The sequence below is a fragment of the Ranitomeya variabilis genome, chromosome 2 (assembly GCF_051348905.1).
Source record: "Ranitomeya variabilis isolate aRanVar5 chromosome 2, aRanVar5.hap1, whole genome shotgun sequence".
NCBI classification, from domain to species: Eukaryota; Metazoa; Chordata; class Amphibia; order Anura; family Dendrobatidae; genus Ranitomeya; species Ranitomeya variabilis.
The window spans coordinates 496,458,439-496,569,244 of record NC_135233.1 but is presented as its reverse complement, the minus strand read 5'-3'; the positions used below and the strand labels follow the sequence as shown (position 1 = coordinate 496,569,244).

Genomic DNA, 110,806 nt, shown 5'->3' with positions numbered 1-110,806 from the left:
CAGGCAGATCTGAAATAAAATCCATCGAGATGTGCGTCCAAGGCCTCTTAGGAATAGGCAAGGGCAATAATAATCCACTAGCCCGAGAACAACAAGGCTTGGCCCGAGCACAAACGTCACAAGACTGCACAAAGCCTCGCACATCTCGTGACAGGGAAGGCCACCAGAAGGACCTTGCCACCAAATCCCTGGTACCAAAAATGCCAGGATGACCTGCCAACGCAGAAGAATGAACCTCAGAGATGACTCTACTGGTCCAATCATCAGGAACAAACAGTTTATCAGGTGGGCAACGATCAGGTCTCTCCGCCTGAAACTCCTGCAAGGCCCGCCGCAGGTCTGGAGAAACGGCTGACAATACCACTCCATCCTTAAGGATACCTGTGGGCTCAGAGTTACCAGGCGAGTCAGGCTCAAAACTCCTAGAAAGGGCATCCGCCTTAACATTCTTAGAACCCGGTAGGTATGACACCACAAAATTAAACCGAGAGAAAAATAATGACCAGCGCGCCTGTCTAGGATTCAGGCGCCTGGCGGTCTCAAGATAAATCAAATTTTTGTGGTCAGTCAATACCACCACCTGATGTCTGGCCCCCTCAAGCCAATGGCGCCACTCCTCAAAAGCCCACTTCATGGCCAAAAGCTCCCGATTCCCAACATCATAATTCCGCTCAGCGGGCGAAAATTTACGGGAAAAGAAGGCACAAGGCCTCATCACGGAGCAGTCAGAACTTTTCTGCGACAACACTGCCCCAGCTCCGATCTCAGAAGCGTCGACCTCAACCTGAAAAGGTAGAGCAACATCAGGCTGACGCAACACAGGGGCAGAGGAAAAATGGCGCTTAAGCTCCCGAAAGGCCTCCACAGCATCAGGGGACCAATCAGCAACATCAGCACCCTTCTTAGTCAAATCGGTCAATGGCTTAGCAATATCCGAAAAACCAGCAATAAATCGACGATAAAAGTTAGCAAAGCCCAAAAATTTCTGAAGACTCTTAAGAGAAGAGGGCTGCGTCCAATCACAAATAGCTTGAACCTTGACAGGATCCATTTCAATGGAAGAGGGGGAAAAAATATATCCCAAAAAGGAAATCCTCTGTACCCCAAAAACACACTTAGAACCCTTCACACACAAAGAATTAGACCGCAAAACCTGAAAAACCCTCCTGACTTGCTGGACATGAGAGTCCCAGTCATCCGAAAAAATCAGAATATCATCCAGATACACAATCATAAATTTATCCAAATAATCGCGAAAAATATCATGCATAAAGGACTGGAAAACTGACGGAGCATTAGAAAGACCAAAAGGCATCACTAAATACTCAAAGTGGCCCTCGGGCGTATTAAATGCGGTTTTCCACTCATCCCCCTGCCTGATTCGCACCAAATTATACGCCCCACGAAGGTCAATCTTAGAGAACCACTTGGCCCCCTTTATGCGAGCAAACAAATCAGTCAGCAACGGCAATGGGTATTGATATTTAACAGTGATTTTATTCAAAAGCCGATAATCAATACATGGTCTCAAAGAGCCGTCTTTTTTTGACACAAAGAAAAAACCGGCTCCTAAGGGAGATGACGATGGACGAATATGTCCCTTTTCCAAGGACTCCTTTATATATTCTCGCATAGCAGCATGTTCAGGCACAGACAGATTAAATAAACGACCCTTTGGGTATTTACTACCCGGGATTAAATCTATGGCACAATCGCACTCTCGGTGCGGAGGTAACGAACCAAGCTTGGATTCTTCAAAGACGTCACGATAGTCAGACAGGAACTCAGGAATTTCAGAGGGAATGGATGATGAAATGGAAACCACAGGTACATCCCCATGAGCCCCCTTACATCCCCAGCTCAACACAGACATAGCTCTCCAGTCGAGGACTGGGTTGTGAGATTGCAGCCAAGGCAATCCTAGCACCAAATCATCATGTAGATTATACAGCACCAGAAAGCGAATAATCTCCTGGTGATCCGGATTAATACGCATAGTTACTTGTGTCCAGTATTGTGGTTTATTATTAGCCAATGGGGTGGAGTCAATCCCCTTCAGAGGAATAGGAGTCTCCAAAGGCTCTAAATCATACCCACAGCGTTTGGCAAAGGACCAATCCATAAGACTTAAAGCGGCGCCCGAGTCGACATAGGCGTCCGTGGTAATAGATGACAAAGAGCAAATCAGGGTCACAGATAGAATAAATTTAGACGGTAAGGTGCAAATGGAAACAGATTTACCAAGCTTTTTAGTGCGCTTAGAGCATGCTGATATAACATGAGTAGAATCACCACAATAGAAACACAACCCATTTTTCCGTCTAAAATTCTGCCGCTCGCTTCGGGACAGAATTCTATCACACTGCATACTCTCTGGCGACTTCTCAGTGGACACCGCCAGATGGTGCACTGGTTTGCGCTCCCGCAAACGCCTATCGATCTGAATAGCCATTGTCATGGACTCATTCAGACCCGCAGGCACAGGGAACCCCACCATAACATCCTTAATGGCATCAGAGAGACCCTCTCTGAAAGTCGCCGCCAGGGCGCACTCATTCCACTGAGTAAGCACAGACCATTTACGGAATCTTTGGCAGTAAATTTCCGCTTCATCTTGCCCCTGAGATAGGGACATCAAAGTTTTTTCTGCCTGAAGCTCCAAATGAGGTTCGTCATAAAGCAACCCCAAGGCCAGAAAAAACGCATCCACATTGAGCAACGCAGGATCCCCTGGTGTCAATGAAAAAGCCCAGTCTTGAGGGTCGCCCCGGAGCAAGGAAATCACAATCCTGACCTGCTGTGCAGGGTCTCCGGCAGAGCGAGATTTCAGAGACAAAAATAATTTGCAATTATTTCGAAAATTCTGAAACCCGGATCTATTCCCCGAGAAAAATTCCGGCAAAGGAATTCTCGGCTCAGATACAGGTGCATGACAAACAAAATCTTGCAAATTTTGTACCTTCGTGGCGAGATTATTCAAACCTGCAGTTACACTCTGAAGATCCATTACAAACAGGTGGACACAGAGCCATTCAAGGGTTAAGAGGAGGTAAGAAGCAGCTAGACAGCAATTAAGGGCTAGGCAGCAAAACTCTGAGGGGAAAAAAAAAAAAAAATATTTCCCTTCAACACTTCTTTTTCTCCTGCTTCAGCCCAAACAATTAACACTTTGCTGGCCGGTCAAACTGTCATGATCTCAATGGCAAGAGAACATAGCATAAGCATATATAGGAACTAGCTCTTGGAAGATGGGAACTGAGCTGACCATGAACTAAACCTAACGCACAACTAGCAGTGGCCGGGTAGCATGCCTACGTTGATTCTAGATGCCCAGCCCAGCCGGAGGACTAAATAAAGCTAGCAGAGGAAAATATTAGTCCTAGCTCACCTCTAGAGAAATACCCCGAAAGGAGACAGAGGCCCCCCACATGTATTGGCGGTGAGTTGAGATGAAATAACAAACGTAGTATGAAAATAGGTTTAGCAAATTTGAGGTCCACTTACTACATAGCAGAAGACAGAAAGGACACTTTCATGGTCAGCTGAAAACCCTATCAAAAACTCCATCCAGAAATTACTTTAAAACTCTGGCATTAACTCATAACACCAGAGTGGCAATTCCCGTTCACAAGAGCTTTCCAGACACAGTAACGAAACTACAGCTGTGAACTGGAACAAAATGCAAAAACAAACATGGACAAGAGTCCAACTTATCTAGTAGTTGTCTAGGAGCAGGAACAAGCACAGAGAGGCTTCTGATAACATTGTTGACCGGCAAGCAACTAACAGAGCAGCAAGGTTATATAGCGACTCCCACATCTTGATGGGAACAGGTGAACAGAGAAGATGAAGACACCAGTTAAATTCCACCAGTAGCCACCGGGGGAGCCCAGAATCCAAATTCACAACAACCTGTGAAGTGAAAATCATTCCCGGTGACTACCTCTTGAAGCTCATCAAGAGTGTGCAAAGCAGTCAAAGCAAAAGTTGGCTACTTTGAAGAACCTAGAATATAAGACATATTTTCAGTTGTTTCACACAAGTATATAATTCCACATGTGTTAATTCATAGTTTTGATGCCTTCAGTGTGAATGTACAATTTTCATAGTCATGAAAATACAGAAAAATCTTTAAACGAAGTGTGTCCAAACTTTTGGTCCGTACTGTATGTTTCCATGTTAAAAGACTTATCCTTGTGTCGTCTGATCCTGCAAGTCCTAGTACCTTCTCCCTATACCTACCTACTTCTTAAAGGGGTACTCTAAAGTTGTCTTTTGAGCAGCTCAGAGCTATGCAGTTTCCTTACTTCCTGGTTTCTGGCATGGTGAACACTTTTCCTTAAGTGACAGCTTATACAGATGATCAGATGATACTATACAGATGATAAGGTTTTTAAATACATCAGATAGGGATTATATACATTAGTTAGGACTGCTCTATTATGGGTATACCTTGACGATTGGTGGAGCAGCTTAGTATACATTTTTTTGCAAAAAAACATATCAACTAAATACCCTGTTTTTTCCATTTTTTGACTAGCACTTGCTCATTACTGTGATTTTTTTACAACAGAGTATTTTTGACCTCATTGTGCTCTTTTGTGTCTTCAAGTTTCTTGGTGGTGTGAACATGTTCCTACAGACTTGTTCAATGTGCAAGTAGCCCATGTGTTTCTGGTTCTATAATTGTTCTCTTGTTTCTACAAGACTGGGGAGTCCACCACTCCTTTGTGGGTCATTTGCACTAAAGCTGTTCCATCTAGCAGGTCCACATGGATATTCCCTCTCTGAACCCTGCTTATACAGGTACTATACAGATGATCAGGTTTTTAAATACATCAGATAGGGATTATATACATTAGTTAGGACTGCTCTATTATGGGTATACCTTGACGATTGGTGGAGCAGCTTAGTATACATTTTTTAACTAAATACCCTGTTTTTTTCCATTTTTGACTAGCACTTTCTCATTACTGTGATTTTTTTTACAACAGAGTATTTTTGACCTCATTGTGCTCTTTTGTGTCTTCAAGTTTCTTGGTGGTGTGAACATGTTCCTACAGACTTGTTCAATGTGCAAGTAGCCCATGTGTTTCTGGTTCTATATTTGTGTATACAGCTCATCTGAAGACCTAATGTACGGTATATGTTTCCATGTTAAAAAAAACTTATCCTAGTGTTGTCTGATCCTGCAAGTCCTAGTACCTTCTCCCTATGCCTACCTACTTCTTAAAGGGGTACTCTAAAGTTGTCTTTTGAGCAGCTCAGAGCTATGCAGTTTCCTTACTTCTTGGTTTCTGGCACGGTGAACACTTTTCCTTAAGTGACAGCTCAGGCAAGTAGTAGAGCTATACTATTATTAGACCTATAAAGCTCTGCACCAGTTCTGCTGTGGAATGTGAATAAGCACACAGCTCTGGACAACGGGAGCTGTTATTAGGAGATCTGTTCTGGGAGGAGCCGATGCTGCAGGCTGGTGATTTTGCAAGATTTATAACAGCAGCTTGTTAGGAGCTGAGAGGGAGGTGAGTAGCTAATTGCTGTATAGAAATCAATGGGCTGGGATGTTAGGAGTTAACCCCTTTCCTGGAATGTAGCTACACTGCACACTCAGTCAGAGTCTTGGCTAAGCTCCATGGATACAAGCTGTACACTAGGAAAAATAAAAGCTCTCACATCAGGGGAATGACAGCAGATAGAATAAGCAAATCTTACTTATCCTCACACTACAATTAAAGCAATTTAATAACTTCAGAATACGGTACCTCTTTAACGTTTACATTTAGCAGGTTAATATGAATGGGCAGGTTTTATTTTTTGTGGAAACACATAGGGCTGGATAGAAAAAAATATATATAGCTTAATTAAGGGCTGCAATACCAGACACAGCCCACATACAAGGGTAGTGCTATTTTTTGTATATATTTGGCGGGTGGTGGGTGAAAACGCTAGCAGACACTTCTATATCTTGATAATGTGGCCCTTTTCATAAGTTTAACGTCTGATGTTGTGCTAAATAATAAACTACAGAAAATAAATAATATGGATAGCAGTTATTGATCGTATAAAACCATTCACAAGAAACAATTTCTTGGCATTAACTTTAATTATAAAAACTAATTCACTTTTCCCTTTTAACTCTTCTTTGATTTGATAAATCATTGATTTTCTTATCTAGTCTCCTCTGTAAATGAGCTTTCTTTGTTGGGTCTAGCGAGTGGTCTTTGTGGCCGCTTCCTGCGTAAAGCACGCCTTCCCGGCTGATTCTCACTCGTGCATTTGCTTTTGCTTTATCGCCACAGCCATGAACCTAAAAGACATTAACGCACATAAAATTAGCAAAATTTGTAATGGAGTCAACTTGATCAAAAGTAACATCTAGAAAACTTAATTCATCGGAAGAAACGACGATAAACTAAAAAGGAAAAATGCCCCCCCCCCCCCTCCAAAAAAAAAAAAGAAAGATAGTGACTTGGTGGTGCAGATCATTTGATCGCAAAGCTTTATGATGATGTCCTCCTCTACTCGGAGACATTTTTGGCCTATTTTTATCTTGGGAACTTTTTTCCCCACTTCAGCAATATTAATATGGTGGACAACAAGCAGATGTGATGAATTGGGTGCAATCTGCACTGCGCAGAGACCCTGGCATTGGGCTCAAGTATTAAAGAATTTTTGTGACTTAAATATTGATAGCCTATCCTAAGAAAAAGTTGATAAAAAGGCGCCATGACGCTCCTTCATTATTGTGAAGGCTTAGCGGTTCTTATAAATGAGCAGATGTTACCGATACCACAGCTGAGGTCCTTTAAAGGGAACCCGTCACCCCCCCAGTCGTTTCAAACTAAAAGAGCCACCTTGTGCAGCAGTAATGCTGCATTCTGACAAGGTGGCTCTTTTAGTTCTGGGTGCTGTAACAAGAGAAATAATCAGTTTTATAATTTGTCAGAAATACCTTTCTTCAGTCAAGGAGGCATGCATTTCCCCCCTGCTTCAGACAGCACGCTGCCATCACTCAAATCTTCTTGGCGCCGCCTCCTCAGAGCTGTTTTGAAAATAGCCAGCAACTGCGCTCTTTTCTCCTGCCTTGGGCAGGCGCAGTGAGCGCTGCCCGTCTTTCCTCATATGCAGTCTCGGTGACTGCGCCTGTGCGGCCGCCCTGCTTGTGAATCCCAGCCCCGCAATGTGAATAAATCATAAGTCACTGCTAGCGATGCGTCCGACATTGCAGTCAATGGTGGCCGTAACGGACTACGTTACACAGCGTTTATGCCGCAGTGTAACGTAGTCCGTCTAACGGATGCCACTAACGTAATGTGAACCCAGCCTTAGGGCAGTGAGAATCTGGAATTCCTTGCCTGAGGTGGTGGTGATGGCGAACTCAGTTGAGGGGTTCAAGAGAGGCCTGGAGCGTAGCAATTTTGTATCTTACAGTTACTGGGTTCTTTAGAAGGACGTAGATCTGGGGATTTATTTTGACGGAATATAGGCTGAACTGGATGGACAATTGTTTTTTTCCGGCCTTGCTAACCTATGTTACTATTTTGTCACTCCACAGAACATTTTCCACTGCTCCAGAGAGCAGACGTGGTGGTTTTATACCACTTCTGATGCTTGGCATTGTGCTTGGTAATATAAGGCTTGCATGGAACTGTTCATGATGGAAACTCAGGTCATGAAGCTTCAGGTGTACAATTATACCCAGACTCATCCATCATATCCCAGATAGAGTGATTTGTCACTCCACAGAACATGTTTCCATTGCTCCAGAGACCAGAGATGGTGGTTTTACACCACTTCTGATGCTTGGCATTGTGCTTGGTAATGTAAAGCTTGAATGGAGCTGTTCATGATGGAAACTCATGCTATGAAGCTCCCGGTGCACAGTTTTTTGCTGATGTTAATGCCACAGAAAATTTGGACTCTGCAGTTCTGAAGTGACTAGAGCATTGGTAATTTGTCTACCCTCTGCTCCTCAGCACTCAGTGACCCCGCTCTGTAATTTTACATCATCTATGATTTGCTCCACGACGCAGACGTGTTCTGAATTGTGATGAGACGATTATACCAGTTTCTCTTAATGACAATAATAATCCACTGAATGAGCCGGATATTACTCCATCACTATCAGTATATTAATCTGAAGTGTTATCATCACATTTCTTATTAAATAGACTTTTTTTTATTTAAAAAAAAAGTCCCAAAGAAAATTAATTGCTTTTCTGGGCAAAGAAAAAGGTTGGGAAGCATGATTTGCATTAAAGAATAGAGAATATAAAGAGCTATTTCAGGCCCCCACTATATATCAGAGCTAAACAGTAGATGGAGCGCTGGTAGCGGATGAAGTTTTTACAGTAATACGGGACTATCATTTTACAATTTAGCATCATTTTTTCTATCAAAATCCAGTTTACTGAATAGCCTCACAAATATCTGCTGGACTACATCCTTGACTGAGCATGAGCCCTGCTCCATTCACTGTGGAGGTAATGGAGGCATCACAGGGCTTTCAATGGAAACGTTGAAAAAAGCAGGACCACCACAAACTCCTCCTCATGGTGGCCATGCATCGAGAGGGAACTGGGTACTCAGAAAGCCCATTATGATGATTTTTGGAGGTTCCAGGGGTCTTGTGAATTCTTAATTAATATCCATCGGGGTAAACCGCTTTAAGAATAGATGGACAATCATTCTGAGTATTTGTCATACATTGATGTGACCGGTGTAGAGATCCGTAGCCTATTTTGAGGGTGCCAGGAGTTGGACCCCTGAAGATCAGATACTGATGACTGCACATCCCTTTTATTTTGTCATCATTGCATGATATTATCACACTAGCTGCCATATACACTCATGATAATGCTATCAACAAAAGAACAAACTCGTCCAAAGGAGCTGTTTCTGATGGCTAATGGATTGGGTACACTGCTTGCTGTGAGTTCTGCTGCCTCTCTGCCGAGTTATCTGTGTGTCAGGACAGCTTCCAAAATTACTATTCTGCAGCTGTCGTTTGGTCTCGCACTGATCGTAATGTGTGACAGGATCAGACAAGGCTCATTCAATCTGTCTTCGTCCCAGTGTGTTACCCAGCAATGTTCTGATCTCATAACTCCCTTTCAGATAGCATCTGGAACACACAAGCAGGCCGAAGCCTAATCTAATGGGTGCCATGATGAATGGACCTCGCCGAAGATAAGGCAGTGTTCCTCAACTTCCTCATCTCTGCCCAACAGATCCTGTTCTCAGGATCTCCTTAGTATTGCACAGGTGATGGAATTACCTCCTGGGCAATGCTAAGGAAATCCTGGAAACATGATCTGATGGTGGTTCTTGAGAACTGGAGTTGGTGAACGCAGACTTAAGGGGACATGGGCATAGATGGCTATAGCACTGCCCAATATAGAGCTCACAGGCTGCTTTATTCACACAGATTGAGGTGTTTTAATATTACTACATGTTTATGAGTTTGCTTAGAAGTAATATATGTCCTTAAATGACCTACATAGCCACTACAGTAGAAGTAATGAGGTTGACCTGTAGTAGTAGACACCACTGATTGGTCAAAAGCACCGGGAATGAAGACGCTAAGATATCTTAGAGCGCCTTTATCTTTGCCAGTTACAGTTTGGACCCCCATCATTTATAGATTGATGACCACCACCATTAGTTCTTGGAAAACCAGTTTACTCCTACTACTTTTCCTTCCACAGTCTTCAGTCAGTCATGCAGATGCCTGTGCATCAAGAAACTATGGTGAAATCAAGGCTTAGGCTATGAGAAGCCTTTGGGGAATACAATTATTGGGGTCCTTTATCCACCTCTAGGACCTGGACTTATCCCCACTGTCTCTTCTACTTTTCTCGGTTAGATAAGAAAGTTGAATAGCCATTCAGAGATGTCCGTTTTCTACAAAGTTGAGCTGTGTGAGGACTTCTCATGTAAGTAGTGACTGTCAGAGCCACAACTTAATGAGTGAGTGGCCCTACAGCAAGGTTTTCAAAGGTTCTCCAACTTTTAAACTTTCCCCAGGGAATAAACACTCACTGAAATGGTTATTGAATTTAGACAAACAAATGCAAGTACCACTTGGACCAATTAGACTTGTCTATGTAACATGCATGGACCCAGCATACTGGCAGAAGCCACAACTACATATTGATGCACGTTTATGGTGGTTGCTTGTGTTAGGGTATTTTCTAACGTACACAACGTATCTCAGGGCATAGACGTCTCTATGACAAGATGTGATGTTGCCATATGACAAGTCAATACAAAGGCAGCCCTAATATGACAATACACATTAGATGACCATCAGCTAAACCTGATGATTTTACTGGAACTGGACAATCATCTAATGTGCAGCATGGTAACCGTGAGACAGAAGTTGGAGGAAAGAAGGATCAGGCAGTTGGACTTTATCTAGTTTAATCCTTTGTTCTCCAATTAATAAGACAATTGACTTGTCTGTTGGTGACATACTTCCTTCTCCCCACTGAGAACATATACACACTCAACCTTGGCCAAAAAAGCAAGCATGCTTATGAAGGGGGATATCAGGAGGAATAGCGGTTGACCAAACGCACTTGTTCAGCCAACATCTATTTAAGATATATGGCCACTTTAAGATTGACTTCACACATCTGCAATTCAGGGTCAGTGTCCGCGATATCCAGACCACCGAGAGTCTCCTCATCCAAATGCAACAGACTCGTTATTGTCTATGAATCTGAGGAGTTCGGAACAGGAGATCTGCGCCTGTTCTGGACAACGTGGTCTACTAACAGACCGTATATTGCAGATGCATGAGGCCAGCCTTATTTAGAGAATTGTAATACAGTGGTCTACAATTCTTTAGAATGCTGGGAGTTCTAGTTCGTCAACAGCTCAAGCACTTAATATCACTACATTAAACGGATCTTATTGTGGTGACTGGCGACCAAAAAAAATCAATGTACTATCAGCAATGGAGCTGAATAAAACAGCAAAAGGAAGACATAACGCCATACTCTAGATCAGTCTGTTATGGCTGATAACAGGGCACAAGAGATAGGATTGAAATGCTCAGCTAATGTGGGTACGCTTGCTTATACCGTGTCCCTTTATACGAAGAAGGTCAGCGCCCCCGCTCCTTCACTCGTACTGTAGGATCTATCGACCTTTCTGCAGGATTATTACATCCACCACAATGATAATATCAGGAAAGAGGAACCACATTGCTATAATAACGGAATCACTGGGAAACCCAACTGAGTGCTATTGGTTTACATGTTAATGCTGTATTAGTTGGTTTCTACTAAACATGGTCTAATTAGGGATCCCAAAGGACGGCACTAGGAACAGATGCTCTTTCCAAGCCTGCAGGCATCTATACAAGTCACATGAGTTGGCATCCATCACTCATCAGGGAATGGAGGCATACCGGGACAATTAACTCCTTCTCGGCCAAGCTATGGTGCTGATCTGAGAGCTCACCAAGTGACAACTCGTGGCCATGCTTCTTATTGTTGTCCTCGATTACCACTGATTTGCCGGAATATATATCATTCCTCAGCTGGAACAATCATTCCCATAATCACAAAGATGAATTCTTGTCATTTAGACATATCACAAAACTTTTATTTTTGGATTCTCACCATACAGAGGGAAAAATAAGTATTTCATACACTGTCGATTTTGCACTTTTACCACCTACAGAGAATGCAGAGGTCTGTAATTTTTATCATAGGTACAGTTCAACTGTGAGAGACAGAATCTAAAAAAAAATCCAGAAAATCACATTGTATGATTTACACATAATTAATTTTCATTTTATTGCATGAAATAAGTATTTGATACAATAGAGAAACAGAACTTAATATTTGCACAGAAACCTTTGTTTGCAATTAGAGGTCAGACGTTTCCTGGTCTGGAGACTGGCTAGGCCTCTACAAGACCTTGAAATGCTTCTTACGGAGAATCTCTTTAGTTGATCTGGCTGCGTGTTTCAGGTCCTTGTCATGCTGGAAGACCCAGCCATGACCCATCTTCAATGCTCTTATTGAGGGAAGGAGGTTGTTGGCCAAAATCTTGCGATACATGACCCCATCCATCCTCCCTTCAATACCGTGCAGTCATCCTGTCCCCTTTGCAGAAAAGCACCAAAGTATGAGGTTTCCCCCACCACGCTTGCAACGGTGTACTTAGGCTTGTACTCCTCCTTTTTCCTCTAACAAGGAAGGTGGAGTTGGTACTAAAAAGATCTATTTTGGTCTCATCCGACCACATGGCTTTCTCCCATGCCTCCTATGGATCATCCAGATGGTCACTGGTGAACTTTAATCGGGACTGGACATGTGTTGGTGTGAGCAGGAGGACCTTGCGTGCCCTGCAGGATTTTAATCCATAACGGCGTAGTGTGCTACTAACAGTAATGTTTGAGATTGTGGTCCCAGCTCTCTTCAGGTCATTGATCAGGTCCTACAGTGTAGTTCTGGGCTAATTCCTGACCTTTGTTAGAATCCTCCTTACCCCATGAGGCGAGATCTTGCATGGAGCCCCAGACCGACGAACATTGACAGTCATATTGTGTTTCGGCCATTTTCTAATAATTGTGCCAGTAGTTGTTGCCTTCTCACCAAGCTGCTTGCCTATTGTCCTGTAGTCCATTCCAGCCTTGTGCAGGTCTACAAATTTCCCCCTGGTGTCCTTAGACAGCTCTTTGGTCTTAGCCATGGTTCAGAGGTTGGAGTGTGACTGAGTGTGTGAACAGGTGTCTTTTATACATGTAACAAGTTCAAACAAGTGCAATTAATACAGGTAATGAGTGCAGAGTAGGGGGCTTCTTAAATAAAAACTAGCAGGTCTGTAAGAGGCAGGATTCTTGCTCATTGGTAGGTGATCAAATACTTATGAATGCAATAACATGCAATTTAATTATGCAAGAATCATACAATGGGATTTTCTGTTTTTTATTCTTAGATTCTGTCTCTCACAGTTGAAGTGTACCTACGATAAAAAATTACAGACCTCTCCATTCTTTGTAGGTGGGAAAACTTGCAAAATCGGCAGTGTATCAAATACTTATTTCCCCACTGTATGTTAAGGTGTGGGTTTGGCAGAATTGATAAGAGCCTGTAGGATGGATTGTGTCTATCATATCATCTCCAGTGCCTAGTAGAGGACCTTCAGACATATCAATACAAACCTGGGTAGCTACAGACAGTCTTAGCAATGCGGAGAAAATTAACTTTGTTCGATTATTATTATTATTTGGCAAGGGCCCCAAGGACGGTCCTGGTAAGGTTTCCAGCTCCCCTATTCTAAAATCTTCTCCTCAGCCTTCAATGATGGGGCCACTGTTTTAGCATGCACTGAAATCCTTCGCTTGCCCTGTGCGATCCTGGCCCGGCGCTTGCTGTGCATGTCAATGGGAGAGTAGCACTTCTATTCATGTACACGCTTCCATTGCCCGTCAGAACGGTAAAGCAATCAATCAGCGCTGAGCGACTGTGTTACATGGGGCTTAGTGACGAGAGCTGGAATACTACATTCTCTCTACACAAAACCTTGTAAGCTCCTTACTCCAGCTCTACATACTCAGCAGAATGCCGGCCGTCGGTGGACATACAGGCATTTCTTGCATGTGCACAGATTAGTAAAATTGTGCTTTGTAAGCTAAATACTCCATATCTTAATAGGAGGCTCAATGCTGCAGATTCTCTCGTTCTACAGAGAAAAAAACAACATCATACAAAGCATAGATAGAAGACATGTTGGCCCGTTCTAAATTAGACCCATAATATTAGAGCCGAGGCACTAAAACTTGTGAAGAAAGGTAACATGAAAGGCATACATAGCAACAATGGCCATCCATGGAGGGGGCTCATCACAATGTTGCCTAAGACCATGGCTATCAATAAACATCTAAACATCCTCCAAGAGGAACTTCTCCCAACCATCCAGGAGCAATGTGGTGATGGGCAATGCTGGAGACCAAGTTACAAGGCAAAAGTGATAACTAAGTGGCTCCAAGCATTGAAGTTTTGGGTACATAAGCAGGAACCTCCAGTACAGACCAAAAGTTTGGACACACCTTCTCATTTAAAGATTTTTCTGTATTTTCATGACTATGAAAATTGTACATTCACACTGAAGGCATCAAAACTATGAATTAACACATGTGGAATTATATACTTAACAAAAAAGTGTGAAACAACTGAAATTATGTCTTATATTCTAGGTTCTTCAAAGTAGCCACCTTTTGCTTTGATGACTGCTTTGCACACTCTTGGCAGAATGGTCTTCCAACAATCTTGAAGGAGTTCCCAGAGATGCATAGCATTTGTTGGCCCTTTTGCCTTCACTCTGCGGTGCAGCTCACCCCAAACCATCTCTATTGGGTTCAGGTCTGGTGACTGTGGAGGCCACGTCATCTGGCGTAGCACCCCATCACTCTCCTTCTTGGTCAAATAGCCCTTACACAGACTGGAGGTGTGTTTGGGGTCATTGTCCTGTTGAAAAATAAATGATGGTCCAACTAAACGCAAACCGGATGGAACAGCATGCCGCTGCAAGATGCTGTGGTAGCCATGCTGGTTCAGTATGCCTTCAATTTTGAATAAATCCCCAACAGTGTCACCAGTAAAGCACCCCCACACCATCACACCTCCTCCTCCATGCTTCACGGTGGGAACCAGGCATGTAGAGTCCAACCGTTCACCTTTTCTGCGTCGCACAAAGACACGGTGGTTGGAACCAAAGATCTCAAATTTGGACTCATCAGACCAAAGCACAGATTTCCACTGGTCTAATGTCCATTCCTTGTGTTCTTTAGCCCAAACAAGTCTCTTCTGCTTGTTGCCTGTCCTTAGCAGTGGTTTCCTAGCAGCTATTTTACCATGAAGTCCTGCTGCACAAAGTCTCCTCTTAACAGTTGTTGTAGAGATGTGTCTGCTGCTAGAACTCTGTGTGGCATTGACCTGGTCTCTAATCCGAGCTGCTGTTAACCTGCGATTTCTGAGGCTGGTGACTCGGATAAACTTATCCTCAGAAGCAGAGGTGATTCTTGGTCTTCCTTTCCTGGGGCAGTTCTCATGTGAGCCAGTTTCTTTGTAGCGCTTGATGGTTTTTGCCACTGCACTTGAGGACACTTTCAAAGTTTTCCCAATTTTTCGGACTGACTGACCTTCATTTCTTAAAGTAATGATGGCCACTCATTTTTCTTTACTTAGCTGCTTTTTTCTTGCCATAATACAAATTCTAACAGTCTATTCAGTAGGACTATCAACTGTGTATCCACCAGACTTCTGCTCAACACAACTGATGGTCCCAACCCCATTTATAAGGCAAAAAATCTCACTTATTGAACCTGACAGGGCACACCTGTGAAGTGAAAACCATTCACGGTGACTACCTCTTGAAGCTCATCAAGAGAATTCCAAGAGTGTGCAAAGCAGTGATCAAAGCAAAAGGTGCTGCTTTGAAGAACCTAGAATATAAGACATAATTTTAGTTGTTTCACACTTTTTTGTATATACAGTGCCTACAAGTAGTATTCAACCCCCTGCAGATTTAGCAGGTTTACACATTTGGAATTAACTTGGCATTGTGACATTTGGACTGTAGATCAGCCTGGAAGTGTGAAATGCACTGCAGCAAAAAAGAATGTTATTTCTTTGTTTATTTTTTTTTTAAATTGTGAAAAGTCTTTTCAGAGGGTCATTTATTATTCAACCCCTCAACCCACCAGAATTCTGTTTGGTTCCCCTAAAGTATTAAGAAGTAGTTCAGGCACAAAGAACAATGAGCTTCACATGTTTGGATTAATTATCTCTTTTTCCAGCCTTTTCTGACTATTTAAGACCCTCCCCAAACTTGTGAACAGCACTCAAACATGGTCAACATGGGAAAGACAAAGGAGCATTCCAAGGCCATCAGAGACAAGATCGTGGAGGGTCACAAGGCTGGCAAGGGGTACAAAACCCTTCCCAAGGAGTTGGGCCTACCTGTCTGTTGGGAGCATCATCCGGAAGTGGAAGGCTTATGGAACTACTGTTAGCCTTCCACGGCCTGGACAGCCTTTGAAAGTTTCCTCCCGTGCCGAGGCCAGGCTTGTCCGAAGAGTCAAGGCTAACCCAAGGACAACAAGGAAGGAGCTCCGGGAAGATCTCATGGCAGTGGGGACATTGGTTTCAGTCAATACCATAAGTAACGTACTCCACCGCAATGGTCTCCGTTCCACACGAGCCCGTAAGGTACCTTTACTTTCAAAGCGTCATGTCAAGGCTCGTCTACAGTTTGCTCATGATCACTTGGAGGACTCTGAGACTGACTGGTTCAAGGTTCTCTGGTCTGATGAGACCAAGATCGAGATCTTTGGTGCCAACCACACACGTGACGTTTGGAGACTGGATGGCACTGCATACGACCCCAAGAATACCATCCCTACAGTCAAGCATGGTGGTGGCAGCATCATGCTGTGGGGCTGTTTCTCAGCCAAGGGGCCTGGCAGTGTCCTAGTCAGTCTCCTGACCTTAACCCAATTGAAAACTTGTGGAAGGAGCTCAAGATTAAAGTCCACATGAGACACCCAAAGAACCTAGATAGCTTGGAGAAGATCTGCATGGAGGAGTGGGCCAAGATAACTCCAGAGACCTGTGCCGGCCTGATCAGGTCTTATAAAAGACGATTATTAGCTTTAATTGCAAACAAAGGTTATTCCACAAAATATTAAACCTAGGGGTTGAATAATAATTGACCCACACTTTTATGTTTAAAATTTATAAAAATTTAACTGAGCAACAAAACTTTTTGGTTTGTAAAATTTATGCATCTGTTAATAAATCCTGCTCTTGTTTGAAGTTTGAAGGCTCTAACTTATTTGCATCTTATTAAACCTGCTAAATCTGCAGGGGGTTAAATACTACTTTTAGGCACTGTAGTTCCACATGCGTTAATTCATAGTTTTGATGCCTTCAGTGTGAATGAACAATTTTCATAGTCATGAAAATACAGAAAAATCTTTAAATAAGAAGGTGTGTCCAAAATTTTGGTCTGTACTGTACACAATCCTCAAAACTGTGATAAACGTCAACCCAATAAGAAAGAATATGTTGTTATCAGCCAGGATTTGGGCCAGAAGCCGATATCCAGCTGTTAGGGCAAAGGGCAGAAGTCTGGAAAATAAGGGTTAAGATTGTGAAAATGGAGTCCGCATAAAGTTGAAGTATGTCAATAAAAATATAAAAATGTACCAAATGCTTATAATTGTACTTCAAGAAGCCCTCGCACTTTTATATTCATTATATGTGTGTATGTGCATGTAATGTAGCGTGAGTGTATTACTACAGTCACCTCCCGCTGCTCTCTCCGGTGTCTGGCGCTGTTCTGCTCCTCTTCTCAGTGCGATTAGTCGGCTCACTCTATTAGTAACTAGTCCAGAAGTCTGTGTTACAATGAAAGGCTAAGGGCCCTCGTTCTGGCACTCCATAGGCTTACATTTTAAGTCACTTCTGGGTCCTGTATAGTGAAGTGTGACCTGGAGAGTCTGCAGAGCGTAGCATAACCCAGAAAGTCTGCAGAGCGTAGCATGACCTAGAGAGTCTGCAGAGCGTAGCATGACCTAGAGAGTCTGCAGAGCGTAGCATGACCAAGAGAGTCTGCAGAACGTAGCATGACCTAGAGTCTGCAGAGCGTAGCATGACCTAGAGTCTGCAGAGCGTAGCATGACCTAGAGAGTCTGCAGAGCGTAGCATGACCTAGAGTCTGCAGAGCGTAGCATGACCTAGAGAGTCTGCAGAGCATAGCATGACCTAGAGAGTCTGCAGAGCATAGCATGACCTAGAGAGTCTGCAGAGCGTAGCATGACCTAGAGAGTCTGCAGAGCGTAGCATGACCCAGAGTCTGCAGAGCGTAGCATGACCCAGAGTCTGCAGAGCGTAGCATGACCTAGAGAGTCTGCAGAGCGTAGCATGACCTAGAGAGTCTGCAGAGCGTAGCATGACCAAGAGAGTCTGCAGAACGTAGCATGACCTAGAGTCTGCAGAGCGTAGCATGACCCAGAGTCTGCAGAGCGTAGCATGACCTAGAGAGTCTGCAGAGCATAGCATGACCTAGAGAGTCTGCAGAGCGTAGCATGACCTAGAGAGTCTGCAGAGCGTAGCATGACCTAGAGAGTCTGCAGAGCGTAGCATGACCTAGAGAGTCTGCAGAGCGTAGCATGACCCAGAGTCTGCAGAGCGTAGCATGACCCAGAGTCTGCAGAGCGTAGCATGACCTAGAGAGTCTGCAGAGCATAGCATGACCTAGAGAGTCTGCAGAGCGTAGCATGACCCAGAGTCTGCAGAGCGTAGCATGACCCAGAGTCTGCAGAGAATAGCATGACCCAGAGAGTCTGCAGCCCATAGCCAATAATGAGTGCAGCCTTTAGCCATTACTGAGTCCAGCCATAGCCATTAATGAGTGCAGCCAATAGCCATTAATGAGTGCAGCCCATAGCCATTAAGGAGTGCAGCCCATAGCCATTAAGGAGTGCAGCCCATAGCTATTAAGGAGTGCAGCCCATAGCCATTAATGAGTGCAGCCCATAGCCATTAATGAGTGCAGCCCATAGCCATTAATGAGTGCAGCCCATAGCCATTAATGAGTGCAGCCCATAGCCATTAATGAGTGCAGCCCATAGCCATTAATGAGTGCAGCCATAGCCATTAATGAGTGCAGCCCATAGTCATTAATGAGTGTGACCCATGGCCATTAATGAGTGCAGCCCATAGCCATTAATGAGTGCGGCCCATAGTCATTCATGAGTGCGGCCTATAGCCATTAATGAGTGCAGCCCATAGTCATTAATGAGTGCGGCCATAGCCATTAATGAGTGCAGCCCATAGTCATTAATGAGTGCAGCCCATAGCCATTAATGAGGGCGGCCCATAGTCATTAATGAGTGCGGCCCACAGCCATTAATGAGTGCAGCCATAGCCATTAATGAGTGCAGCCCATAGTCATTAATGAGTGCAGCCCATAGTCATTAATGAGTGCAGCCCATAGCCATTAATGAGTGCAGCCCATAGTCATTAATGAGTGCGGCCCACAGCCATTAATGAGTGTGGCCCATAGCCATTAATGAGTGCAGCCCATAGTCATTAATGAGTGCAGCCCATAGTCATTAATGAGTGCAGCCCATAGCCATTAATGAGTGCAGCCCATAGCCATTAATGAGTGCGGCCCATAGTCCTTAATGAGTGCAGCCCATAGCCATTAATGAGCGTGGCCCATAGCCATTAATGAGTGCAGCCCATAGTCATTAATGAGTGCAGCCCATAGTCATTAATGAGTGCAGCCCATAGCCATTAATGAGTGCAGCCCTTTGGTCCATAAGACGCTCTATTGTACATGAATACAGGACACGGGTTATTTTAGATTTCACACCTGCTAAGTAAATGATTACTTGTAGGGAAAACCCTGTAAGATAACTGCGGAAGCTTTATTGACCAAGAATGATGTAAACTCTTAAACAGTTAAATTGTTAGTGGTGTCTGAGAACATCAGCAAGATCTATTCCACAGGCCCCCATTAGGCCCCTAACGGATGGCTCTATGGTTAGTGTACTGCAGGAGGGCTGCACATATATAACACTGATTACCTCTGGGATATGGTGACTGAGGCAGTAGCGCTTATTGCAGTGTATGCAGAAATCTCCCACTGTTACAACGCTGGACTTGCATTTCACAAAACCACAAGTGTTGTCAGCTTGTACTGCAGCTGCAATCAGCGCATCGAAGTTGTCCGCGCCCGAGTTCTCTGCATCCGGTCTTAGATCATTTTTACCTGTAAGACAAAAAAGGAAGTGTATACAAAGAGAAAAAGGAAATGATAATAGAAAGCTAACAACGAGAGGACCACTGCCAAGGGAGAACCAGTAGGTCATCCTCACTGCCCCATATCTGGCCTTATGAAGCTTCTGCTTCACCATTTAAAGAGGTTCTTCACTACTGGACTAACTTTCCTTAATGCTAAGGTCCCCTCATTTCGAACAAAAAAAACAAAACACATATTCACCTCCCGGGACTGGTGTCGTCCCATTGATGGTAACATTGTGTCTCCTGGTGCTCATGTGCATTGTTATGCTATGTGAGCGCTGCAGCCCATCAGTGGCCAGTGACTGCCTGCAGCTTTCACAGTTTTGCTAGAGGACGTTCTGTCTGATGGAACTCTGTAGACCATGACTGGAGCAGTGAGGACTGGGAGATCCAGGGCCAACATTGCTGGAACAGTTTTTGGGAAATGAGTAGATGTTATATTTTATATGAGGGAGTAGAGCTGTCATGGAGGGCTTGTTCTGTGCTGAAAACTCCTAAAGGATACTTAACCTGGGGATACATAGGATGAAAACATAAAACTACCAAAAGCTGTCCCTATTGGATATGCGTCAGTGATGACCGGCCCCTTTTATTAGCTGAGCGGGATTTCAGGCTATTACCAAAAATTAGAGCTCAGCAGTGACGGGATTGGTGAAGATGAGCATTACTTTTTTCATTTTTTAGTGTGAGCTCTTTAAAAAAATATTTTTATTTCCTGGAAATCCTTTTATCTGAACCCCAGGGGTCACATGGTATAAGGGTGGGCATTATCCAAGGATAGTCTGCTTTTTGTTACCTTTTTTATCCAGATAGGTTTGTGTATCAGTGAAATAGCCTATCTGGATAAGGCCGGCCCCACTAAATGAGCACTTTACTAAACCCATAGACTCCCTTTTAGGTGACGGAAGATACAGTGAAATTGCCCATTTCTATATTAGCAGGATGAAAGTCCCTTACTTTTGGAATCCATTTTCTTCTTTTCCGTCACCTCTTTCTTCCTTTTTTCTGCAAGGTTTACTTTCTCCCGCTGAATCCTTTCCGTGTGTAAGATCTTCAGGTCGGCATTGCCAGAGGAGACACTACGGATGACCTCTGTCTGCTTTACTCTTTGTTCCACTGTCGGCGATTGTAAATGTTCCTGAATGTTGAGGCCATTTGTTCTCCGAGATTCGGGAGCAGCTGAAATTGCTTTGGTTTTGGTGACGGAAATACATCTATTCCGGCCGTCTCCGCTGCTTACATGCTGCAGCCCGTGTTCTTCAGCGATCTGGTGGACCAGTAATCGATCATGAGAAGTTAGCGCTGAAGGGAACGTTAACTGAGTCTTATTAATATCTTCCATAAACTCTAGAATGGTCTTACTTAGGCTGTCCTCGTTAGAAGTTCCCTCAGATTGCAGATCTAAGTTCATATTCTTCTTCTTCCCAGTGGTGTCATACATTTTTGCCTTGCCATTCCCTTTGGGATGACTCTCGGCAGGGCTACTGGATTTTTGGTTCCCCGTTTTTGGAGTGGCAGGCTTCTTAGACTTAGGTGCACATCCCAATTTAACATTTGCTTCTACCTTAGAGGAACTTTCACCGTCATGGGAATACTTCTCCGGGATGATATCATCAAGGTACTCAAAGGCAGTCCGGACTTCTCCATGTTCAGTGAAGTAAGTCACCAAGTCCTTGAGAAACTGGTTGTTCTGGACAGTGTGAGAATCACAAATGACAGCCACGTGACGGCGGGCGCGGGTAACGGCTACATTTATTCTTCTTTCTTCAGCCAAAAATCCTACGTCACCTGAATAGAAGAAAAATCACTTGTAAAATGAAAAGTGGAAGAATAGGATTGTCCACCCAAATACGAAAAAAATCCTGAAAGCAGCTTGTGCGTTTATAAAGTAAGATAAAGTCACCTATCTTTTGCCATTCCAGATCTGATGCTTCCCAAGCCTCTCTTTGCACTTACACAGTTGGCCACAAGCCATTGAGTCATATGATCATACGACCGCTGCAGACAATCAGTGTAGGATCGACAGTGTGAGTATGACTTCTTTTTCATTTACACTTGTTTTCAGATTATTTTATGGCTGAACAACTCCTAAAAAAGTTCTACCTGTTATTCAAAATGCTAATTTACTGTGTGAATAACAAAAACCAACCGGCAGGTACGAGTCAGATCCGATTTACACGTCAGTATTTTATCAGACGTGAACCCCTTCTAAGGTTTATTCACATGTTCAGTATTTGTAAGCCAAAACCAGGAGAGGAACAATCAGAGAAAAGTATAATAGAAACACGTCACCACTTCTGGATTTATCACTCCTGGTTTTGTCTTACAAATACCACTACTTTTTTATTGTTCTAATGATTCTAAAATAAAAAAAAAATGAATTAACACTGTTAAAGGAGTTATATCAGATTAGAAGAAAAAAAGGATTTATTTTTCCTGGAATCATGGTCATTCTGATTTATAAGCTAGTATTTAAACTCAGCCCCATCTAGGCTAGGAGTTCACAGTACGCGGCACCTGACACATGGCTACAGTTCGCTAGGAGTAGCTGCCACATCGCATTATAATAGAAGTGAATGGGTCCCCACTGTGACCCCAGGGGTACTGTGCCCGAGACAAGCAAGTCGCAAAAGGTCAGACTGTGCCGGCGGCACCCTTGCAAGCCCATTTATGTGCATTACACAGCAATGTAGCAGCGACAGCTAGCAAACTTTGGCCACGCGACAGGAGTAGTGGCCAAAATCGCAGTGTAGCCCCAAACTTTATAAGACAATTTGCAAAGTGGCTTAATTTTTATATTAAATATCTAGAATCAATTAAAAAAATACAGATTCCAACTCATGGAAATCTGATCCATGGGACAGAACGTTGATCGGATGAGTCTAGAAGTTTGTACACTACCAAAGTCCACTGATCGGCTGAGAAAAGACCACACAATGGGACGATACTTCCCACCATACATTCTCCATGAGAGCATCGTTCTGTGTTTTGCTCCATTCTTGAAAATGCTCCAGATAATGATGAGGATATTTGCTGGACTGGAGTAAGACTGTCCCATATAAGACCAGCTTTGGCCAATTACTGACCTTTGGCGTTGGACCTGACAAAGGATAATATAACGGCTTCTTTCTCTCGTCCTTGAAAGCCATCCACAGATTTAATTTCTAGATCTGGATATCTCTGCCGGAGACACTGTCTGAGCAAATCCACCTGTAAACAAGACATGGGAATAGAATATGTCAATCCATACAAGAAATAGAAAAAAGGAACCATCCTGGCTCTACAGTAGTCACACATTCATTTCCCATGTTAGTAAGGTCCGATCTGACACATGGGAATACACGGGACATAAAGGTGCTGGCACTACAAGGGCACCGATGGATAATCCTGCTCACCTGGAGATTGTACGGTGCTATAACCGCAATATCGTGGGCTTTCACACCAGCGCTGATCAGAGCCTGAACGTGTAACTCCACCAGACGCACCTCACCTGGCAGGAACAAAAGCAACAATGAGAAGATCTGCAAGCAAAGGAGACATCAGACGGCATGAACTCAGCTACATGTAGCGGAGAGAAAGGGCTAAAACAACTCACTGATATCATGTACGTGCAAAATGTTTTCAAGGAGAAATTCTCATTTCCTGAAAAATGTCATTTAATTAGAGCACAAAACACCGGTGGATCGCCGGAGCGAATATCAATGTTTCATCAGGAGAGTGTACGTTACACCTCATTATATTTTATTTATAAGAGGCGCAGTTACTGGACCCCATACAGTTTATGGAAATAGGAATTCTCTACTATAATGTCCTGCCTGTGCCGACTATAACCGCAGGAGCGCTCTGACAAGGCAGAAACGCGTCTAGAGACATCTCTAATGCCTGTCCATCAGATTTCAGGCGGTGGTCTGCCGATGGGCTCCATGGTGCAGACTGCCATAAAACAGCCAGAACAGAGCTTGAAATCTGAATTACTCTCACAGCTTAGTGGAGCATTTCACATATTTGTGTTGTATCAGAAAACTGCTGTTTCTGCTATTCCTTAAAAAATAGGAGCTTATGTGCAGCACCCGGGGGTGGCCATCAGGGTACGGAGCTGCGGTGCTCTGCTCCACACACCGGCTACACCCAGCCGCCGGCAGAGGTGGGAACAGGCAATTAGTAGGGTGCCAATACCCTATTACTGACCCATCTAAGGATAACAAATAAAGGTGCCCTCGTAGTGGTAGAACATGATAAAATGAAATATATGAAATATGAATACCATTACTGGGAGATACTTAGCACATAATTTGGCCAATTCATGCATGCCCAGCAGCCAATGACAAGGCGATCTCCGGTTTACTGGGAACCTACGTGTCTAGTGTGAATACCTTGAACAACTTTGTTAGTTATGTATAGAGATGGCTGCTCTTAGTTCGCACCTGTACTCAACAGTTTTCTGATTTGCTCTGACCGAGCACTCCACCCTCCAGCATGTGGTGGTTTTAAAGGGAATCTGTCAACTCATTTTGGCCCTATAAACTGTGGCCACCGCCTTCAGGGGCTTATCTACAGCATTCTGTAATGCTGTAGATAAGCCCCCCAATATAACCTGAAAGATAAGAAAAACAGGTTATATTATATTACACCCAGGTGCGGTCCGGTCCGATGGGTGTCGCAGGTCCAGCGCCTCCCATCTTTATACAATGTTGTCATAGCGTAAAGCACTGCAGAGCTTTAACACTACAGAGTGCATCTTTATTTGTTTGTTACCTATGGAGGTGGCTACTCCTAGTTCACCCCTGTATTCTGATTTGGAAGTGCCAGTCAGTCTTTTCTTATCTATCTCAGGATAAGGTCCCAATAGAAAAGTGCTGGACTTCCCCTGTAACTAGCGATGAGCGAACGTGCTCAGATAAGTTGTCATCGGAGTATGCTTGGGTGCTAACCGAGTATCTTCGGCATGCCCAAAAAATATTTCCGAGTCCCCGGAGCTGCATGTCTCACGGCTGTTCGACAGCCGCAACGCTTGCAGGGATAGCATAACAAACAGGAAATCCCTGCATGTGTTGCGTCTGTTGAACATCCACAAGATATGGAGGTGCAGGAACATGGATATATTTTTCGAAGACGCTCTGTTAGCACACGAGCATGCTGAGATATCACCTTATCCGGACATGTTCCCTCATCACTACCTGTAACGGATTCTCTCTGAGCCCAATTAGCTTTTACACATTGAATGCAGTTGTAGTTTTGAATTAAGTTTATTTTACCATCTAATGTACTGAGAAATAAGAAAAAAAACTACCTGTAACTTCTTTATTTTTGCATTGATGGAGCTGTGTGAGGGTTTTATGCATGCCGAGCTGTAGATTTAATTGGAATCATATTGGGGTACAGTACATGTGTTTTCATATCTTTTTATTGATTTTTTTTTTATAAAAAAGGTAATTCTGTTCTTTACTGCTTTACCACATTTACAGTAGAGGTTAAATAATTTTAGATTTTCATAGATCAGACTTTGCCAAATCGGCGATACCAAATATGCTTATTTGGTGGTTTTAATGTTTTTAAACTTTTTTTTTTTTTTTTAACTTTCCCTATTTTTTAGTCCCCAAAAAGGAGACTTGAACCTCAGATCATTTGATTAAAATTAAATTTAATGATCTCCTACGAAGCCCAGTCAAATAATCGTTAAGCCAGGAGGCTTGTCTAACTTAAAGAGGACCTGTCACCAGGTGAAAAATTTCCAGTATTTGCTCTTGTTTTATCCCTCTTGCACCCCTCATTTTTTTTTTTTAAATGCGCCATATGGTTCCAAAAATAGGGATTTTTGTGTACTCACCGTAAAATCCTTTTCTCCGAGCCACTCATTGGGGGACACAGGACCGTGGGTGTATGCTGCTGCCACTAGGAGGCTGACACTAAGTAAATACAAAAAGGGTTAGCTCCTCCTCTGCAGTATACACCGCCAATTGGCTCCGGATAATACCAGTTCGTAGCAAAAGCAGTAGGAGATTAACAAGGTTTAACTGTAGGAACACCATGTCAGAGACTAAAACACTTATCATAGACAACAAGCCAAAACAGGGATGGGTGCTGTGTCGCCCCAATGAGTGGCTCAGAGAAAAGGATTTTACAGTGAGTACACAAAAATCCCTATTTCTCCATCGCCACATTGGGGGACACAGGACCGTGGGACGTCCAAAAGCAGTCCCTCGACGGGAAATAACCCAACAGTGTAAACTTATGGCACCTGCTGTCTACAGGTGCGCTACCGCAGCCTGCAGAATACGCCTACCCAGGCTTGCATCTGAAGATGCCTGAGTATGGACATTGTAATGCTTTGAAAAGGTGTGCAGGCTAGACCAGGTCGCAGCTTTGCAAACCTGCTCTGCAGATGCTTGATTCCAAATGGCCCAGGAAGCACCCACCGACCGAGTGGAGTGTGCCCTGAGACTCATAGGGATAGGCTTGCCTCTGACGCGGTAAGCCTCTTGAATAGTCGACCGAATCCATCTGGTGATTGTTGACTTAGAACTGGCCAGTCCCTTCCGGTGTCCCGCCGGGAGCACGAACAGAGCATCCATCTGTCGAAAAGGTGCCGTCCTAGACACGTACTTCCTAAGAGCTCTGACAAGATCCAGGGAGTGAAGAGCCTTAACCACGCGGTGCGCTGGAGCAGGACAAAATGACGGGAGTACGGTATCCTCGTTGAGGTGGAAGGAAGACAACACCTTTGGGAGGAAAGTAGGGGACGGTCTGAGGACTACCTTGTCCCGGTGGAACGTAAGGAAGGGCGTCCAACGGGAAAGAACAGCCAACTCCGAGACTCGTCTGATCGAGGTAACAGCGACGAGAAAGGCCACCTTCCATGAAAGGAGAGGTAGGGAGATGTCCAGCAACGGCTCGAAGGGAAATTCCTGCAGGACTCCTAGGACCAGATTAAGGTCCCAAGCCTCTAGAGGGAGGCACCACATGAGAGACTCCCTGAAAGAACGTTCTGACCTGAGGTTTGGAAGCAATTTTTTGTTGAAAAAGGACTGACAAGGCATAGACCTGCCCTTTAAGGGAACTCGGCGAAAGCCCCAAGTCCAGACCAGATTGGAGCAAATCCAGGATGGTAGGGATGTTGAAAACCATCAGAGGGCGACCTCTGCTTCAGCACCAATCAAAGAAAATCCTCCAGGTACGATGGTAGATGCGCGATGACACCGGTTTTCGGGCATTGATCAAGGTGGAAACTACCTCACGGGAAAAACCTGCTTGAGTCAGAACCCAGGATTCAACGGCCAAGCCGTCAAACACAGGGCCCCTGAGTTTTGGTGGTAGATCGGGCCCTGAGAAAGTAGATCTGGACGATCTGGTAGGTGCCAAGGGATGTCTGCGATGAGATGGACCAGCTCTGCATACCACGCCCGGCAAGGCCAATCCGGGCGATGAGAATTACCAGGACTCCCTCTGCCCTGATCTTCATGATGACTCTGGGAAGCAGGGGCAGGGGGGAAACAGATAGGGAAGGCAAAACTGACTCCAAGGAAGGACTAGCGTGTCCACCCCGATTGCTCTCGGGTCCCGAGACCGGGCCACAAACTGAGGTACCTTGGCATTGAACCAGGAAGCCATCAAGTCTACGTCCGGAGTACCCCAACGAAGGCAGATTTGTTGGAATATGTCCTGATGGAGAGACCACTCTCCTGAGGCAAGACCTTAGCGGCTGAGGAAATCCGCGGCCCAATTCTCCACTCCTGGAATGTGAACGCCCGATATAACCGAGTGGTTGTTTTCAGTCCAGCGAAGGATGTGCTCAACCAACATTGCAGCTCTGCTGCGGGTGCACCCCTGATGATTTATATAAGCCACAGCCGTGGCATTGTCCGACTGGATACGGATGGGGCGGCCTGCTAGGAGGTGATGGAACCGCTTTAGGGACAGCCAAATCGCACGTATCTCCAGGATATTGATTGGAAGGCGAGACTCGTGATGAGTCCAGGTTCCATGCGCAGTGTGATGGCGAAAGACCGCTCCCTAGCCGAGGAGGCTGACATTGGTAGTGACTACCAGCCAATGGACTGGGAGGAAGGACCTCCCTTGGAGGAGAGGTTTGGAGCATCCACAATTGGAGTGTTTGCTTGACCCGAGGAGAGAGAGGACACAGTCGGTCGAGGGAAAACGGATCCCGTCCCATGCGTCCAGCAGAGCGTGCTGGAGGGGATGGAGGTGTAGTTGTGCAAATGGAATCGCCTCCATTGCGGCCACCATCTTCCCGATAATCCTCATGCCAAAACGGATGCAACAGGGGGACGGCTGGAGAAGCTTCCAGACCCCCTGTTGAAGAGCCAGGACCTTGTCCTGAGGAAGAAGCACCAACCCTAGGGAGGTGTCCAGGGTCATGCCAAGAAAGGAGATCCGTTGAGCCGGAAAAGGAGATGACTTTTTTAAATTGATCAACCAGCCCAGTAGAGAAAGAGTATATAAGGAAATGCGGACGCACTCTTCGCAGTCTTGGAAAGATGACCCTTTGACCAGTAAGTCGTCTAGGTAGGGAAGCAAGACTAGACCCCAAGAATGCAGAATGGCCATGACCGCCGCTATGACCTTTGTGAAAACTCTGGGGGCAGTGGCAAGGCCGAAAGGTAAGGCCATGAACTGAAAATGTTCCTCTCCGACGGAGAAGCGAAGAAACCTTTGGTGAGGTGGGAAGATTGGGATGTGGAGGTATGCATCCCGGATGTCGATGGATGCTAAGAATTCGCCTTGTTCCATTGAGGCAATGACAGAACGGAGGGATTCCATCCTGAAATTACGGACTTTGACAAATCTGTTCAAGAGCTTCAGGTCCAGGATGGGCCTGACTGTTCCATCCTTTTTGGGGACCATAAACAGATTTGAATAAAAACCGTGGAACCTTTCGTCCTCTGGGCCAGGGACAATAACTCCGTCTTGGCGGAGTGACTCGATGGCCTGGGAAAAAGCCCGAGCGCGTGTCCTTGCTTCGGGAGGGCGGGAAGCGAAAAAATGGGTTGGAGGGGGGAAGGAGAAATCGATTTTGTAACCGGAGGACACCAGATTCCTGACCCACTTGTCGTGAACAACTGCGAGCCAGGCATGACGAAACAAAAGAAGGCGTCCGCCTACTTTGCTGGTGTCGTCCGGACGAGGTTGCGAGTCATTTAGAAGAAGATGGTTGGGGTCTGGATCCCCTGGACCTAGACTGCGTGGTGCAGCCCCTCCAGGAATGGTTGGGCCTGTATGAAGCCTGAGGGCTTTTGTCTCTGCCGGTGCGGCGCCCCGAACCAGGGGAACTGGCCGAGGAATGCCATGTGTAAGTTCCACAAAAGGGCCAAAAAGGAGCCTGCGGCTGTCCTCCGAACGGTTGTCTGGCTCTCTGCTGGGTGAGGGAAGTACTTTTTCCCCCTGTAGCATCTGAAATCAGCTTGTCCAGCTTTTCACCAAATAGTCGGCCACTGAGATATGGCAGGGACGTGGGGGACTTTTTAGACGCGGAGTCCGCTCGCCAGTTCCTCAAGCACAGCGCTCTCCTAATCGCCACAGCGTTTGAAGCCGTAAGAGCAGAGCAGTTCGCCACGTCCAGTGAAGCGTTTACTAAGTTATCGCCAGCTAAGGAAATTTGATTTGCTAGCTCTGCTATGTCAGAAGGAAGATCAATGTTCTGTAAGGCTTTATGCAGAGAGTCTGCCCAACAAGTCACGGCTTTGGCTACCCAGGTAGCCGCGAAGGAGGGAAAGAGGGCCGAGCCTGAAGCCTCAAATGCTGAACGGGCGAGACTGTCAACTAGGTGATCTGTGGGATCTTTGATAGAAGATCCGTCCGGCATGGATAGAAGGGTTTTAGAGGACGAACGTGAAACAGGAGGATCCACAGGAAGGGATTCTGTCCATTGTTTGCCGAGATCAGGAGAAAAAGGGTATTTGGACTCCAGAGATCTCTGGCCCTGAAAGCATTTGTCTGGACGCTCCCTATGTCGCTAGACTATGTCCTGGAACACCGGGTGAGTGGCAAACACCCTATGAGTACGTTTGGTCCTTTTGAAGGACACCGAATTATCCGTACTGGAGGTCGCCGGTTCCTCATCAACCTGAAGGGACTGGTTGACGTCCTCAATGAGACTATCTATAGAGCTCTGATAACCTGGCGACTCCAGATCTAGAGGCCCATCAGACTCAGGTTCAGAGTCCTGGTCGGAAGAGGTGCCAAGGGAGCTAACGGATGCCGAGGCACCAGAGAGCCTGGGGGACGAGCTACGGATGCGCTTCCTAGATGGCCGCTTGTGCTTAGAATGAGAGCGGCCCCTGCAGGCTGAGGGTTCCGCAGCTGTAGGGGAAGTTTCCTTAATAGGCGGATTAGTGGTCCTGCTCCTGGTTGGATCCTGGAGGGACTCGATAGCTTTAGTCAAAGAAGCCATAGATTGCGAAAGTGACAAAGCCCACTCAGGGGGACTGGTCACCGCGGGCTCGTTTGCGGCGGGGGGCTCCTGAGCGCATTTAGGGTCACAAGCATTACAGAGCGGAGCAGTATGCCCGCTTGGTAGCGCCGCTTGACAGGAGATTCAAGAAGTGAAGAACACCGTATGTGTTTTTGCAGACTTTTTGGAGGATTTAGGCAAAGACATGTTGTACTGTAAACCTCCGTGCAGGGCTGATGTGGGGCACTTGTGCAGCTAATAAAGCGGAGCACTGCGTGCAGGAGTAGGAGGGCCTGTGTCAGTGTGCAGAGCACCTACCCAGGTCCTGTTGCCGTGCTGTGACCGGGAGGAGAAGGTGCCGTTGGCGTCCTGAAGCTCCTCGTATCCTAGATGGCCGAGAGTATGTGGAGCGCTTCTCGCAGTGTGCGAGAAGCGCTAAACCGGTGGGCGGGCCCTCGCATGTGACGCGCGCTGTGTGCAGACACGGCCTAGCTGGGGCCGAAGCCGGGGACTAAATTAGCGATGCCCGGCCGGAAGTTGCAGCCGAGACCGCGGTGCGCTCGGGAGCCCCCCCCCACCCCTGCCGGACTCCTCGCTTAAGCTCCTCTTAAAAGGGTCCGTCGCCCCATCATCCTCTTGCGCAAAGCTAAAAATAAAATAAAAAATAAAATAAAAAATAGGAATGTCTGGAGAAAAACAGACGCAGTGTGCCTCCTACGGACACTAAGCAAGAACTGGTATTATCCGGAGCCAGTGGGCAGTGTATACTGCAGAGGAGGAGCTAACCCTTTTTGTATTTACTTAGTGTCAGCCTCCTAGTGGCAGCAGCATACACCCACGGTCCTGTGTCCCCCAATGTGGCGATGGAGAACTAAGGCTCTTTTTATTTTGTTTTAAGGTTTATGATCTTCACAAGGGGGTGTGGCTCACAGGATCCTCGGGGGCGTGTCTTTAAACTGCTGCACATTACTACTTTGTGAGCCACACCCCCTGGCAAAGACTATAAACATTAGCGCTATATAAAATAGTCCATATCTCTGGAACCGTATGACTGATTTAAAAAAATTAGAACCCAACATACTCATGGGGTAAGTGGGAATAAAATAAGAGCAAAAATTTTCCAGCTTTGACCTGGTGCGAGGTCCTCTTTAGATTCGACTATCAGTGATTGACTGCAGTATTTAAGGAATTAAGCAGCAGCCATCGGAGCTATCTTTGGTCGCTACTGTTAGTGGCACATTTGGGGTTGTATAACATACCCAGAACCCGCTGATTGGAAGCTAAGCCTGCATATACCCGCACCCGACACCGAATGTACACTTATGCAGAATGTTGGGAAGGAATTAACTCTTCATATTGTAATAATAATAGTATTAGTAAATGGTAACCTGCATGGTGTATAGCCATAGATTCAGCAAACATCACGTGTTAGGACATGAATCCTGTAATATTGCGCTAGGTTACATTACCTGGATTGCCCTTAGACTGCTCATCTTCTATGTCTATCTCAAACAATCCGCAGTGGGCAGTATCGATAAGCAGTAACGGAATACTAGTCTCATCTGTCTCTGTCACTCCTTGTAGATCCCTAAAATAGGAGCAGAAAACACATCCAGTAATCTACTCACTGTATAATAAAGGGAAGCTATCAGGTGATCCATGCAGCCAGACCTAAGGCTGACACTTATGCGTTACTGTAAATTCTGCAGCGTTTCAGGGAAATTATCATCTGAGAATAAGTCAGGAACGAGAAGATCTAGGAGGCTCCTCACCGGCTTCCCCAGCCCTGCTCACTTTGATGGACAGGTCTTTCCAAATACACACATAGGAAAGGCCCATCAGTGTGGTGGAGCCGCCCAAGTGACCAGGTCTCTCCATTTCAGGGGAATGTCTTCCTAATATACTTGGGGCGTATTTGGGCTGCAAGTGCAAAAGAAAATGAAATCTATGCCAGCTCCATGCAGATTCCAGCCATGATGTGCATCAGTTTTCTGCAGACTTGATTAAATTTGTTGCACTCTTTACCATTAAGCCCTGGAGCAAAGGTTCAAAAAGCCACATTTTGAGGGGTACAAGTACAAATACCCCCTCCACCAAAATTTGCAAAATTTTGAGTCCAGAAAATTGCAATAGATGGAACGATACATTCCCTCCTGTTTTCACTGCAGAATTTTAGAGTAAAACATACAATTGGGTAATGAAGGAGTCTGCTCCTGTATAATGCTGCTCGTGGGTGGGATCTTGCAGGTTCCCTTTGAGCATTATTCACACCTGAGAGCACTTACACACAGCATATTTCACATACTAATGCATTTGGTCCATTTGTGTGACTAGCAGACTGGGGGTACAGGTGGCCCTTCACCACAGTCTGTCTCTGGCCTTCTATGTATTAAGTATGCAGAATATACGAACTACACCTCCAGAAAAATAAATCTAAAAAGGCAAGGAGGAACGACCCAGTGACTGTATGATGGGCATAAATGAAAATGTGTAATTTAAAGGACATTTGTCTCCAGGTTTTTGCTGTGTAATCTGAGAGCAGCTGATATAGGGGCAGAGACCCTGATTCCAGCAATGTGTCAGTAACAAAGCTGTTTGGATAAAACCTCTGTTTGATCAGCTGCGGATCTACCAGTTCTCTGAATGCTGAGCGGTGTATCACCACTGATTGGCAGTTTTCTGTGTACACTGTGTATAGGCAGAAAGCTGCCAATCAGTGGTAGGGGAGGAGTTATACTACAGAGCTCATGAATATGAAGGACTACATGGTGTCAGATACTAGTCCTCTTGATAATCTCCTGCTGATAAAACACTGATTTTATTAAAAATAAAAGTAAGGAGTCCAATAAGTGACATATCGCTGGAATCATGTGTTGCAACGCAGTGCACCAGAATGAGATACGGTACTTACAGCACAACATACTTCCCTACATTACACACAAGTTATAGCATGTACTTCCATGCTTTCTATATGGTTACAGCTAAGTGTGGCGCTTCACTTACTTGAGCAAATGCTGAGAAACAGAAGAATGTGATTCCAGCTTCCCGCTGTACAGGGCATGTGATGCCCACTGCATTATACGGTCATGCATCCGATACTGCACCGTCAGCATTTTCACCACCCTGTCTCCATACATCTCTATCACACGTTCCATTAAACTCAGGGACAGACCCTTAGCTGCCGCCCTGTGCATTACAGAAGACAAGTGTAAGCCTTTACTATACATAGTCCATGAACATGGTGTGACATACAGTATATATATTAATCCAAAAAAGTAGCAGCACAGCCTAGTTGGGAGCAAAGCTCCTCCAAGGGTACCGGCCCATTTACTTATCTGTCGCACAAAAAATCCAAACAATGAGGCAGCACACCAAGTATGGCGAAAAGAAGAGAAAGATCCTTTTTCACACACTTGACCTTTGTTTCAGCTCTCTACATGGAGTCTTTCTCAAGGTTTGAAAAAAGGCTCCATAGAGAGAACTGAAAAGAATTCACATCTGTTATATATTGAGAATGCTAAAATCCAGGTCTACTAAACTGAACCAAAGTATTACGGCCTCACCTGAAGATAAATGGACAGGATAAAGAAAAAAAAAAGCAGAAAACAACAACACAGGAAATAACACAAGAAATTATGAAAAATATACATCAATAAAACAGTACAGAAAGGAACACAAAACTGGCAAGGATCCCCTGATTTTATTCTGCCTTAATAGCAAGGTTCTCCCCCTCCCTCTCACATTCCTATAAAATAACTAACTGCAGAAGGAGCCTCTCCCCACTGCTCACCCTGCAATAGTAAGTTAAGACCCAGCCCTTCAGTTAACCCTGATCGTGAATCATCTGCTAGTAAAAATGGACGAGGGATTGAAAGAGGATCTTTCACTTGCTGAAAATAATTGAATTAAACACCTTGTAAAATTCCCTGAGCTCCCCAGATTCTGGCTCTCTTTTCCGTTTTGCGGTGTGTCACTCCATTGTAGAGATATTCACTTTTGTTTCTTCTGGAGCGCAGTATGTGAAATCTTTGCTTTGTAGTCCATTTAGAGTCTTCTCTTGAGGGTAAGCTTTCGCCAATCAGAGCTCAGCAAGGTCTGAGTCTTAGAGGCAGATAGATCAGCTGTTGAGCTGTGACTGGCAGTTTTGGGAGACGCACGACCCAAGAGAAGACTGTGAAGATACGCCCAGTTGAACCGCAAGCAGAAATTTCACATACTTTGCTCTAGAAGAAACAAATGGGAAATATCTCTACCATCAAGTGACTCAAGGAAAACAGTGGCGTAATCAGGAAAAAAAAGGGATTTTTACAAGGTATTTAACTTTTGAGCAAGAGACAGGTCCTCTTTAAGTAATAATACAACGTAACTTTGTTGCAGTAGCCAATTTTTTTACAATACAATTTATCGATTATTGAGGAAATAAATATTATTCTGGCCCTCTATATTCCATTTAAAGATTAAATCATACATGGCTGATGACAGGGAACAATACATTGATGCCAAAATGAGATAGACTTTAGTTTTAGTGTACTCTTATTAGATACAACCATCTCTTCACATCTCGGAATATTGCGATAATTATTGGGTATACATCAATGCAAGAACTGACAAAGCAGATGCAGTCTTCTTACTGGTGTGAGATAATGGTGGGTGGTAGCTGTTTGTGGTCACCGGCCAGGATACACTTTTTCGCCCTCAATAGCGCGATCCAGCAGCTTGCCTCTAACGCCTGAGCACACTCATCAATCACCACCAGGTCAAAATAATTATCAGGAAGCAGCTTCAGAGGGCCATCCAGGGAAGCACCTGTCGCGGAGAAGAAGTTGGGTCGATGAGCCTACAACGCTGTGATTTCGCAATGAACCATTATTGGTAATTAGAATGGAAAATACAATTTTTTTCCCAAATGAAATGGTGCGTGGCCCTGGAGACGAGCCACAATTCTGAGATCATTAGACAATCTGTTTACAGAGAGTAGGTTCAGATTTACAGCGCGGACGCCAAACCAGGTCCAAAACCATTTGAAGGAGACATCAGTCATGTGTAATGACTTACCTGGAAAGTAGACAAAGGACTGCCTCATATTCAGTCCTTCTCATTAGCGCCATGAGTGATACCAAACGTTCACCGGTACAGACTACAGTACTGAAAAAAGACGCATTTATAGTCATTCCTACCTTGGCGCTCCAGCTCCTTCGGACCTGCCATGATTTATGGTCACTTGCATAATGCACAGTGACATAAAAACCATAAGTAACTAGAAAAAAATAGGATCATTTCTCTATTTTGACATATTCTAGACTTTCTGATAATCTTACTAAAGTCTATTGAATTTGACAATCTAGCTACCCAAGAGGTAGTAGATACGTCTAAGGTCCAAGATGGTGATGGAACATCAGTGACTGTGCTGGCTGTGGAGTTGATTAGAGAAGCTGGACTTTTGATTGCCAAGTAGGTTCATAGACTATTATTTCTGGTTGAAGACAGGTGCTCAGGTTCCCAGAGAAGCACTTGTAACTGCAGCACTGGATCATACAAATGATAGAGAGAAGTTTGAGCCTGATCTGTTGGATATTGGAATACTGTGACCAGTTCTGGGCACCACATTTTAAAAAAAGACATTGAAAAACTCGAGCAAGTTCAGAGAAGAGCTACCAGGATGGTAAGCGGACTGCAAAGTATGTCCTACAAGGAACGGTTAAAGGATCTGGGAATGTTTAGCTTGCAAAAAAGAATGGAATAAAGGAGACTTAATAGCTTTCTACAAATATCTGAAATGTTGTCACAGCGTAGAGGGATCATCCTTATTCTCATTTACACATGGAAACACGAGAAGCAATGGAATGAGATAAAGGGAGAAGATACAGATTAGATATTAGAAAAAACTTGCGCCATAACAGAGCTGGCTAGGTCTTCTACTATATACACAGTGTATGCTTAGTATACAGCAATTGTGAGCGCAGAGACGGTAACAAAGTAACAAGCCATAACTGCCTTCTCTATGGGGAGTCTGGCTGTGTCTGTCAGCCGGCTCCCCGCTCTCGCAGCTGCACGATGTCATGCAGATGTTCTATGCGGTGACATTTTAGAATGTCACTACAGAGTAGAGTTTGGACCACTCAGAAGTTTAAAGTCTATGTGCGTCCTTCGATATTTATATTATTTCGATATAAGCCCAAGTGCTCGACATAAAGTACAGAGAGATTTCAAAAAGGGGCTTCCCACAATGGAAAGTTATCCCATTTCTATATAATAGAGGATCCCCGAGGGCCTGACCACTAGCACCCCCAGAGATCCCTCAGTTGTCTTTGTAAAAGTGGGAGTAGCGATAGCTGTCGATCACTGATAGGACCGCCCACTGGAATGAAAAGCCCAAAGAGCAGAGGTTTATATGGTTAAAGTACAGATAATGCAGAATCTATTCTCACAAAACTATATATCAATCTACTCAGCTTCCCCCGCTCGATAACATGGTGCCTGTAGATTGCACTGCATTTTCACGATGACAGGGTCCCTTTAAAGTGGGATTATAGGGGCACAGGAATGATGGAGGGGAGGCAACAGAAAAATATGTCCCAGTAGTTTATAATGGGGGTAAGTGCAAACAGTTAAAGGGGATATCCTGGACTTTAAAAAAAAAATGCATGCATTTCCTGATAGAGGCAACTACATGTCTGTTGTACCCGATGCCGATCACTGACAGCTCCTGCCAGAGATTCAGCTGCCTCCTGTTAACAGAGCAGCAATTTCTCTTTCTGTTGACAGGGCGGGACTATGGCTGTCATGCTGATTGATTCCCCCAATTAGGCAGCAGGGAGATAGCTATCAATCAGCATGACACCAGTAGTCCTAGTACTGTATATCAGAATTGACTTGGCATTTATCCCTGGTCATGATGCAAGACTTGATAAATGGGAAGGCAAAGGCTTACAGGGTAACCACCTGTTTAGGTTTACCTGGTGCGGTGGATCCTCCAAGTCCCAGGTCTGGGTGGGCACACAGACTCACGGCATTGGTGCATAAAACAGAAAGGCATGTGTGAAGGGAGAACTTGGCAAACTCAGGAATCTTGGGAACAGCAGGATGGATGCAGAGGAACCCAGCAGGAATTGAAGCAAGCTAAAGCACAGGGTGCACCAAAGGTGAAGTAGACCAAACAAAAGTCTTGAGTCTCAATCCTAAGACACAGGTGTGTGTCCTAATGGACCAAAAATAGGATTAGGCAGCTGGCGGCACTGAGCCACACTGGGCGACCTGCAAAACTCGACGTGGAGCACAACAGAGGGCAGTGGACTGAGATGAAGGAGGCAGAGCCCAGGATACTCGGGATAAGCGTGTAACAGCACTTCTTGTTGGAGGTACTTTCTGAGATGATATTACAGATACAGTAGCACTAAAATAGAATATACTTGAAGTAAGCAATACTACACGGTAAGGGGTACAGCCTTGATTTAGGGCCCACCCTAAGGCACCGTTAGGCCATCAATAACTGACTGGAGGAAATTAGACTTTTTAGGCCCCTACTGAACAGCATATTGAAGGCTCTCTTACTCTCCTGCAAGTTGCAGTACCAGGGACAGCAATCCGTATGGGTAAATCAGTCTTAACACTAGGACTACAGGACTGGTCACCTCCCCTAGAACTACCAAATGTCATTTTGACTCCTGGCTTATTTTTGTTTATTTTTAGAGTTTCCTGCTCCTGGTATTGTTGTAACTTTAATTTATAGAATGTATAGAATGCAAAATAGCAAGAATATCGTCAGGCTTTAGTGCAAAAACTGCAGGCCGTATTCTACAGAAATGATGTAGTCCACTGGAGAGTTCACTGACGGATGTCCTGTACAGGTCCTTCTCAAAAAATTAGCATATAGTGTTAAATTTCATTATTTACCATAATGTAATGATTACAATTAAACTTTCATATATTATAGATTCATTATCCACCAACTGAAATTTGTCAGGTCTTTTATTGTTTTAATACTGATGATTTTGGCATACAACTCCTGATAACCCAAAAAACCTGTCTCAATAAATTAGCATATCAAGAAAAGGTTCTCTAAACGACCTATTACCCTAATCTTCTGAATAAACTAATTAACTCTAAACACATGCAAAAGATACCTGAGGCTTTTAAAAACTCCCTGCCTGGTTCATTACTCAAAACCCCCATCATGGGTAAGACTAGCGACCTGACAGATGTCAAGAAGGCCATTATTGACACCCTCAAGCAAGAGGGTAAGACCCAGAAAGAAATTTCTCAACAAATAGGCTGTTCCCAGAGTGCTGTATCAAGGCACCTCAATGGTAAGTCTGTTGGAAGGAAACAATGTGGCAGAAAACGCTGTACAACGAGAAGAGGTGACTGGACCCTGAGGAAGATTGCTGAGGAAGCAGTGGACTGAGTCTGGTGTGGAAACATCCAGAGCCACCGTGCACAGGCGTGTGCAGGAAATGGGCTACAGGTGCCGCATTCCCCAGGTAAAGCCACTTTTGAACCATAAACAGCGGCAGAAGCGCCTGACCTGGGCTACAGAGAAGCAGCACTGGACTGTTGCTAAGTGGTCCCAAGTACTTTTTTCTGATGAAAGCAAATTTTGCATGTCATTCGGAAATCAAGGTGCCAGAGTCTGGAGGAAGACTGGGGAGAAGGAAATGCCAAAATGCCTGAAGTCCAGTGTCAAGTACCCACAGTCAGTGATGGTGTGGGGTGCCATGTCAGCTGCTGGTGTTGGTCCACTGTGTTTCATCAAGGGCAGGGTCAATGCAGCTAGCTATCAGGAGATTTTGGAGCACTTCATGCTTCCATCGGCTGAAATGCTTTATGGAGATGAAGATTTCATTTTTCAGCACGACCTGGCACCTGCTCACAGTGCCAAAACCACTGGTAAATGGTTTACTGACCATGGTATTACTGTGCTCAATTGGCCTGCCAACTCTCCTGACCTGAACCCCATAGAGAATCTGTGGGATATTGTGAAGAGAAAGTTGAGAGACGCAAGACCCAACACTCTGGATGAGCTTAAGGCCGCTATTGAAGCATCCTGGGCCTCCATAACATCTCAGCAGTGTCACAGGCTGATTGCCTCCATGCCACGCCGCATTGAAGCAGTCATTTCTGCCAAAGGATTCCCGACCAAGTATTGAGTGCATAACTGAACATTATTATTTGTTGGTTTTTTGGTTTGTTATTAACCCCTTAATGACCGCCAATACGTCTTTTAACTGACCTGAGATATAAGAGAATAGTCTCCCCATACAGGTGACAATCCAGCAGCTGTCGGCTGTCCACTATAGCTGACAACTTGCTGCATCAGCCATGATCAGTGCTTGCACCTTCCAAATATTTTTAACCCCTTAGATGCTGCTGCCAATAGTGACTATATCATGTAAATGGTAAACAGAGTGTGGGGGCTTCCTCTTTATCCCAATTGGTGCCCTCAGATCATGATTGTGTGGTCCTGATGTTTTTCATGGCAATTCATGACCAAATAGCGGCCTCAGAGTCTGCCTGATGTTGTAACCTGTTCAGAAGTTACCAACATTTAGGCGGTTTAAATACACATTTTTATTTCTGTCATACCACTTTGCCTTAATTCCTGAAAATCACCTGAAAGGTTAATAAACTACCTGGCGGCAGTTTTCAATATGTCAGGGGGTGCGGTTTTTAAAATGGTATAACTTTTGGGGGTTTACCAATATGTGGGACCCCTAAAGGCACTTCAAACATGGATAGGTCCCTAAAAAAATAAATTTTGTAAATTTCCTAGAAAAAAATAAAAATTACTGCTACATTTTTAAACCTCCTAAAATGCTAACAAAATAAAAGAACATTTTACAAATGGTGCTGATGTAAAGCAGGCATGTGGGAAATGTTATTTATTAATGCTTTGCTGTGGTATAACTATCTAGCTTAAAGGGATAATCATTCAAAGTTTGAAAATTGCTAATTTTTTAACATTTTTCTCAAATTTGGATTTTTTTTTTTTTTAAATAAGAACAAAACATATCGACCTAAACTTACTATTATCATAAAGTATAATGTGTCACAAAAAAACAATCTCAAAATCACTAGGATTTGTTGAAGTGCTCCAGAGTTATTACCAAATAAAGTGACACTGGTCAGATTTAAAAAATTTGGCTCCGTCACTAAGGGGTTAAAAAACACTTTTATTTGATTGGACGGGTGAAATATGCTAATTTATTGAGACAGGTTTTTTGGGTTATCAGGAGTTGTATGCCAAAATCATCAGTATTAAAACAATAAAAGACCTGACAAATTTCAGTTGGTGGATAATGAATCTATAATATATGAAAGTTTAATTGTAATCATTACATTATGGTAAATAATGAAATTTAACACTATATGCTAATTTTTTGAGAAGGACCTGTATATGTCCTGTGTATGTCAAGTGTATTTGCAAAAATGCTAATTATTCTAAGTCTAAGCCAACATTTATTCTAGACATACAAGAAAATGAAAACTGAAAGAAATAATAACATTTAGCGACAAAGACTAACAAGATATAGCAGGGAGTCAAAATGACTCCCTTTGGTAATTAAAGGTAAATTTTGAAAAAAAATGTACTCTTTTTTTTTCAAAAATTATTTATTGTCACAAAATCTTTTTCCGCATCCTAAATGAGTAAAAATTACGGAGTCTCAAGCCGGAATTCGGAAAAATTTAGTCGCAGAAGAGAAATAAAAATTGCAAGGAGTCAAAATGACTCCATCGGTAGTTCTAGTATTAAAGAGATCTCCCTGAGGTCATGGGTGGCCCCGCGAGTAACAGGCTACGTGTTCAAGATCAGCAAGACCACTTTAAAATATAAAAAGGAACACAGACTTTGGACAGCAGAAGGCTGGAAAAGGGCATGAAGATTGGATGTCTAAACTTAGGGTGTTTGGATGAAAGCAGAACAAAAGTGAGATAAAAAAGGAATGGAAGGAGATTGTAGGACGTGCCATCCCGGATATCAAGCAGAGCTTTGTTCTCTGCGCAGCGTGCCAGGAATAATGAAGCCGAAAAGTTATCAGCTTATTTTAGAATGTGATCTTACCCTGGACGCTCAGCGTTCATCATACGGCAGGACAATATCCGATTAGGTTTCTAAACCATGCACACGCTACTGTGAAGAGATGGGGCCGGAGGACAGTGTTTGATAGCATGGCTGATGTAATGATCAGATCCTACTGAGCTCCATGGTGAGGTCAGGTATATACGGTCACAGGCACAGCTCTGATGAGCGCAGAGGAAATTCTGTTTCAAAAACTGTTGGCTAGAATGTTAAATGTCTGCATGTAGTACATGGTACATATAGGAATGACGTGTCAAGATTAAAGGGGCTGTCCACCTGCGTACTTAAATGCATGTATTCTATGCTAGGAATAATGTTTGTTAATGGATCTGATTACACATTTTGCACCGTTTGCCTTCTGTAGCCTCTGTGTTTCACTGTCTGTTTCTGGCTGCAGACTGAGCCAACTGAGAAACCATCAGTCAGCCCGCTGTGAGGGTTAACAGGGAATTTAATATGCAAACTATCAGAGAGAAAAGGGACTAGAATTCTATAGCGCCACCTGTTGGAAGCAGCGATCCTACAAGCCACTATGGACCCTTTAACGAGCCTTGCAATATGACTTAGGTTTGTAAGGCTACTTTCACACTAGCGTCGTTCGACGCACGTCACAATGCGTCGTTTTGGAGAAAAAACGCATCCTGCAAAGTTGCCCGCAGGATGCGTTTTTTCTCCATAGACTTGCATTAGCGACGGATGGCCACACGTCGCATCCGTCGTGCGACAGACGCGTCATGTTTTGGCAGACCGTCGGCACAAAAAAAGTTCCATGTAACTTTTTTTGTGCGTCGTGTCCGCCATTTTCGACCGCGCATGCACGGCCGGAACTCCGCCCCCTCCTCCCCGAAACTCACAATGGGCAGCGGATGCGTCGTAAGACTGCATCCGCTGCCCACGTTGTGCTACATTAACACACTGTCCGTCGGTACGTCGGGCCAACGGTTTGCAACGGCCGCACCGACGGACTAGTGTGAAAGTAGCCTAACTCTTTTGTCTTATTTTCAGAGCTCCTTTAAGCTGATTTATAACCATGGATCACATTAATGTAGAATGTGCCTGGAAACGAGCACTTCGATGAACAGATAAAGTACATTACATGAAATAATAAAGTAACGATCACTAATAACATTAAAACCACCTGATCTTTTGCAGGAGCCCATTGTGCCCCCAAAACTATGACCCACTGAGTCCCATGGACTTGACAATTCCTCTGAAGGTGTCCGCCGCTATCTGGCACCAAGATGGCACCTGTAGGTCGTTTAAAGGTTTATAACAAGTTGGGATGGGAATGCCCTTTGTGGTGCTTGGGTCTGAGAATTGTCTGGACCAAGGCTCCACGCAGCAGGCATGATCGGATGGCGTCACTATACCTGCTGCGCCGAGGCTGACGGCTCCCTGTTCCACCATTGTAGTCAACGCTGTTTGCATCCTGATGATGCAGAGTCCATTGAAATAGGGGGGTTAGTGCCGCTCGGCCCCGGGACACCCCCCCAGCTCAAAAGCCCCATAATGGCCACATGGTTTGCTAATATGTGGGGTACACCCTTGGCCAGAGTCCTGATGAAGGCCGCCATGGCTGCCATCTTAGCACTTGTACTGAAGCCAAGTCAAAGGAGACCTTGTTCCTCACTATGTATAAAACAAGCAATAAAGCAATTGCCAGCTCCAGTTAAGTTCCAGTCTTCTACAGGAACTAAAAAATACAGCTAAGAAATGTAAAAAAATGTATTATTATATTTATATTGTCGAGATATTGATATATACTGCATCTCTCTAGTGTGCACTAAAATGTGGTGTTACGATCTGGTAATGTGGAATCATTATCATCCCCTGTACACCCGAAAATTGGAGTCAAAGGTCATATTTGCAACAAATATTGTGACGTTGTGATCAGTAGCGCTGACCCCTGCACGTTTTCAAAAAGAGCGTAGGGCTTAGCAGAAAGGGTACATTGCATCTGAAGTCTGCAGCAGCCATGAGCCATGGTGCACAGACAGCCACGGAGGATGTGGAAGGGCCACGCACATCGGCCGGTCCACACTGGTGGATGAGGTGTCAGTCTTCATACATTTCCCCCATAGCTCGTACTTTCTGATGTGATCTACCCACAGTGTGGTCACAAAATCAAATAGTCTGGATTGTACAGTCAGAAATCTCACTCGTAAGGCAAGAAGGCTTCAGAAGTCCAAAGTAAAATGATAAAAGGGTCTTCCAACTCCTTGAAAAGACAAATGGGCAATAAAAGTAAAATAATGAGAACACACTCAGCTCTTCAGACCCCGCAGATCCAGCGCAGACACTCTGACAGCCACTGGCGGTCTTAGTTTATAAGCTGCCAGTGATGAAGCGTACAACCGGCGAAACAGCAGAGCATCTGCACTGGATCCATGGGGGATAAAAGAGGCGAGTGCTGGTCTTCATTATTAAAGAGAACCGGTCGGCAGGATCTTGCAAAGTAAAATACACACATATGGCCACACTGGCGCTGGGACACTTATTAAAGTGATACTAGTGGTGCAGAAATATATCTGGGCTTTATGTGTAATCTTTGTGTGAAGTTTTCATCTAATTTCATTAAAAAAAAAGATGGTCTCCAACAAACTGGCGCCGGCGGTGCATGCGCAGTGGTATCTTCAAGTTATCCCCCTTGTTCTTACTCTGCGCATGCGCCGCCCACTGCCTTCACTGGCAAGAGGTTTCGAGCAACGGCGATATATAGGTCTTCTCTTCGGCACGCGCACACTGCGCATGCACCGCGGGAAACAAATTGTGGAGTTGGAGAGCCCATTTTGGTGGAGTCGGTGTCATGGAAATTGAGGAGTTGGAGGTTTGGCTTACCAACTCCACAGCCCTGGTTTTTATACATGAACGCCCTGATGTATGGATTCAATAGAAAGTATCACTGACAATGGCATTTAAATAGCAGTGTTGCCTGCCTGTGCACCGATGACTTGCAATGGCAATCGAGGGGTAGCTGAACCAATTATTTTTCTTACAATGTTCTGAATTGCACAGCAAAAATATAAAAAAGAAAACTTTAGCAGTTTATCAGCACTGTAATCTACTATATAATTGTCTAAGGGTCACTTCCGTCTTTCTTTCTGTCTGTCGCAGATATTCATTGGTCGTGGCAGCCAGTGGGCGTAGACAAAAGGGCAGGGGAGGCCAGGAAGCATGCCGAGCGAGTCCCCGCCCACTCCGTACAGGCCCGGCCAGAAGCGCTGCAAAGGAGGTGGAGTCGCCATAAGGAGGGCAGAGCCGGCCGGGACCATGGGCGCTGTTGGACCTACCGTGCCCAAAAGCTGGGGACTAAATTAGCGGCCGCGGGTCGCAGCCAGCCAGTGAGCAGAGACAAAAGGGCAGGGGAGGCCAGGAATTAGGCAGAGCGAGTCCTCGCATTCTCCGTACAGGCCCGGCCAGAAGAGCTGCAAAGAGGGCGGAGTCATCGTGAGGAAGGCGGAGCTGGCCGGGACCATGGGCGCTGTTGGGCCTACCGCACCCAAAAGCCGGGGACTAAATTAGCGGCAGCGGTCAGTGATGACGGCCGCGACAGCAGGAAACAGCGCAGCACATGCGGCGGTGACAGCTGCGGACGGAAGGTGAGTATATACTACGTGGTTGTGCAATATACTCCGTGGGCTGTGCTATATACTCCGTGGGCTGTGCTATATACTCCGTGGGCTGTGCTGTATACTCCGTGGGCTGTGCTGTATACTACGTGGGCTCTGCATTATACTACGTGGGCTCTGCAGTATACTACGTGGCTGTGCAATATACTACGTGTCTGTGCTATATACTAAGTGTCTGTGCTATATACTACGTGGCCTGTGCAATATACTACGTGGCCTGTGCAATATACTACGTGGCTGTGCAATATAGTACGTGTCTGTGCAATATAGTACGTGTCTGTGCTATATACTACGTGGCCTGTGCTATATACTACGGGGCTGTGTAATATACTACGTGGCTGTGCAATATACTACGTGGCCTGTGCTATATACTACGTGGCTGTGCAATATACTATGTGGCCTGTGCTATATACTACGTGTCTGTGCTATATACTACGTGGCCTGTGCAATATACTACGTGTCTGTGCTATATACTACGTGTCTGTGCTATATACTACGTGTCTGTGCTATATACTATGTGGCTGTGCAATATACTACGTGGCCTGTGCTATATACTACGTGGCTGTGCAATATACTACGTGGCATGTGCTATATACTACGTGGCCTGTGCTATATACTACGTGGACATGCATATTCTAGAATACCCGATGCGTTAGAATCGGGCCACCATCTAGTCGTGCAATAAAGGCTGTAAAAACACAACATAAAAAAAATGAGGGTTTTTTTCACCATTTCACTGCACTTGGAATTTTTTCCCCCATAAAGTGCATGGCGTCATACAGAACTACAACACGACCTGCAAAAAAACAAGCCCTCATATGGCTAAATGGATGAAAGATAAAATAAATTATGGCTCTTGAAAGGGGAAAAAAAATAGTAAAAGGAAAAACAAAATACCACCCAATCATGAAGGAGCTAATTAAAGTGGAGTTGCAAACGCCTTAAAAGGAAGCTATGATCAGAAAATGACTCATTGTTTACATCAGATTTTTGTGTTGTTAAATCTTGCAGTTCTCACACTGGCCACTGGGGCATTTTTTTAGATTCTAACTTCCTGTTGCTTCAGGAAACTACACATGTACATTAGCTGCAATGGTCCGACCTGACCATTAAAGCATCCAAAAACGGCTGAGTTGTTTAAAACTGAGGCATGTCACTTCTTTCAGCGTTTCTGCAGCGTCTTTTCACCCACAGCAAGCAAGAAGTGCAAAATCGCAGGTATCAGGTTTTGCTTTTTTTTTTATGCAAAAAACTCAGGAACAACAGGCACTAAAATCTAGTAGCATGCCCAAGACACAAATGTAACTGAAAAACGCAGCAACAATGCAGTAAAAACAAAACAGCAAAACCTACTTTTTGTAAGCAGCTACTTTGTTGCCAATAGAGCAAGTTTTTCCAGCAGAAAAAAAAAGCAAAAACACAGCATTTCAACATAGCCTAAGACCCCCACCCCAATCATCAGAATGTAAAGGCTGCAGTTGGCCTCAATACTGCATCCCCTAAAGGAAATCTGTCACCAGGGTTTTATTACACCATCTGAGAGCAACATAAGGTAGAGACAGGAATCCTGATTACAGCAGTGTCTCACTTACCGGGCTGCTTGCTGTTTTTTTCTGCTGCAGATCTAGCAGTTCTCTGAATGCTGAGCTCTGTATAACCCCGCCCACACCACTGATTGGCAGATTTCTACCTATGAACTGTGTTCAATCAGTGGTGGGGGAGGGGCAACACAGAGAAGCAAGAGACGCCAAGTCCTGTAGTGATAATCTCCTGCTGATAAAACATAAAAGGGAATCCATCACCCCTCAGGACGTGTATAACCTATTAATATGGGCAAACAGGTGATAGAAATGTTACACTAGTCCTACCTGTATGTCACATACTAATGGTCTTGTTTTTGAAAAATCGTCTTTTATTTCTGTATGTTATTGAGTTATTCCAGGCTCTTTGGAATGTGGTGCCTAGAAGAAATCTGGGCCTCCTGTCTTCATGTGCGTACCACCCACCTCCCATCAGCACCCCCAGTGCCCCGTGATGCATAATGGTGTCCCTGGAATCCCGAGCCTGCACCCTGCAATAGCGCGATTGTACAGTACCTATTGCGCCCTTCTATGGGCATTGGCTTAAGCGTTCTTCAGCGCAGACGCCGGCATGCGCAGTGCTAAGGTACTCTCCCCACTTCTTTCCTCACTGCAGTTAGGAACCATATAGTTTCTGATGCCCCTATCACCCATGTATGCATGGTTGGTAGAGCATCTTATCGCCTCACATGCTAGAGGTCACTGCAACGGAAGTAGCGGTGACTCGCCAGCGCCGTAGAACCATGAAACCAATGCCCATAAAAGGGCGTAATATTTACTGTACAATCGCGCTATTCCAGGGCGCAGCCGTGGGCCGGCAGGAGGGGGGGTGGTATGCAAATGAGGACAGGAGGCAGGGATTCCTTCCACGCACCGCACGCCCCGGAGCCTGGAAGAAATCATCAGCATACAGAAATAAAAGATGATTTTTGAACAAGACCACTGATATGAGGTATACAGGTAGGACTATTTTACATTTCTATCACCTGTATGTCCATATAAATAGGTCATAAATAGGTCATAAACGTCCCGGGGGGGGGGGGGGGGACAGATTCCCTTTAACTTTATTGAAACTACAACAGGCAGCCAAGTAAGTGACACATCACTGGGATTAGAATCTCAGTCCCTACACCATGCTGCTCTCAGATTACATACACAAACTGCTGACAGATTCCCTTTACATTTGAGAACATCCTTGAAGATTTATTGCTAGCTTGTGCAATATAGTAAGGAATTGCTATTTATGCCATTGCCTTATGGAGAGTGCATCTTGCAGCACAGTTTTTTGAATGGCAGATGACTCACAGAAGCACGCTCTACTTATAGCCATGCTGTACCATTAGCGGCATACTGTGTGAATCATAGGCCTTGATACCAGTAAGACGTCCTCTAGAAACAGCAGAAAATCTGATTAAAGCAGAACAGATCGTCCTTGGCTGCCGAGTCTCACTGACCTGTGGTGGTGGCCAGGATGACGTTGGCATTTTTCAATGTCTCCACCATGGCGGCCTCCTCCCGCTCCTTCAGCTCTTTTCTCAGGGCTCTGATCTCGCTTCTGAAGTTGCTCTTTTCATCTCGGTTCTGCAGTTTCTTCATTTTTGCCTTTTAAATAAAAGGATACAAAAAAAAAATCATAAAATCAAATGATGAAAATGTCTTGTTCTGTTAGAGAATATGATGGTATATCAGTGCAGGAGCCACAGACTCTTAACCCCTTAAGGGCCACTGCAGGTATTTGCTCCCACTGCAGCATTTATTGGCTATTTAGCAGCTTGACAGTACATCCATTAAAGGGGGCTTGAGACCCCTCATAAACATTAAATAAGTGTTGACAAAATATTTGTTCTCCGAGACATCTCAGTACACAGGAATACAAGGCCAAGTGCTCCTGTGATCTCCACAAGACAGTATCTGCCTCAGGTAGAAGCTCCTTCCTCTACTCTTACTTCCTTCTCAGGGCCTGTGCACATGTTGCAGATTTGTGTCATTTCTGTTGCAGTTTTTTCTGTGCAGATGTCACAAAACCTAAATGGTTTCCAGATGCCAGCAAAGTGAATGAGAATCCTGACATCTCATGCACACGTTGCTTATTTTCCCCTGCAGATTTATATCTGCCACGTGTCAATTCTTTCAGTGTTTTGCTGCAGATTTCACCCATACTTGTCACGCAACGTGTAGGAAAGGCTAAGTGCAACACAACGGGATAAGGGAAAGGGAACCAAACACTAGGGAAGGGGGAAGTGGAGGCCCATAGGCAGATCTAAAGTCACCCTCTGTCCTATCGTCCCTATATAGGTTCTGCACCTATCGCCGAGCAGGATACCTAATCCCTGGCTGATCTTGGCGATAAGCCCTGCACCAGGAATGAAAGGATAAGCGCTAGTCAATCCTCACTACCGCTAAAGACAGCTAGGATGCACAAAACAAGGGAACACTCAGAGAGAAACACCAACATCCTGCAAACTCCAAAGAGGCCGATTGCGGACTGCTACACCTCCAAGCCTCAACAGGGAAGTGCAAATAGAAATATCACAGGCAACTCCCAACAGCAAGTTGGGAGTTATAAACACCCAGATCCAGATGTGACCATTAGAGGCGGGGGAGGTGACCACTTGGTCCTAGCGTCAGAAGGACCAGGCAGAAGTCTGCAAAGCAGACTGCTGAGACCTTCTGCTGACAGATGCACTAAAACGGTCTGCAGCCTCTGATACATCTGTGACAATACTAATGAGTGGGGAATAATCTGCACCAAAAAAGCATGTAAAAAAAGCAGCAAAAATCTGCCTATTTTACGCAGTGTTTTTCCTGCCAAGTGATGCAGAAATGGTGCAGAAATGTCTGCACCAAATCCTTGACGTGTGCACATAGCCTTAAAAAGATTGGACATTGAGATTCAGCAGGTAGGATCATTCTCTTCCCCAACATCATCTGTCGGGGTACAGTTGGCAGACCCCCATAAACAATAGACTGTTGGTCGATCCTGCTGATATCGGTGGGTTTGGTGGTCTTTAATGGCATTTGTATGGGACACTTTACACTTATTGGTCACCGGCCATACACCAGCTAAAAGTCGCTACAAGGAACACGCACCCCTATACTTAACAGCCAGTAATGGGCAAACGTGGAGCACATAGATTCATCTTCTTTCCCTCTCCCCAGATACTCTCTTAATTTATTGCATTGGGCCTTAAAGTGTCCCTAAAGGTGGCATTATTCCTCCTTCCATCCCCCTAGGGCGGCGCACAGATTCAGTAATGTATTTATGTAATGGATGTAATCTAACTAATAAGGTAATAGATGTAGTTTAGACCTTTAAGGGGGCCCTGACCGCTCCAAAGTATCAAGCCCAGATATCATAAATGGCATCCCTGCCAATGGGAACCGCTAGGTGCTGAATTATCAAATATTCTGAGTTTACATTCATAGAAAAATATAACATCTGATACAATAACTTTATTTTTTTTAAATTAAAGTTGTTGCCCAATCTATAACAGGGACTCGGCTTTTACAAATATTTTACATTTACCAATATAAATTTATTTCCAAATACGATAAATAGGAAATAAAATTCTAAAATAGGACCATCCTGATTAGATACACCTTGGCGCAGTGGGATGGCATTCTTGCTTTCAAAATAGCGACAACTAAGCCCCCTATTTACATGTACTATTACTTAGTGCAGGGCATTAGCCCATCTGTTTTTATCCAGGTTATGTTTACTAATGGCGTAAAGCATAAAGAAAAACAATTTAATACACAAGGGAAATCAAAATGAACATGTGACATAAATTCCCCTTAAAATTCTTAAATATTTTATTAGAGTATATAATAAAAATACCACTTCCCAGTGTAAAACAGAAAAAAGGAAAAATGTTGCAAAAAAAGACTCAAAAAAACTCTACTACTAGGTGCACCTACCCTAGTAATATCCCTTCACTCTCCTGCTATCCCTGCCTGGCAGTGGAGGTTGGCACCCTGATAGAGTATTTGGCGCCCCCACTCCGCGGCGGCTGTGACCTGCTGACCCTATAATATATCTAGCCAGCTGCAGGTAAGAAAACAATAAGCAAATAAAAGTGATGAAGAAAGCAGGAGTGAAACAAATTAGGTGCACACTAGGAGAAAAAAGCTATCAATCCTTCATATCAAACAGCCCCACTCAGGACAAGAACACTAAGGATGTAAGGCCAAACTGGCTAATAAACATTAGGTACTAGTCCTCCGCACCATCCAACAAGCACATATAGGATGGTGTATACGAAGATAGTGGGTAAATTGAAGGATAATTAAATATAGTTTAAATGACCTGGTTAGGTCCAAATGGAAAACTGTACATGCCCACGCTAGCTGACATATATTATTTAATACTACTCAAAGTAATTGCATGTAGAGATAAATACATAATATTACAGGGGCGCCTGCATTGAAGAACATCAGATAGGTGCCGCAGGCAGTATTAGCAGGTAGTCAGCATCTACGTTTAGACACAGTACAGTGGACCCATACACATAATTGATACACAAGACAACCAAGAAAGATAAAGATGTTGTCCCCAAAACAGGACACTTAGCTGTCAGTGGAACGCCCCGACGCGTTTCCCCGTCATACGGTTCCTCAGGGGGCAAAGAATGGATACAAGACAACCGGAGGTCAATGATGCAGGTGCCCTGATAACGGGACAGACCTGATTGAATCCCTAGAGAGGGGACTTATATAGTGAAAAACAACTCCCACTCACAAATCACCATAGGTGTTAAAAGTCCCTCCTCTCCCCAAGTTTCCGTAAGGCACTAAGTGTGGTACCGCCCACAGATGTGGCCACATGGTGTGTGCCAAATGATAGACACATGTCCTATTTAGTCAGGGGGCTCCCACCCCCCCCATATCACAAACGGATCATAAATGACACAAGCAGATGACATACCGTACTAGGCATTAAATGCCGCATGAATACAATTCCACGTGAAACACGCTGGACGCCGCCATTACAGACATCAGGACGCCAGATAGCACATAAGCGCATGCGTGCAATCCCTCTCCAGATCCGGGGAAGCGGTATCCCACTAATGATAGAGCAAAAAGGTCAGCGCCGGAATGCGAGCTGGACGCCGCCATGTTTGGTGTGATAGACAACACCGCGCATGCGCCCAGTCTCAGAGGCAACTACAGAGAGTCCTGAAACAATATAGAGTAAACCAGTGCGCGTGCGCCATCCGTAAATACAAAAGATCGGCGCAAACACATAGGGATAAAGAAATAAGACCCCACTGGCGGACACAAAGGAGGATAAATCATATAAATATAAATATAAGGCAAAAATACCTGTACGGTAATGGCGATAGGGAGAAGGATTCAATTGGATGTTGGTCCAGATGGACAACTACAGACAAGCTGTAGAAAAATATAGTATAGCGGTTCAGAGTCCGATAGTCCCATGGTTCACACACCATGGGTCACGCGCAGACAAATAAAATTATTAGTGTATGGTAAAATAGAGGGAAGTTGCTGTCCTACAGGAAACACGTATAGGAAAGGGACTCATTCAAGCCTCTCGGTGACATTGACTGCATACGGAAAATCCATTCCGCCTCCCGTTTAAGAAGTGCTTGATCAAAGTTACCTCCTCGAACCCTCGGTTTCAACAATTCAATCATGCATAGAGTGATCCCCTTAGGGGTTCCCCCATGTACCTGATTAACATGTCGGGCAAGCGGAGTGTCCCTATTATGTCTAATGTCACCGAGATGCTCCCCAAACCTAATTCATAGCTCCCTTTTGGTCTTGCCAATATAATCCAGTGGGCAAGGGCAAGTGATCTTATATACTACACCCATGGATCTACAGTTGCCAAAATCTCTTATGTCAAAACATCTGCCATTAGCCGCACTGGTAAAACATTTGGTCTGTCTGACATATTGGCACTTAGAACATTTACCACACTTAAAAAAGCCCAGCGGTCTCCTTTCAAGCCACGTACCCGCACCCTGCGGTTTCTGATACAGGCTGTGTACTAAGCGGTCCCCAATTGATTTCCCCCTTCTGTATGTAACACTAGGTATGGGGGGAATAAGATTCTCAAGATGGGGATCAGCTAGGAGTACACCCCAGTGCCTTTTGATGATCTGATAGACTTTGTCAGACTGATTGTCAAATGTCCCAATAAGCCTGACCAGGTCTGAGGCCTCCCCAGGTTTCTCCCGAGTTCTCAGTAGGGTTGACCTATCACTGCCAAGCGCTTCTCTATAAGATTTTATGAGAACCTCAGAGGGATACCCTCTCTCCCTGAATCTGCGGTGCAAATCACCAGCTTGGTTTTTAAACGAATCTATCTCGGAGCAGTTCCTGCGAATCCGCAGAAACTGTCCCTTGGGTATACCACGTTTAAGGGGTGTCGGGTGGTGGCTATGCCACTGCAAGAGACTATTTGTTGCGGTCGGTTTTCGATAGGTGTTAGTGCTTATGCCCCCATCTTTATTCTTTAAGATGTTGAGGTCCAGGAAAGCAATAGTGTGCTCGTGATGCTCAGACGTGAATCTCATCCCAATCCTGTTGATGTTTATCTCTCTCACAAACCTTTCAAAGTCAGCCCCTGGGCCAGACCAAAGAACAAAAATATCGTCAATGTATCTGGCCCAGAGGCCGATAAAGGGCTGCCACCACCTATCCTCATCCGGAAAAATAAAGGTTTCCTCCCACCAGCCCAGGAACAGATTAGCATACGTGGGGGCACAAGGGCTCCCCATTGCTGTACCCCTGAGCTGGTGGAAGTACTTACCATTAAAGATGAAGAAATTCCGGGTGAGGGTAAAAAGAAGAAGCTGCTGAACAAAATGATTGTGCTCAGTACATTCAATGGCACGTGTCCTCAAATAATGATCAACAGCCTCAATGCCAATGTCATGGGGGATGCTGCTATACAGCGCCTCCACGTCAATGGAGGCCAATATCATGTGTGGTTCTACAACAACATCCTCCAATAAGCCAAGTAGGTGCAGTGTATCCCTCACATATGAGGGAAGTGACTGAACAAAGGGTCTTAGGATCTGGTCTATATAAATACCAATGTTCTGAGATATGGAGTCGATACCTGCCACAATTGGACGGCCTTTAAGCGGGTCAAGGCCCTTGTGCACCTTCGGGAGGGCATAGAAGGTCGGGACACTTGGGAAAGAAGGAGCAAGGAAAGAGTATTCGTTTTTGGATATCAACTTTCTATCCATGGCACGATCAAGTATAGCCATCAGCTCTTCTGAGTAGTTTTTCGTGGGATCACCCGGTAGAATTTCATAGGTTTGATGGTCATTAAGGAGTGTATAACACATCTGAAGATATTTAGAGTGATCAAGAATAACAAGGTTTCCACCTTTGTCAGATGCTTTGAAAATCAAATTATTATTTTTTTCCAGCCTCTTTAAGGCAATGGACTCATTTGTTGATAGATTTTGATCCCCATATCCATGGTTATTAGAGATCTTGCAAAGATCTGCCTCAACAAGTTTGACAAAGATGTCCACACTGGTGAGATCATTTATAGGTGGCATTCTCTTGCTCCTCTTCCTCAAAGATGTAAAGGGTCCTTCCCCTCTCCCTCTCTCGTTCTCCTGTAGAAGGCCCACAAGGGCATGATACCCTTCAAGGTCCTTACCTTCAAGGAGGTAACTTTGATCAAGCACTTCTTAAACGGGAGGCGGAATGGATTTTCCGTATGCAGTCAATGTCACCGAGAGGCTTGAATGAGTCCCTTTCCTATACGTGTTTCCTGTAGGACAGCAACTTCCCTCTATTTTACCATACACTAATAATTTTATTTGTCTGCGCGTGACCCATGGTGTGTGAACCATGGGACTATCGGACTCTGAACCGCTATACTATATTTTTCTACAGCTTGTCTGTAGTTGTCCATCTGGACCAACATCCAATTGAATCCTTCTCCCTATCGCCATTACCGTACAGGTATTTTTGCCTTATATTTATATGATTTATCCTCCTTTGTGTCCGCCAGTGGGGTCTTATTTCTTTATCCCTATGTGTTTGCGCCGATCTTTTGTATTTACGGATGGCGCACGCGCACTGGTTTACTCTATATTGTTTCAGGACTCTCTGTAGTTGCCTCTGAGACTGGGCGCATGCGCGGTGTTGTCTATCACACCAAACATGGCGGCGTCCAGCTCGCATTCCGGCGCTGACCTTTTTGCTCTATCATTAGTGGGATACCGCTTCCCCGGATCTGTAGAGGGATTGCACGCATGCGCTTATGTGCTATCTGGCGTCCTGATGTCTGTAATGGCGGCGTCCAGCGTGTTTCACGTGGAATTGTATTCATGCGGCATTTAATGCCTAGTACGGTATGTCATCTGCTTGTGTCATTTATGATCCGTTTGTGATATGGGGGGGGTGGGAGCCCCCTGACTAAATAGGACATGTGTCTATCATTTGGCACACACCATGTGGCCACATCTGTGGGATGGATATGGGGATCAAAATCTATCAACAAATGAGTCCATTGCCTTAAAGAGGCTGGAAAAAAATAATAATTTGATTTTCAAAGCATCTGACAAAGGTGGAAACCTTGTTATTCTTGATCACTCTAAATATCTTCAGATGTGTTATACACTCCTTAATGACCATCAAACCTATGAAATTCTACCGGGTGATCCCACGAAAAACTACTCAGAAGAGCTGATGGCTATACTTGATCGTGCCATGGATAGAAAGTTGATATCCAAAAACGAATACTCTTTCCTTGCTCCTTCTTTCCCAAGTGTCCCGACCTTCTATGCCCTCCCGAAGGTGCACAAGGGCCTTGACCCGCTTAAAGGCCGTCCAATTGTGGCAGGTATCGACTCCATATCTCAGAACATTGGTATTTATATAGACCAGATCCTAAGACCCTTTGTTCAGTCACTTCCCTCATATGTGAGGGATACACTGCACCTACTTGGCTTATTGGAGGATGTTGTTGTAGAACCACACATGATATTGGCCTCCATTGACGTGGAGGCGCTGTATAGCAGCATCCCCCATGACATTGGCATTGAGGCTGTTGATCATTATTTGAGGACACGTGCCATTGAATGTACTGAGCACAATCATTTTGTTCAGCAGCTTCTTCTTTTTACCCTCACCCGGAATTTCTTCATCTTTAATGGTAAGTACTTCCACCAGCTCAGGGGTACAGCAATGGGGAGCCCTTGTGCCCCCACGTATGCTAATCTGTTCCTGGGCTGGTGGGAGGAAACCTTTATTTTTCCGGATGAGGATAGGTGGTGGCAGCCCTTTATCGGCCTCTGGGCCAGATACATTGACGATATTTTTGTTCTTTGGTCTGGCCCAGGGGCTGACTTTGAAAGGTTTGTGAGAGAGATAAACATCAACAGGATTGGGATGAGATTCACGTCTGAGCATCACGAGCACACTATTGCTTTCCTGGACCTCAACATCTTAAAGAATAAAGATGGGGGCATAAGCACTAACACCTATCGAAAACCGACCGCAACAAATAGTCTCTTGCAGTGGCATAGCCACCACCCGACACCCCTTAAACGTGGTATACCCAAGGGACAGTTTCTGCGGATTCGCAGGAACTGCTCCGAGATAGATTCGTTTAAAAACCAAGCTGGTGATTTGCACCGCAGATTCAGGGAGAGAGGGTATCCCTCTGAGGTTCTCATAAAATCTTATAGAGAAGCGCTTGGCAGTGATAGGTCAACCCTACTGAGAACTCGGGAGAAACCTGGGGAGGCCTCAGACCTGGTCAGGCTTATTGGGACATTTGACAATCAGTCTGACAAAGTCTATCAGATCATCAAAAGGCACTGGGGTGTACTCCTAGCTGATCCCCATCTTGAGAATCTTATTCCCCCCATACCTAGTGTTACATACAGAAGGGGGAAATCAATTGGGGACCGCTTAGTACACAGCCTGTATCAGAAACCGCAGGGTGCGGGTACGTGGCTTGAAAGGAGACCGCTGGGCTTTTTTAAGTGTGGTAAATGTTCTAAGTGCCAATATGTCAGACAGACCAAATGTTTTACCAGTGCGGCTAATGGCAGATGTTTTGACATAAGAGATTTTGGCAACTGTAGATCCATGGGTGTAGTATATAAGATCACTTGCCCTTGCCCACTGGATTATATTGGCAAGACCAAAAGGGAGCTAAGAATTAGGTTTGGGGAGCATCTCGGTGACATTAGACATAATAGGGACACTCCGCTTGCCCGACATGTTAATCAGGTACATGGGGGAACCCCTAAGGGGATCACTCTATGCATGATTGAATTGTTGAAACCGAGGGTTCGAGGAGGTAACTTTGATCAAGCACTTCTTAAACGGGAGGCGGAATGGATTTTCCGTATGCAGTCAATGTCACCGAGAGGCTTGAATGAGTCCCTTTCCTATACGTGTTTCCTGTAGGACAGCAACTTCCCTCTATTTTACCATACACTAATAATTTTATTTGTCTGCGCGTGACCCATGGTGTGTGAACCATGGGACTATCGGACTCTGAACCGCTATACTATATTTTTCTACAGCTTGTCTGTAGTTGTCCATCTGGACCAACATCCAATTGAATCCTTCTCCCTATCGCCATTACCGTACAGGTATTTTTGCCTTATATTTATATTTATATGATTTATCCTCCTTTGTGTCCGCCAGTGGGGTCTTATTTCTTTATCCCTATGTGTTTGCGCCGATCTTTTGTATTTACGGATGGCGCACGCGCACTGGTTTACTCTATATTGTTTCAGGACTCTCTGTAGTTGCCTCTGAGACTGGGCGCATGCGCGGTGTTGTCTATCACACCAAACATGGCGGCGTCCAGCTCGCATTCCGGCGCTGACCTTTTTGCTCTATCATTAGTGGGATACCGCTTCCCCGGATCTGTAGAGGGATTGCACGCATGCGCTTATGTGCTATCTGGCGTCCTGATGTCTGTAATGGCGGCGTCCAGCGTGTTTCACGTGGAATTGTATTCATGCGGCATTTAATGCCTAGTACGGTATGTCATCTGCTTGTGTCATTTATGATCCGTTTGTGATATGGGGGGGGTGGGAGCCCCCTGACTAAATAGGACATGTGTCTATCATTTGGCACACACCATGTGGCCACATCTGTGGGCGGTACCACACTTAGTGCCTTACGGAAACTTGGGGAGAGGAGGGACTTTTAACACCTATGGTGATTTGTGAGTGGGAGTTGTTTTTCACTATATAAGTCCCCTCTCTAGGGATTCAATCAGGTCTGTCCCGTTATCAGGGCACCTGCATCATTGACCTCCGGTTGTCTTGTATCCATTCTTTGCCCCCTGAGGAACCGTATGACGGGGAAACGCGTCGGGGCGTTCCACTGACAGCTAAGTGTCCTGTTTTGGGGACAACATCTTTATCTTTCTTGGTTGTCTTGTGTATCAATTATGTGTATGGGTCCACTGTACTGTGTCTAAACGTAGATGCTGACTACCTGCTAATACTGCCTGCGGCACCTATCTGATGTTCTTCAATGCAGGCGCCCCTGTAATATTATGTATTTATCTCTACATGCAATTACTTTGAGTAGTATTAAATAATATATGTCAGCTAGCGTGGGCATGTACAGTTTTCCATTTGGACCTAACCAGGTCATTTAAACTATATTTAATTATCCTTCAATTTACCCACTATCTTCGTATACACCATCCTATATGTGCTTGTTGGATGGTGCGGAGGACTAGTACCTAATGTTTATTAGCCAGTTTGGCCTTACATCCTTAGTGTTCTTGTCCTGAGTGGGGCTGTTTGATATGAAGGATTGATAGCTTTTTTCTCCTAGTGTGCACCTAATTTGTTTCACTCCTGCTTTCTTCATCACTTTTATTTGCTTATTGTTTTCTTACCTGCAGCTGGCTAGATATATTATAGGGTCAGCAGGTCACAGCCGCCGCGGAGTGGGGGCGCCAAATACTCTATCAGGGTGCCAACCTCCACTGCCAGGCAGGGATAGCAGGAGAGTGAAGGGATATTACTAGGGTAGGTGCACCTAGTAGTAGAGTTTTTTTGAGTCTTTTTTTGCAACATTTTTCCTTTTTTCTGTTTTACACTGGGAAGTGGTATTTTTATTATATACTCTAATAAAATATTTAAGAATTTTAAGGGGAATTTATGTCACATGTTTACTAATGGCCACAGTGCGATTGTGCTCCTACACATTGCACTTGTACCAACATTGGCTCCAGCTCATTTCTTACATTTTACTTCTAAATGTCCACGGAGATCCCAATGACGGCCTCTGTTTTCAGACGTGTCAGCTCTACTTTTTCCATCTGTCCCGGGAGATTGTCATCTGTGCTCTCTGTGACGGGGGCTGTGTGACGGCTCAGCTAGATAAGCCAGTGTCCTTCTCCATCACACCTGATCTGCAGACTGAGAAGGGGGCTGGCTTAGCTATCGGAATGAGCACCCAGCCAGCTCTGATGATGTGCCAACCAGGGATCCCCCATCAAAATAGAGGAGACACGTCCAATTGTCAACCAAGTATCGGATCAAAATAGGCAATGCAAGTCTATGGGTCCGTGAACAAGTTGGGCCACACTCTGATTTCCTGGACGGTTAGACAGACGGTGGAGAAACGTTTTTTTTTTTACTTATGGGACAAACTGATGAAACTCAGACGAAACTCTGAAAAAAACGGATGAAACTTTGACCAAAATCACTGATGAAACTCGGGTCAGTTTTTCTTGTACGTGGAAAAAAAAAACTGACGTGTGAATGAGGCCTTAAACTATGAAAACAGAAAACTCCTTTCTAGAGTAACCATAATTTTCTTTTCTTTCATGAATCAATATTACAGGTGAAAATAAGAATCTTTTTAATACACCTTATTAAAGGAATCCTCTTTTTTCTCCTCCTTGTCTCCTGGACTTATCATTTATTCTCAAACTTCTCCATTAAAGGGAACCTGTCAGCAGGATTGTGCACAGTAACTTACAGACAGTGTCAGGTCGGTGCCGTTATACTGATTACACTGATACCTGGTGATGAAATCCGTCTTGTGGTTGTTGTGTAATCTTTATTTTCAGTTTTGCGTTAATGATATGCTCGTGCTCCGGGGCTGCCTGTGCGGGGGGCTTCATGTGGTGCTCCGATTAGGCATTCATAATGCAGACTGCTGACAGGTCACTGATCCCTCACTGACCTGCTCCCTAGTTTATATACTGAATATTATATATATATTGGAAAAAAAAAGCTGCAGCATGATCGCATCTATAATATGCATTAAATTATTTTATTAGCTGGTATAAATAAAATTCATTACAAAAAAATTCTGTCTCAAATGGCGCCGGCCGCGCCTGTGCAGTAGCGTCTATCGGCGATCCGATAGACGCTACTGCACAGGGGCCGCCAGCGCCATCTCAGTGGAGACAATTTTTTTTCCCTAGCAAGATGGCGGCTGCACAGTAACCTCTATTGGATCGCCGATTGACACTACTGCACAGGCACGGCTGGCGCCATTTTGAGACAGATTTTTTTTTTTTCTGAATTTATTTATACCAGCAAATAAAATAATTAATAGCATGTTATACATGCGATCATGCTGCAGCGCAGGCGATGCCGCTGACGCCTGACGAAGGTGATTATTTTTTTTTCAATATATATAATAACGGTATTCAGTATGTAAACTAGGGGGCAGGTCAGTGAGGGATCAGTAACCTGTCAGGAGCCATACTGGTGAATACCTAATCACCACCACATGAAGACCCCCACAGGTCGCCCCGTAGCACGAGCATATCATTAACTGACATGAGAGATTAAACAACCACAAGACGGATTTCATCACCAGGTATCACTGTAATCAGTATAACTGTGCCGACCTGACGCTGTCTGTAGGTTAACAATAGGAAAGCAGGAGGGAGAGGGATGAAGGAGCTTACCACATAGGAAGTATGCCAGTAGGAATCAATCTGGAGTTCCTACAGAAGGAGCCATTTCCACTGGTGATCAGAGGAAAATTGGAAGAACGGGGAAATTTTGGCACAGCCATCCCGGGATTAATAGGTAAATTCTTTATTGGGAAGTAGTTAAAACATTAAAAGGCGAGGCTTCATATCTGACACGTTTCTGGTGTTTGGAACACCCTTAGTCATAGGCTAAGACTAAAGGTGTTCCAAACACCAAAAACGTGTCAGGTATGAAGCCTCGCCTTTTAATGTTTTAACTACCGTACTTCCCAATAAAGAATTTACCTGTTAATCACGGGATGGCTGTGCCAAAATCTTTCCTTGTTTTTCTTCCAATTTGTCTGTAGCTTACTCAGCACAATCCTGCTGACAGGTTCCCTTTAAAGGGTAAAATCTGTATTCAATGAAGACAGACTTTCCCGTTACTGAGATAGGAAAGGAGGATTAGCACTCACTCATAACAATCTATGGAGAACTGTAAATCTTGCAGCAGAATGCCTGTGTCGGCCTCTAGCTCCTTCTTCAAGATTCATAGAGTTTTAAAAGCACTAACTGCCATCTCCTATCTCAGTAATGTGAACATCTGTCTTCCCTGAATACAGGTCTTACCCCTGAACTGAGAGTGAATGATCAGTCCAGGAGGAGAAAGAAGCAGATTTCCCTGATAAGATAGATTACAAAATTGCTTATTATCATGTGTATTATAGATTAATGAAATAAAAATGAATGACGCTTACTCTAAGGCTATATTCACATATTGCAGATTCCATCTGAATACCAGCTGTAGAAATCCACGTTCTTGCTCCAGAAACAAAATCAGTTCCATTTATGTGGGTTAAGTTGCAAAAACGACTGCAACAAATCTGCTGCATGTGAATAAAGCCTAATGGGATGTCATTAGAGCAGACGGAAGAGAAGAAAGTGAAATGATAGAACAAATAACACATCAGCTATAGCAATACTGTGATTAATAAGAGCAAATACACCATCTATAAACAAGAATGGATGAAAGCAGTAAACTCCAGCAATGGCCCCGCAATAACAGAATAGGATAGTAAACATTATATATTTTCAGAAATGTTAAAACAAGATTACTAGAAATAGTGAAAAGTGTGATAGAGCCGGAGGCCGGGTGGCGACTTAATCAAGAACCTCGACTCACTCAAGAACCTCGACTTAATCAAGAACCTCGACTTACTCAAGAACCTCGACCTAATCAAGAACCTCGACCTAATCAAGAACCTCAACTTACTCAAGAACCTCGACCTAATCAAGAACCTCGACTTACTCAAGAACCTCGACCTAATCAAGAACCTCGACTTACTCAAGAACCTCGACTTACTCAAGAACCTCTTCATACACTTACAAAGGTCAGGTCAATATCTTTTCGGATGTCAGCCACAAGCTGTGCATTATCACTCCGAGCCAAAACCGCGTCCAGGGAATGATGCTGCAAGGATTCCAGGAGTCTCGCCGGGTGACCGAGGCGCAAGATCTTCTCTTTATACACAGACAACCGCTCCACCAGGTTGTCCACAGCTACGTTAGATGGAGCGCAGCAAAGGACCTTGGAAAAGAAGAAGAAATGCCAAAGTGTGGCGCCATTTGTGCTGCCGTTTTCTGTAACAAATATGGCAAAACTGAACTGAAAAAAAAAAACAGCCCTGCGTGGACTCAATCATCCATAATACCACTCATGCTGCTTTATTCCTCACACGCCACTGTTTTTTAAAATATTTTTCAGTATATAAGAGACCGCAATCCCTGCAAAAACATTAAAAAACTCAATGTACTGTATATGTTAGCAACTCATTGGCGTATGTTCTCCGGGTAGAAAACAGAATCTATCATTTTGGCATAAGATAAACATCCCATTTTTAGGCATTGTTAGTGTATAATAGTAGACATTAGCAGATGTAATATTTTGCATGCAATAGCGCAGTATACGTTTGGCTCTTTTTTCCCAAAAAAGGCATAAATAAAATATAAGTGAAAGGGTTTGGCCAACCACAACAACTTATCATCTATTTGCAGGATAAGTCGCTAAGGATCCAACTGCTGAGACCCCCACCGATCTAAGAATGAGGCTTCGGAGATGGTTCTATGTGGGCACCAATACTCTATGAATTGTCTGTCTCCATTAGTCCCATAGATAATAAATGCAGTGTGATTGCTTAACCATTCCTCCGTTTAAATGGGGGGACTTGATGGCCCCATTTTAGGGATTGCGGAGGTTTCAGCAGTACGAACACAAATAATCAGAAACGTATCACCTATAGAATAGAAGGTAAGTTATGGTTGGCCAACCCCATAGTGAAAAAAATAATAATATACTGTACATATATGGTCCCTGATGAGGGACCATGTGGAATGGGTGACTAGTCAAAGAGGCCAGTCCTGGACTGCTTCTCCCCACCCTACCCCCATAGACTGATGGGTCTCTCTTCAGGAAGAGCAGGGTGGGGGACAGACCTCTTGGACTAGTCACCCAAGCCGCATGGTCCCCAGCCGGCAACACTGCAGCTATTCAGAGCAAACCTTACCTGGCTGAAGAAATTGGGCCAGTGTCTGATCGCTGCTGCCCGTGGTCCGGTCAGTAAGTATTGGCTCTCAGGTTGACCTCTAAGTCACACTAACATTTCCTGGGGGCTGCAGCTTACATAGGACTACAGATCATGATAAGTCCTTGGTTAGCTGGATTGTGCCACTCTCTGAGAGATCAAGGGCAGCCTTTGAAGCCCAGACAATATGTTAAGCCATGCCGTCAACTAAAAGAGCACTTGCTCTTTAGTGAGAACATACAATTACCAGGCCTACGACTGACGTTCCAACAAACAACATTTTTGTCATTTCTTCACCGCAGGTGTCCTAATGAAAAGTGCTAGAAATCAGAATGAAATTACCGAGCAGAGCTGTGGACAACCCAGAACGCAATGTCCTGATAACTGCAGTGACAGCGTTCTTCTCACCTTCAGTCCTTGCTTCACAGCTTGCAAGATAATTTCCACCACCGTAGTTGTCTTGCCGGTACCAGGGGGTCCGTGAATAATAGCAACTTCTCTCTGACTGAGGGAGAAAACAACAGCCTCCTTCTGTGAATTGTCCAAGCTTGGATTGAGAAATTCCACCGGTCCTGAAGGCATGAGACAAAAACGGAACACAAGACTGAAAATGAAGCGTTTAGGCTTAATGTGTGAAGGTTTACGGCAGCAGCTGGAATATTGTAATACAGATTTTACCCAAGGAATTATAGTTTTGAGAATGAATGATGTGTCCTCAATGAGAACGAAGCAGATTTTTTTGCTAAGACATATTACAAATTTTCCTATTTTTCACCCTTTAACAAGATAATCTTACCTGGTGGTGTGATGCTATTAGGCTGAGAAGAACAGAAGAGGACATCTATCAAGTCACTGGCAGGTCCACAGTGATACTGATTCAACGCAGTCAAAGCCCTGCAGCAAAACAAACGCAGGGAATAAAAAAGAGTCCAATCTGCAAAAAGGTAAATGCCTGTTTGGAGCCATAATAAATATTATATTGGTGAATTGTATTATGAGCAATGGAATGTGAATCACTGATAGATGTTCTTCATGGAATCATTCCGTTAAAGGGATCCTGTCAGGTCCCCCATGCCCTCCAACGCCGAGCATCCACCTGTGTATGAGCAAATTCCCTGCCTAACCAGCCCTGTATAATGTGACAGAGTCAAAAGAAGGTATAAAAAAAGCTTTTAGAATGTCCACTTTCCCTAAGGTAAGGAGGGCTTTGACTAGTCGATTGGGCGTTGTGGCCGCTCATGCAAATCTAGCGCATGCACGCCGCACATTCCGGTAGTGTCGCTGGCTCCAGGTGTACGCTTCCCGGCTTCAGAGGTGTGCACTGCGCATGACCGGAAGCCATCTTCTAAAGTTCTGAACATGAGCAGAGCACCTCTAAAGCCGGGAAGCGCACACCTGGAGCCAGCGACACTACCGGAATGAGCGGCGTGCATGCGCTAGATTTGCATGAGCGGTGATGAGCCACTCGTGCAGATTATGTTATCACGCCCACAGAGGTGTGGTAACATGAAAAGAGGGCTGACTAGTCTGGGGAACTAATGCCACATCAACTAGTCAAAGCCCTCATTAGCATAGGAAAAGGGGATATGAGAAAAGCTGTTTTCATAACTTATTTTCACTCAATAATGTTATACAGGGCTGGTTAGGCAGGGAATTTGCTCATATATAGGTGAATGCTGCATTGGAGGGCATCGGGGAACCTTTAAAGGGAACCTGTCAGCAGGATTGTGCACAGTAACCTACAGGCAGTGTCAGGTCGGCGCCGTTATACTGATTACAATGAGACCTGGTGATGGAATCACTCTTGTGGTTGTTGTGTAATCTGTATTGTCAGTTTTCAGTTAATGATATGCTCGTGCTCCGGGGCGGCCTGTGGGGGGATTCATGTGGTGCTGATTAGATATTCACCAGTATGGCTCCTGACAGGTCACTGATCCCTCACTGACCTGCCCCCTAGTTTACATAATGAACACCTGTACATACTGAAAATCGCATGGTTACCGTGCAGTTATTAAATGTGCTTTATGTTTTCCTGAGTTTTTTACAAAAAAAAATTTAAATGGTGCCCGCTGCTCCTGCGCAGTAGCAGCCGTTGCTGTATATAAAAATAATCCTAGAGCTGCTATTGCGCAGGCACCGGTGGCACCATGTTGCTAGAGAATAAAATAAATGGCGCCGCCTGCGCAGTAGCAGCTCTCGGCGATCACCTCTATATACACCAATAGCTGCTACTGCACAGGCACGGCGGGCACCATTTTAAAATGCATTTTAGTTTTTTATACTATCAGGACAACCACAAGCACATTTATTAACACAGTTACCATGTGATTATGTGGTAGCGCAGGTGACAAGGCTGGCACCTGCCTGCAGGTTTTTTGTTTTTTTTTCCAGTATGTACATATAATATTCATCATGTAAACTAGGGGGCAGGTCAGTGAGGGATCAGTGACCTGTAGAAGCCATACAGATGAATACCTAATCAGCACCACATGAAGACCCCCATAGGCCGCCCCAGAGCACGACCATATCATTAACTCAAAACTGAAAATACAGAATACACAACAACCACAAGACAGATTTCATTTCATCACCAGGTATCATTGTAATCAGTATAACGGCGCCAACCTGACACTGTAGGTTACTGTGCACAATCCTGCTGACAGGTTCCCTTTAACACTCCATTATTTAGAGCCTAAAAAGCTTCCAGAAAAACCATTAAGAATCCCACCGTTCTTACTTTTTGATCCTTTTATAGGTGACATCATTGGCTAATTTCAGGAGCCTATAGCTGGCCTCGCTGCCCAGATTTAACGTTTCACTATTAGCTTCATCAAAGGCCACACTGATACTCTTCTGTGTAATGCCGGACACGATCCCTGTAGCGATGGCTTCTTTTGGGGCACTAGAGTCGTAGAGTCCAACAATATCACCTGCAACCAAGATTAAAGAAGACATGGCTCCAATTATGCTTTTTATATGCAAGGAATTTCTAACATGCTAACAGCATGACAGACTTTATTTTCCAGGACTTTAGCACAGATGACCTATCCTTAAAGGGTAATTCTTAAGTTATTTGTTGATCAGCTCAAAACACTGCATTCTCCTTGCTTCCTGATTTCTGGCAGGGTGGGCTCTCCTCCTCGAGTGACAGCAGGGCTGAAATATTAGGGCTCATACTCATTTGTGAGAAAAACGGACAAATGCAATAAGATAAAGAAAACTCAGATTGCACTCGGCCTAATGTTATTCTATGAGTCTTTGCTCAGCTGCGATTTTTTGCTCAGATCAGGCTGAGAAAAAAATTGCAGCATGCTGGGATTGCCCTTATATCTCAGAAGAGACTCGGCAATTCAAGTGAATGCAAGAAAAAAAAAATCATATAGCACTCGGACAATGAAATTGCTGTCCGATTTTTATACACCTATTACCTTGACAACCCGACATAAAGACATATAATTACGGTAGTACAGTGCTTGTGTAGCTTAATGTACATGTATTTTATTACTAAATAACTTATTTTTCAACAAAACTGGCATGGGATCCCCAGAAATGTTATTAACCAGCAGAGGGAAAGCGGACAGCTGGGGGCAGATGTTTAATATCAGCTCACAGCTGTATACTTAGCCTCTACTGGCTATTAAAATGGGGGACCCCTCCAAACGAAATGAGGCAGGATCCCTCTATACGATAATTAATAACCAGAAAAGTCTAGGCAGACAGCTGCGGGCTGATATTAATAGCCTAGGAAGGGACCATGGATATTGTCCTCTCCCAGACTAAAAACATCAGCTCTCAGCTGCCCCAGAAAATGCCCATCCACTTGCCCTGTTGCAGTGGCAAGTGGGGTGACAGAATTGGGGTTGATGTCACCTTTGTATTGTCAGATGACTTCAAGCCCAGGGGTTAGTAATGGAGAGGTTTCTATAAGACGCCCTATAGTCAAATTGCTAAAAAAATAACACCCAGAATAAAGTCCTTTATTTGAACAAATGACACAGACTCCTTTTTTTATTTTAAATTAACCAAAAACACTTATACTCACTTTACGTCCGATCCACTGAAGACAGTGTTCACTGTAAAAGAATTAAAATAATAAACAACCATATTCCTCACATGCCCGCTGATAAGATACTAATCCAATTGGCCAGCATCGGGTCTAGCTCTGCTACATCTAGATGGCAGGTTGCATTGTTGCATGATGCAACTATATAGCCTGCCATCCAGCAGAGACACTGAGCTGCGCATGTTTGCTTAGCTCAGTGCCTCCTCGTGACATTCCAAAGTTGAGCGGAGTTCATATCCAATGAACTCCTTTGAACTCACTGACGTCACCGCGAGGGTAAGAACGTTCTCACACTCGCAGTGCCATCAGAAAAGGCATCGGAGTTCAGAGGCAATGAACTGTTTCACCCATTGACGTCAGTGTGAGCCTTGAACTCTGATGGCCTTTCTGACGGCGCCGCAAGAGTGAAAACTTTCACACGCTCGAGGTGACGTCAGGTAGGTGAAACAAATTAATTGGATATGAACTTCGCTCAATGATAGCACAACACCGCAAGGCACTGAGCTGAACATGCACGCGCAGCTCAGTGTCTCTGCTGGACGGTATGCTGTATAGTAGCATCATGCAACAATGCAGCCTGCCATCTAGATGTAGCAGAGATAGACTCGTCGAGGCCCAACTGGATTATCATTTTCTCGGTGGACAGGTGAAGAATATGGCTGTTTATTATTTTAATTGTTTTACAGGGGACATTGGCTTCAGAGGATGGGGCGTAAGATGAGTATAAGTGTTATTGGTTAGTTTAACAAATAAAGTCAACAAAGGAGTCTGTGTCATTCAAATTAAGGACATTATTGCGGGTGTTATTTTATTCACAATTTTACTATGGGGTTAGTAATTGTGGCGTCTTATAGCCACCTCTCCATTACTAACCCCTGGGCTTGATGTCACCTGACTACACAATGGTGACATCAACTCCAATACTATCACCCCACTTGCCACTGCAGCAGGGCAAGTGGAAAGCGCAAGGCTAAGTGCCAGATTTGGCGCATCTTATGGATGTGCGATTTCTGGGGCTGCTGAGAGCTCATGTTTTTAGTCTGGGACGGGGCCAATATCCATGGCCCCTTTCTATGCTATTAATATCAGCCCACAACTGTCTGCCTAGCCTTTGCTGGTTATTAATTATAGGGAAACCCTACAACATTTTGGGGGGGAGTCCCCCATTTTAATAACCAGTAAAGGCCAAGTATACAGCTGTGAGCTGATATTAATAGCCTGGAAAGTTCCATGGGTATTACCCCCTTCCCAGACTATAAATATATGCCTCCAGCTGTCGACTTTCCCTTTGCTGGTTAATAAAATTTTGGGGGACCCCACACCATTTTTTGCTCAGTAAATAATTTATTAAGAAAATACATATACAGTAGTCTATACACGCAAAGCAATTATTATATATCTGACTCACATATTTATATCTATCTATATACCGTATAAAAAAATAATATTTCCTTTGGGGTAGAACTATAAAGCTCGCAGAAGTTCTGATGTAACACATTCAGCCATCAATGGTTTGTTCTGGAGTCTACACTGCTATAACTATATTTACACAAAAAAGATAATAGGGCATTTGAGCAAGCATATGGCTCAGGAAAGCGAGACTAAGGGTACCGTCACACAGTGCCATTTTCATTGCTACGACGGCACAATTCGTGACGTTGCAGCGTCGTATGATTATCGCTCCAGCGTCGTAGACAGCGGTCACACTTCGCAATACACGGCGCTGGAGCGATAATTTCATGACGTATTTGCGATGTAGAAGCCGTTGGTTACTGTGCGCACATCGTATACAACCTTTCACACGATGCAATCATGCCGCCACAGCGGGACACTAGACGACGAAAGAAAGTTTCAAACGATCTGCTACGACGTACGATTCTCAGCGGGGTTCCGGATCGCAGTAGCGTGTCAGACACTACGATATCGTAACGATATCGCTAGAACGTCACGAATCGTGCCGTCGTAGCGATGAAAATGGCACTGTGTGACGGTACCCTTAGGCTATGTGCACACGTAGGAAGGGTCCTCTGCGGGTTCTCCCGCAGCGGATTTGATAAATCTGCAGGGCAAAACCGCTGCGGTTATCCCTGCAGATTTATTGCAGTTTGTCTTGCGGTTTCCGCTGCGGGTTTACTCCTGCACTTGTTTTACTATTGATGCTGCAAATGCAGCATCAATAGTAATGTTAAAAATAATTAAAAAATGGTTATACTCACCCTCCAACGTCCCGATCTCCTCGGCGCTGCATGCGGCGGTCCGGTTCCAAAGATGCTACGCGAGAAGGACCTTCGTGACGTAACGGTCATTTGACCGCAACGTCATCGCAAGTCCTGCTCGCATAGCAACCCTGCGACCGGACGGCCGTGTGCAGCGTTGAGAGGTGAGTATATAATTATTTTTTATTTTAATTCTTTTTTTTTTTTACACAAATATGGTTCCCAGGGCCTGGAGGAGAGTCTCCTCTCCTCCACCCCAGGTACCATCCGCACATGATCCGCTTACTTCCCGCATGGTGGGCACAGCCCCATGCGGGAAGTAAGCGGATCAATGCATTCCTATGTGTGCAGAATCGTAGACATACTGTGGAATGTAAACCGCTGCGTTCCCGCGTGGTTTTTTCCGCAGCATGGGCACAGCGTTTTCGGTTTCCCATAGGTTTACATTGAACTGTAAACTCATGGGAAACTGCTGCGGACCCGCAGCTGCAGAAACGCTGCGGATCCGCAGCAAAATCCGCAACGTGTGCACATACCCTTAATATTCATGGGCGGTCTGCAGATTACTCTGCAGTGACATTCAAAAATGTCACTAAAGAGTAAGCAGTTACACAAAATCGTGATATTTCGGGAGTGGGGAGCTGGAAGTCAGTCACAGCCAGACACCCCACACATAAGGCAGAGATGGCTTATTACCATGTCTGCCTACCTGATCGATGTAAAAGAGCTGAATAGGTGCTGTTTATATAGTATAAAAAGTGTATTCATCAAAATGGTGAGCGGGGTTCACAATTTTTTTGCAAAATCAAACACACTCTTTATTTTTGTCTTTAACAGGTTTTGCTTGTTTGCAGCATAAAAAGTCACAGGTTTCGCTGAAATGTTGCAAAAAGTGCACCAAAAATTCAGTCCTGCATAAAATCACTTGGAGGGTGGACTGGAAGAAATATGTGACACATTTTTGAAGAGTTGCAAATGAATCAAGTGAAAACATTTGGAAACCCTAAACTCTGCCCAAAGTGGCGAACTAAAAAAACCCAAAACAGACAAACACATAAAACTAACTTAAAAAAAGGCGCAAATGAAAAGATGAATATGGCACAAAGAAGAGGTGCAAAACACTAGAAAGAAAATACATCATTTTGTGTTAACAGCTGCTATGCTGACTTATGCATCTCCATGGCAACAAACTCTAAACAAAGTTAGCCATTCTCCCGTCCATCAGGGCCCAACATTTTGCCATGCCTGCACTGAACTCCACTTGCATCGACACAAGTTGTTGGACTCCTTTGAAGTGCGACTCGAGAGGATCAGAATAAAGAAATGGCAATAAAAAACCTGAACTCCGACTACAAATGTGAACAGAGCCGACCTGATTCAGTGTTGATTCTAAAATGTCTATTTTTACTTTTTTTTGTAGAATTATGCACATAGACATAAAAGTGTTATACAAATGCTACCTGAGCCAAAGCGGTTAGTGGGTAGCACGGACTCGGCGCCATACTTCCATGGTGTAAAGCTGACGAGGAGGCGTCCGTACAGCCCCGTGCTTTGGTTTGCTACCTGCAGCTTCAGTAAGCAGACTCCTTTCCTCTGTAATTCTTTTAGGGAGACGGACTCCTGCCAGACTCTACACAGGAGAGACAACACATGGTTAATGGCGATGAGTGGAAGCATGAGAGCAGATCTCGCCATTTGCTTACGTCCTACTCAATATAGGAAAAGATGAATAACTGTGGCTCTAATGTACATATCTGACAGTACAGAATGCCTCCTACACTTGCTTAGCAGCTCCTTATATCAGCTGGAATAGTCTGCAATATCCATAGCAACAGCCTGCAATATCCCTAGCAACAGCCTGTTAAATGCCGAGCAACAGCCTGTAATATCCCTAGCAACAGCCTGTAAAATGCCGGGCAACAGCCTGTAATAGCCCTAGCAACAGCCTGTAATAGCCCTAGCAACAGCCTGTAATATGCCGAGCAACAGCCTGTAATAGCCCTAGCAACAGCCTGTAATAGCCCTAGCAACAAGCTGAAATAGCCCTAGCAACAAGCTGAAATAGCCCTAGCAACAGCCTGCAATATCCCTAGCAACAGCCTGCAATATCCCTAGTAACAGCCTGCAATATCCCTAGTAACAGCCTGCAATATCCCTAGCAACAGCCTGCAATATCCCTAGCAGCAGCCTGCAATATCCCTAGCAACAGCCTGCAATATCCCTAGCAGCAGCCTGCAATATCCCTAGCAACAGCCTGCAATATCCCTAGCAGCAGCCTGTAATAGCCCGAGCAACAGCCTGTAATAGCCCTAGCAACAGCCTGTAATAGCCCTAGCAACAGCCTGTAAAATGCCGAGCAACAGCCTGTAATAGCCCTAGCAACAAGCTGAAATAGCCCGAGCAACAGCCTGTAATAACCCTAAGAACAACCAGTAATAGCTCTAGCAACAGCCTGTAATATCCTGAGCAACAGCCTGTGATAGCCCTAGCAACAAGCTGAAATATCCATAGCAACATCAGTAGAAACAAGCTGCAACATCCCTAGCAACAAACTGCAATGTTCCTATCATCAGACTGCCTCAGCCCAGCAACAAAACTGACTGGAAGGTTTCTGTAGAAGGAGAGCGATTATACACCAATAGCCACCATTACTGCAGATCCCGTCCCTACATACAGTTACTGAGAACAGATAATTACTGGTTCTTCTATCTGAGGAAAGTATGTGCGGATGAGGGTAAAACAGCTCACAGCGCAGAAGATAGAATGTTCTGTACCTGGTCTCTTCTATTTCCGCCTCTCTTTCCTCTTGCAAAAGTTCCAGCTGATTTTTGACAAACTCCTCCATGACATGAGTGCTATTCCCAGGAAGCGCAGACGTGTATCAGCTGTGTGCCCGGCGTCACCATTCCCACTCCCCGCACTTCCTGTCTGAGCGGAACTAAGCGCGCAGTGCTTTTTTTCCGGGTGGGGACGTTTCTAGAGCGCACAGGCTGCCAGTGTACGGAATCGGTGACAGAGGGTGTACGGAAGGAGACAGGTGATGGCGGCCGCCTGCTGCGGGCGGCTGGTGAGGAGTGTGGTGGCCGGGGGCTGTGTCCGGGCCTCTGCTGCAGGTAAGGGGCTGTGAGGCATGGAAGGTGACATTCACAGAGGCCTGGGGTCACCAGACACATGCAGCGCCTCCTGATAGAAGGCTGGGCTGCTTTCTGCCCGCTATATCAGCGAGGTCACCAGCTCCAGTCCTCCTGTGTGATGCACTGGTCTTGTACTACAACTCCCAGCATGCTGTGGGGTCCTATTGGTGGGGATGGGACTGTGGGGTGTGGGGGCAGGTGTGGGCTCGGGGGGCTGCGCTGGTTCCGCTGGGTTGTCAGCGACACCTCATGAAAGCCTTGTGGGTCACGTGGCGGCTCTGGTCCTCCAGGTGGTCAGGATGGAGGGTGGGCACCGACTATAAACAGGAGTTCTCGCTCCTGAATCTGGTGAAAATATTTGGAAACCCAAACTCCAGGCTCGGTGCCGAAGAGGAGAAAAAACAGACAAACCGATATATAAAATTGACTTCAAGCACCACTCCAAGTTTCTCTTTACTTTTGCTCTGGAGTGGTGCTACTACACTAAGTTCTTTGCCCCTAGCATTATACTCTCCAGCCGCCATCTTCATCTGTTCCCAGCGCCGCTTCGGGCCCGTGCCGCCATCTTGTGACAAGCCAGGTATTGGTACTTCTGGCAGTGTTTTCTGCTGGAGAATGACATTTCCATCTCCAAAAAGCTTGTCGGCAGAGGGAAGCATGAAGTGCTCTAAAATGTCCTGGTAGACGGCTGCACTGACTTTGGCCTTGATAAGACACAGTGGACCTACACCAGCAGATGACATGGCTCCCCAAACCATCACTGATTGTAGAAACTTCACAGTAGACCTCCAGCAGCTTGGATTGTGGCCTCTCCAGACTCTGGGACCTTGATTTCCAAGGTGTAGTGTGAAGTTTCCTCTGCCGACAAGCTTTTTGGAGATGGAAATGTCATTCTCCAGCAGGACTTGGCACCTGTCCACACTGCCAAAAGTACCAATACCTGGTGTACAAACAACAGTATCACTGCGCTTGATTGACCAGCAAACTCACCTGACCTTAACCCCATAGAGAATCTATGGTGTATTGTCAAGAGGAAGATGAGAGACACCAGACCCAACAATGCAGATGAGCTGAAGGCTGCTATCAAAGCAACCTGGGCTTCCATAACACCTCAGCAGTGCCACAGACTGATCGCCTCCATGCCACGCTGCATGGATGCAGTAATTGATGCAAAAGGAGCTCCAACCAAGTATTGGGTGCATTTACTGAACATACATTTCAGTAGGCCAACATTTCGGATTTTAAAATCATTTTTTCAAGCTGGTGTTATAAAGTATTAATTTACTGTGATAATGACTTTTGGGTTTTCATTGGCTGCAAGCCATAATCATCAACATTAACAGAAATAAACACTTGAAATATATCACTGTTTGTAAGGACTCTATGTAATATGAGTTTCACTTTTTGTATTAAAGAACTGAAATAAATGAACTTTTTTTATAATACTCTTAATTTTGTGAGAAGCACCTGTAGTCACTACAGCCCTTTTCTTCCATTGCTAGTTACCATAAGTTCGGTTTATGTTTTAGCTCAGACTTCATTTCATTTTCATCCTTTGTTCACTGTATGCCTGAATTCTGCCCTATGTATGGGACAGGATGAGGATTGGGCTTTGTGTCATGAAAAGCATCTCCAAATTTCTGTATATTTTCCAGCTTTTTGTTGTTTCCCAGGAGAAACCCCTTCATATGTATATTTGGTCGTCCCCTGCGCGGTTCTCGGTAGCTCCTGGCTCAGAACATGAGTAATGTCCCCCTGTTAGATGAGAAGTGCCCACCCTCCTCTGTGCTCTGACTTCTTATCTAGTGCTATTCTTGGACGGAGAGGACCCCTGAGTGACCCGTCCATGGACGTCTCCGAATCCCAGTAACTGTCTTCTTATGAAGTAATCCATGATCCTACCATGCTGATATACAGGATAAAACCGCAACGTCAGCTCCAGATATAAATCCTGCTGAGACTTTTAGTATAAGAGCAAAACTGCTCCAAATACGGGATACAGGTCATATCACAACCAGAAGTAGTGTTATTCTTCATGTACACACATACCAAGGTATAACAGAAGTGTCAGGTAACTTTTCAGAATTACGTAACTAAAAAATTGCCCAAATAAAAATGCAATAAAATTATTACCTGTCCACCAGCATCATAAGCCAGGCCAAAAAACACTAAAGAACGCACCTTGGTCCATATGGTCTGGCAAGTCCATTGAAGTAAATGGACAACACAAGGGGTTAACACATAATGTACTGTGGAGGAGAAGAGGGGATGGGGGTTGATATCAGCCCTAGTTCATTCAGTGAGGCTAGGCTGGAATACCAGCACTGATTCTGGAAGCCATGTTATTCTGATCCTGAGCGGTGAGCGCCACTGATTTTGCAAACACATGGATGGTTGAATGATACAGCTGCAACCAGCGCCTACAGCCCCTCGTCCGTGAGTGGGAGAGAAGCCATTGCAGGTTCTCCCTGTGCCTTTCTCCTTATGATCTTCTCCAGCATCATCTACCTCCAACCATTCAGCGCCACTCTCTAGATTATTATGGGCATTGCAGACAGATTTGTAGACAGCTTTGAGCCCTTTTTGAGAGTTACTGATCCATGCAGGAGACAGTGACTGATATGTGTGATAATATATCCCTCATGTGCTCTATTAGTAGGCCTGACGCACGCATGACATCCAAATGATCTTTGGACCAAAAATGTCAAGTCCATGATCAGCTTTGATCATCCAGTCTTATTGTTGCCATATTCTGGCTTCAAGGGGATTATACTGAAGATTGGTTGTAAGATTGCACTTTTTTTCTTGTTCCATGATGCTTCTTGATTTAATGAAAACCCATGTTCTCTTTCAGCGTCATTGCTCCGATCGTCCCTCCGGGGTATGAGCGCACAGAGTTCATCTCTGCCGTCTAGGTAAATGTCACCTCTTCATCTTTCAATAATATTCTTGGAATTAACAATATCTGCTGCTGGAAGAGCGATTTCAGTCTTATTAATATGGTAATGTGCACAGCAATAACACATGGAGGATGATTTCTATTGCTCTTCTTTTTGAAATGATGCTGCCACCTATCATATCTGGTTCATATGTGAGGGTCACCCCAACTTCACTGGAGTCTTTTACCATTCGTTATTTCAGGGGTTGTCCACTACTTGGACTTCCCCCTTCTGAATCCCGAGGTTTCCCCCCAGTTAAATAATAACACTTATACAATTCTTGGGCCGGTGCTGTTGTGAGGAAGAGATACTCGAAACGCGTGTCAAGGGGTTCATTGCAGCAGTCTGGACTCTGGGTAACTATGCACACCCATGTCTAGAACACGTACTTTTTACTTCCTTGATTGACAATGTATTTAGAATTTGTGCAATTGCAATTTAACTATGGTGTGCAAAGAAACTTTCTTTTAATTGACCCAGTTCTGTCCTCTTGGATGCTTCCTTCAGTTGTTTGCTTGCACCTTGCACTTTTCCCTGGTTTATTTAAAAAATACTTATTTTCATCTATTTATTCAGGGGCCATAATGCAAGGAACCATGTTTGCTGTATTTATATGATTAATTTCCCTGCTCGGTGTTGGCTTTTTCTTTCTTGTTCTGTGTGATGTCCTCTCCCTTTTTAATTATTTTTTTAGATATTGTTCAATAAAATTTACCTTTTTATTTACATTTATTGGAGGATCTTTTTTTCTCTGGTTTTTAAGTAGTAATAGATCCATGGGCCAAATAGCAGATGGTCACATTTTCTCCCGCAACAAAAGCTATAGGATTGTATTAAAATCTGCCAGCTTTGCATAATAGTGTGCAGACGCTGATAGATCAGTGAAACCCTCAGCAGATAGCAGACTTTGCTTGGACATTGGGGACCCCGTATCCACATACACTACATGTAATGCCTCCGGGCTGAGCACTGACATCTTTTACAATGGAGCTGATCTTCCAACACAAGGTCACTCACTAAGTGTAGTAAGCTATGACGGCATCCCACAGTGACCAGAAGGAGGTACTCTGGAGCGGGTAACTAAAAGGCGTATTCATGGCTATTATGGCATCTATTGACCAGTGCCCTGACGCACGCTGCTCCAGTGGAGAGCTGGATGAGAATTCTGACTTCTTCTCCTTAGTGTCAGGTACAAAACTAACAATGTAATGTTTTTATGCTTTTACTTGTGCAGCTTTTGTGCTAATGCAACTTATTTTCCAGCTATGTCCCGAAGACCTCCTTATCTGAACCACCTTGGCCCAAGATCGAGCTTCCAGATCCCATTACAGAAGCAGAGGAACACCGAGGTGAGCTCCAGGAGCATCCACAGCAGATCATTGATTTCATTGCAGCAGAAGTGGCTGTTGTTTGTGGCCTGTTTTGTGCTTCTACTAAAGCTAGATCCAACCTCTGCCCATTGCAGACGTCACGGTTTCGCTGCACACATTGTGGCTTGCAGATCACTTCTTTGTAAGAATTGGAGATTAGTTTTTCTGATAGCGATCCTGCGCTAAGGGCAGATTTGCAGGTGAATTTATTGGCAGTATGTGATCAGTTCTCTCCTCCCTGCTCGTGGCTGTGGCTGTCATCTCTGCTGCAGGGCTGTGCCTGCATATAGCACAGCAGAGTTGAATATTGTCTCATTACAAACGTTTGCAGTTGTCTTCTCAAAGTGATGTCCGCTCTGCTGTTCTGGCCTGTGGCTGCCTGTGAGATGGAAGCGGACTTGCTGAGAGGACACCTGCAGATATTTTTGTAATGAGACAAACTTCACTGCTGCTGTACTCTGGCATATGCATATACGCAAACATAGAATAAAAAATAGGATCCAGATAAAAGAAAACACACATCCAAACTGTATGGTTCCCTTTAACTGAAAGTGGACTGTTCTACTTAATGGACCTGTCACCAGTTGAATCATGTTAAACTGACCACGTCATGGAATAGTGGCTGCAGAGCTGAACAAAACCCCTTTTTTTTTATTATTTCTTCATTGCAGAAATATTAGCTTGTAAAGTTTTTAGATTATAATTTATGATGAACTCAATGGGGGTTTATCAGATATTCTTCAAGAGTCACCAAGCAGACGAAAAAAGGAATACGCCTCCAGAAGGTCATGAGAAAATAGATGCTTTCTACCCTGAGACATAATGATAAACAGCCCTGATCTCTGCACCTAAAGTGTAGTATGTAGCAGAGTTGAGTATGAACACCCCCAGCTTTCATCTCTTGGCAGTCAGTATGGTGGGAGGAGTTACAGTAGAGCTGAGTGTCATTATAAACACCTGTGCAGCTACAGTTCTCCTTTCACACCACCAGCAGCTCTGCAATACTCCACACTGACTGCTGGGAGATGAAAAATGGGGGTGTTTGTAATGACACATTGCTCTGCTGTACTCTACACAATCTGTGCAGAGGTCAGTGAGGGGAACAGATTATAACCAAAACCTGGCAAGCTAATCTCTGCAGAACTCATACGAAACATTCAAGCTTTTTTTTAACTTTTTTAAAAGGTTTACTCAGTTCTACAGTCACTATTCCAGAATAATATGCTCAGACCGGTGACATGTCCTTTTTTTTAATATCATTGTCTTGGCTATGACACTTGTAAAAACATTTATACACAGCTGCAAAGAGTGAACAAGGCAGTAACACTGGAAATGACCATAGGACGTTACTTGGCCATTGTGACTCCCGTATTCCCTACATAATGTTGATCCCCACATGTTATTATTTATAGAGGCCGGTAAGATGCTCATATAACGAGCGGCCCAATAAGATCACAGATAGACGTGCACATTACCCGCCTCCTCTCCAGACCTCACCAGTGTTTATACGGCTCTAATGGGTCAAGGAAAGCTTAAAATCTCCTTGTTTTTAGCATATCTAACCCTGCCAATGTTTCTCCGCTAATTAGCATGTTATGTCCGGCATTTTTATCATTCTTATCGTTCTTTTAGAGCTTGTTAAAAAAGTAAACAGCCTTATTGCCACGGGACAGTTTGGACGGCTCTTTGTTATCTTCCACCTTGCCAGTAAACAATGGAAAGTCACCAACGAAGACCTCATTTTAATTAACGGCCCTGTGCATGCGCAGTGTGGAGGCAGAATCCGGCTGGAAAAGGTACCGCTCCTTGTACAGTATATATGGGATTAGATCCACATATCATTTGCATCAAAAAATGACCTTGTCTCCAAATTTTTTGTTGCATGTTTATTTTTTATTGATTTTTACACATGGTCTTTATTACAAAAAATGTCCCGTTCTGTAGGTGCGTTTTCAGATTTGGGTCATTGGTGCGTTTTAGGATTGACAATGATTTGTTTTTTCTTGTGGCTGACTTTTTGTATTAATTTCTATTGCTTTATATTACAGAATCACATTAAAAAAAAAAAAAATGTAAAGTTTTTTTCCTGATGTCAGTAGTCATTTGTCTTCTCCAGCTGCCTGGCAATGTATTACTAGCTATTGAACCCGTTCTACACCCAAGTGTCGAGGATTTTTATTGGTACATTTATACAGTGTCTTCAATAAAATCGTGCCAGAGATCGTGGTATGAGAAGGTGCTGAATCTGGTGCCATTTTATTGTAGTGTACTACAACATCAACATAGCAGTGCGCACATGCCGGCCATAGGGATAATGGCGAAGGCCGGTGAGTGCTCACTGCTATGTAGTAGAATTCTTCAATAAAATGCCGCCGGAGTCAGCGTATGCGCATCCCATGCTATCTGGCGCCATTTGTATGAAGACTGTCTGTGAATTCGCATATATAGTGTCTTCAATAAAATGGCTCCGGAGATCGCTGGATGCGCATGCGCTGACTCCGGCGGCATTTTATTGAAAAATCCTACTACAGCGTCAACCAGGGTGGATAAAAATCAATGTTTTTTTAAAAAAATCAAAAAAATCGGATTTTTTTGATTTAAATCGGATTTTTTTCAATAAACTGCTTTTTGAGGAAAATATTTTACCATCCAAAGGTTCTTCCATCATGAGATAAAGCTGAGTTGTTTAACTCAGTAGAATAAAGGCTGTATATGTGTAACATTCACAATGCCATGCTCTTCCAGAGGTTTCTGTAGGATGCTGACTATCCAACAAGTTTGGGCATGTCAACTGAATGGAAAAAGAAACTAAACCAAAAGTGAAACCAAGCTAGAAGTGTGGAATTAAAGGGGCAGTATGAACAAAATGTGGAGGCTATTAATAGTTTATACAATTAAGACATGCTGCTTTTAAACACCTACCTATTGCCATATAGTAAAACAAAAAAGATTTTTACTTACTTTGGGGTCCCCCCCTCACCCTGGCGTTAGATCGTTGCCCCTAGTTTCGTCCGTGTAACTATGGGCGCACATGCGCACTGCTCTCACTTCTCATTTTAATCGTGATTTATATTAAAAAAAACCTTTTGATTTAAATCATGATTAAAATCATGATTTAAATCGATCCGATTTAAATAGAAAAAAATCTTTTGATTTAAATCGTGATTTAAATCATGATTTAAATCGGCGTGATTTAAATCAATCCACCCTGGCGTCAACATAGTAGTGAGCACGCGCTGGCCGTCACCATTATCCCTATGGCCGGCACGTGCGCATTGCTATGTAGACGTTGTAGTACAATTTTTCAATAAAATGCTGTCGGAGTCAATGCGTGCGCCTCACGCGATATCAGAGCCAGTTTGTTAAGACACTGACTGTGAATTTACATACACAATGTCTTCCATAAAATGGTGCGGTATGCGCACACACTGACTCTAGAGCTACACTGCGCAGGCGTCGCCTACCCCGGCTTCAGGCAGGACGACTCATCCACCGTTATATAGATACAGTGCCAGTATCTGGTTAGAAATCCAATTCATCTCTGTGATTATTACTACAACCAACGCTGGATGGGGTTGCGATGCAATCTATAGTCTCCAGGAATGCTAAACTAAAAGCCTTATTACTATTAAAGGAGTTCCTCCTCCTGGATGTCTGGTTTATCATCTCATCAGTTTACTTAAATCTATATTAATGTATCACTTTGTGACATCTAATATCTTTGTCTATTTTTGCCTCTTATTTAGGTTTTGCTTGTCGGCAGTGATAATTTCACTTTGGTAGGAAAGCCTCTCCTTGGGTAAGTAGATGTTTGTATCCCATAAGACAGATTTTTATTGTAGTCTCATTTTGTGTATAGAAAATATACATCAGCGGAAACTTTTTCTTTGCTTGCTGTAATGTATCACCGTTCCAATAGTCCTTATTTCCCAGCAGACTCTTAGTTTAGCTCTGATCCTGTATTACATACAGAGAGGGTCTGGCGTCTCTCCGGACATGTGTGATATATTAGATCCTCGTATTCTGCTCTGCACCGTGATCTGAGCGGATTCTGGTGGGTGCAGAGGGTCCCCACCGCTGCTAATACAATAGAAAGAACTCCGCACTCGGTTATCACTTGTCAATGAATTGTTGTACTGTCCAGAGATATAGGATTTGATGTTTGTCATCTCGCGTGACCTTCTTCAAACATCGGATTTGTGATGTGTCGGTCTTAGGTCCCTTTCACACACCAGTTTTTTTGCCATCAGTCGCAATCCATCGAATTGTGAAAAAAAAAAAAAACTAATCCAGCGACTGATGCCGCTGGATCGTTTTTTTTTTTTCTCATAGACTTGTATTAGCGACGAATTGCGATGAATGGCCTCAACGTTTCATCCGTTGTTCGCCCGATCCGTCGAAAATTGTTTGTCCGGTGGCCGGAGACAACAGGTAGAGTAACTTTTTTTTTGTGTACGTCGAAAAAACGGACAGCGAAAGATCCGTTGCCGTCCGTCGTTTGCTTGAATGGTAGCCTATGGGCGTCGGATCTGTCAAATGACGGAATCCGGCAACGAATTCCGTTTTTTTTAAACTGAGTATGCTCCGATTTATTTAGTCAGATCCGTCGAAAAAACAAATCCATCGCATCAGTTTTTCACAATCTGCGACGGATCCGTCGAGCCAACGGATTGTGACTGACGGCAAAAAACTGATGTGTGAAAGGGGTCTTGGTGCATGTGGGCTGTCCATTTTATCACTAAGAAATAATGGTGCTCTATCTGGATGGTACATCAGCCCTATTAAGTGCTGTGGGGGTTCTCCTGGAAATGTATTAATTGACAATTGGATGTTATGATTGCTCTTTGACTGTTAATGGGCTATATCCCCCTCCCGCCAGCAATGCCTCTTCTGCTGATCAGTGGGTGTCCCCAGACTGCCAGTCGCAGCTCAAAGCCTGTCCTGGAAAAACCTCTGCGTGTTGTCCTGGAAAACCCTTCTAATCCTTCTTTCGAGGGCACACAATCTCTCCTTGGGGGCTTTGCTGCCATTGACAAAGTCTTTTAGGTCAGACTTTGCTTTTTCATCCATCTCATTTTTGCTTCTTCTTGGTCTTTCTAGATGCGCCCCAGTTTTGTCTTTTTCCCTCTTTTAGGCTACTTTCACACTAGCGTTTTTTGCAATACGTCGCAATGCGTCGTTTTGGCGAAAAAATGCATCCTGCAAAAGTGCTTGCAGGATGCGTTTTTTTCACCATTGACTAACCTTAGCGACGCATTGCCACACATCGCAACCGTCGTGCGACGGTTGCGCCGTGTTGTGGCGGACCGTCGGCTGCAAAAAACGTTACATGTAACGTTTTTTGCTCCCGACGGACCACCATTTCCGACCGCGCATGCGTGGCCGGAACTCCGCCCCCACCTCCCCGCACTTCCCCGCACCTCACAATGGGGCGGCGAATGCGCTGGAAAAATGCATTCGCTGCCCCCGTTGTGCGGCGTATACAACTCTAGCGTCGGTACATCGGCCCGACGCACTGCGACGGGCCGAGTATGACGCTAGTGTGAAAGTATGCACTGAAAGAGAACACCTCATATACTAATCAGAACAACCGAAAAGGAGGGGGAAGATTTTAAACCTCCGCATGAACATGTACACCAATAGAGGAACAAACCGAAGGAGTAATTCCCAATATATCACCATTTATTAGTTAAAATAACTACAGTACAAAAAATACATTTAATGCAATTATCAATGAAAGAAGGTGCTTTATTGCGGGTCGGACACTTGGGCCATCATGACCACAGGTATTATGCATATGCCGTTGCTCTTATGCTATAATTTGGATTAATGTTATTTTAGGCTTATGGGTCTAGTGCAATATGTGAGGCAGTGTTATGCTTTGATAGGCATCTTTGACGCTGTTCATTTACATTCAAGATAACAGACTGCCTTTAGCACAATGATTAGAGCTTATTGGCATATAGCTTCCTGGGTAACTTCTTAGGTCTCTTTGGTCTTGGTGTTTTGTTCCCGTTATTTTTCTATTTCTGCCGACATCAGTTGACAGATGGTTTTTTTCCGTCTGATATGTACTCTTTCTTTCATTGATAATTGCATTAAATGTATTTTTTGTACTGTAGTTATTTTAACTAATAAATGGTGTTATATTGGGAATTGCTCCTTCGGTTTGTTCCTCTATTGGTGTACATGCTAGTGTGAAAGTAGCCTTATCCAGTAAGAACTGCTTTGAGTGTTTACTCTTGGTTGCATTTTGCAAATCTGTCTTAACCGAATCCATCATCTTATTAGGGATTTTCTGGTACTATGAGGCTGCAATCCTATTTTTCGGAAGGTCCTTTTAATATCAGATTTATAAACTTCCCACGCTTTCTCTGATCGAAGGGGCCTCTGCACCTGGGCGAGTGCAACATCGCCTTCATTGTTCACAAGGTACCACTCCGTATATTTTGCAGGGGCTGTGCTTGGATCGCAGCTCAGTCCCATTTTACTTGAATAGTCCTGAGCTGCCTATACCAGACGATGAAGGGAATATCAATCAGCTGAGTGGTGGGGTGTTGGGAGGCGGACGCCTATCCTTGTGCAGTGTAGTCCTGGAACACTTCCTACATTTACTGCCGTGTAGTAATACTGTAAGGACATGGTGTAGGAAATATCCTCTTTCGCCATTAGCTGCCTCCTATCTCTGATCACTGTTGTATATGATGATAGATGTTCCTGGTTGTGTTCTAGATTCTGTTCCAGCTTTGCTGAGCTTTCAGTGTCTATGAATCTCCCACAGGAAAGACTTGGTACGAGTTGAAGCAACAGTGATTGAAAAGACCGAGTCCTATCCAAAGATTAACATGAAGTTTTGGAGACGGCATCGATATCAGAAAAAGAAAAGTAAGTTGTTTCATACATGACGAAAAAGGGGTATACAGCACTCCTGGTGGAGTGACTCTGGTGCATAATTAGGGTTCCAACCAGTAATCCGATAATAGCAATAAACCTGGCACTCGGGGTAGTTTGAATGTATAACAGATCTATTTAAATAATAACATAACCCTTTATTCTGTTTGTTACAAATGCTGACTAGTAATAACATTATGAATCTACGTCATTACCTATTTTGCTTCCTTCTATCGTTGGCCCGATGCTGACAGTGCTGGCTTGTCGGCCTACTTCATGCTGCCTTAGTAGCAGGTCTAGCTAATATCCATTCTCGGTCAGCTTGTCTGCTCCTCTTCTCCGAGCTATTTGGTGTGAACAAGGCGACGGGGAGCAGAGGAGCTCATCCTCGGAGTACGGGTATCACCTAGATCTGCTCTTCAAACCAGCTGCACAGACAGAAGGAAGTGGACGGACAAACCAGGGCTTTCAGCATTATGTCAAAGCTAGAAGGAAGCAAAATAATCATGGCGTATTTTACAAAGATTCATAACTTAACAAACCCTGATCAATAATTAAGTAAAAAAAAAAAAAGTTTATTTTATAAAACAAGTGTAGATAGTTTTAAAGGCGCATTAGTTTCAGCAAACGGCATGTTTTTTTTTTCCAAGACTTTAATTTCAGTGGCCTTTCCTTACTAATTTATTGTTACTATTAACAACATTTTATAATAAAGCACATGGCTATTATTGCTAACAAGACAAATATCATTTATATTAAAGGTGATCGGTCAGGTGTCCTAACCCCTAAACCGCCACTCTGTCTCTCCTCCACGCTATTTCTGCATTGTAACCATCCTTTTTATGTGTCTCTCAATTTTTCTAGATGCTTTCAACATCGGGTTAGTGTGTGTGTGTGTGTGTGTTATGAAAATGTCTTGGGGCTAGTCCGGCTGATTTCCCTGGGCTAGTCCTGTCTCGCATCCTGTAAGCACGCCCCTCTGTGCGGGAATTACATATTTGTAAGGCGAATGCAAATCGCCCACATGTTCTGGAAGGAAGCTGGGTCTGTGCCCCCCAGGATCATCAGCTCTCTCCACATACCCATGGAAGCAGAATGTCCGCTGCATGTGCAGGATTTCCAAGGAGTCAGCGGCAACGTCACTCCTGAAAATGGTGTAAATCACGCACAGATGGGCCTGCTCACTAGATGGGAGGCAGAACAAGTCCAGCACAATCGATCTCACACCAGACTACTCATGCTTAGTGCAAATAAAGGATAAAACTTGGTATGTAGAAATCGGAGACAGAATTGGGCATGTTAAATTGCAGAGATGGCATGGAGCTGAGACGTGGTGGTAAAGAGGGGCTGGGCAGCTGACTGGTTACCGTTGGTAGTACACCCTTATTTTAAGGACCTTGTACATATGAAGATGGGTACACAGGGTTCACAGGTCATAACTAGTGATGAGCGAATATACTCGTCACTCGAGATTTCTCGAGCACGCTCGGGGGTCCTCAGAGTATTTTTTACTGCTCGGAAATTCAGTTTTTCTTGCCGCAGCTGAATGATTTACATCTGTTAGCCAACATAAGTACATGTGGGGATTCCTTGCAACCAGGCAACCTCCACATGTACTTATGCTGGCTAACAGATGTAAATCATTCAGCTGCGGCAAGAAAAACTAAATCTCCGAGCACTAAAAAGTACTCGGACACCCGAGCATGCTCGCGAAATCTTGAGTAACGAGTATATTCGCTCATCACTAGTCATAACCTATGTATGAGGGTGTGTAACATAAGGTACGGGAACAGCACAAAATGACACTTATGGAGGGAGAGAGGGCCCGGCCGGCAATGGCATACACAATCTACGGTGGGTGAGGGGGTAGAAGCTGCACTTATTCTGGGGTAATTTAGGGTTATTTTAGGTTGGGATATTTGTGGATCTGTATCTGTAGGTTGCGCTTTAAAGGTTTCATCAGTGGGAGAGAGTTTGACTGGCTTGGGTAGTGAGTTCCAGAGCATGGGAGAAGCGCAGGAGAAATCCGGGAGAAGCGCAGGAGAAATCCTGGAGATGGTCGAGTACTGAGCAGACAAGGAGAGGAGATATGGGGGTCTGGTGAGGAAGCCTCTCTGTACACTAGGTCTTCTCAGGGGCTGTACTTCAGCTCCTATTGAAGTGACCTGAGAACGGCCACTACCCAGTGTATGGAGCAGTGTTGTGCCAACTCTTTAGACTTAACATCTGCTAGCTGATGCAGCTGCAAACAACTAACAGCCACCCATCTGATATTGATGACCTAAGTATTGGAAAACTTCTGTAAAGGAAATGTCATTGAGACCCCAATTCCAGTGATGTGTCACTTACTGGGTTGATTAGTGTAGTTTTGATAATCTCCTGCTGATAACTGATTTTATCACTAGAGGACTAGTAAACCTACTGCCAACTAGCCCTTCCTATTCATGAGCGCTGTATAACTGCGCCCCCACCACTGGCAGCTTTCTGCGTACACAGTGCATAGGCAGAAAGATGCCAATCAGTGGTGTGGTAGGGTTATAGAGACCTTGATATTCAGAGAACTGCTAGATTTGCAGTAGATGAAACTTGATTTTACCAAAACTGCAGAAAAAAACCCCGTAAGTGACACATCCTGGAATCAGTCTCTGCCCCCTACATTATGCCTTTTTCAGATTACATAGCAAAAACCTGGCGACAGATTCCCTTTAATGTAACCTTTTAGATAAAAGGATATATGTTAATGAACACTGCTTCTGTGTAACTATAACCTTTTTTTCTTTGTATTTCAGTAACCACCTTCAGACAGACAATTCTAAGGATCAATTCCATTGAAATTGCTCCTACTTTATCTTGACTTTATATATTTTTTTAATATAATTTTGTCATTAAAAATGGCTTTAAATCATACAAGTAGTCTGTTTCTTATTAGCTTCTTACTTATTTCTGTTTAATTCTATTACTGTATCATCTCTTAAAGAGGACATTTCACCAAATGTGTCGTGTTGAATAATAATAGTTCCGTAGGTAGCAAAAAAAAAAAAAAAGCAAAGCCCGTAAAGGTTCCACATTTGCAGATCTCAAAGCCATTGTTTTTGGCAGATCTAGGCATGTGCGAGCCACATACAGCCCTTTGTGGTTCCAGTCCGGCCTACAAACACTGGTCCAGAGGGCCACACCATGAGCCATCCGCCCCGCTTTCCAATTTCACTGCTATCTGCATCCTCAGGATGAAAATAACTCTGAATGTAATGGTGGCTGATACTGTATATAATGGGGCTGTGGTGAGCTCATGATGTATATTGTGGGGGTGCTCATAATGTATGGGGAGGATGTGTGGCCTCGTGTACGGGGGCAGTGGGGGCTCATACTGTAAATAGGGAGGCTGTGGGGTCTTATACTGTACTGTATATTGGGAATGATGAGGGCTCACACTACTAAAATGGATCTGCTAAAAAGTACGGTAACTGAAGTAAACAGAAACTTTGTCTTCCAGTAACACCTTCCGTTATTGGGGGGGGTGAAAAACTGTGTGGCGAAGTTCTAAATAACTCACAATTCAGCAATTCTGTTTTGGGTATTGTTTTTATGGCTTCCATTATGAAGTAGAAATGATGTAGCAATATGATTCTCCAGCTCTGCACTGTGACGGAGATGCCAAATAGTGTGAGTATTTACAGTGTTTACCGACCAGATTAATGTACAATTTTCAAATGTTTGAAGAAGCGCTCAGTTCCTGAAGTAGCGTAAGCCTGTTAATAAATTCAGCACCTCTTACTCCAGAACACCTCCTCATTAGACTGGCGGATGTGTAGAACACCAGTTTTAATTGGACCCAGAGAGCTTGGAAATAGTTTGCGGTTTCTACCAATTTTATAGAAGTTTTCCATTGTAGGATCCTGTGAATTGAATGCGTTTTTCATAGCCGTTTTTACAAGGTTGGGGTTTTTAGTTTTTATTTTGAAACACTTTGAAATGCGCACAATGCCTACAACCAGTACTCACACAAGTTAAGTAGCTCTTCAAATGTTCCTCATTTACTTTGATTACAAAGTTCCTCTTTAAAAAAAAAAAAAAAAATACCCCACACCTTTTTAGTGTTCCTTGTATTAAAATATAGCTTTTTTTTTTTTTTTCTTTTTTTTTACAAGTTCAGAGGGATTTTTAATTGTGTACAGCTCTTTGCCATGGTTATCGTCCATCCTGCAGTTTGGGAGTGGTCGGTTACCTAGGCAAGGCGCTCACATCACTTGTAGGCTCTATACTGGCCGGTAAGCGCTGCTGAATACTGAAGGATTGCTTCGATCCTAAGCTTCTCCCATGCTGCGGTGGCAAAGCTGCCTCTGCTCGCAGCATGAGGGTGTGGGGGGTGACAGCATTCAGTTTGGACTAGCAGCACAGCTATTGTGCTGGTCTGAACCCTCCATTTTCAGGAGGGCACTGCCCCCCTGTCAACAAGGAAGCGAGTAGGCAGAGGAGTCGTGTGCTCCTGCAGAAAGAACACACGAACACTGGGTCTACTATTTTCATTCAGACACTGCCACTCTGGACCATGGGACATGATTGGATTTGCAATTTTGCCATTTTTGTATTTTAATACAACTGAGCTGCAAAACCAAATATAACACATGGCCAAGAGTCATGCTGCGGTCTAATTCCCTAAAATCCCTTCATAAAGGATCAGTGGTCACTCCTGTTTAAACGTGTTGCCCCTACTAGACAAACCATGACAAATGGGTCCAGGAGATGAAGGAGAAAAAAAAAATGAATACCTCCTCCCAGAATGTTGCTGCATCCCCCTCCGGTCTACTGATATCAGCATCTGGCAGGGGACGATTCGCGTGACCAACCTGCAACAGATGAGCAACAGCATGCGCATTTTGGCCAAGACACAAACATTTGCATAATTTTTTGAGTATTCAACATTGACTAAACTTCTCACCCGGAGACCCAGGAATATCGTGTTCAACGTCCTATTGTTTGTCCCTAAAAAAAAAAAAAAGGTCATTTTGGAAAAAGACTTCTACAAAAGTTGAGGAAAAAGCTTAATTTTCTCTTCGCCACGACAGCACCCACTTGAGAGAGGGGATCCGCCCCTAGGAACAGGAAACCCTATGGAGAGATAAAAGGGGCGGTCCCCCTCGCTCCCACAGTTGGTTTTCTGTTCCTACGGGAAACGCGTGGAGAGAAGAGGATTCCCAGCCTGGATGCCGCTTGTGCAGTTTACCTTAGGGGACGGCAAGGGCTCCAGAGCTGGAAGCAGCGTCAGGGGTCCTAATTCAGCTTCCCCCCCCCCCCCCCTCTGCTGGCAGGTACCGTGAGGCCAGGTCCGGGGAGTCGCCTGGCTCACGGAGATCCATCCGGCTGACCTGCGGGCATCAAAGCACTGAGGTAGGAGATCCTGTGGCGCCATCTCCGGTGGTGCGCAGGCAGCGTGGAGCCCAGTATATTTTCCCTCGGAAGTGATGCCAGAACTTCCGGGGTGATGCAGGAGGATGGACGGCGCCTGCGCTAATACCGATGGGTGCGCAGGCGCATACAGCATGGCCGCGACCCGGAAGTAACGGTCACTTCCGGGTGCGGCAGGAAGAAGATGGCGGCCCCCATTAAATAAAAGAACGCCGGCGCTGATATTCCGGCGTCCATCATGGCATCTCCCCAGGACCCTGCGATGGCTTCACCTGAAGTCACCGCTATTACACCAGGCAGCCATACAAGCAGCGGATGCTCCAAAGGCAGATCTTCTACAAAGAGCACCAGGGATAAAAGATCGGACCGATGTATGCCTCAATCTGTGCCTCCGTCTCCTCCTCTTCAGCCGGTACCTTGACAGCAGCTTCACTGGGGTGAGTGTGTATCTACCCTATTAGGCTGATTATGGTTCCCTCTTTTTCTATATACCCTAGGAGAAAAGAACTGGAAAAACGAAACACAAGCAATGTGCTTAATGTTCCCAGCCGCTCCCAGATAGCTATATAAAGAAATTGTGTCACTCATGCATTGAATCCACCTTGCGTGAGGAATCTTCAGTAAGGTCGGAAGATATCAGGGAAATGATTAGAGACAAATTACGGGCTTTTCGAGGCTCTGACAGTATTCCTGAGTGTAAGGCTAGAAAGAGATACAATTTGCCCAGGTCTGAACAGTCTTCTGAGTTTGAGGATAAAGATTCGGACGTTTCCCAAGAAATTGGTTCCTCAGATGGTGAATAAGACACATGCTTTCCCACAGACAGCATTGATAATTTAGTCAAATCAGTTTGTAACACCATGGACATTGAAGACACTAAAGACCATAAAACACCACAGGACATAATGTTTGCTGGCCTATCAGAAAGGAAAATACCTTCTTTTCCAGTAATACCAGCAATAAAAAATTTGATCAAGAAAGAATGGGAAAACCAGGGACAAAGAGGGTTGCCGTCTTCGTCAAAAAGACGCTATCCCTTTAATGACGAGGATTTTTCCACATGCCCCAAAGGTGGATGCTGCAGTGGCATCCACGTCTAGGAAATCTTTGTTGCCAGTGGAGGATTCGGGTTCTTTACAAGACCCGCTTGACCGTAAAGCTGACTCCCTTTTAAAAAGAGTGTGGGAATCCTGTACATGAGCGTTCAGACCGGCTATATCAGCTACATGCACTGCTAGGTCCATGTTAGTCTGGTTGAACGACTTAGGCTAGTTTCACACTAGCGTTAACTGCAATACGTCGCAAATGCGTCGTTTTGCCGAAAATACGCATCCAGCAAAAGTTCTTGCTGGATAAGTTTTTTCGTCATAGACTAACATTAGCGACGCATTTGCGACGCATTGCCAAACGTCGCGTCCGTTTTGCGACGCTTGGGCGTGTGGTAGCGGACCGTCGGGAGAAAAAAACGTTTTTTGCTCCCGACGGTCCACTTTTTCCGACCGCGCATGCGCGGCCGGAACTCCGCCCCCACCTCCCCGCACTTCCCCGCACCTCACAATGGGGCAGCGGATGCGTGGGAAAAATGCATCCGCTGCCCCTGTTGTGCGGCGGAGACCACCCTAGCGTCGGGAACGTCGGCCTGACGCACAGCGACGGGTTGTTCCCGACGCTAGTGTGAAACTAGCCTTAGAGGAAGAGTTGAGAGGTGGCCTTTCTAGAGAGAAACTGATCTCTTCTATACCCTTAATCAGGGGTGCTACAGCCTTCTTGGCGGACTCATCGGCTGACTCTATACGGTTAGCGGCCAAATCAGCAGGTCTGACTAACGCGGCTCGCCGAGCTCTGTGGCTAAAGGGGTGGAAAGGAGATCCCCAAACGAAATCTAAGTTATGTGGCCTTCCATGCCAGGGAGAGCATTCTGGAAGCCCATATTTAATAAGAGGAAGGATTTTAAAAACCAGGACCGCTGGACCAATAGAGACTCCAAACAGATTGGAACATTCTTTGGGAAGCGCCCAATTAAATCTGAAGATAAACCCCGTTAGAACAGATCTTTGGTGGTAGATTGTCATTTTTACCCTTCGCCACGACAGCACCCCACATGAGAGAGAGGGATCTGCCCATAGGAACAGGAAACCTACAGAATAAAAGGAGGCGGTCCCCTCTCCTCAGTTTAGGTTTCCTGTTTCTATAGGAATCCCTGCTTACCTACAGATGAAGAGGATCCCTGGGCCATGCACCCGCCTGTGTCTGTTCTGTGGGAACGGCAGGGGCTGCGGTTCCCGAAGCAGCGGCCAGGGAGCCCCTGCTTGCAGCCTCCCCCCCTCGTCTGGCCAGCCATCCATGGTCCGGTCCGGTCACCGCTGGTCCGCCCGGCTCCATGAGGACGCGCGCGCTGCAGCGGCCGGCTTAATACCTCCGGCCGCCGCATGGTGAGAGAGAGCGGCACGTCTAACCCGGAAGTCGACGGAGCACTTCTGGGTTGAGTCTGGGGAGGCAGGAGATTCGGCGCCAGATTTAAAAAGCGGCGCTGGCGTCGGACCGGTGTGTATGAGATGGCTTCACCGGCCGATGAAGCGCACCTGCCTGCAGCAGAGCAGCGTTCTCCCAGTAAGGAGAGAAGTGCTAGGAGCAGCACTAAAAGTGGTGGTCAACCTCCAGAAAAGAGATCTACCACCAAACAGAAGGATCACTTGCCAAAAAATCTGCCTCCACAAGCGATACCTGTCAGCTTCACTGGGTGAGTTTTTTTTTTTTAAAAAAAAGCCTCTTCCTATATGCTGATCTATGTTCCTCCTGTATCCCCTTCCTCTAGACTAAGAAAAGGAAACACAAGTCCAAGCACAAGGAATGTGCCTTATGTACGCAGCCCCTTCCGGATTCGTATGCTAAGAGGTTATGCTCAGAATGTATTATGCTAACCTTACGGCAGGAGAATATAATGACTCCATCTGATGTTAGAGCCATAATCCGAGAAGAAATGCAGGGTTTGGCGCATACAAGTAGCACCAATACCCGCCAACCAAGCAGGTCCCGATCTCCAGCAAGCTCAGAATCAGAGGATGTACATAGATCCTCAGACGAATCTGGATCCCAGCCGAGTTCATCCGAGAATGAAGGGGGGCTTTGTCTACCTAACAGCAGTATAGACAACTTGGTAAAATCGGTCAGAAGCACGATGGGGTGCCCAGACGAGAAAGGAAAAAAATCAGCTCAAGACATCATGTTTGCGGGGTTAGGACAGAAAAAACGTAGATCCTTCCCCGTTATACCCACTATTAAAGAACTAATTAAAAAAGAATGGGATAAGCAGAATTCAAGAGGTTTCCTACCATCATCCTCTAAGAGACGCTATCCCTTCAGCGATGAGGAACTAAATTCCTGGTCAAAGGTGCCAAAGGTTGATGCCGCAGTTGCTTCAACTTCTAAACAGTCGGTCTTACCAGTTGAAGATTCAGGGGTTCTAACAGACCCGTTAGACCGTAAAGCGGAAGCCTTACTAAAAAGATCGTGGGAAGGTAACACGCGGGCATTCAGGCCAGCTATCTCTAGTACCTGCACCGCAAGGTCACTACTAGTGTGGATGGAACAGGTGGAGGAACAAATTAGAGGTAGAACTTCGAGAGAGTCACTTACCGAAAATCCCTCTAATAAAAGAAGCGATAGCATTCCTGGCAGATTCCTCTGTGGATTCGCTACGCCTGATCAACCGGCCTAGTAAACACAGCCCGGCAAGCACTCTGGTTAAAAAACTGGAAAGGGGATGCACAGGCAAAGGCAAAACTTTGTGCGATTACTTGCCAAGGTGAGTTCCTTTTTGGGAAAACATTGGATGAGCTCCTAAAATAAAGCGGGAGAGAGAAAGAAAGGCTTCCCTAATCAATCTCTTCCATCTTACAGGAGAGCCTTCAGAAGACGCCCCTTTACCAGAAACAAACCGCTTGAGACTCAAAGGGAGTGCTGGAAGACAAAGGATCCAAAACAAAAAGGTGCTCTGTTTAGCGGATCCTATAATACGAAGCGTAGCAAGTACCGCTGACCATGAAGTGGGCGGTAGATTAAAATTTTTCTTTCCTAAATGGAAACAAATAACATCTAGCCAATGGATTCTGGACATTATTCAATACGGCTTAAAATTGGAGTTTGATTGAATCCCTTGGGATTCTTTTGTAGTAACATCACCAAAAGGACGGGAACAACAAAGGGCTCTGGAATCAGAGATCCTATCTCTTCTATCTAAAAGAGTCTTGATAGAGGTTCCCCAGGATCAAGAAGGGAAGGGGTTCTATTCCCCTTTATTTTTGATCAATAAACCAGATGGTTCATTCAGAACCATCATAAATCTCAAAAAATTAAATTTTTTTGCGTAATCATACTTTTAAAATGGAATCCATTAGTTCCACCATCAAGCTTTTGTTCCCTAGATGTGTCATGGCCGGGATAGACCTAAAAGATGCCTACTATCATCTTCCCATACATGCCGAACACCAGCAGTACCTAAGGGTAGCAGTCATCCTGGCAGGACAGGTTCGTCACTTTCACTATGTAGCAATGCCCTTTGGGCTTTCTATGGCTCCCCGCATCTTCACAAAAGTGATATTGGAAGTGATGGCTCATCTACGCCAACGGGACACTTTGATAATACCCTACCTAGATGATTTTCTAGTAGTAGGAAATTCTATACCTCAATGTAAGATTCGATTATCTAATACGATCTCGTCCCTACAGGAGTTGGGTTGGATCGTCAACTTCGAAAAGTCCAGGCTGAATCCAGAAACCGTTCAAATATTTCTAGGAATCCAGCTAGACTCCGTAAGTCAGAAATGCTTCCTTCCGCAGTCAAAAAGAGTGACTAAACAATCAAGAGTGTCAGAGGCAATAGAAAACCCACACATGACACTAAGGAAGGCTATGTCCTTACTGGGATCATTATCCTCATGTATTCCAGCTGTGCCGTGGGCTCAATTTCATACCCGTCAATTACAGTATGCAGTATTGTCGGTTCAGGGAAAAGGACATCTGGAAAGTAAACTAACTTTCCATAGATGTCATAGAATCCCTATTCTGGTGGCTAGATATGGAGCACCTTTCAAAAGGTATACCATGGATAATAGACCCTTCTAAGATAATTACCACCAATGCCAGCCCTATGGGTTGGGGTGCACATATGGAGGATAGTCTGGCCCAAGATACCTGGGATCAGGCAGAATTAACATGTTCTTCCAATTGGAAAGAATTAAGAGCGGTAGAATATGCCTTAAATCATTTTCTTCCACAGATTCAAGGAGCACATGTAAGGCCGGCATTACACTCAGCGTATGAAAATACGGTCCGTATTTTACGGCCGTAATAAGCAGAAATGTTCCCAAAATAGTGATCTGTATGTCATCCGTAGGCAGGGTGTGGCAGCGTATTTTGCGCATGTCATCCTCCGTATGTAATCCGTATGACATCCGTACTGCGATATTTTCTCGCAGGCTTGCAAAACCGACATCTAATGGATTTATGGGCTCAAATGTTCGGGAAACCATATATACAGTGTGTGTGTGTGTGTGTGTGTGTGTATGTATGTGTGTGTGTGTGTGTGTGTGTGTATGTGTATGTATATATGTATGTATATATATATATATATATAATTTATTTATTTCAGTGAGATATAGCAGAAAAGCCGGTAATTCAATTGCCTGCTTTTCATTTCTCCTTCACAAACCCGACAGGATATGAGACATGGGTTACATACAGTAAACCATCTCGTATCCCTTTTTTTTTTTTGCATATTCCACACTACTAATGTTAGTGTGTATGTGCAAAATTTGGGCGCTGTAGCGGGTAAAATAAATGGTTAAATGCCTATTCTGGCACTTGGCCACTCTCCAGCAGGGGGCGCATCACCGCGACTCAAGGTAACTACAGGACATTCCCCTGCAATCCATTCATCCCCGGGTTTTTACAGGCAGGGGCAGCTGCATTAACAGGCTTCTGCTTGTAAAATTAGTTAACCCTTTCAGATGGACAACGTGGGACAGAACGATGGAAGGTATGGAATATTGTTGTTTGTTTTTTTTTAAACTTTGTTTCAGGTGACAAGGGTCTTCAGGTGGATTAAGAGTCTAATAAAATATTACAACAACATGTGTCTTTATTTCATTAAAGTACTTAGTAATAGTGTGTGTGTGTTTTCTTAACCATTTCATACTGTTGTATTAATAATGGATAGGTGTCATAATTGACGCCTCTCCATTATTAATCTGGCTTAATGTCACCTTACAATAGCAAGGTGACATTAACCCTTCATTACCCCATATCCCACCTCTACACAGGAGTGGGAGGAGAGTGGCCAAGTGCCAGAATAGGCTCGTTCCTATTGACTTCCTTAAGGTCTCAATCACAACAAGAGGCCTTGGAGCAGGAAATATTAAATCTATCTAAAGGGGTATTAGTGGAAGTTCCGTTCCATCAAAAAGTAAAGGGATTTTATTCCCCTTTGTTTTTAATTCCTAAACCAGACGGGTCATTCAGAACAATAATTAACCTTAAGAGATTAAACGTCTTCTTAGAAACTCATACTTTCAAAATGGAGTCTATCCGGTCCACTATAAAACTTCTATTTCCCCATTGCCTTATGGCAGTGCTTGACCTAAAAGATGCGTATTACCATCTACCAATCTTCATTGAACATCAGCAATATTTACGGGTAGCGGTTTTGATGAGAGGTCAAATATGGCTTTATCAATATACAGCAATGCCCTTTGGACTGTCGATAGCTCCGAGAGTCTTCACAAAATTAACCCCTCTCTGACCTTAGATGTACTATCCCGTCGAGGTGACCTGGGCCTATCTGACCCTTGACGGGATAGTACGTCATAGCGAGCTCACGGGGGGAGCGTGGCCGATCGCGGCTGGGTGTCAGCTGACTATCACAGCCGACATCCGGCACTATGTGCCAGGAGCGTTCACGGACCGCCCCCGGCAGATTAACCCCCGGCACACTGCGATCAAACATGATCGCAGTGTTCCGGCGGTATAGGGAAGCATCGCGCAGGGAGGGGGCTCGCGTTGCTCCGAGGGTCTCTTACCTCCTCCTCCCTGCAGCAGGCCTGGATCCAAAATGGCCACGGTATCCGGGTCTAAATAAAAAAAAAAGCAGCAATAAAAGTACACATTTAGTATCGCCGCGTCCGTAGCGACCCGACCTATAAAACTGTCCCACTAGTTAACCCCTTCAGTGAACACCGTAAAAAAATAAATAAAAAAACGAGGCAAAAAACAACGCTTTATCATACCGCCAAACAAAAAGTGGAATAACATGCGATCAAAAAGACGGATATAAATAACCATGGTAACGCTGAAAACATCATCTTGTCCCGCAAAAAACGAGCCGCCATACAGCGTCATCAAAGAAAAAATAAAAAAGTTATAATCCTCAGAATAAAGCGATGCAAAAATAATTATTTTTTCTATAAAATAGTTTTTATCGTATAAAAGCGCCAAAACATAAAAAAATATAAATGAGGTATCGCTGTAATCGCACTGACCGAAAGAATAAAACTGCTTTATCCATTTTACCAAACGCGGAACGGTATAAACGCCCCCCCAAAAGAAATTCATGAACAGCTGGTTTTTGGTCATTCTGCCTCACAAAAATCGGAATAAAAAGCGATCAAAAAATGTCACGTGCCCGAAAATGTTACCAATAAAAAGGTCAGCTTGTCCTGCAAAAAACAAGACCTCACATGACTCTGTGGACCAAAATATGGAAAAATTATAGCTCTCTAAATGTGGTAACGCAAAAAATATTTTTTGCAATAAAAAGCGTCTTTCAGTGTGTGACGGCTGCCAATCATAAAAATCCGCTAAAAAAACGCTATAAAAGTCAATCAAACCCCCCTTCATCACCCCCTTAGTTAGCAAAAAATTAAAAAATTAAAAAAAAGGTGTTTATTTCCATTTTCCCATTAGGGTTAGGGTTAGGGTTGGGGCTAGGATTAAGGCTACAGTTAGGGTTGGGGCTAAAGTTAGGGTTTGGATTACATTTACAGTTGGGATTAGGGTTAGGGGTGTGTCAGGGTTAGGGGTGTGGTTAGGGTTACCGTTGGGATTAGGGTTAGGGATGTGTTTGGATTAGGGTTTCAGTTATAATTGGGGGGTTCCCACTGTTTAGGCACATCAGGGGCTCTCCAAACTCGTCATGGCGTCCGATCTCAATTCCAGCCAATTCTGCGTTGAATAAGTAAAACAGTGCTCCTTCCCTTCCGAGCTCTCCCGTGCACCCAAACAGGGGTTTACCCCAACATATGGGGTATCAGCGTACTCAGGACACATTGGACAACAACTTTTGTGGTTCAATTTCTCCTGTTACCCATGAAAATACAAAACTGGGGGCTAAAAAATAATTTTGTGGGAAAAAAAAGGATTTTTTATTTTCACGGCTCTGTGTTTTAAACTGTAGTGAAACACTTGGGGGTTCAAAGTTCTCACAACACATCTAGATAAGTTCCTTGGGGGGTCTAGTTTCCAATATGGGGTCACTTGTGGGGGGTTTCTACTGTTTAGGTACATTAGGGGCTCTGAAAACGCAATGTGACGCCTGCAGACCAATCCATCTAAGTGTCAGGACTCTGAACATTTTTTACCTTTTGTGCATTACTGCCCTTTTCCAAGATAGCGTCTTTGGTCTCATATGCACTGTGTCTTACTGCTATAAAACTCCACCCCAGCCTTCAGTCTGTGCTAGAGTATTCTGCCTTGCATCCAGCTCCTGACCTCTGGTGACTCCCTGGCTATATACCTGCTCCTGTGAACCTGTGAGGTTATCCTGCTACTCTGCTCTGAGTTCCAGCTGCATACACCAGTTTCCAGTAATCCTCCTTCATCTGCTGCTCGTGTTTACTTCCATCTGCATTTGCTGGACATGTAAGCTGTTTCTGCTCTGCAAAAACCTGAGACTATTAACCAGGCCTCCCTGGTTGAGCTAAGATATGATTTGAACTGCCTTATAAGCTTATCTATCTGTGTTTGGACTAAGACAAGGATTTATTCGTGTCAAGTATCCTCAAGAATAACTGTGCTTCATAGACTTTCTGCTTGATTGCATTTTCCACTGAAGTTTCCTAGACTGCTAAGCTGCGTTTAATATTTACACCAAGTGTTGTGGACTTGAGTTTCTCTCTGCACCTGTTTGAATCACCGTGTGATAATATAGACTTTACCACTTATAAAACTGTGTCCTGTAGTTGTCTTGTTCCACGCAAAGAGTCTCCTGAGTTATCCCCTATAATTATTACACTAAGTCTGCTTTCCAAATGATGCTCCTTCCCTTCCGAGCTCTGCCATGCGCTCAAATATGGGGTATCGGCGTACTCAGGACAAATTGGACAACAACTTTTGGGGTCTAATTTCAACTGTTACCCTTGGAAAAATACAAAACTGGGGGCTAAAAAATAATTTTTGTAAAAAAAAAAAAAGAATGTTTATTTTCACTGCTCTGCGTTATGAACTGTAGTGAAACACTTGGGGGTTCAAAGCTCTCACAACACATCTAGATGAGTTCCTTAGGGGGTCTACTTTCCAAAATGGTGTCACTTGTGTGGGGTTTCAATGTTTAGGCACATCAGGGGCTCTCCAAACGCAACATGGCGTCCCATCTCAATTCCAGTCAATTTTGCATTGAAAAGTAATAAGGAGCTCCTTCGCTTCCGAGCTCTGCCATGTGCCCAAACAGTGGTTTACCCCCACATATGGGGTATCAGCGTACTCAGGACAAATTGTACAACAACTTTTAGGGTCCATTTTTTCCTGTTACCCTTGGTAAAGTAAAACAAATTGGAGCTGAAGTAAATTTTTTGTGAAAAAAAGTTAAATGTTCATTTTTATTTAAACATTCCAAAAATTCCTGTGAAACACCTGAAGGGTTAATAAACTTCTTGAATGTGGTTTTGAGCACCTTTAGGGGTGCAGTTTTTAGAATGGTGTCACACTTGGTTATTTTCTATCATATAGACCCCTCAAAATGACTTCAAATGAGATATGGTCCCTAAAAAAAAATGGTGTTGTAAAAATGAGAAATTGCAGGTCAACTTTTAACCCTTATAACTCCCTAACAAAAAAAAATTTGGTTCCAAAATTGTGCTGATGTAAAGTAGACATGTGGGAAATGTTACTCATTAAGTATTTTGTGTGACATATCTCTGTAATTTAATTGCATAAAAATTCAAAGTTGGAAAATTGCGAAATTTTCAAAATTCTCGCTAAATTTCCGTTTTTTTCACAAATAAACGCAGGTAATATCAAAGAAATTTTATCACTATCATGAAGTACAATATGTCACGAGAAAACAGTGTCATAATCACTGGGATCCGTTGAAGCATTCCAGAGTTATAACCTCATAAAGGGACAGTGGTCAGAATTGTAAAAATTGGCCCGTTCATTAACGTGCAAACCACCCTTGGGGGTAAAGGGGTTAATGTCAGAAGTAATGTCACTTTTGAGGTTAAAAGACACCCTCATAATACCATATTTAGATGACCTTTTGGTAGTGGGAAATTCTTCTTCACAATGCCGTCAACGTCTATTTGATACAATTTCGTCCCTGCAGGAATTGGGGTGGTTAATAAATTGGGAAAAATCCAGATTGTCTCCCACAACTCGACAAACATTTCTAGGGCTTATTCTAGATTCTATAAATCAAAGGTCCGTCCTTCCAGATTCTAAAAAATTAGCAATTAGAAACAAGGTACAATGGGTGATTAATAACCTCCTAATTTCCCTAAGAGAAGGTATGTCCCTTCTTGGTTCTTTCACGTCATGCATTCCGGCTGTCCCATGGGCTCAATTCCATACTAGAAAGTTACAGTATACAACTCTACAGGAAGAAGAAAGATTACAGGGTCATTTAGATGGTCCGTTATCCCTACCAACAGACGTATTACAATCCCTGACCTGGTGGTTAGATCCGAATCATTTTGTCAGTGGGGTCCCCTGGGTGGTTAATTCCTCAAAAATGGTTTTCACTGATGCCAGTCCTAGTGGTTGGGGAGCACACTTAGGAGATCAAATAGTTCAAGGTCTGGGGTCTATTAAAGAATCTAACGATTCCTCTAATGAAAAAGAACTAAAGGCTATCTATCATGCCGTATGTAAATTCCTTCCACAGCTGCACGGAACGCATACAAGAATTTTTTCAGACAACATGACAGCGGTCGCATACATAAATCATTAAGGTGGAACAAGATCGGAAGCTCTCATGTCTATAGCCGACGACATTCTAACCATAGCAGAGGAACACCTATCCTTGTCAGCACTGCATGTCAGAGGGGTCGACAATTCAAAAGCGGATTTCCTCAGCCGTCACACCCACCACCAAGGAGGGTGGGTACTCAGTCGTCGTATCTTCTTAATGATAACCAAAAAATGGGGCACTCCCGAGATATACCTTTTTGCGACAAAAAACAACAGACAAGTCAAAAAGTTCGCTTGTTTTGTATTGTATTGTATTGTATTGTTTGATTGTTCCTGTCTGACAATCCCAATATCTTCGATGCCCTGCAAGTCCCATGGACATTCCGAAAAGCATATGCCTTTCCTCAATTGATACTTCTTCCAACCGTGATCAGAAAGATAAGGGAGGACAGAGCAAACGTGATCTTAATAGCTCTGTTTTAGCCCAAGAGACCATGGTTTTCCTGGCTGAGAGCCATGTCAATCTCAGACCCATGGATTCTCCCAGAGGATCAGGATCTTCTCTTCCAGGGCCCCTTCAACCACCCTCATGTTAAGGGCCTACGGTTATAAAGGCACGGATGATTGACCTCGTGGAGACCAAAACATCCAACACCGCGGAGACACCATCACGTGTTTCTCAACGCAGTGATCCAGAACACTGCCCCCAAATATGCAAATGCAAGTAGAGGAGCTGCGGAGACACCATCACGTGTTTCTCAACGCAGGCAGTGAATAGCCAGGCCTTTCCCCGGGAAGGAACAACCAAGGGAAGGGCAGCATCCAATAAAGGAAAACATCCAATAAAGGAAAACCACCTATGCCAAGCATGGTATCCATCCACAGACAGCTGTTTCGGGGTTTTTGCCCCTCATCAGTGTGGAATAGGAAACTGGCTATCAGGAGCAGTGCCTAGTAGAAAGACTATAAAGGCCTGCGTTGAGAAACACGTGATGGTGTCTCCGCAGCTCCTCTACTTGCAAGGGCCTACGGTTGACAGCCTGGAATTTGAGAGGCAGCTGCTAAAACTAAGAGGCTTTTCAAACAAAGTAATTGACACCCTTCTACTAAGTAGAAAAAAATCCACAACATCTATATATATGTAAGAGTGTGGAAAAAAATTCTAAACCTCTACCCGACAGCTCTGTCAAACGAAATTCCTATTCCAGTTATTTTAGAATTTCTCCAAAAAGGGCGTGATTTAGGCCTATCGGTTAGTACCTTAAAAGTACACATTTCTGCTCTTGGAGCTTTACATAGTCACGATATTGCAGGTAATAAATGGGTAGCCAGATTTGTGCAGCACGCCAAAGGTCAGAATCAGTCCAAATCCCCCACGTACCACCTTGGGATGTTAATTTAGTCCTTGAAGCACTGACAGGACACCCTTTTGAGCCACTACATTCAGCTCACATAAAACACATCTCCCTCAAGACAGCTCTTCTTGTCGCCTTAGTGTTGGCAAGAAGGGTAAGAGACATACAGGCATTGTCAATAGATCCTCCTTTTCTGTCAATTTTCCCAGATAGTTGTCCTAAAAACAGACCCTTCCTACTTACCTAAAGTATGCACTAAATTTCATAGATCTCAAGAGATTTACCTTCCTTCCTTCTATAATAACCCTACAAATCAGGAAGAAGAAAAGTATCATACATTAGATGTGAGAAGGGCCATAATAACTTATCTAGATAAGACTAGCGCCTGGAGGAAGAGCCGGGCTCTCTTTGTTTCCTTCCAGGGTCATAGAAAAGGAGATGGAATCACGAAGGGTACTTTATCTCGGTGGATTCGAGATGCAATTTGTCTGGCCTATACATCTAAAGGGGAGAGTCCACCAGAGACCGTAAAAGCACATTCCACCCTGGCAATAGCATCATCCTGGGCTGAACGAGCGGAGGTTCCAATAGAACTAATATGTAAGGCTGCAACCTGGTCTTCTCCGACTACCTTCTATAATCACTATAGATTGGATTTATCTACCTCATCTGACTTGTCTTTCGGTAGATCAGTTCTTAACACGGTGATCCCTCCCAAATGACTATCTCTGAAAGTCTCTCAAGTTGGTGTTGTCGTGGCGAAGAGAAAACACCGGATTACTTACCAGTAATGCTCTTTTATAGAGCCACGACAGCACCTCTTCACTTCCCTCCCTAATAAGTTAATTTTGGATATGAGCACTGTTAAGGGTGATTGGTTCTTGTAGTTAGCCATGCTTAAGTTAACTAATGTTTAATGATGATATCGAATTGCCTACTAAATCTGGTGGGCGGTTCCTCGCAATCTCTGTAACCCAACTGTGGGAGCGAGGGGGACCGCCCCTTTTATCTCTCCATAGGGCTTCCTGTTCCTAGGGGCGGATCCCCTCTCTCAAGTGGGTGCTGTCGTGGCTCTATAATAGAGCATTACCGGTAAATAATCCGGTGTTTCACTAGAAGATCCAAAATATTTCTCCGTGACTTCTGGGCAATTAAAATGCCTGTTGTTGATACTGACAACATGGCTTCTGAACTAATGGGGGAACATTGCAGAAAACGCTTAATTTAATCTAATGGAGCTTGTAATTAAATATAGGAAGAACAAACTGCAGGGGTTTGAGAACAAAAGCTAAAAATGACAGAAGGGATTTGACATGCAGGAAGATGCACGTAGGCACTATAAATGTAGACCACGTTGTAAAGCAATAAAAAAAAAAAAAAATGTAACATTGCAAAAAGCCAAGCAGCAATAATACATGAGGTCAATTTCCTTAATCGGATCAGTCGGCTCCTACATTGCAGTTCATTACCGATTGTTCAATGTCCTATCCATCTAACATTGACAGTCTGCCCCTTCAGTGTAGATCAGTTTTTATTTAATTGGTCACTGAACTTTCAGACGACTTGATCTCACTTTATAGCTATTGTGCTAAATATGCAATCTGCTTATGATTGTATTTAGAAATTGGAGTGATTCTTCTAGTGTTAGCCACCAGGTATCTCATTTCTATTTTGCCTGTTAAATGAAATCCATCTCAAATTGTAGAGACTGATGACAAAAATGTGGATCTTTTGTTTTTATGTCACACCTTTTCTGTCTTTAAAACTGTTTATGCAGGCATAACAGAGAGGTGAGATTTCAGTATTGGGCAGAAGAACCATTAGACAATGGAAAGTGCAATACATGTTGGGAAAGAAAGTTCCAGCTCTTAGTGCTGGCCGAATACTGATGAGGAAATGCCCACTGAGGAGTGGATTGAAGTTACTTATTTAAGAATTAGGACTATCCCTAGAGGTACCTTCACACTGAACAACTTAACAACGATATCGCTAGCGATCCGTGACGTTGCAGCGTCCTGGATAGCGATATCATTGTGTTTGACACCCAGCAGCGATCAGGATCCTGCTGTGACATCGTTGGTCGGAGCTAGAAGGCCAGCACCTTATTTCGTCGCTGGATCTCCCGCTGACATCGCTGAATCGGCGTGTGTGACGCCGATGCAGCGATGTCTTCACTGGTAACCAGGGTAAACATCAGGTTACTAAGCGCAGGGCCGCACTTAGTAACCCGATGTTTACCCTGGTTACCAGTGTAAATGTAAAAAAAAACCAAACACTACATACTTACATTCCGATGTCTGTCGCGTCCCCCGGCGTTCTGCTTCTCTGCACTGTGTCAGCGCCGGCTGGCCGTAAAGCAGGACACAGCGGTGACGTCACCGCTCCGCTTTACGGCCGGCGCTTACAGTGCAGGGAAGAAGAACGCCGGGGGACGCGACAGACATCAGAATGTAAGTATGTAGTGTTTGGTTTTTTTTACATTTACACTGGTAACCAGGGTAAACATTGGGTTACTAAGCGCGGCCCTGCGCTTAGTAACCCGATGTTTACCCTGGTTACCCGGGGACTTCGGCATCGTTGGTTGCTGGAGAGCTGTCTGTGTGACAGCTCTCCAGCGACCACACAGCAACGCTGCAGCGATCGGCATCGTTGTCTAGATCACTGCAGCGTCGCTAAATGTGACGGTACCTTAAATCGAGAGCTGTGTTTAGGAGTAGTGCTCTGGATGAATGGTGGGGGTTGGAGATTGTGATAAAGCAAGATTGATAAGAGCAGATCAGTCAGGAGTTGAGGGGAGGGGTGAGCAGCTAACATCTGTATGGAAATCGATGGGCAAGAGAGTGGTGGCTGGGATCTTAGGAGTTAAAGGGAACGTGACAGGTCCCCCCCATGTTATTCAATCCACCAGCATTAGACTGTTGCTAAGTACCCTGACTAATCAGCCATCTAAAGTGTTTAGCTCCCAGACCCATGTTTTGTTTTGTTTTTAAACTGTTTCATATGCTAATTAGGCCTTTGATTAGTCAATGGAATATTGTTTCCCCTGAGTAGTCAGCCTTCACAGCTTGTTTCAATTAAAACGATCTCTTTTGGCAGATTTTCATGGAGATCTTTTGTCCAGCCCATAGATCTTAACAGCTCATTTACATATTAGGAAAAAATTGGATTTCTCCAGAATAAGACATCGGATTGCATTTGTCAAGGAACCATTTTATTCAGCTTCTTATCAAATGGGGTAGATCTGGGGCAGGACACCACAAATCGTCAAGTTCATGATGAGTTGTGGCGTTCATTACACCAGAAAATTTAATCCAGTCCCTGAATGGAGTAAGATTTGTGGCGAGGTGCACGGAGGCACTTTATGGATCAGGCACATCTGACTCCAGCACCCCCCTCCTCAATACTGGCATGAACAATGTCGGTCTTGATGAATGAAGGAGAAAAACTTTAGAGGTCAAACAGTGTAACATTTTTAATGTAATCAAATTGCAATAATGACATTTATTTATTTTTGTCTATATCTAGGTGTCATGCTCCACCGCTCACATGTTTTTAGAAAGCTCCTAAAGGGCTCATACAGGCGATGCTATTTTTGCCGCATATTTTTCTAGGGTAAAAACATTGCTGTTTATAGTACTAGCTCCATGAATGAAATCTCACACACATGCAGCTTATTTTTCCTTGCAGATTTGAAGTAGTTTTAAATCTGCAGCATATCATTTCTTTCAGCGATTTTTGCAGCATTTGTCACCCATTCAAATGATTGGGGGAGAAAAAAAAACATGCTTGAGAAAGGATTTGTTTTATCCAAAACGTTGTCACGCCACAGGGCATTAAAGTTCTCTTTTTTACATCTTTTTGTGCTGTTTCCCTTTTTGTTTACTATATATATAATAAATAAATATATATATATATATATATATATATATATATATATGTATACATATACTAGATGGTGGCCCGATTCTAATGCATCGGGTATTCTAGAACAGGGGTCCCCAACTCCAGTCCTCAAGGCCCACCAACAGGTCATGTTTTCAGGATTTCCTTAGTATTGCCCAGGTGATAATTTCATTACCTGTGCAAAACAAAGGAAAACCTGAAAACATGATCTGTTGGTGGGCCTTGAGGACTGGAGTTGGGGAACACTGTTCTAGAATATGTCTGTATGTATATAGCAGCCACATAGTATATAGCACAGGCCACGACATATTGTAGAATACCCAATGCGATAATACAGGCCACGCAGTATATAACACAGCCCAAACAGTATATAACATTTCCCACGTAGTATATAACACTGCCCACGTAGTATATAACATTGCCCACGTAGTATATAGCAGCCACGCAGTATATAACACAGCCCACGTAGTATATAACACAGCCCAAACAGTATGTAACACAGCCCACGCAGTATATAACACTGCCCATGTAGTATATAGCAGCCTTGTAGTATATAACACAGCCCACATAGTATACAACACTGCCCATGCATGTAGTATATAGCAACCATGTAGTATATAACACAGCCCACATAGTATACAACACTGCCCACGTAGTATATAGCAGCCATGTAGTATATAACGCAGCCCATGCAGTATATAACACAGCCCACACAGTACTTAGCAGTGTGGGCACCATATCCCTGTTAAAAAAAAAAATAATTAAAATAAAAAATAGTTATATACTCACCCTCCGTCATCCAGCGAAGCTCTGTCGATGCGCGCGCGGCTGCCGCCAAGTTCCGTTCCCAGGATGCATTGCGAAATTACCCAGATGACGTCGCGGTCTCGCGAGACCGCTAAGTCTTCTGGGTAATTTCGCAATGCATCTCTGGGAACGGAAGCTGGCGGCAGCCGCTCGCGCCTCGGCGGATGACGGATGGTGAGAATAGCAGGTTTTTTTTTTTTATTATTTTTAACATTAGATCTTTTTACTATTGATGCTGCATAAGCAGCATCAATAGGTAAAAAGTTTGTCACACAGGGTTAATAGCAGCGTTAACGGAGTGCGTTACCTGCGGCATAACGCGGTCCATTTACGCTGTCATTAACCCTGTGTGAGCGCTGACAGGAGGGGAGTATGGAGCGGGCGCTGGACACTGACTGGACGGGAGTAGGGAGGGACTAATTCTCGGCCGGACTGTGCCCATCGCTGATTGGTCGCGGCAGCCAGGACAGGCAGCTGGCGAGACCAATCAGCAACGCGGGATTTCCGTGACGGAAGTTGCAGACAGAAAGACGGAAGTAACCCTTATACAATTAATTATATAGTAGATATATATATATATACACTCACCGGCCACTTTATTAGGTACACCATGCTAGTAACGGGTTGGACCCCCTTTTGCCTTCAGAACTGCCTCAATTCTTCGTGGCATAGATTCAACAAGGTGCTGGAAGCATTCCTCAGAGATTTTGGTCCATATTGACATGATGGCATCACACAGTTGCCGCAGATTTGTCGGCTGCACATCCCAAAGATGCTCCATACAAGGCAGGATGGATCCATGCTTTCATGTTGTTTACGCCAAATTCTGACCCTACCATCCGAATGTCGCAGCAGAAATCGAGACTCATCAGACCAAGCAACGTTTTTCCAATCTTCTACTGTCCAATTTTGATGAGCTTGTACAAATTGTAGCCTCAGTTTCCTGTTCTTAGCTGAAAGGAGTGGTACCCGGTGTGGTCTTCTGCTGCTGTAGCCCATCTGCCTCAAAGTTCGACGCACTGTGCGTTCAGAGATGCTCTTAGGCCTACCTTGGTTGTAACGGGTGGCGATTTGAGTCACTGTTGCCTTTCTATCAGCTCGAACCAGTCTGCCCATTCTCCTCTGACCTCTGGCATCAACAAGGCATTTCCGCCCACAGAACTGCCGCTCACTGGATTTTTTTTCTTTTTCGGACCATTCTCTGTAAACCCTAGAGATGGTTGTGCGTGAAAATCCCAGTAGATCAGCAGTTTCTGAAATACTCAGACCAGCCCTTCTGGCACCAACAACCATGCCACGTTCAAAGGCACTCAAATCACCTTTCTTCCCCATACTGATGCTCGGTTTGAACTGCAGGAGATTGTCTTGACCATGTCTACATGCCTAAATGCACTGAGTTGCCGCCATGTGATTGGCTGATTAGAAATTAAGTGTTAACAAGAAGTTGGACAGGTGTACCTAATAAAGTGGCCGGTGAGTGTATATACACTGCTCAAAAAAATAAAGGGAACACTTAAACAACAGAATATAACTACAAGTAAATCAAACTGTCCGCTTAGGAAGCAACACTGTTTGACAATCAATTTCACATGCTGTTGTGCAAATGGAACAGACAACAGATGGAAATTATTGGCAATTATCAAGACACAGTACCAATGCTTTCTGGCTGATGTTTTGGTCACTTTTGAATGTTGGTTGTGCTTTCACACTCGTGGTAGCATGAGACAGACTCTACAACTCATACAAGTGGCTCAGGTAGTGCAGCTCATCCAGGATGGCACATCAATGCGAGCTGTGGCAAGTAGGTTTGCTGTGTTTGTCAGTGTAGTGTCCACAGGCTGGAGGTGCTACCAGGAGACAGGCCAGTACACCAGGAGACGTGGAGGTGGCTGTAGGAGGGCAACAACCCAGCAGCAGGACTGCTACCTCAGCCTTTGTGCAAGGAGGAACACTGCCAGAGCCCTGTAAAATGACCTCCAGCAGGCCACAAAAGTGCATGTGTCTGCACAAACGGTTAGAAATCAACTCCCATGAGGATGGTCTGAGGGCCCGATGTCCACAGATGGGGGTTGTGCTCACAGCCCAACACCGTTCAGGACGCTTGGCATTTGCCACAGAGCCCCAGGATTGGAAAAATTTGCCACTGGTGCCCTGTGCTCTTCACGGATGAAAGCAGGTTCACACTGAGCACATGTGACAGAGTCTGGAGACGCCTTGGAGAGCGATCTGCTGCCTCCAACATCCTTCAGCATGACTGGTTTGGCAGTGGGTCAGTAATGGTGTGGGGTGGCATTTCTTTGGAGGACTGCACAGCCCTCCATGTGCTCACCAGAGGTAGCCTGACTGCCATTAGTTACCGAGATGAGATCCTCAGACCCCTTGTGAGACCATATGCTGGTGCGGTTGGCCCTGGGTTCCTCCCAATGCAGGACAATGCCAGACCTCATGTGGCTGGAGTGTGTCAGCAGTTCCTGCAAGATGAAGGTACTGAAGCTATGGACTGGCCCGCCCGTTCCCTAGACCTGAATCCGATTGAACACATGTGAGACATCATGTCTCGCACCATCCACCAACGTCAAGTTTCACCACAGACTGTCCAGGAGTTGGCGGATGCTATAGTCCAGGTCTGAGAGGAGATCCCTTAGGAGAGCATCCACCGCCTCATCAGGAGCATGCCCAGGCATTGTATGGAGGTCATACAGACACATAGAGGCACACACACACTACTGAACATCATTTCCTTATTTTGAGGTGAAGCGCCCCCACTGCCGCAGGGCCGAGAGGTACCCGGTACCGGGCCTCTGAGTCTCTGCTCTGGGGTTGTCACGGTGGCTAGACCCGGTCCGTGACCCTGCTGAGGGGCGTACAGTAATAGATGTGGATAGATGATGGTGGTGGTGATGCTGTAGTGGTGCGGTGCAGTAAATAACGAGGACACCAGGTTGCAGTCTCTTTACCTCTTTACTGAAGATCTCTGGGTCCTCAGTCCGGAATCCAGATAACCAGGCTGCGCAATTCCGGCCGGTCCAATGGCACCTCCAGAGTTCTCTTAACAGGTGGAAATCTGTGCCTTCCTGCTAGCGCTATGTGTTGTGGTCCTTCCCTGCTGTGCTTACGGAAAGTCCCCACAACTGTTGTGTCCGTTTCTTAAGTTCCCTCACAACTCGATTAGATGATGTTCTGCTAATCCTGCTAGTCCCTCCCTGATGTTACGGTTAGGACGGCACCCGTATGACGGGTAGGCTCGGAGATCTTCCGGGACCCTAGAGTCGCCCCTCTCCACAAGTTGCCCCCCAAGACTGCATAGGTGATTTAGGTGAGACAGCCCGCCTTAGACTGACTGTCCTGCCGTTGGTTTAGAGTATTGCTTGAAGCTGAATATTGTAATACTCCCTCGGCGTTCCGGCCGCCGGTTGTGCGCCTCAGTAGGATGTTGCCTCGGTCTTACAGCACGACTCCTACTGGTATTCTCCTTGTTGCTTTGATCTTGTTTCTCACTCAGCACAATCTATCTCGCTTCCAATCCCTCCTTGGGTACCGCCGCTATACTGAGCAGGCACGGTCCCGTTACGTTCGCTCAAATTGCCAAGCCTCTGTCAGGATCCCACCCCTGACAGGGACCCTACCGAATCTTCTCCCACAACACCCTCTGCCACAAGGTGTTGCCTGGTTCCAACCCAGTCAGCTTTCTGCCTAACTTCCTGCCTGACCCCCAGTTTACCCACAATGGTGGGGAGTGGCCTAATGAATAGAGCCCTTAGCTCCCCCTGTGAAATGTATTGGTGTCTGTGATACCTGGTCAGATGAACTCCTTCAGTGCCATCAGACGTACCATAGCTCCCCTTAGTGGCGGAGCCACAGTACTGCAACGAACAGGACTCTGGGGCGCTGCACTCCCCCCCGGTTAAATCCAGTACTCCTGGACTGGGAAGAAAACAACAATACAGGTTAGCAAAACGACATACAATTTTGTTGAGTGCAACAACAATAAGTATACTTGAACAGCGCTTCCCTTTATGGGAGGTGAGGACACTTGAACGTTACAAACATGGTTAAATACTTTTAAATAACTTTTCTATAAATAACTCTCTTTACCCAACCGGGTATTCTACTTAGTACAAATGCTCGAACAATAATTTAACTTTGCCTTTAAGGACGTACACTCTGAATCCACTAAAGACCTTCTTATAATCACATCATAAGGCAATTTAACTTTTTCATTCTCCCTCTTTAAATCTGCAGGACCGCCTGTCCTAACGGCACCAGACCTTCTGCCTCTCCTTTTGGTTACAGGACCGCCCCGTTCAGCCCGGGCCTACTGCCTTTTCAACTACTATACACAGTATAGAACATAACATTACTTTCAGTTTTGGATCAATGAGCCATCGCTATATGGCTCGTAAGAGGACTCACTAACTAACCCCGTACGGGTTCACTGTCTGTCCCCATGCTTCTATCAACATTATTAAACATTTTTCACAATTAACTTGTTAAATACACATAACTTCTTCATATAAAAAT

General features: G+C 44.5%; 2 protein-coding genes across 3 annotated transcripts; one reads left to right on the top strand and one right to left on the bottom strand.

Annotated features, from left to right (window-relative positions):
* Positions 1-6,016: 6,016 nt before the first annotated feature.
* Positions 6,017-72,161, bottom strand: IGHMBP2 (immunoglobulin mu DNA binding protein 2). Its single transcript, XM_077288012.1, has 15 exons — positions 72,077-72,161; positions 70,763-70,932; positions 65,761-65,953; positions 63,820-63,917; positions 63,432-63,595; positions 61,829-62,029; positions 47,984-48,131; positions 34,875-35,049; positions 33,247-33,429; positions 31,713-31,831; positions 23,231-23,325; positions 22,922-23,045; positions 20,793-21,623; positions 19,619-19,803; positions 6,017-6,310 (listed from the first exon to the last, which is right to left on the bottom strand). Exons 1-15 carry the CDS (start codon positions 72,145-72,147, stop codon positions 6,122-6,124), a joined length of 2,946 nt encoding a protein of 981 aa, XP_077144127.1. The 5' UTR covers positions 72,148-72,161; the 3' UTR covers positions 6,017-6,121.
* Positions 72,162-72,178: 17 nt separating this feature from the next.
* On the top strand, positions 72,179-86,538 carry MRPL21 (mitochondrial ribosomal protein L21). Of its 2 annotated transcripts, none has more exons than XR_013221597.1 (7): positions 72,179-72,415; positions 75,291-75,351; positions 76,639-76,724; positions 78,378-78,541; positions 80,492-80,544; positions 83,478-83,630; positions 86,426-86,538. XR_013221597.1 is itself a non-coding variant. In XM_077288013.1 (7 exons), exons 1-7 carry the CDS (start codon positions 72,343-72,345, stop codon positions 86,488-86,490), a joined length of 606 nt encoding a protein of 201 aa, XP_077144128.1. In that variant the 5' UTR covers positions 72,249-72,342; the 3' UTR covers positions 86,491-86,538. The 2 variants fall into 2 exon arrangements, 1 of the variants encoding a protein (XP_077144128.1); XM_077288013.1 differs by having other exon boundaries at positions 72,249-72,415; positions 83,527-83,630.
* The last annotated feature ends 24,268 nt before the right edge of the window (positions 86,539-110,806 follow it).

Coding starts and splice junctions, on each gene's coding strand:
- IGHMBP2 (XM_077288012.1), bottom strand. CDS start 72,147: ATGGAGGAGTTTGTCAAAAATCAGCTGGAACTTTTGCAAGAGGAAAGA. Junction 65,954..70,762: donor CACTAACCGCTTTGGCTCAG/GTAGCATTTGTA, acceptor TCTTGGTTGCAG/GTGATATTGTTGGACTCTAC. Junction 19,804..20,792: donor GAAGAAAATGGATTCCAAAA/GTAAGGGACTTT, acceptor TTTGTCTTACAG/GTAAAAATGATCTAAGACCG.
- MRPL21 (XM_077288013.1), top strand. CDS start 72,343: ATGGCGGCCGCCTGCTGCGGGCGGCTGGTGAGGAGTGTGGTGGCCGGG. Junction 72,416..75,290: donor TGTCCGGGCCTCTGCTGCAG/GTAAGGGGCTGT, acceptor GTTCTCTTTCAG/CGTCATTGCTCCGATCGTCC. Junction 76,725..78,377: donor AGAAGCAGAGGAACACCGAG/GTGAGCTCCAGG, acceptor TCGTTCTTTTAG/AGCTTGTTAAAAAAGTAAAC.